Source organism: Elephas maximus, chromosome 10 (assembly GCF_024166365.1).
Source record: "Elephas maximus indicus isolate mEleMax1 chromosome 10, mEleMax1 primary haplotype, whole genome shotgun sequence".
Classification (NCBI taxonomy): domain Eukaryota; kingdom Metazoa; phylum Chordata; class Mammalia; order Proboscidea; family Elephantidae; genus Elephas; species Elephas maximus.
Genome location: NC_064828.1, coordinates 29,428,824 through 29,573,002, shown reverse-complemented (window position 1 = coordinate 29,573,002; position 144,179 = coordinate 29,428,824). Strand labels below are relative to the sequence as shown.

General features: G+C 37.5%; 7 protein-coding genes and 2 pseudogenes across 9 annotated transcripts; 3 read left to right on the top strand and 6 right to left on the bottom strand.

Annotated features, from left to right (window-relative positions):
* Positions 1 to 21,520: 21,520 nt before the first annotated feature.
* On the bottom strand, positions 21,521 to 26,703 carry LOC126083599 (olfactory receptor 4N5-like; annotated as a pseudogene).
* A 12,569-nt stretch (positions 26,704 to 39,272) lies between these two features.
* Positions 39,273 to 40,242, bottom strand: LOC126083598 (olfactory receptor 4N5-like). Its single transcript, XM_049897475.1, has one exon. The coding sequence runs from the start codon at positions 40,200 to 40,202 to the stop codon at positions 39,273 to 39,275; it is 930 nt and encodes a 309-aa protein (XP_049753432.1). The 5' UTR covers positions 40,203 to 40,242.
* A 12,173-nt stretch (positions 40,243 to 52,415) lies between these two features.
* LOC126084540 (olfactory receptor 4N4C) lies at positions 52,416 to 53,342 on the bottom strand. The gene has a single exon (XM_049899152.1). The coding sequence runs from the start codon at positions 53,340 to 53,342 to the stop codon at positions 52,416 to 52,418; it is 927 nt and encodes a 308-aa protein (XP_049755109.1).
* Positions 53,343 to 64,841: 11,499 nt separating this feature from the next.
* Positions 64,842 to 121,497, bottom strand: LOC126084514 (olfactory receptor 4M1). Of its 3 annotated transcripts, XM_049899129.1 has the most exons (3): positions 77,126 to 77,163; positions 66,679 to 67,402; positions 64,842 to 64,941 (listed from the first exon to the last, which is right to left on the bottom strand). In XM_049899129.1, the coding sequence occupies exons 2-3, from the start codon at positions 67,370 to 67,372 to the stop codon at positions 64,934 to 64,936; spliced, it is 702 nt and encodes a 233-aa protein (XP_049755086.1). In that variant the 5' UTR covers positions 67,373 to 67,402; positions 77,126 to 77,163; the 3' UTR covers positions 64,842 to 64,933. The 3 variants fall into 3 exon arrangements, with proteins under 3 accessions (XP_049755086.1, XP_049755085.1, XP_049755084.1); XM_049899128.1 differs by lacking the exons at positions 64,842 to 64,941; positions 77,126 to 77,163 and adding an exon at positions 121,310 to 121,497 and having other exon boundaries at positions 66,431 to 67,402; XM_049899127.1 differs by lacking the exon at positions 64,842 to 64,941 and having other exon boundaries at positions 66,431 to 67,402.
* Positions 94,949 to 95,887, bottom strand: LOC126084518 (olfactory receptor 4S2-like). Its single transcript, XM_049899133.1, has one exon. It carries the CDS (start codon positions 95,885 to 95,887, stop codon positions 94,949 to 94,951), a length of 939 nt encoding a protein of 312 aa, XP_049755090.1.
* Positions 109,882 to 110,871, bottom strand: LOC126084515 (olfactory receptor 4Q3). The gene has a single exon (XM_049899130.1). It carries the CDS (start codon positions 110,821 to 110,823, stop codon positions 109,882 to 109,884), a length of 942 nt encoding a protein of 313 aa, XP_049755087.1. The 5' UTR covers positions 110,824 to 110,871.
* Positions 112,956 to 114,849, top strand: LOC126083597 (nucleophosmin-like; annotated as a pseudogene).
* Positions 121,498 to 125,676: 4,179 nt separating the features above from the next.
* On the top strand, positions 125,677 to 126,663 carry LOC126083596 (olfactory receptor 11G2-like). The gene has a single exon (XM_049897474.1). It carries the CDS (start codon positions 125,677 to 125,679, stop codon positions 126,661 to 126,663), a length of 987 nt encoding a protein of 328 aa, XP_049753431.1.
* Positions 126,664 to 142,062: 15,399 nt separating this feature from the next.
* On the top strand, positions 142,063 to 143,043 carry LOC126083595 (olfactory receptor 11H12-like). The gene has a single exon (XM_049897472.1). It carries the CDS (start codon positions 142,063 to 142,065, stop codon positions 143,041 to 143,043), a length of 981 nt encoding a protein of 326 aa, XP_049753429.1.
* Positions 143,044 to 144,179: the final 1,136 nt, after the last annotated feature.

Sequence of the window (144,179 nt, the reverse complement as noted above, 5' to 3'; positions counted from 1 at the left end):
ACGATGTTGAGCATCTTTTCATGAACTTACCATTGAGTTACATGTCTTCTTTCCTGAAGCGTCTGTTCAAATTTTTCTCCTATTTTTTTTTTCCACTTGGTTGCTGAAAAAGAGAAACGGAGAGATCTTAAAGTTCCCTTTCAGTGTGTGACTTATCTTTTTATAATGATATATTTTAAAAATCAGTAATTTTTAATTTTGAAGCCCAATTTATAGACTTTTATGATTGCTGCTTCTTTTTGTGTGGTCTAAAAAATCATTGCTTATCCCAAGGATTCTAGAAAACTTATTCTTCTATGTTTTCTTCTAGAAGGTTTATATTTCTAGCTATTATATTTAGGTCTACGATCCAACAGTGAGGGTGAGGCACAATTCATTATTTTCATTATGAGTATACAGTCGCTCTACCATCATTTGCTTAAAAGGCTTTCCTTTCCTACTCAGTTGAATTGATTCCAGTTGAATCAATTTACTAAATGTTTAAGACTATTTTTGCACTGTGACCTGGAAATTTTCTCAGGGCAATAATCTAAGGCAATTGTATATCCGGGCTCATCAGTTTTTTTTTTTTTTTTTCCTTTTTTGCCTGAAATAGAGTGTCTTGAAATCCATTGTTGCGTAGATTTCGTACTTTCTTTTTTTGTTGTTGTTGTTTCAGGCTGGGTAAATTCAGATCCTGTTTCTTCATCTTGATAAGAAACAAACCCCGATTTAATTTTTTTAAGGACTGGTTAAGAATTTTAAATGCAAATGACGAAGAGTACATTTACTTCATATGTGAGTAAGTGTAACAAATCAAATAGATAAAATGGACACACCCATTTTGAAAAGTAATGGGCTATTGGTGGTTCAATGCTAGAATTCTTTTTTTTTTGTAAGGGAGAACTTAGAGTCACTATGAGTTGGGATTGACTCAACGGCAACGGATTTGGGTTTTTTTTTTTTTTTTTCATAAGGGCGACTCCAGGTTGATTCTGGCCAAAGCAACTTATGCACAGCGACCACCCATCTGTCAGTGGAAGCCTGTGTATTGCTATGATGCTGGCCAGATTTGCAGGCAAGAAAAACCCTATGGACTAGGAAGAAAAAACCTGGCAATCTACTTCCAAAATTCAGGTAATGAAAACTGTATGGAACACAACAAACACAACAGGCCATTTTGCATGATCATGGAGATGGTACAGGACTGGGGTCACCATGGGTTGGGGCCAACTTGATAACAGCTAACAGCAACAACAACGTTTTGTAAAGTAAGGAATTCACATTAAAATTGAACACTTGAAAAAATACATTTGATCAGTAGACAATAATCAAAAAGGTAAAACTATAATAAATGTAATAATTTTCTTTTTCCAAAATGGCAAACCTTTAAAAGAGATCAAATACTAGTGTTGGAAATATCTTTATATCTTGGACCTAGTAATAGTACTCTTAAAAAATATATCACCGGAAGATAATGAAATAAGTGTAAAAGTGGTATTTATAACATTTTTTATATAAACATAGTTAAAAAAAACAGTAATAGTACTCTTAAAAAATATATCACAGGAAAATAATGAAATAAGTGTAAAAGTGGTATTTATAACATTTTTTATATAAACATAGTTATTAGTGGCAAAAACCTAAATATACAAAAATGGGTGATTATTTAAATATAATGATGATCAAAGAACAGTAGTTGATTAGTCATTTAAAAGAATATTATTGTCTATATTTACTTGCTTAAAACATGATAATAATATTAATGAAAAAGAACAAGTTATAAACTACTTGTGTAATATGACCCTTTTTAAAAAATTTTGTACATGTAAAAATTAAAAAAAATTGCCAACATTAGATATTTTTTAGCAATGGAATGGATGTAATTTTCATTTTATTCTTTAATTCATTTCTTCAGTATTTACTGAGCATTTTCTTTGTGCCAGGCACTAAACAAAACAAATCTCTGCTTTCATGGAGATGATCTACTATAGTGAAAAAAGACAGGCAATAAAATAGGTAAAATGCATGGCATATTAAATGGTGGTAAATGTTATGGACAAAAATAATGCAGAGAAAGGGAATGTGGAGTATTGTGGGAGTGGGTTGAAAATTTCAATATTGAATTCAGGGAAGGACTCATATGGAAGGTGACATTTCAGGAAAGGTCTGATAGAAATTACGGAGTAGGTCATACTACTATCTGGAGGAAGTACTATTCAGACAAAGGGAACAAGTCAATGTTCCAGTGCCAGAAGTTAGCCTGGCATATTCTATGATCAGGAGGGAAGTGGGGCTCAGCAGAGTAAGTAAAACATTATGTAGAAGGATAATACCCATAATACCCTATCTATATAGCCCAACTCCTGTCACAGTGGGAGGGGACAGGAGTTGGGCTATATAGATAGGGTATTATGGGCCTTTATGGAATGCAAAGAATGACTTCGGCTTACTTTGAGTAGGTGGAAGTCATTGAGGGTTTTGAGAGGAGGAGTGAGATGATCTCACTTTATGTTTTAATTAGAACATTCTGGCTTCTAAGCTGAGAATAGACTAAAATGGGACAAGAGAAGACTGATGATTAATAAAGAGGCAACACCAATAACATAGGCAAGAGATGACCAAGGTTTTTGTGTAGGTTATAGCCCTAGAGGTGGGAAGAAATTCTCTCATTGGGCAATTTTGTAGTGGTAGAGTTAATCCAGGCATGTGAACAAATTGGATATGGAATATGAGAGAAAATATTCCCAAAATATGATTTCAAAGCTTTGGACCATAGCCTGGACAGATGGAATTCTAATTAAGAGAAATAATGTAGTGGAGTTGGGGAGAAGTGTGTGGTGAAGATCACTAGTCTAGGATATATTATGCTAGTCTAGGATATGTTATGCTTAAGGTGAGATAAGGACAGAAAAGTGGAGCTGAGACATAGGTTGCTGGGTACTGGAGCCTAGAGATTATGGGAAAGAAATAAGTGTAGAGGTTATCAACTTACAGATGAGATGGAATTAGAAAATTTGGGAGTAGAGGAGAGACCCTCAAAGAAGAATGAAGGAACAGCTGGCTAGGCAAGAGGGAGACTAGGAAAGTGAAGAGTCTTGGTAAGGCAATGATTCAATGAAAAGGGAGTAATCTGCAATGTCAAATGCTGCTTGCAAGTCAAAAATAATGAGACCTTGGTCAAGTTGTGCTGACTTCCCCTATATTGTGTGTTGTCTTTCCCTTCACCAAAGTTAACATTTGTCTACTATCTAGTTAGTGATTTCCCATCCCCAACCATCTCCTCCCTCGTAGCCATCAAAGACTGTTTTTTTCTGTATGTAAACCTTGACCAAGGAAAAGTCATAGAAGCTTCCTAGACACATCCAAACACCTTGAGGGACTGAGTTACTGGGGCTGAGGGCTGGCGACCTTGGTCTTGGGAGACATCTAAGTCAATTGGCATAACATAGATCATAAAGAAAATGTTCTACATCTTTGGTGAGTAATGTCTGGGGTCTTAAAAGTTTGCAACTGGCCATCTAAGATACATCTGTTTGTCCCACCACCTTCAAAGCAAAGGAGAATGACAAACACCAAAGACATAAAGAAAATATTAGTCCAAAGGACTAATGCACAACATGAACCACAGCCTCCACCAGCCTGAGCCCAGAAGAACTAGATGGTGCCCAGCTACTGCCAGCAACCACTCTGAAAGGGATCACAACAGAGGGTCCAGGACAGAGTGGGAGAAAATGTAGAACAAAATTATAATTCACAAAGAAAAGAGCAGATTTACTGGCCTGACAGAGACTGGAAGAACCCTTGAGACTATGGCCCCAAGAAACTCTGCTAACTCAGAACTGAAGCTGTGCCCAAAGTCCACCTTTCAGTCAAAGATTGTTGTTGTTGTGTGCAATGGAGTCGATTCTAACTCATAGAGGCCTTATAGAACAGAGTAGAACTCCCCCACAAGGTTTCCAAGGAGTGGTTGGTGGATTTGAACTGCCAACCTTTTGGTTAACAGCCTGAGCTTTTAACCACCACACCACCAGGGCTCCAGTCAAAGATTAGACAGGGCTATGATATAAACAATATCACATGTGAGGAAAGTGATTCTTAGTTCAATCAAGTATACGAGACCAAACGGTCAATACCTGCCCAAAAGCAAACACGAAAAGGTAGGAAGGGACAGAAAAACTGGATGAATGGATACCAAGAACCCAGGGTGGAAAGGGAAACAGGGAGGAGCTGACACATTGTGTGGATTGCAACTAATGTCACAAAACAATTTATATATAAAATTTTTGTGTGTTAGAGTTTGGAGATAGCTCTGAAACATAGTACCTCTGAAAGTCCTTGAGATTGAGGGTTACAGACTCCTCTACTCTGCCTATTTCTTATCCTTCCCCTTTGTTCTTCCACTGTTACCTAACGGATGGAATTCCCTAACACCTGACATCTTTGATTCACTTTCTTCCCTTGTCCCATTCTTATCTATATTCCTTCTTTACCTGTGATTCTGAAATGGTGGTTGGCACAGATCTAGAGACTAAGGACAAATGTTGATCAGATGAGGATTGTTCTAGGTAAAATAAGTTCCTGCAAAAAAAGAAATTCAAAATTACGGCCCTTTGCAAAGAAAAAAAAATTCTACTTTAGCCAAATTAGTGGGAAGACACTGAAACAAAAGCTTAATAGTCACCATTATATTTCTACTTCTTGCAAATTCAGATAATTTATTTTCCTACGTGATTGTGTGTGGTTTATTTCCCCCTGTTAGTTTATTGCTACTTTTCCTCCTTCCACACCCATTTTCTTGCTCTTTTTTTTTTTTTTTATCACTTTCTCTCCCCTCTCAGTTCTCCATTTTCTTTCACTCTGCATGTTTTCCCACTTTCTTCACTTGCCCTCTATATGCTTTGCTACTTCATTATATCCCGTTCCTGTCTTGCCATTGAATCTAAGACCAAAAACTTCATTTGGTTTCTTTTCCAGGCAATGATGTACAACACACACATTCTTACCATCTTCCAGTCTAAATATTTGTACACAGAATACAAATGTAACACAAAATAGAATGTAAGTCACTCTTCAGTAGTAATCTTGAATACTATCCTTCTCAAAATTCACCAGATATGAAATATTATTAAGTCTTCTCACTCCCTCAGACATCTTTTCTGCTTGTAGGTAAACCTGATAGGATGAGATGATTCACATATTTTCAAAACAAAATTTTATTAATAGCATTCTAGCGAAGTGAATGTTAACAATGTTCCCCAAAACAGGAGTTTAATGTCCATCAGCATGTTGACTCAGATGTGTAAGTTATTTAAGTACATAATTATAAGTTTTACATGTTCTGAAAAATATGAGTCAGGTTGAAGAATGTGATCAAATATTTAATCGATATTTAATTGCTACTGGTACTAGGGATGAATATATAAAGCACTAAACAAGTATATAAGTCTTCAGCCAGCAAATTCCCTTGAAAAATAAAATGGGATGGTTAAATTAGAAGACTTCTTAAGTCCCTACAAATGCCAGATGTTTTATGCAATGCAATAATACAGAAAGAGCTCAGGTTTTAAAATAATTTCATCTGATTCTAACACCTTGGCTCAGCAATTCACTGTGTGACTCTGGAAAGTCATGCAACCTTAAGGAGTCTGAGTTTTCATCTATCAAATAGAATATGTGTCCAGACTTTCAATCTGACAGGGATGATATGAAGATTAAATGAGCGAAGGATGAAAATAATAAGTAACTCATGTGAGTATGGTTAAACCAAAGCTAACCTGAAAATATTTAGATGTTAACGTGTAGCTGTAGTAAATGGACACCTGCCAATGTAGTAAATGGACACATGCCAATAAATCCTTTGCCAGTGTCTTTGAAGTAATCGTATTTGCATAAATTTGAGTGATTAATAATAATAATAATAATTACTGATGTCAGATGGATCAAGGCTGAAAGCAGAGAAATACCAGAAAGATGTTTATCTGTGATTTATTGACTATGCAAAGACATTTGACTGTATGAATCATAACAAATTATGGATGATATTGCAAGGGTGGGACTCTGAAAACACTTAACTGTGCTTATGTGGATCCTGTACATAGACCAAAAGGCAGTCATTGGAACAGAACAAGGGAATACTGTGTGGTTTAAAGTCAGGAAAGGTATATGTCAGGGTTGTATACTTTCACCATACTTATGCACCCTGTATGCTGAGTAAATAATCTGAGAAGCTGGGGTATATGAAGAAGAATGAGGCACCAGGATTGGAGGAAGATTCATTAATGACCTACAATACGCAGATGACACAACATTTCTTGCTGCAAGTGAAAAATTGAAGCACTTACTGATGAAAATCAAAGACTACAGCCTTCACTATGGATTGCACCTCAACATAAAGAAAACAAAAATCCTCACAACTGAACAAGTAAGCAACATAATGGTAAATGGAGAAAAGATTGACGTTGTCAAGGATTTCATTTTACTTGGATCCACAATCAACAACCATGGAAACAGCAGTCAGGTAATCTAATGACGTATTGCATTGGGCATATCTGCTGCAAAAGACCTCCTTAAAGTGTTGAAAAGCAAAGATGTCACTTTGAGGACTAAGGTGTGCCTGATTCAAGCCATGATATTTTCAATAGCTTCTTACCCATGCAAAAGCTGGCCAAAGAATAAGGAAGACCTTTAAATTATGTTTTTGGTGAAGAATATTGAATATATCATGAGCTGCCAGAGAAATGGACAAGGTTTTGTCTTGGAATAAGTAGAGCCAGAGGGCTACTTGGGAACAAGGATGGCAAGACTTCATCTCACATGTTTTGGACATGTTATTAGGAGGGATCAGTCCCTGGAGAAGGACATTATGCTTGGTAAGACAGAGGGTCCGCAAAGGAGAGAAAGACCCTTGACAAGATGGATTGACACAGTGGCTGCAACAATGGATTCCAACATAGCAACAATTGTGAGGATGGTGCAGGACAGGGCAGTGTTTTGTTCTGTTGTATATAGGGTCGCTGTGAATTGGTACTGACTCAACAGCACCTAACAACAACAACACTTCTCCAGATTTTGGTCAGGTCTTATCAGCTGAACCAATTAAAATTCAAATAGATACCTCTAAACCCTTACCTAAAATTTCTTAGTATCCTTCAAAATGAAGGACATATTCCTATAATTCAAGATTTTTGGCTAAAGAATTAATAATCCATTGCACCAATCCTTGCAACACTACAGTTTTCCCTGTTAAGAAACCTGATAATCAGGGATGTACAAGGCTTGAGTGGTATTAATTGTATAGTAATTCCAAAATTCCCTGTAGTTCCTAACCCTCACCTACACTTCTCTAAGGTCCTCCCTGGAGTGACTCACTTTACAGTACTTGATATTTGCAGTGCTTTTTTTTTTTAGCATTCCAGTCCATCCAGTCAATATTTGTTTGCCTTCCCTTGGGAGTCCAACAATTAACTTGAACTGTCATGCCCAAAATTTTACCAAGTCCTCCACCTATTTTTCTCAGATTTTACATGCAGATTTATAGACTACAGTTCACTCAGGGGTCTACATTATGACAACACATGGGATGATTTGCTAGCCTGCTCTCTCAACAGATAAGTCTTACTGATAATATCCAGAGGAAGTCACAAAGCCTCCAGGAAAAAATTACTTTTAGCACAACTTTTTGTTCGGTACTTGGGACATATTATTTCAGCAAAAAGGATCATGATATGCTCCAAAAGAAATGAAACCATCTTAGCTTATCCTGTCCCTACTACCAAGAAAAAAAGTGAAGAGAATTTCTAGGACTCTGAGGCTATTACAGAACTTGGATACATAACTTCTGGTTGTTGTTGGCTCAACCTTTTTACCATTATCTAGGGACTTCAGAGCCTTACCCTTTCCAGCTCTCCAAAAGGCCATCACTCAACTAAAAGAAGTATTAATTAACAATCTCGCTCTAAGATTTCCTAATTATAATTTGGATGTTTCACTTTTTGTCCACCAGATTTCTTGGAATGTTCTAGGAGTCCTCACTCAAAAACTTGGGGGAAAACTGAGACCCATTGGTTATTATAGCATCCAGCTGGACCCTGTTGCAAAAAGTTACCCTCTTTGCCTTAGTCACTGCAACTGCTAGACTGGTTGAGACCACAGCAGATATTGTTATAGGAAATTTTCTTGATGTTTATGTTCTTCATGTGGTGTTTGCCATTTTGTATTCAACACTTACTCAACACCTGTCTTTTTATATAGTTCTCCTTTTGGCCACTTCTAATATTCAATTACTACTATAATCTCTCTGAATCCAGCTTCATTGTTGTCTTTACCTAATAATGATGACCACCTACCCCATAATTGCTTAAATTACTGAACAGTTTTTGTCTCCTAGACCAGAATTACAAGGAACCCTTTTATCAAATCCTAATTTAGTTCTATTTGTTAATGAGTTATATTTAAAGTCTGAACTTACCAGCTCTCACTACCAGGGAGAGTATGCCATGATACCTCAACTGAAGTCCTCAAAAGTGACACTCTTTCTGAAGTCATTTCAGCTCAGCAAGCTGAACTAATTGCACTCACGAAGGCTTGTGACCTAGCTTCTGGACGGTCAGTAAGTATTTTTACAGAGGTTAGGTATGTTTTGGAATTACTCATGATTTAGCATGTTGTGGAAATAAAGGGGGCTCCTAACTTCTTCTGGGGTCCAAATTAAAAATGGGCCCTTAGTAGCAGACATCTTAGGAGCTCTTTTACTTCCCTAGGATATTGCTTTAAAAAAATCCAGGCCCACCAACCCGAAGAATCTCTACAAACAGGAATTAAAGGAAATGACTTAGCTGACAGAGCAGCTAACAAGCTGCTTCCCAGTCACCTTTTAAAGATGCCATCCTCATTCATGGCCACAATAATTCTACTCATGATCATGATGATTATTATCTGTTGATAATAATAATAAAACAGCTAGGACACCTGTAAATATGACACCTGTAATAATGCTGCCCACCAAATTTTGACCTGAAAGAAGTTTCAGAATCACTTTTTAAACACCAATAATTAGCTCCCCAGAGGAGATCAGAGAACGAGAACAGGCTTGCTGTAATCAGGATCCAACCACTGCCTTGTGGATCAGACCTAATAAAAAACTCATCTTGCCAGAATGCTTGCATGTTCCTATGGTTAGAAATTACTGGCATGATAATATAGGAATAAAGACAGATGAAATGCTTAGGACTATAGAAGCCTATTGATGGGGAGAGTTTTCTGTCACTGTAGGCCATGTTTTTTCTCATAGTTTAAAAGATCATGCACACACCCTTGTTTCAATCTTGTCAATGTTCCTCAGAAGATTTTAAGTTATGTATGGTCCCTTATGTTGGGGGACTTTTTCAGATGATGTGCAATCTTTTAATATGCTTGTAGAGAATCCTTCTAGGCCAGGAGGAATTGCCTAAAATTGCCAAAAATCAGCCCCACATGATGAGGTTGAAAAGTGGAAGAAACATGGTTGCTCCCCATTGCTCACCTCTGGAATATGGATGAGACCCAACAAGAACTTAGTTCTCCACAAATCCCCGAAAGCCCCTGTACTGGAGACATTGCACATGAATACTCATTTGGGAAGAAATAAAATGATAGAAATTTTAAAGAAATATTGGTGGGGGCATTTTTATGAAACCATTGAACAACTGGTTTCCCTATGTTCAAATTGTTCTCAATTTAGTTCAGCTAAACCTTAGAAAGTTCCACCTGGGAGACTTCTCCTTGTCATCAGGACCAATGCTTGAATGGCAGATTGATTTTTTCCAACTTCTTCCCTCAAGTGGTTACAAGTTTGTATTAGTAATGATTTGCAGAAATTGTCATTGGGCAGATTTCCCTGTAGTTGAGCTACAACCACGTTTGTGGCTAAGAAACTTCTTAAGAACATTATACCTACCTGAGGAGCTCCAAGGGCCCTTTGTAGTGACCAAGACACCCATTTTACTGGGCAAGTAATTAAGGAAATATGTAAAGTCTTCCCTATCTTTCAAAGACTTCGTTGTCCTTATCACCCTCAATCCTCTGGTCTAGTTGAAAGAACTAATGGAAAAATAAAAATTCAACTAGCCAAACTTTCCAAATCTTTACAATTGCCTGGACTAAGGTACTGTCTCTGGTCCTTTTAAATTTAAGTACTCCATTTGGACCTCATCAATTGACACCTCAAGAAATTATCACTGGACAGCTAATGGCCCTCTCCTATTTGACAACATGACCTGATGCAAATTTCGTCCAATCTGATTTGTTACAATATTGTAAATCTTTGATCTAATATTATAAAGAATACTTTACACAAGTTAAGGAAGATTTTATAGTCAAAAGCAAGAAATATCTAAATTACCTAAAGACACCAATTAAAAGATTCTCTCAAACCTCTATGGAAAGGACTTTATTTGGTCCTTCCCACTAATCCTTGTGCTGCAAATTACAGGGAGTTAAGACTTGGATTATTTTATCCCAACTGAAGAAATCCCTGGCTCCCAAATGAACTGTTGAGCCTCATGAAGTTTTGAAATTAAAATTCAAGCATCGCCAGGAAGAGAAGTAGATGACATCTGGGTAGACTGCTTTCCCAAGATCTTTGGGCCTGACCTAAAACTGCATATGTAACCTGAAGTAAAAGTTGGACTGATTACCTTTTTCTTTGTCATTTTTTATATCTTCATGTTATAAGCTGTTATACATGATTGCGGAATTATATCCTGGTAGTTTTGGTGATTAGATTATGCCAGTTGGTATCTGTGAAATAAATTGTGTAAATGAGGCTGTCTTAGTCATCCAGTGCTGCTATAACAGAAATGCCACAAGTAGATGGCTTTAATAAAGAGAAGTTTATTCTCTCACAGTCCAGTAGGCCAGATGTCCAAATTCAGGGTGCTGGCTCCAGGAGAAGACTTTCTCTCTCTGTCAGCTCTGGAGGAAGGTCCTTGTCATCAGTCTTCTCTTGGTCTGGGAGCATCTCAGAGCAGGAACCTCAGGTCCAAAGGACACACTCTACTCCTGGGACTGCTTTCTTGGTGGTATGAGTTTCCCGTTTTCTCTGCTCGCTTCTCTCTTTTATATCTCAAAAGAGAATGTCTTAAGAGACTACCTAATTTTGTAGATCTCATCAAATAACTACCACTAAGCCATTTCACTATATCATATTGATAGGATTTACAACACATAGGGAAATCACATCAGATGGCAAAATGGTAGACAATCATACAGTACTGGGAATCATGACCTAGACAAGCTGACAGATATTTTTGAAGGACACAATTCAACCCATGACATCCCACCCTTTGGCCCCTAAAAATTCATGTCCTTGCCACACGTAAAACATATTCACCCCATCATATCATAAAAAAATAAATAAATAAATAACAAAGTCTTAATTCTATTCCAGTTCCGAAATCCAAAAATTTCTCTTCATCTGTGAAATCTAGAATACAAGTTATCTACTTCCAAAATACAACGGTGCAACAGACACAAGGTAGATATTTCCATTACAAATGGGAGAAATTGTAGAGAATGAAGGCATAATAGGCACCAAGCAAGTCAGCAGAACACATTGCATTAGATCTCAAGACTGCAAATAATCTCTGTTCTCTGAGAGAGTTTACACTGTGTCCCTGCCCTCCAGACTCTAGGTATTGGCCACACTCTCCAGATTCTGAGTGGAGGCCCCTGGGCCCTGGCTTCAGCTGCATCTTCCAGGCCCACTGGGACAGCAACTCTGCTCCCTTGGCTTTAGGTGCACAATTCTCCTAGTCCATCTGAGTGGCGACTCCACCCTTAGAAACACCAGAGGCTGTGGCTCCACCCTTTGAGACTCCAAAGGTCAGAGCCATAACTTTTGAGACTGAGGCAGCTCGGCTTCCTGTGTTCCTTGTCTCTTCAGCTTCTGCTTCCTGGTTTCTTGGCCTCTCAGCTCCTTAGGCCTCACGCCTGCATCTGTCCTGCTGAGGCAAGTGTTCCAAAGCTCTGTAGCTTCACCAATAAGTGCCTGGAGGCACCCCACTCTGCCAGTAAACTTTGGCCAGAAGGCACTTGGTTCTCTTGCTGTGTGGGTTGGCTGCAGTACTGTCTAGTGCTGTTCTCCTGGTTCTGCTGCTGCCAGTCCTCTGCTGCTTCCAGTCCTCTGCTGCTGCTGGTTCTCGGCTGCTGCTTCTCACCATCTGCACTAACTCCGGTGTTAACAGTTCTCCTTACTTCCTTCTGAGTCCTCCATTCATTGACAGTTTCAAAACCACTTCCACATTTTAGGTATCTGTTAGAGCAGCACCCCACTCTTGGTATCAAATTCTGTCTTAGGCAGTGTTCTCTACAGCAAAACCAGTAAAGCATATTATATATATACATATATATAGAAAGAGAAATTCATATCAAGGAAAGAGCTCACGCAATTGTAGAAGCTGGAATGTCCCTAGTCTGTGGATCAGAATAGAGGCTTCTCCTGATTCACGTAGCTGCAGGGGCTGATGGACCCAAGATTGGTAGGTTGGAAAGGAGGGCTTTTGCTTACAGGCTGTGAAAATTGATGAATGCTAAGATTGGCAGGCAAGGTGATAGCTCAAGTTCCAAGAACTGGAGGTCAGATGAACAAGAGGTGACAGCAAGATCCAGAGCAAGATAAAAGTTGGAATGTCTGCTTATAGTCAGATGCAGACCACACCCCCAAAGGAAAACCCCTTTCAAATGATTGGCTACTCACAACAGATCTCTTCATGGGAGTGATCACATATAAACACTGAGAAGCATTACGCAGTCAAATTGACACACAATCTTAACCATCACAAGGGCTTTAACTCTTTCTGAAATTTTCTTAGTCAATGGGATCAAATATTTAGTTGGGGATATCTTGATGCTTTAATGATTTAACTGTTTTGTAGTGCCACTTTCTGACCATTATAATCACTTTTGCTTAATTTGAAATTATAACTTGCCATTGCTTTTGAAATAGATTTTTGTGTTATAAACTCAAACTTTTAGGATGGAAAAAATTTAGCTGTAGAGGTACTAAGAATTTGTTTTCCAATTACCTTAATCATTTTTATTGTCATTGGATCTCAACTGTGAGATATTATTCCTTGTTTTAATATTTTGTTCTTCCCCTAAAAACACAAGCATCATTTTATAACCCCAATTTTAGAGAATATTTTGTCATCACTATTTTTTGCATGCTCATAAAAAAGCCCTTGCTAATTTATTTTGGGTTGTATTTCTTCACTGTGAAGACCTTCTTAAACTTTCTATCCATACTGCTGTCCATCATCGCTCTTGTTAATTCTAGGCGTGAGAATGCTTTTGTTAAACTTGCTCACATAGTTGCATGATCCACAAACCTGGCAAACACTCGATCTGTCATCTTTTACCCAAAACTTACATGAGAACTCAGATCCATTAGCAACTCCCATCCTGAATCATAGCTTTGCATCCACTACTACCATCAATGTTAACATCACTTCTAGGCAAGCCATACATGTGAGACTATGGCATCCTCCTTAGATACGAACTCAACCCCAAGATCCATGTTTCAGTCTAACTCAGATTAGAGTTGAATAGTGTTCCAAAATACCCTGGATCTCCTCTTCAGATTGTAAAAATGAGATCTTAATTTCTTATAATGCCCCTCCCAGATATTGGAATGTAGTTTTTTCAGGAAATTTAACTGCATGTCTACAAGGGAAAAGGTCTTTTTGTGTTCAAATGTGGAGTTAGCTAAGGTTAGGACAACTATCTATTTGTAACAACTCCTTGACAGAGAATTGGCTTGAACAGACAAATCAAACCATTGCTTTCCCTGGTAAAGATGCCAGGACTAGCATAATATGTGCCCTATATGGATAGGTATTCTTATGTGGAGGATCAAGATACCACATCTTTGTTAATTCAAATCCAAATAATGAGTCCCATACTTGGGCTTTATCCTGTTTGAATTGTTGGAATATGCCAGGCCAAAGTACCTTAGACTACATGGGAATCCCCTCAGACATCCATTCTTACAGTGAGACTTTACATTGGGCTGGCCACTTGAAACTATCAGAAAGGAAGAGAGACAAACAGTCAATAGTTGAGCAAGGAAGAGATGGAGAAAACTCCTTAAAGGAGTTCCCTAGTTTAGGTTATATTTTTTTGAGGATATTCTTCCCTTGGTACAGAGTAGGAGCTTTAGGACAGACCATCCACAACATCTCCAGAACCACTGAAGGAACAACAGATGATGTTGCCAATGGTATGACTGTTCAAGACAAATCATTGAGCTTACTTTCCAAAATAGTTTTGAATAGCCAAATTGCCCTAGGTTTCCTGTTAGCCCAGCAAGGAGGGATCTGCCCCACAGCTAGCATCTCTTGCTATACCTGGATTAACACCTCAAAAGGGGTGGAACAAAATGTTATACTAAATTGCTAGAAGGTTATTTAGCTGTATATACCTCCACCCTCAGACTTCCTTTTTTTTTTTTTTTTTTCAATTTTCAGCCGGCTACCCTCAGGCATTGGATCTGGATCATGGATTAAGTTTATATCATCAGCTGGGTTAGTAATATTCATTGTCATTGTAATAATCTTTGGAACTGTCAAATGTCATATGAAACTTTAGACCCTTTTACCCAAAAGACCCATTTAATGCCTATTAAATGGATAATGTACATTGACAGTACTTATTTTCAGATGGACTCCAGCCCACTCCTTGAGTAAGCCATCAGATGTCAGGTTATTACTCTAGTGTTGCCTGCCCTACAATAACACTCAACTAACAAAGCCACAAAAGCAAGAGGCTAAAGTTATGGCATGGTGAAGACATCAAATAGTGCCCAGCTACCTTTTCACAATGTTCTGCTGTTATTTATAGTTTGATATCATTTTTTTTTTTTAATTCATTGTCAGCACCCCTGGAAGCAGCAGTCAGGAGACCAAAAGATGGGTTGTATTTGGACAAATCTGTTGCAAAGGACCTTTTTGAAATGTTAAAATTGAGGATGTCACATTGAGGACTGGGGTGCACTAGACCAAGACTATTATATTTTGGGGTACTTCATATGCATCACTGTTGGACATGAATAAGTAAAAATGAAGAATTGATGCCTTTGTATTAGGGTGTTGGTGAAGAATAGTGAATGTGCCACAGATTGCCAGAATATCAAACAAATCTGTCCTAAAAAAAGTACCAGGCAGGAGTTTGTTCTGTTGTGCATGGAGTTACTAATAAATTGGAGTTGATTTGACAGCACCTAACAATAACAACCTTTTCACATGTGTAGTACCCAAGGTATTGAAGACATGTTAAATAAGCAGCCATCCAGAATAAACATATGCTCAAAGTCCATGCAAAAGAAAGCCTTTTTTCAGAATAGTGGTTAGTGAACTGATCAACTAATTTCTCTCAAAATCCTTGATCAAAAAGAGGAAATGTATGAGGTATCTGATAAGATCTGAAATGCCCAAGGCATCTGGGGTCTTAACCGCTAGCAAGCGGCCATCTAAGATGCATCAATTAATCTCAACCCACCTAGATCAAAGGAGAATGAAGAACACTGAAGATACAAGGAATTACGAGCCCAAGAGACAGAAAGGGCTGCATAAACCAGAGATTATATCAGCCTGAGACCAGAAGAGCTAGATGGTGCCCGGCTACAACCAGAAGACTGCCCTGACAGGGAACACAACAGAGAACCCCTGAGGGACCAGAAGAGCAGTGGGACGCAGACCCCAAATTCTCATAAAAAGACCAGACTTAATGGTCTGACTGAGACTAGAAGGATCCTGGTGGTCATGGCCCCCAAATCTTCTGTTGGCCCAGGACAGGAACCATTCCTGAAGGCAACTCTTCAGTCAGGGATTGGACTGGACAATGGGTTGGAGAGGGATGCTGGTGAGGAGTGAGCATCTTGGAACAGGTGGACACTTGAGACTATGTTGACATCTCCTGCCTGGAGGGGAGATGAAAGGGTAGAGGGAGTTAGAACCTGGTGATATGGACACGAAAAGAGAGAGTGGAGGGAGGGAGTGGGCTGTCTCATTAGGGGGAGAGCAATTGGAAGTATGCAGCAAGGTGTATATTAGTTTTTGTGCGAGAGACTGACTTGATTTGTAAACTTTCACTTAAAGCATCATAAAAATTAAAAAAAAAAAAAAATAACAGTTGCCATGGAGCCTATTCCAACTCATTGCAACTTCATGTGTGCCAAAGTAGAACTGTGCTGTATTGGGTTTTCAGTGGCTGATTTTTTGAATTTAGATCACTAGGCTTTTTTTTTTCTGAGGAATCTCTGGGTAGACTAGACTTCCAACCTTTCAATAAGCAGCCAAGGAAGTTATACTTTGCACCAACCAGTGATGAATAGATAAAGTCATGTAGGTTTAGTAAAGCCAACATGTAAGATTTCCCAAGGCAGGTGATGGATTGTACACCATGTTTTTCTCAGTTTTACACATTTCTCCTTAATTATCAGAGTTCAATATTGGTGGATGATAGAACCATAGGCAACTCTCATACCTGTTTAGTATGGAAATGAAGAGGTCAGTGCTAACCTGTATAATCACAAAGACTATTAATTTTGTCTCTCTGGAGCACATAGCCTGCCCTTTCTGCATCTTCCTTCCCTTTCATCTGTACTTTAAAGAAAATAATATTTATCAGCCATTTGTTTTAACACCAGATGTGTTTTAACACCAGATGTCAACTCTTTCAATACTATTGATAATTTCTCTTAATTATGATAATGTAATGAAAACTTTTGTTTGCCATTTAAAGCAATTCTAAACATCAAGAAGAGATGGAGGACTTACTAGAGGAGAAGGCACAAAAATATCACAGCGCTATTCCTACTGAAAATCTGACCTCTCTTTGTATTCCAAGGAAGCAGTTAAACCAGAAAAATAGTTGCAGGATATATTTTCTATTTTCTCCTCCTTTTTGTTTGTGTAAATATGAAAACCCATCAGAAATTTGGCTCTGTAACATTCTTATGCTGCTCTCACAAAGTAGCCATCCTCCTCCTCCTGATGAGAAATTAACTGACCATTCTTGCCTATGTTCACAAATATTTGTTTGTACACAGGAGAATCTTGGATTTTGAACTCTAACTCTTCATGATACAATGAAGAAAAGTGCTTTGGGAATTTGAGACCACAAACCTACTGAATACTTCCAGTGGGAGTTATTAAAATGTCAACTAAATTAGGCTAAGGAAAATACCAGAGTGTTATAAGGAGAAAATTAAAAAATGTGTCACCTACTGCCACACTGGGTTAGTTCTGAGTTCTAAAATCAAGATCCTACCCCTGAAATAGAAAATGGAACCCTATTTAGAAACACGTTTATTAGGTCAGAAATAAATAGAAAGGTTGAGGAAAGCTAATCTACATCTTATAATAAAATTCAAAGACAATTCAAATAAATGAGAGATTATTAATATAATCAAGAAAGCAAGCACGGACAGGACTAGGGTGAAGTGAATGAAGCGCTTGCCCCAGAAATAAAATTTCCAAGGGTACCAAAACCTTAGCAAACAAATAATACCTTAATGCATTATTTTTTTAAAAAAAATTAAAATCGATGCAAAACAACACATTATGAACAGATTATCAAAACTCTCATAAAGGCAATATGTGTACTACTGATTTTTCCTTTTGTCCCAGGTCCAATGGGGCTCAGCATGGCACTGTTACAGATCCTGTCTTTATTTAAATTTGTTTTTTTAATTCACTGTGGACTTTTTTTTAACTAATGTTGATCTTTTAAGATATTGATTAAAATACTATTTTTCTTGATTATTGAGTTTTTGGCACCACTTAAATTTCAAACCCAAGATAGCAGCTCATATATCTCTCTAGCTTCACTGTAGTCCTGGTCCTAAAAGCAAATAATAGAGCCAATAAGTAAGGAATATATAAGATTTCTATCCTCGTATATCTTTTCCTATGCTTGTTTTGGGCCTAATTTCCTCTTTTCTAGCTTCGTAAGATGGAAATTTGGATCATTGATAGCATAAGTTCCTTCTTTTCTAAAATAAGTGTAAAGTTATTCATTTCTACTCAAACATTTCTATAATTCCATTCCAGATATCAACATATCTTGTTTTTATAGTCATTCAACATGGAATCTTTTCTAATAAGCCCTGTACTTTCTTCTTGGATACATTGTATTAGTTAGAAGTGTGTGGCTTAATTTGCAAGCATTTGGGAATTTTATAGTTTTTTCTTTGTTAATTATTTCTTACATAACTCCATTGTAGTCATAAAATATAATCTGTTTGAAACACATTAAGACTTTTTTATGGGGCAGCATATGGCCTATCTTGGAGAAAGTGCCATGTACATTTGAAAAGAATGTGTGCCCTATAGCACTGAGTGCAGTGCTCTACACATCAGCTAGGTCAAACTGATTGATAGTGTTGTCCAAATCTTTTATATTCCTACTGATTTTTGTCCACTTGTTCTATTAATTTTTAAGAAAAAGTTGTTAAAATAGCAAAACATGTTTTGTGTTCTCCATTTCTTTACTAGATATGTCCAGTGTCTAAATTTAGTTCAAGGAGCCCTGGTGGCACAACAGTTAAGCACTTGGCTACTAACCAAAAGGTTGGCAGTTCAAACCCACAAAGCCACTCTGCAGAAGAAAGACCTGGCAATCTGCTCCCATGAAGATCATGGCCCAATAAACTCTATGAGGCAGTTCTACTCTGTCATGTGGAGTCACTCTGAGTTGGAAACATGACATCAGGAAATTCAGTTCATAAGGTTTTAAGCCTTTCCTTACTAAATTTTTATTTAAAAAAATTGATGGCATTTGTTTTCAGTAATAAAATTCATACTTAATAACTGAATGTGTTTAAATTTTTGTTGGTAATGTGGATTTTGAGAAATATGATCTGGCAATACAATCCATCAATGAAGCAAGCGACACTTTGGCAGCACTGATCTGTGGCATGACAGTGTGCCACTGAGAACTGGATAGATAATTTATTGCTGACACCTTTCCGTAGATTATATGTGGAACCTCCAAATATGACACAGAAAAAACAAAACAAACCCATCAGAGCTCCCAGCTATCATCCAGGATAGCCATAATTATGTTTGCAAGCCTTATCTTACAGAAATAAAGGGAAAAATTGCAAAAGATTACAAAACTAGCACATCCAGGAAGCATCACTTAATACAATGTTCAACCTACACAACAATGAGGCTCCAACTCGGCTTGCTGAGCTTCACACATTTCAAAAGGGACCCACTAAGGTCCAGAGACATAAAAAGTCACTGGCATACCGTTAAGGCCAAAGGAAATGAAATATAAGTTATTAGTGGGAGACATAGTGGCGTCATGTCTTGTTGGTAAATTGACATTCTTAACATGATGAAATATTTTTCTAAATGCATAGTAATACCCATGGAGTGCTTCAAGTTTACTTGCTCTGATGTTAATACAGCCATTCCATAAAGTGTGGAGAATGTTTGTATGGTATATTATTTTCCACCTTTTAACTTCCAACATATCTGTACCTTTATGTTTAAAACAGATCTCTTCTAAACATTATATACTTGAATCTTGGTGTTTTCTTTTTTTTTTTTTTTAGTATAGTCCAAATGCCTCCACCTTTGGTTTTTGAGGACAAATATCTTTTTATCAAGATGTGTTTGATCCATTTACATTTAATATAATTGTTGATGTTGTTTCCGCATTCACAGTGCTACCTGTTTTCTGCTTATCTTATCTCTTCTTTGTTCCTTGGTGCATTCCTTCCTTCTTTTTTAATCACTTGAGTGTATTTTATTATTTCATTTTCTCTTCTCCAAAGGCTTTATAGGTCAACATCTTTTTTTGTGGTTACTCTAGTGATTACAGATTTAACTTACCAAAGTCTACCTTGAATAATTATCCAGGGATATATCATGGATAATGTAAAAACCTTACAAAAGTAAAATTCCTTATACATTCCCTCAAGTCCTTTGTGCATTTGTTGTTACATGTTTTATTTCTTGTTGTTGTTGTGTTTGCCGTTGAGTCATTTCCAACTCATAGCAACACTGTAGGACAGAATAGAATTGGACCCATAGGGTTTCCTAAACAAAAGGTCGGCACTCAGATCCATCAGGCGCTCCTTGGAAACCCTATGGGGCAGTTCTATTCTCTCCTATAAGGTCACTATGAGTCTGAATCAACTAGACAGTAACGGGTTTTGTTGGTTTCTTTCTTTTTTTTTTAATCTTTACAGGAACCAAATGCCAAGTTTTTCTCCTGCAGAGTGGCTGGTGGGTTTGAACTACCCTCCTTTCAGTTAGTAGCTGATTGCTTAATCACTACACCATCAGGGCTCCTGTTTTCTATCTACACATTGTAAGGTCCATAGTACTTTATTATGTTTTATTTAAGCAGTCAATTATCTTTTCAAGTTAAAAAGAAAAGATAAAAATAGATTCTGTATTTACACATTTATTTACCATTTCCAAAACTTTTCATTTCTCTTTATAAATCCAAGTTTCCATCTCTTCATCGTGAAGAATTTCCTTTAGCACATCTTTTACTGTAAATCTTTTGTCAACAAATTCTCTCTGCACTTCTGTGGGTATTAAAATGCTGATTGCACCATTATGTTTTAAGTTTTACTCTACTTAGGAAACCCTGGTGGCATAGTGGTTAAGAGCTAAGGGGGCTAATCAAAAGATCGGCAGTTCAAATTCACCAGGTGCTCCTTGGAAACCATATGGGGCAGCTCTACTCTGCCCTATAGGGTCGCTATGAGTCGGAATTGACAATAACAGTTTGGTTTTTGTATTCTTTACTAAGTTTAGAATTCTAGTTTGATGGTGATAGTTTTTTCTTTTTCTTTCTTTCCTTTAAGAATTAAAAAAAATTCATTTCATTGACTTCTGGCTTTCATTTTTTCTGATGAAAGATCTGCCATCATTCTTACTGTGGTTCCTCTGAACTTTCTTTTCCTCTGGCAGCTTTTAATATTTTCTTTTCATCTTTGATTAGCATCTGTTATACTATTACATGCATGGCTGTAGTTTTATTTGTATTTATACTGCTTGGATTTTACCTAGATTCTTAAGTCTGTGGGTTGATGTTCCTATAAAATTTTGAAAATTCTTAGCAATTCGTTCTTCAAATATTTTCTCTGTCTCATTCTTTCCTCTTTGTCTGAAATCTCTATTATGCACATGTTAAAACTCTTCGATGTTGCTACTAACTATATGACACTGTTCATGTTTTTAAATCTTTTCTCTTTTTGTCCTGTTTTGATTATTTCTATTGATCTATTTTGTAATTATTAATTTTATCTGCAGTGTACAATTCTTTTACAGCTCATTAAAGGAATTTTTAATTTTAGATACTGTCATTTTTAGTTCTAGCAAATATGTTATATTTAGAGTTTGCACGTCTCTCTGAAATCCCCATCTTTTTATCCAATATATTTTTCATTTATTCTAGATATTTATATAGATTTTAAAGTCCTTGCCTAATAATTTCATAATGCTCTTCAACTGTCATTATATTTCTATTAATATTTTTATTAATTATGAGGTAACTTTCCCTGTTTTTTGCATAACTTCTAATTTTTTATTGCATTTTTAACACTGGGTAAAATATACAGTGGAACTTTTAAAAATTTTTTAATTTTATTTTATTTACTTTGTCCAGATAACTAAGTCCTTTTCCTCTGTCTGGAAGTTAGAGTAGAGGTCTAATCATTCAGATTCCTCCAAAGGCCCAGTCGAGCTGGAGCTTGGAGTCATTTTTAATTAGATTGGATTTAACTCTGATTAGTCTAACCCCCAACATCTGGCATCACTGCCACCTAGGACCTGATGTATTTGATCTTGTCAGTATTTGAAATGAAGCGGTCTGAATAACAATTCATATAGTTTCATTTCCCTTTGGATTCTAGTCTGTAGACACAAACATCTAAGTATTGCAAGAATGGCAAAGACTGTGCAAATTCCCTCTGATTTTCATTTCTTCCTCTCTTGCCTCTTTTCTGGGTGGATTATTGATATGGGTGTGGGGTGAGAGGAATTTATAGAAGTGAGCTATTTATTTTTATGTTTGAAGTTTTTCCTGATTCTAATCCATATACATCCCACATGTCATTTAAAAACTCAGTTTGTTTCTCCTTGTCATGGATTGAATTATGTGTGTATCAATTTGGTTGGGCCATGATTCCCAGTATTGTGTCATTTTCCTACATGTTGTAAATCCTGCCTCTATGATGTTAATGAGGAAGGATGGGCAGCAATTGTGTTAGTGAGGCAGGATTCAACCTGTGAGATTGGATTGTGTCTTGAGGCAATCTCTTGAGATATAAAAGAGCAAAGAGAGCAGAGATATATGGGGACCTCATACCACCAACTAAGCAGTGCCAGGAGCAGAGCACATCCTTTGGACCTGGGGTCCCTGCACAGAGAAGCTTCTAGTCTGTGGGAGGATTGATAAAAAGGCCAACAGAGAGAGAAAACCTTCCCCTGGAGCTGATGCCCTGAATTTGGACTTTTAGCCTACTTTACTGTGAAGAAATAAATTTCCCTTAGTTAAAGCCATCCACTTGTGGCATTTCTGTTATAGCAGCACTAGATAACTAAGACACTCTTCATCCCTACAAAGTATCTCAATCTATGGCAAAATCACTCCCCCACCTGATACCAGATTAGCCAATTGCCCATAGTTATGGAAGCGGCAAAATGTGTTGTCTCTCTCTGGAGTTCAATATAATAAGGTTTTTTTGTTTCATCTGCTTTTTAATAGACTTATAGAAAAATGTAGTTTTTATTTTGTTCAGTTTTATTTTGTCGATAATAACTTAGCAACATTCTTCTAAAGGCTAAAGAGAATCAGTGGTCTTTTCCTGTGGTTGCTTTTTGAGGATAAGCATCTTATAAGACTTTTCCTCTTTTTCCTTTCTGAATTGCCTATTGATTTTTATTGTCCATACTTCCTTTTAGAATATATCTATGTCATATCCATTTACTGAAGTTCTTTATGTACTAGAGGAATAGCCTGTTACCATTTATATCAATTTTTTTGTTATAGCTTTGTTTTGTTTCATTTTTACTCACGGATATTCCTATCTATAGTTCCGGGCTAAGAAGAAACACTCAATTTAATATCCATGAAAATCTTATACTCGTACAGAGAATAATCTGCACGTTCTTATGTGGTGGGGGAATTTTTGGCACCCCTTTTTCTTTTGCCGATGTATACGTTTTTACTATTTCAAATATAACTTTATTTTTCCTTTGATTTTCTAGTCTTTATGCTTGGCTTTTCTTGTGTCACAGATTTCAAAACTTTGCATCTAGTTTTCCAGATTGTGACTATTAGATACATGCCTGCAAAACTTAATTTAGAAAATAATTTAATTGGGGAGAGGAACAAAAACTTGAAAGGCGCTCTGGATCATTCTCCTGATTCCAGACCATGGCTAATTGGTGTGTCCCTTGAGCCAAGCTGACAAAGCAGCTCATTTTCCTTGTCTCCAGTTGTGACAGGGACAGGTCATTTGGCAGGTTATTTACACAAAGTTGTTCTGGGAATCATTTCTGGATTCCCAGCTTGGTGAATGACCTGTTCTTCAAAAGATTTTATAAGTACCTAATTTCTGCCATTGAATCCCTGGTAGCACAGTGGTTTAAGGATTTGACTTCTAATCAGAAGGTCAGCAGCTTGGATCCAGCAGCCACTCCCTGGAAGCCCTATGGGGCAGTTCTACTCCATCCCGTAGGGTTGCTATGAGTCAGAATACATGGCAATGGATTTGGTTTTTGGTTTTAATTTCCCCGTTAAACCCCATTGTGCTTAAAATAACTAGACAGATTTCTGTAATCTGCTTTGTTATCATAATGATAACCAGAGAGAAATCAGTTTGGAGAAAGCTTTAACATCCAGGAAAGATTTGTGAAATTCTATTAATAACAATCAGGAAGCTTTGAAAAAAAAAAAATCAGATGAAATAATTTCAGATTTTTCCATGAGACTTGTTAGCTTCCTTTCTTATCCCTTTACCAAATTTTGAATAGAAAAAAAAAAAAAGTTTCTTTCAAAACACACCTGCTATCAGGACATCTGGCTCTTAATAATATTTTACAGCTTATTGATCTCTGCGCAGAATCTGGAAGTTGTTGCCCTAAGCCACAAAGAAAACAATTGTAGCTAAGTCGCTCTCTTACTTTAAATCTTAAAGTGGATTCTTATTGCAGCTAGAATATAATCAGACACCTTATGTAACCTGACACTTCCAGGTCTTCTCCGCGTGGCTAGGAAGAGACACAGAGCAAATGGAGTGAAAGAAGAAGCTTTATTTAGTTGGTCAAGTCGGGGAGCACACTGGGACTGGGGTCACCATGTTTTCTCCCTTAACTATGTTCAAGAAATTTATATGGGCACAGTAAATTAGGTCTGGAGTCCTCAGGAACACCCCAAGATGGGGCCAGCTTGTTGATTGGTTAGACCCAAAAAGGCATTCCAGAAGCGGTCTGGCCTTCTGCACCTGTTCAGTCTGCAAGGGGGAACAAAAAGATAGTGTTTTGCCCACGTCCATGGTGTAGGCAGGGGTGTGCTTTCCCGGCCTCTGACATCAGTAGGTCCTCTGAGGGACAGGATTGTCAGTACTGTGTGTGTCAGGTGTGCCTCAACTGGTTCAAGAGCAGTTTGGCTGGACTGAAGACCCCAGAATCTTGTATTCTTTAACTGTGTTGGAACACAAAGTATACATAAATAAGGAGACATTATAAAGGCAGAGGTTAGTTCTTATATTACCTAATAAGGGGATAACCTAAATGCTGGGAGTTAGTTATCTATATTACAGAAGGTGGCAGGAACGGCCTCTTGTTTATTCACTATGGCCAGGGTATTTCTGGTCTCACTTATCTCAGCCTAAAAGACCTTACGTGATTTGACCTTTACGGTCACATAAAATTTAACCCTTAAATTTCTTATGTGTACTCAATATCTTCAATCAGTGTTATGGATTGAATTGTGTCCCCAAAAAATATATGTATCAATTTGCTGGGCCATGATTGTGTGATTGTCCACCATTTTGTCATCTGATGTGATTTTCCTATGTGTTGTTAATTCTATCACTATGATATTAATTAAATGGATTAGCAGCCATTTTATTAATGAGATCTTCAAGGTCAGAGTGTATCTTAAGTCAATCTCTTTTGAGATTTAAAAGAATGAAGTGATCACAGAGACAGGGGGACCTTATACTACCAAGGAAGCAGTGCTGGGAGCAGAGCGTGTCCTTTGGACCTGAGGTTCCTGTATGGAGAAACTCCCAGACCAAAGGAACATTGGTGACAAGGACCTTCCTCTAAAACCAACAGAGCAAGCCTTCCCCTAGAGCTGGCGCCCTGAATTCAGACTTCTAGACTGCTAGACTGTGAGATATAAACTTCTCTTTGTTATCCACTTGTGGTATTTCTGCTATAGCAGCGCTAGATGACTAAGACAATCAGTATGATTTTATTTATATTCTTTAAATATGCCAAGTTTTTTCTCTCAGTATTCATAATTTTCTCTCTAGTGCCTACAATAAATCAAAAACCAAACTCATTGGCACTGAGTCAGTTCCTTCCAGCTGTAAATCATTCATTCATTTAGCAAATACAAGTTTTTATTGAATGTGTCCCATTTGTCAGGTGCCTACAATAGTTTTTTTTTTTTTTTACAATAATACCTGAAAAATGAGCATTAAAAAAAACTAGGATTTGCTAGTTGAATGAATGATTTCCAGATAGAATTTCCCATTCTTGAGTTTCATTATAAAATCAGTTTAAAGGACTACATATCTAGTCAATAACCTCCTCATGGAAGATTTCACTTCCTGGTTTCGAAGGGTATAAATCACAGGATTCATAGAAGGAAAGATCACTGTGTGAAAGAAGGAAACCACCTTGTCAGCTGGTAAGGCCCTGAAAGGGCGAGTGTAGATGAAGATGGCAGGTCCAAACATGAGAAATATAATAATTACGTGAGTTGTGCATGTGGACAGAGCCTTGCTCTTTCCTTCAGAAGAAGACCTATGCACATGGAAGAGGATGACTGCATAGGAGACCAGAAGGCCTAGGAAACACAGGAGTGTGAGTAAGCCACTATTGACGACCATAAGGAGCTCTTCCACAAAGGTGTCGGTGCAGGCTAGCTTGATGACCTGCGGGACATCACAGAAAAAGTTATCCAACTGATTTGGGCCACAGAAGGGCAAACGGAGGATGAGCGCTACCTGAATAATGGAGTGGACAAAGCCCCCAAACCACAAGGCCATCAGTAATGCATAGCAGGTTCTGGGGCTCATGACAGTTGAGTAGTGTAAAGGTCGACATATGGCGATGTAGCGGTCAAATGCCATCACTACAAGAAGTAACTCCTCCCTCCTCCAAGTGCACACAAAAAGAAGAGCTGAGTGATACAGCTTCTGTAGGAGATCACCTTCTTCTCAGAGAGGAAGTCTGCCAGCATCCTAGGAGCCACAATGAAGGAGTAGGATACATCTAGGAAGGCTAGGTTTCCCAGGAAGAAGTAGAGTGGGGCTGAAAGACCAGGATCTGATCGAATGGTGAGGATGATGAGGAAATTTCCAGGGAGGATGATAAGGTAGAAAATTAAGATCAGAACAAAGACCAGGAGCTGAATATCTTGAGACTGGGTAAGACCAAGAAGGATGAATTCTGTCACTACTGTGCTGTTTCTTATCTCCATGTCCTTTGCCTACAGAGCATCAAGAAGCAGAGAGTTTATTTCCATCTGTTTCATCTACACCATGGTTCTTATCAAGCTAAAATCAGAATATGTCATATAGTCTCCCACAGGCTAAGAAATCTCTCCTATACTCATTCTTCTACGTTTCATTAGTGCCAAAACCCTGGTCCCCAAGCCACACTCTTCTTCCACTTCAGCCCTGTGCTTGTATCTACTATTCTTCTATAGTACTCTGGAATACCCTGGCCTGAATTTGTTCCTGAACTGCTTGAGGCATATTAAAATTTTCCTAGTTGAGAAAAGTTAACCCCAGTTACTGATGTCTTCTAGTTTTTACTGGAAATTGGGAAGGAAATTGATAGCAGAGAGGAATGGCAAAGCATTTTAAGGAGACAAAAATATTCCTTATCTTGATTGGTTGGGAATGTTTATTTGTGAAAACTTATTGAAATATACAACAGTGGTGCATTTACCATATGTAAATTGTATCTTAGGAATTTTGACCTAAAAGAAAAATAAAAGAAGTTGGGCTTACTCTAAATATTTCCTTTTATCTCTGTAGTACAACAATCCATCTAGCTGGTTTAAATAAATAGAATACTCATCACTCTGATCTCAAATCAGGATCTGAGGCATATCTGCATAGTACTTCCAACTTGGGAATGCACACCCGGGGGGATGCACATGGTAATTTATGGATGTGAAAACAATAGTGGAATTTCTATTCATATATTACCTTGTCAGATACTTTTAAGTTCTATTTTTTCAAAGTTTTATATTTTATGTATAATCATAGTTTAATTAATTATATAAAATATATTTATATATAGATATTGCTGGTGTGCACAAAAATGTTTTATTGTTGAGATGAAAAATTTTGGGAGCTTGAATATTTTTAACTAAGCTTGAGCAAAATATAGCAAGATTTTATATGCTTTCAGTTAGAATGCACACTTTGTGTCATGGAATATGGGGTGCAGAGGAGGGAAGGAGAAGGGGGTCCACTGATTTTAACTGAAAGAGGAGACAGAATGAAAGACAAGAGAGAGGAAGAAGAAGGAAGAGAGAAACAATAAAATCCAAAACTATTTACGATGTTATTTTAAGGCACATGTATTCAAAACATCAAAATATCTGCTTTTTGTATATCTAAGCCAAAGATGATTCATTAATATATAGTCAGAGTGGGAATTATGAAAGAGATACTTAATCACATAAGAACATATATGTCATAAACACACTCAAAAAGAACACACACTGAGTCCTAATCAAAATGGAAGTATAAATGCTTACTTACATTGCCATTCAAATTAGCTTTTCTGTTCCTTTTTTTCTTTTGCATTTTGACATTCATACACTTCTACATTTGTAACTTCTGTGCATAAAACCTGCTGTTAGAAACGTAAGTCGGAAATCTAAGTTGTGTGCATCTTCACACTATTTTACAGTTGGCTTTTTGCACTCAGATCCCTGGTGGCACAAGGGTTAACCACTCGGCTGCTAACTGAAAGTTCTGTAGTTGGAATCCATCAGCCATTCAGAGAGAGAAAGATGTGGCAGTCTGCTTGCCTAAACTTTATAGCCTTGGGTACGCAATGGGGTAGTTCTACTCAGCCCTACAGGGTCGCTATGAGTGGGAACTGACTTGAAGGCAGTGGGTTTGGTTTTGGGTTTGATGTCACACCCAGAAACTGAAGATGTCAGGACATAGACAGAACTTTTAAGTACCTCTGGGGTTAAAGGTGTAGGCTTTTTCACTCTGCCATGTGTTTTATTTCCTATCTTCACTTCTATTCTCCTACTGACTCCTTGTTACTGTTGTTAATTGTCATTGAGTTGGCTCTGACTCATGGCCACCTTATCTATAACAGCACAAAACATTGCCTGGTCCTGTGCCATCTTCCTGATCACTGGTATGTTTGAACCTGTTGACTCCTTAACAAATGGGATTCATTGCCATCTACCATCTTTGATTCACTGTGTCCATTTATCCCATTTTGGTCTGTGCGCCTTGTAGTAACTGTGATTCTCACATCATGCTTACAACATATCCAGAGACAGAAGATATATGCTCAATAGAAGACATTACGAAAAATGAAGTCTCTGAAAAAATAAAACACAGAAATTTCTGCAGTGGCTAGATTTCTGTTCTAACTATATGAAGAAAAGCCCTGCTATCAATGGAAGCTGAAACAGAATCTGAATGCTTGTCACTACCTCCACACTGTTCTTCCATTTCGGCTGCTACAAAGATTCATCTGGCTGGTGAGGCTGGAGCAGACGCAGGACAGAGAAGAGTGATGGAGATGAATGCAGACACACCGCCACCTGGAGGCTGGACTGTGCACTGTGCCTGCTCGGAGTCCAGGCTGCTGTTACAGAGCTCAAGCATGAAGGCTGGGTCACCATCTACCGGGGCTAATTCCCCAACTTCTCTTCATTATAATTTCTCATGCCTCCTTTTTAAAATTTTTCTTTTATTATCTTTCTCACCCTTCTCGTTCCATCTTTGTATGCTTTATTTTCTTAAGTTATATTTACGCATTTGAATTAGTTTCTTTTGCTGTATTTTATCTTCTCTTTTTTTCTCTCTGATTTTTTTCTCAAATTATTCCCCTTGCTTTCCCCCATTTTCTCAGTCTTACTGATGTTATCTTTCTTCCTTTGATTTCTCCATATTCTTTCAGTTTGCAATCTTTTTTCCCTCTTCTTTTCTTTTCTATTTATTTCTTTTATTAAATCCCATATTTGCCTTCCTAATTTACAATAGTAAAACCCACTATTGTTTTCTTGTGAAGCAAGAGTGAGCATAGTACTTGCTTTCTAACTACTACAATGGATTATACTAAAGATTAATATTATGTATTTCACCTTTCAGTACAGGCTTTTCGCTAATAATACCCCCCTTATAATACCCTCTAATAATGCCCCCTTAAAATGTACCAAATGTGATCACTTTTTAATTATTTCCTATTCCATGATATTTTGTTTGTAACTGATAGCAATAAATAATTTACCTTTATGCTCAAAAGAAATTTCTCATTAATCTATCCTACTAGCAAAATTATATTTTAAAAACGTCAAAAATAAGAATGTGATGTCAATTAGTATGTGGTATCTAGCTTATAAGCCATTAGCATACAGAATCACTAGTCACTGTATGTTCTGAGGAACGCCAGTGGCATAGTGGTTAAGAGACTGGCTGCAACCAAAAGTTCGGCAGCTAGAATCTACCACCCACTCCTTGGAAACCCCGTGGGGTAGTTCTACTCTGTCCCAAGCGTTACTATAGGGCCACTATGAGTTGGAATCGACTCAACAGCAATGGTTTGGTTTTTCTGGTATGTTCTGAAAAATGTGAATGAGGTTAAAGGACATCATCAAATATTTAACTGATACTAATGTTGATGACAGCTCTAAAAGGCACTCTGTAAGTATATGAAATCATTAGCAGCTAAGTGGCCTCTAAATCTCTTCAAATGCTATGATTTTTAGGCAAACTAATGAATTTCATAGAAAAAGCCCTAGTTTGGGCAGTGGGCTATCTGGGTTTAAGTTCTTGGACCTGTAATTTCTTAGTCATTAAATTTTGGAAAGATCACTCAATCTTCCTTCGCCTGAGTTTTTTCACCATCGCACAGTGTTGATGTGAGAATCCAGAAAGATGAGGATGATAGCAATAAGAAGCATATTCAATTCTGATTAAACCAAAGCTAAACCAGGAAAAATCTAGTTGCTAACAGGAGCTTTGGTTTCTAAGAAGTAGAAGTGTGATAATAGATTCTCGATCCCTGCCTTTGGAGTTAATCCCTGGGGAAATAGTAACTGCAAAAATCTCTGAGATTGTAGTATAGAAACTTGTGGAGCTTGCACTTCAGCCGGTCACCAAAGTATGCTGGCACCATTTGTAAAAAAGAAGCTCCACTCCCAGCTGAATGTAGGAACAAGGTCAGGGCAGGTCTTGTGGAAAAATCTTGAAGTCAGTGAAAATTTTCTCTGCAATCTCATCTAGCATTTGTGCTACCATTGTGAATGCTTTTTCATTCCCCTCTTTCATTTTATAAATGATATAAAAAATTAAGACCTAGTGTTAGCATCCCCAAGGCTATTAGTATCTTAAGGAAATCCTTATAAATTTCCATTAAAGTAATTCTAAATATCAGGATCTAAAAAAAAAGTTGCCATTGAGACATTTCCAACTCGTGAAGACCTATGTGTGTCAGAGTAGACCTGTGCTCCATAGGATTTTCAGTGGCTGTGACCTTTCGGAAGCAGATCACCAGCATTTCTCTAAAGCTACTCTTATGAGATTCTAATGGCCACTGACCTTAGGAGCTGAGCAGTTAACATGACTCAGGCCACTAGACCTATATTCCTGAGAATAAATTAAAGGTGCCGCTGTAATGCTAAATTCAGACCTCACATCTTAGGCTATTTCTGCTACAATTCTGACTGCCATCCACTGCATTCCAAGACAGCAGACGTCCTATGTGAAGAGGTGCAATATTTGTTTCCATTTCTTCCTTCTTTCTGTTCCTTATAAATATGAAGAAAGAAAAAATGTTCACCTCTCTGAGGATTCAGTGCTATCCTCACAGCAGGCACTTACCTCCTTTGGATGAAGGGACAATAACTGACTGCTCCTTCTTTTGTTCTTAAATATCTCTTCTCATGGGGTGGGGAGGTCCCTTAAACATTTTAAAATACATAGCCAATTTGTGATGCAATGGAGAACGTACTTTGGGAATCTGGAGGCTACCCCAAGCTGCAGAACACTTCCAGTGGGAATTATTAGAATGCCAGCAAAATGTAGTCAAGAAAGAGGCTAGAGATTTGTAAGGTGTAAATATTCAAATATATGTCAGATAAAGTTCACTGCGTCACTTCAGGGTTCTAAAATTAACATTCTATTAGTGACAGAGATAATGGAATGGCAAGCATGTCTATCAGATCTTCGTGGGTAGAAAGACAAAGGAAGTTACCTTAAATCTTACAACCCAATTCAAAAAAAGAATAGTGAATTATTAATGAGAAATCATTGATATATCAAGAAAGAAAGTAATATGATCAAGTCGGTAGTATATCCAACATATTTCTCGTAAAGAAGACATAGCCTAATTACTCAAGATATCCTCCTAAATAGATACTATTGGAATCTTGGCACTCATTGTTGTTCATTTTAGAAAGAAATATCTCCAATGCTTTGCTTGGAAACCCTGGTGGCACAGTGGTTAGGAGCTATGGCTGCTAACCCAAAAGTTGGCAGTTTGAATCCACCAGGCGCTCCTTGGAAATCCTGTGGGACAGTTCTACGATGTTCTATAGGGTCGCTAAGTCGGAATCAACTCAACAGCTACGGGTTTTGCACTCTGCTGGGAATCCTGGTGACCGAGTGTTTAAAAGCTTGTCTGCTAACCAAAAAGTCGGCAGTTCAAATCTACCAGCTGCCTCTTGGGGGTTTGTTGCTTTATGCTCTTCTAGGAGTCCTTGGGAGAAAAAAAAAAGAAGAAAAGAAAAAAACTCATTGCTGCTGAGTTAATTCCGACTCATAACGACCCCGTGGGACAGAGTAGAACTGCCCAATATGGTCCAAGGAGCAGCAGGTGAATTTGAGCTGCAAACTGTTTGGTTAGCAGCCAATCTCTTAACAACTACACCAACAGGGCACAGTTAACTGCTCGACTACTAACCTAAAGGTTGACCGGGTTCCAAAGATCACACCCTTAAAAACCCTGTGAAGTATAGTTCTCTGCACACATGGGGTTACCAAGAGTCAGAATCAACTCGGCAAAAACTGACTTTTGTTTTTTGTTTGTTTATGCTCTGCCGAAGCCAGAATGAGGAACTATTTATTATTCAATTAAATATTCTTAAACAGAAGAAAAATAATTGAGTCACAGAAGTAAAAGGCAAAATAATTTAAATTTTTATAAATTCAACATTTTAAAAAGATAATTCTGGCTACTGAATGAAGGTCAAGAGTGCAAGTAAAAAGACCACCTAAGGAGCATTTGAAGACTACACACCAGAGATGATGGTGGCTTAAGCTGGTGAGTAGAAGAGGAGATGAAAGAAGATTTTAGAACTGTGATATATTTGGAGAGAGAGCAAGTGGGACTTATTGATGACGAGATATGAGAGGTGAGGATGTAAGAATGACTCAGATTTTCAATGGCATTGCTGTGTGGGTGGTAGAACTTACAAAAATTGGGACAATGGAAGAGGTGAGGGTTGGAAACTAGGCATTCTACTTTGAACATACTTTGCCTTTCTATTTTGTTTAATTTCTGAATGGATAATATATTCACATGTTTCAGAAATCAAATAGTAAAAAAAATGTGTATGGTAGGAGATCACCCATTTCAGTCCCCCATATGTCCATTTTCCCAACACTTACAACAGAAAACTAATATTAATTATTGTGTTTTTCAAGAAACTGCATGTATTCACAAACAAGAATAAATTCCTGTTTTTTTATTTTATTAAAATAAAATTTATTTACATTAAAATACACAGTTCAAAATGTTGATAAGTTTTTAAGAAAGGGATGCATTTGAGTAATAACCACTACCCAAAAGAATACATAGAATATTCCCATCACTCCACAAAGTTGCTTAGTGCCCCCTACCACCACCAGCACCTCGGTCAACCATTCTCTAATTCTTAACATCATAGGTTAGTTTTGCCTTTCCTTGAATTTCATAAAAACAGAATCATATGCATTCTTTCATATCTGCTTTTTTACTCATCATTTTTGTTTTTGAGATTCATGCATGCTGTTGCATTGCCTGCAGTTTTGCCTTTTTATTGCCGAATTGTATGTAGGTATGTAGGTTTATAATTTTTATATATTTTTTTATATAATTCAGAGTTTTTATCACTGTTATCCTTTTGTGGACAGTTGGGTTCCTTCAAATCTCAGATTATGAATAAACTTTCTATGAAAGTTCTAATTAAAATCATTTTGTGGACATGCTCTTTTTATTTCTCTTGGCTAAACACTTGGAATTAGGGTTATCAGAATGTTCCTTAGAAGTGAGAATGCTGAGACTCTGTCTCACCTACTTTTGACATGTTATCAGAAGCAGCCAGTTCCTGGGAAAGGACATCATGCTTTGTTAGGTAGAGGGCCAGTGAAAAAGAGCAAGACCCTCAATAAGGTGGGTTGACACAGTAGCTGCCAACAATGGGCTCAAGCATAACAACCATTGTGAGGAGGTGCAGGACCTGGCAGTATTCCGTTCTGCTGTACAAAGGGTCGCTGTGAGTTGGAACCGACTCAATGGCACCTAACAACAACAACAACAAAGTCATAAGGTAGATGTATGTTTAACTTTATAAGAAATTGCCATTCAACTTTCCAAAGTGGTTGAATCATTATAACTTCCCAACTGCAATGTATGGAAAGTCAAGTTGCTCCACAACGTTTGGGATTGCCACTCTTTTTTATAACAGCAATTGTTCTGGTTGGAAAATGATAGCGCATTGTGGGTTTAATTTTCTTTTCCCTGATGACTAATGATGTTGAGCATCTTTTCACAAACTTACCATTATTATATATTTTCTTTTCTAAAGTGTCTGTTCAAATATTTTTCCTATTTTTTTTTAACTTAGTTACTGAGAGAGATAGGAAAGATCTCAAAGTTTCCTTTCATTGTGTGACATGTTTATTTTATTTAAAAGATCAGTAATTTTTTTAAATTTTAAAGTCCAATTTATAGCCTTTTAACATCAGATGTTTTTAGCAGTGGAATGGGTATAATTTTTATTTTATTCTTTAATTCATTTCTTTAATATTTACTGAACATCTTCTTTGAGCCAGGCAGTAGACAAAACAAACAAATCTCTGCTCTCGTGGAGATGATCTACTACAGTGGAAAAGGTAGGCAATAAAATAAGTAGAATACATGACCTATTAAATGATAATAAATGTTATGGACAAAAATCATGCAGAGAAGAGGAATATGGAGTACTGTGGGAATGGGCTGAAAATTCCAATAGGGAGTTCAGAAAAGGTCTCATATGGAAGGTTACAACTGAGGAAAAGCCTGATGGAAATTATGGAGTGGGTCACACCATTATCTGGAGGAAGTACATTACAGACAAAGGGAATAGCAAGTCAAAGTTCTAGAGGCAGAAGCAAGCCTGGCATATTCAAGGATCAGGAGGGCAGTGGTACTGAGCAGAGTGAGTGAAATAGTATGTAGTAGGATAAGAGGTCAGAGTGGGAGGGGGCAAGAATTGGGTCATGTAGATAGGGCATTACGGGCTTTTATGGAAAGCAAAGAAGGACTTTGACTAACTTGGAGCAGATGGAAGTCATTGAGGATTTTGAGAAGAAGAGTGAGCTGGTCTCACTTTACGTTTTAACCAGATCATCTTAGCTTCTCAGCTGAGAATATGCTAAAATGGGATAAGAGAAGAAGACTGGTAATCAGTAAAGAGGCAACAGCAATAACATAGGCAAGAGATGACCATGGTTTGTGCCTAGGTGGTAGCACTGGAAGAGGCAAGAAATTCTTTCATCTGGCAATTTTGTAATGGTAAAGTTAATCTAGACTTGTGAACAGGTTGGATATGGAATATGAGAGAAAATATGCCCCAAATCGTATGATTCCAAGGCTTTGAACAAAAGCCTGAAAGGATGGAATTTCAATTGACAGAGATACTATAGTAAAGGTGGGGAGAAGTGTATGCTGAAGATCACCACTCTAGGCTATGCTATGCTTGAGATGTGATTACAACAGGAAAGAGGAGCTGAGGCACAGGCTGCTGGACATCAGCACCTAGAGTTCATAGGAAAGGTATAAGTGTAGAGGTTATCAACACACCTATGGCATTTAAAGCCCAGAAAGTTGAAAGTTGAGGAGTAAACGTCGAAGAAGAATGAACAGCTGGTTAGATAAAAGGGAGATTAGGAAAGCGAAGAGGCTTGGAAAGGAAGGGGTTCAAGGAAGAAGGAGTGACCCACAATGTCAAATATTGCTCATGAGTGAAACATACTGATGCCTGAGTAAGAAGCAATGAGACCAGAAACCATTGGTAATCATGACAAAAGCAGTTTTACTGAGTGATTGGGTGAGTTGAAGAGATACAAAATTGGGGACAACAAAATATAAATTCTTGAGGAGCTTTGCTGCAAGGGGAAGAAGGGTAATGAAGTGATATTTGGAGGGAGAAAGTGGGAAAATAGATTTAATTTAGGATGAAGCAATGTGCTTATATGCTGAAGGGAAATATGCAATAGAGAGGAAAAGTTAATGATGCGGAAAAGAGAAAGAAGAATTGTCAGAGTAATTGCCTTAAGTAAAAAAGACTGGAAGACATATGGTGCACGGATGAAAGAGTTGACTTTTTTGAGAATAGTACCACGTCACTTTATCTCAGGCACATGGTCACAGACGCTGGGTAGAGGTAGCGGTGATAGCTGGAGGAATTCTCTTCTGACTGATCATTTTCTCAGTGAAATTAGAAGCAAGGTGATAAGCTGAAAATGGGGTTCAAGAAGGAGATATTTGAGGATTCAGACCACTTTTTCTATAGTATGAATATTTTTTATGATTTAAATTCATAAATATTTTAGCCTTAGGCTGTTTTTAAAATAAAAGAATATTAATCCTAGATGCCCTTGAATTTGATTTCTAGATATGTTTTGGATGCTGTTCATTAGATGTACCCATGTGAGACTCGAATGTGGAAATCAGCTAACGGGGAGGAGAAGCAGTACCATGAGAGGTCTGATAGGGGTTCGTGGCTCTAGATCATTGTGGCTGAGGTGATGGTGGCTTTTTGACAAGAGGTGGCACAGATTGCATCAAAAATAGCTCCCTTGACAACCTAGGTCTTCTGTTTTATTCTCAGAGTTATCCCTGAATGCCCAGCCTATAGCTTGCTCTTCCAGGCTTTTCAGCCATTTTGTAAGAAATTAATTCCCTATATTAAATCATATTACCTTTAAAATAATTAGAATGGTTTCTGCAATCTGCCACAGAACAGGCTGGTTCACCAAAGAATTATCATCATTGTACTCAGAATGAAATCAATTGAGGGTAAGATCAAACATATAGCTAGAATTCATAACAATCTGCTAATATTAATCATGAAGTTCTGGTGGAAAGAAATGAAAATGTTCACAACTTTGTCTCATGAAAATGAATACCCAGCAGCCTTTCACCTCCCTCTTCCTAATTACTGAAAAAATCTTTCAAAACATATGTACAAGAATAATATTTGCCTCTATGATATTTTAAAACTTGTTGACCTCTGCACAGAATCTTCAGAATGTGACTCTAAGTCATTTATGAAACTGCACTACATCAATTGCTTAAAGCTTTAGAATGGCTTCTCATTGCAATTACTGTAAAAACCAAACCCTTGATATTTACTGAATATCCCTCATATATTTTGGACACTATCAGTAACTCCAACTTGAACTCCAATCATTTCACATTCATGTACTAGCCTTAAGCCAAATTAGCCTTCATTATGTTCCTCAAATATACCAACTCCATTACCATCTTTAAGTTTTTGCATTATATGTTCTCTCTGCCTATAATGCTTTGCTCCTAGAGCACTCAGCCAGGTATCAGCCGGAATGCCAACTCCTCAAAAAGGCCTTGCTTGGTAACTAAAAGTAAAATGGTCACACCCAATCCACAGTCACAATCTATCATTATGCTTTCTTTTTAGTTTTGTAAGAGTAATATTTCTTCCTAAAACCAGTTTTTTAAATTTATTCTCTTAAAGGATCCTATGGGCAAAATACTGAATGGCACAGGAAGCATCAAAAGAAGATGGAAGGAATACACAGAGTCACTTACCAAAAATAATTGATTGCGATTCAATCATTTCAGGAGTTAGCATATGATCAAGAACCGACGGTACTGGAAGAAGCCCAGCCGCACTGAAGATACTGGGGGAAAAAAAGGCTCCAGGTATTGATGAAATACCAATCGAGATGTTTCAACAAACAGATGCAGTGCTGGAAGTGCTCACTCATCTATACCAAGAAATTCAGAAGACAGCTACCTGGCCAACCAACTGGAAAAGATCTATATTTATGCCTATTCCAAACACAGGCGACCCAACTGAATTCGAAAATCATTAGTATCACACTCAAGTAAAAATTTTGCTGAATATCATTCAAAATTGGTCACAGAAGTACATTGACAGGGAACCTCCAGAAATTCAAGCCGGATTCAGAAGAGGACATGGGATGAGGTACACCATTGCTGATGTCAGATGGATCCCAGCTGAAAGCAGAGAATACCAGAAAGATATTTATCTGTGTTTTATTTACTATGAAAATGCATTCAACTGTGTGAATCATAGCAAATTATAAATAACATTGTGAAGAATGGGAATCCCAGAACACTTAACTGTGCTCATGAAGAACCTGTACATAGATCAAGAGGGAGTCGTTAAAACAGAACAAGGGGATACTGCTTGGTTTAAAGTCAGGAAAGGTGTGTTTCAGGTTTGTATTCTTTCAGCAGATTCATTCAATCTGTATGCTGAGCAAATAATCTGAGAAAGTGGACTATATGAAGAACAGGGCAACAGGATTGAAGGAATACTTATTAACAACCTGCTTTATGCAGATGACACAACCTTGCTTGCTGAAAGTGAAAAGGACTTGAAGCACTTACTGAGGAAGATCAAAAGACTACAGCCTTCACTATGCATTACACCTCCACATAAAGGAAACAGAAATCTTCACTACTGAACCAATAAGCAACATCAGGGTAAACAGAGAAAAAATCGAAGCCATCAAGGATTTCATTTTACTTGGATTCACAATCAACACCCATGGAAGCAGCAGTCAAGAAATCAAATGGTGCTTTCCATTGGGCAAATTTACTACAAAAGACCTCTTCAAAGAGTTAAAAAAGCAAAGACGTCACTTTGAGGAATAAGGTGCACCTGACTCAAGCCATGGTGTTTTCAATTGCCTCATATGCATGCAAAAGCTTTACAATAAATAAGGAAGACTGAAGAAGAGCTGATGCCTTTGAGTCGTGATGTTGACGAAGAATATTGAATATACCATTGACTTCCAAAAGAACGAACAAGTCTTTCTTGGAAGGCATACAGCCAGAATGGTCCTTAGAAGTGAGGATGACAAGACTTCATCTCACATACTTTGGACATGTAATCAGGAGGGTCCAGTGCCCAGAGAAGGGCTTCATGCTTGGTAGAGTGGAGCATCAGTGAAAAAGAGGAAAACCTTCAATGAGATGGACTGAAACAGTGTCTGCAACAATGGGCTCAAGCATAACAATCATGAGGGTGGCACAGGACTAGGCAGTGTTTCATTCTGTTGTACATAGGGTTGCTATGAGTCAGAACCAACTCAACTGTGCCTAACAACAGCATCTCAATATCTTTCTATTCCCACTGGATTGTATATCCAGGAGAATAGCAACTTTGTCTATCTCAAGAATAACTCTTTCTCCAGTGCCCAGAATTGTTCTGACGAATGAGAGGTGTTCAAAGATGTATTTTTTTTGAAGTAAATAAATTAATTTCAGACGAATTCCTCAAGTCTTGTTTATCTAAAATTTTTCCTTTCATCTGGCTATATGCAGATTAAATAATCTTCTCATTGAGGCTTTCACTTCTTGGTTCCGTAGGGTGTAAATTACAGGATTCAACAAAGGAAATATCATTGTGTGGAAGAGAGAAACCACTTTGTCACCTGGCAAGGCTCTAAAGGGGCGAGTGTACATGAAAATGGCCGGCCCAAACATAAGAAATACAATGATAATGTGAGTAGTGCATGTGGACACTGCCTTACTCTTCCCTTCAGAACGGTGTCCCTTTAAATGGAAGAGGATGACAGCATAAGAGGCCAGAAGGCCCAGGAAACACAGGAGGGTGAGCAATCCATTGTTGGAGACAATCAGGAGCTCCACTATAAAAGTGTCTGTGCAGGCCAGCTTGATGATCTGTGGGGCATCACAGAAGTTATCCAGCTGGTTTGGGCCACAGAAGGGCAAGTGGAGGATAAGTGCCATTTGTAAAAAGGAATGAGCAAAGCTCCTAAGGCATAGAGCCAACAATAAGGCATAGCAAACTCTAGGTTTCATGATAGCTGAATACTGTAAAGGCCAACATATAGCAATGTAACGGTCAAATGCCATAAAAACAAGAAGGAACATCTCCCCAACTCCAAGGAAATGCAAGAAAAAGAGCTGAGTGATGCAAACTCTGTATGATATCACCTTTTTCTCAGAAAACAAGTCCACCAGCATCTTGGGAGCCACAACGAAGGAGTAGGATGCATCCAGGAAAGCCAGGTTTCCCAAGAAAAAGTAGAGGGGGGCTGAGAGACCAGGGTCTGATATGATGGTGAGAATGATGAGGAAATTTCCAGGGAGGATGATGAGGTAGAAAACTAAGACTAGCACAAAGACAAGGAGCTGAATATCTGGAGACTGGGTAAGACCAAGAAGGATGAATTCTGTCATCATTGTGCTGTTTCTTATCTCCATCTCCATGGCCTGCAGTACATCAAGAAGCACAGTTTATCTCCATATCATCCATCTACACCACAGTTCTCCAGCTAAAAGCACTTGACACCCATGACTTCAGTAAAAACAACACACCTTAACCCTTCTCAATATCCTGGGTAAACTCCTTTATCCTTTATTCCTTCAAATTAAAAAAAAAAAAAAATCAAACAAAAAACACTATTCTCAGGTCAACACTCTTATTCGCATTGAACCATGTACCTCTAAAAAACTGCTGTCCACATTAGGGGTCTAGCTTCCTATACCTTGGGCTTTCTATCTTCCTGAGTCATAGGAGAAGTTTCCTGATTGAGAGACAACATAACTACAAGTATTAAGATCTTTGACTTATTGGAGCGTATTTTTTTTTATTATTATTATGCGGGAAGCAAAGCTATTTTGAGGAATTAGACCAATTTTCTCCTCAATCACACGACCCAGAACTTTACTAGGCATTTCCTTCCTTCGATTCCTATGGAATTCCCAGTCTCTGAGTGTTAACGCTCTGCTTTCTCTCTCTATTTTCTTACTAATTTGTCTTATTGCCCTCCCTCTAGTCTGTCATTCTTACCTTCTCTGACTCCAAACTGATCACCAGGATCCCAAATAATAACTCTTACCTTTCACCTAATTTACAGATAATCCCCTCGTTGTATCCCTAGTTAGATATCACTTTTGTGGCCACTGTATACCCCATCCATGCAGCTTAAATTGCCACTAACTCAGTCTCAAATACTTATACACCCAGACCACTTCTTTCTCTGATACTAGTATGACACCCAAGGGAGAGTCAACAAACAATATGATACAGTACAAAATTTGACAGTATATAAAGAAAAGATTATCTGAACTCACAAAATCATAGAGTTAAAGTGCTAGGAGTAACTCTAAAGAACCTGTGGTTTAATCCCTTCATTTCAAAGACAAGAAAACTGAGGATAATTTTTTTATGTTACTTGATTTTAGAATGAGTTTTGTTTTAGCAACTGTTAGAACAATGCAGGTGTGTACAAGTCAGTTTATACTGTTAAAAAAAAATTATTTATCACAGCCTTAAGTCAATGGATGCTTTTTCTTGTTGTGTACTTAAAAAACCAAAAATAATATACCTAGGCTAAAATCATTCCTTTGCTGGGTTTCAAATTAGAAGTTCAACCCTGTCGAAATAAAAAGAAGAATAGTCATTGTGGGGGAAATTTAGATTTAGGGATCAGTCTGTCAGTCTGTTTAGTGGGGGTGTGCTCATTCCAGAAGGTACACGTGATAATCCACTGAGATGTGAAGAAAAAAGTTACATGTGTATATACAACTATTTATATAAATGGTGTTATAGTGGTTAAGATTTAGACAGCTAAAAAAAAAGTTGGCAGTTCGAGTCCACCACTCCTTGGAAATCTTGCGGGGCAGTTCTACTCTGTCTAACAGGGTCACTATGAGTCAAAATCGACTCAATGGCAATGGGTTTGTTTTTTGTTTTTTTTTATATAGTGCATATAATTATATATATGACACTATATTCCATTCTTTTAAAACCCTACTTTTTAATATTTATAATATAAATAATATATAACTACAATTATATATGTACAACTTATAAATAAATATATATATATATGAAAGGTACATGCTCAAAAATGTTTTATAATGGGATGAAATTTTTTAATTTAAAAAATGCTGGTCTATAGAAAAATATACTAAGGCACTATATATATAACAATATTTCCCCCATGCTATTTAATTAAATAACATATGTTTTAGGTAGATACTGTGGAACATATGTGTAGAGAGGAGGGAAAATCTCTGACAGAAAGTATTAATGAGGTGATGCCTAGAAAAGAAAGAGAGAGGGGTGAGGAAAAGAAGGAAAAGAGAGACATAGAAAAGTCCAAATAACAGAGAGCCAGTCTACACAGTAGTATGTTGGGGTACATGTTTTCAAAAACATCAAAACTGTCTGCTTTAATACATCTCTAAAGCTGAATAGAGTGGCTAATACAGAGGTTTCCATGGGTTACCAGCAGTTCAAGGTAGAATTTCTGCAGGTAATACAATGCATACTTACTCACACACAAAATCCAGAGACTAAGGACAAATACTGATCAGATGAGCATTGTTCTAACTAAAATAAGCTCCTACAAAAAAGGAATCCAGAAATTATGGCCCTCCTCAGAGGGAAAAAAAAAAAAAAATCCTGCTTTAGCTGAATTAGTGGGAAGAAGCTTAAACAAAGTAGGACCAAAATAAAATTTAATAGAAAACAAATATTTTGTAGATTCTCCAAATTAACTTCCCTGCTCACTTTTTACTCTTTTTTTTTTAGACAGGCGTTTGCCTTAGCATTCATTTTAGCATTTCCTAAAAAATACTGTCAGGAAACTAAGTCAGAGTCTCTTTCTACTTACTCTTAACAATGTGTGCCTCCCACAGGCTTACATGCAGTTAGTTATTTCATGGTGTGTTAGTGTTTGAAGATATCTCTGAGGCATCAGAGCACCTCCAAGGGTTACAGGCTCTTCTACTCTTTTATTTCCTATCCTTCATCTCTGTTCTTCCACTGTTACCTAACAGATGGGATTCCCTATCTATCACCTGACATCTTGGATCTACTTTCTTCCCTTGTCCCGTTCTTATCTATGTACCTTCTTTACCTGTGACTCTGAAATGGTGTTTGGCACAGATCCAGAGACTAACGACAAATGTTGATCAGATGAACATTGTTCTAGGTGTAATAAGTTCCTACAAAAAAGAAATCTGGAAGTTATAGCCCTCTGCAGGGGAAGAAAAAAAAATATTTTAGCCAAATTAGTGGGAAGAGGCTGAAACAAATCTAAATCCTCACCATTATATCTCTAATCTTTCTTGCCATTTTAGCTAATTAAAGAAGCTCTGGTGGCGCAGCGATTAAGCACTTGGCCACTAAGGAACCCAGCAGTGGCTTCTGGGGAGGAAGATGTGGCAGTCTGCTTCCTTAAAGATTTACAGCCTTGGAAACCCTATGGGGCAGTTGGAATCCACTCACCAGCAATGGGTTTTGCTTTTGGTCAACTAATTAACAGGTTCATCTGTAGGGTGAGACACGTAAACACCTGCAGGGAAGCTTCTACATGCCTGGAGGCCAGACTACTGTCAGACCAGCAATTGCTTTGCAACTCTATTTGTGCCTCCTTCTTTATGTTTTTTCTCTCTCTCCCTTTTCATAAACCAAGAGTTTTACTTGCTCAATTTATTTTTCTAAGTGTGATTGTGGTTCATTTTCCCCTGTTAGTTTATTACCACTTTTTTTCCTTCCAGCCTCATTTTCTTTCTCTGTTTTGTCATTTTCTCTCTCCCTCTCAGTTCTCCATTTTCTTTCACGCTGCATGTTTTCCCACTTTCTCCTCTTGCCCTCTGTGTGCATTGCTACTCCATTATATCCCATTCCTGTCTTGCCACTGTATCTAAAAACCAAAAACTTCTTTTGGTTTCCTTACCAGGCCAGAAGGAACAGTGCACACACTTCTTACCATCTTCCAGTCTAAATATTTTCTGTATGGAATACAAATGTAACTCACAGAATAAAGAGCGTAACTCACTCTTCAGTACTAATCTTGGACAGTAGTATCCTTCTTGAAATTCACCAAATATGAATCACTTATTAATTCTTCCTATTCCCTCAGATATCATTTTGCTTGTAAGTAAACCTGACAAAATGAGATGATTTACGTATTTTCAAAACAAAATTTTATCAATAGCATTCTAATGAAATGAATTTATTAGTAAGTTTCCTAAAATAGGAGTCCAGTGTCTGTCAGCATATTGATTCAAATTTGTAAGTTGTTTAAGTATAGATTTACAAGTTGTACATGTTCTGAAAAATGTAAGTCAGGCTGAAGAACATAATCAAATATTTGTTGTTAGGTGTCGTCGAGTCAATTCTGACTCACAGCAACTGTTTGTACAAAAGAACGAAACACTGCCTAGTCCTGTGCCATTCTTGCACTCATTGTTTTGCCTGGGCGCATTGTTGCAGCCACTGTGTCAATCCATTTCCTTGAGGGTCTTCCTCTTTTTCACTGACTCTCTACTTTACCAAGCATGATGTCTGTCTCCAGTGACTGTACCCTCCTGATAACATGCCCAAAGTATGTGAGACAAAGTCTCTCCTTCCTCACTTCTAAGGAGCACTCTGGTTATATTTCTTCTAAGAGAAACGTGTTCGTTCTTCTGGCAGTCCATGGTATATTCGATATTCTTCACCAACACCGTAATGCAAAGGCATCAATTCTTCTTCAGTCTTTCTTATTCGTTGTCTAGCTTTTGCATGCATATGAGGTGATTGAAAATATCATGGCTTGGGTAAGGTGTACCTTAGCCCCCAAAGTAACATCCTTGCTTTTTAACATTTTAAAGAGGTCTTTTGCAGCAAAATTGCCTGATGCAATATGCAGTTTGATTTCCTGACTGCTGCTTCCATAGGTGTTGATCGTGGATCCAAGTAAAACATTTAATTGATATTTAATTGCTACTGGTACTGGGGATGGATATGTAAAGCACCAAACAAGTATATAGATCTTCAGCCAGGAAATTCCCTCATAAATAAAATGGAATGGTTAGATTAGATAACCTCTTAAGCCCCTTCAAATGCCAAATGTTTTAGATAATGCAATAATGTAGGAAGAGCCCTCATTTTGAAATCATTTTATGTGACTCTGATGCCTTCACTCAGAAATTCACTATATGACTCTGGAAAGTCATGTAATCTTAAGAAGCCTGAGTTTTCATCTAGTATATAGAATATGTGTCCACTTTTTTAATGTGATAGAGATGCTATGAGGGTTAAATGAGTAAGAAAGATAATAAGTAACTCATTTGAGCAAGATTAAACCAAAGTTAGTCTAATAATACTTAGATATTAAGAGGCAGCTGTATTAAATGGACACATGCCAATAAACCCTTTGCTGGTGTCTTTGGAGTAATGATATTTATAAATCTGAGTAATTAATAATAATAATAAATAAAAAAGCAGTTACCATGGAGTCCTTTCCAACTCATTGGCATCCCATGTGTGTCAGAGTAGAACTGTGCTCCATAGGGCTTTCGATGGCTGATTTTTCAGATGTAGATTGTCAAGCTTTTCTTCCAAGAAGACTCTGGGTGGTCTTGACCTCCAGACTTTCATCTAACAGCTGAGTAAGTTAATCTTTGCACCACTCATTGACTAAAAGAGAGCTAGCAGTTTGTATACCACATTTTTCTCAGTTTTGCAACTTTCTCCTTAACCATCAAATCTCTATTGGTGAATGGTAGAACCATAGGCAACTCTCATACCTGCTGAGTATGGAAATGAAGTGGTCAGGGCTAACTTTCTGTAAAATCATAAAACCTGGTAAGTTTGTCTCTGGAGCACTTAGCCTACCCTTTCTGCATCTCCCTTCCCTTTTATCTGTCCTTTAAGGTAAATACTATTTAGCAGTCGTTTGTTTAACACCAGATGTGTTTTGACACCAGATGTTGACTCTCTCAATACTATTGATAATTTAATTATAATAATTAAAAGAAAACTGTTGTTTCTACTTTAAAGCAATTCTAAACCAACAGTAGATGGAATACTTATTGGAGAAGGCAGAAAATACTACACTGCTGAATTTAGACCTTAGCCTCAAGCTACTCTTGCTGCAACTCTGACCTTTATTCCTTTGCATTCCAAGGAAGCAGTTGAATAAGTAAAAGTTGCAGTTTTTTTTTTTTTAATTTTCCCCTTCTTTTTGTTTTTTGTAAATGTGAAGAACCACCAGAAATTGGGCTCTGCACAGTTCTTATGCTAAAAAAAAAAAACTCTCACAAAATAGCCATCCTTCCCCTCCCGATGAGAAATGAACTGACCATTCTTGCCTACTTTCTTAAATTTTTTTTTTTTTTTCACACAAGAGAACCTTGGACTCTGAACTCTGCTTGAACTCCTTATGATACAATGAAGAAAGCACTTTGAGAATTTGAGATCACAACCCAACTGAAAATTTCCAATGTGAATTATTGGGATGTCAACTAAATTAGGCAAAGGAAAATACCAGAGCATTGTAAGGAGTAAGTTAAAAAAATGTGTCACCTAATGCCACAATGGGTTAATTCTAAGTTCTAAAATCAAGATTCTACTTATGAAAGAGAAAATGAAATCCTATTTGGAAATACATTTATTGGGACAAAAATAAATAGAAGGTTAAGGAAAATTAATTTACATCATAATAAAATTCAAAGAGAAACAATTTCAAATAAATGATGAGAGATTATTGATATAATCAAGAAAGCAGGCATGGAAAGGACTAGGGTGAGGTAAATGAAGCATTTACCCCAGGCACAAAATTTACAAGGCTGCCAAAAACCTTAATACACAAGATAAGTAAAATCTTAATGCAATATTATTTTAGAAATCAAAATTAATGCAAAACAGTACATGAGAGACAGGTTATCAGACTTTCAAGGAATGGCACATGTGTATTACTGATTTTTCCTTTTGCCCCATTTTCCAGTGGGGATCAGCATGGCACTGTTACTGATCCTGCCTTTATTTAAAATTTTGTTTTATGTTCATGATGTGTGTTTTTTTTTTATCACTGTTAATCTTTTAAGATATTGATTAAAATATTAGTCTTGATTATTGAGTTTTTTGACCCCTTAAATTTTGTACCCAAGGCAAGCACTTCACTTGTCTCTCTAGCCTCACCGTAATCCTGGCCCTAAAAGCAAAAAATGATAAGACTCATATTCTTTTATCTCTTTTCTTATGCTTATTTTGGGTTTAATTTGCTTTTTCCCTAGAGTCTTAAGATGAAAACTTAGATCACTGATAGCATAAGTTCCTTCTTTTGTAAGTGTAAAGTTATTAATTTCTACATGAACATTGCTGTAACTTCATCCCAAAGATATCAATATATCTTGTTTTTATAATCATTCAATCTGAAATGTTTTCAAATATCCCCTGGAATTTCTTCTTGGATACATTTGTGTAGTTAGAAATCTGTGGATTAATTTGCAAGTGTTTGATAATTATATAGTTTTTTCTTTGTTAATTATTTCTTATATGATTCCGCGGTAGCCAGAGAATCTAATCTGTATCAAATATATTAGTATATTTTAAAGGGCCAGTATATGGTCTATTTTGGTGAAAGTGTCATGCAAATTTGAAAAGAATGTGTGTCCTGGAGTGATGGCTGAGAACCCTATACAGCAGCTAGACAAGTTGATTGATAGTTGTTCAAATCTTCTATATGCCTACTGCTTTTTGACCACTTGTTCTATTAATTTTCAGGAAAAAAGGTGTTTAAAATATTAAAATATGAATTTTGGTTTCTTCATTTCTTTATTTAGATATGCCTAGGAGGAAACCCTGGTGGTATAGTGGTTAAGTGCTACAGCTGCTAACCAAAAAGTCAGCAGTTCAAATCCACCAGGCACTCCTTGGAAACTCTATGGGGGCAGTTCTACTCTGTCCTATAGCGTCGCTATGAGTCAGAATCAACTCGATGGCAATGGATTTGGGTTCTTTTGTTTTGTTTTGTTTTAATGTCCAGGAGGTAGCAAATGATCAAGAACTGATGGTACTGAAGGAAGAAGTCCAAGCTGCATTGAAGGCATTGGTGAGAACCAAGGCTCCAGAAATTGACAGAATACCAATTGAGATGTTTCAACAAATGGATACCAACCGACTGAAAGAGATCCATATTTGTGCTCATTCTAAAGAAAGATGATCCAACAGGAATCAGAAATTATTGAATAATATCATTAATATCACATGCAAGTAAAATTTTGCTGAAGATTATTCAACAATAGTTGCAGCAATACACCAATAGGGAACTGCCAGAAATTTAAGACAGATTCAGAAGAGGATGTAGAAAGAGGGATATCATTGCTGATATCAGATGGGTCTTGGTTGAAAGCAGAGAACACCAGAGAGATGTTTACGAGTGTTTTATTGACTGTGCAAAGAAATTTGACTGTGTGGATTATAACAAATTATGGATAACATCAGGAAGAATGGGAATTCCCAAACACTTCATTGTGTGCATGTAGAACCTGTACATAGACCAAGAGACAGTTATTTGAGCAGAACAAGGGGATACGACATGGTTTAAAATCAGGAAAGGTGTGTGTCAGTGTCATATCATTTCACCATTCTTATTCAATATGTATGCTGAGCAAAAAAATATAAGAAGGTGGACCATATGAATAAGAACACAGGATCAGGATTGGAGGAAGACTCATTAACAACCTGAGTTATGCAGATGACACAACCTTGTTTGCTGAAAGTGAAGTCGAAGCACTTACTAATGAAGATCAAAAACTACAGCCTTCAGTATGGATTACATACACATCAACATAAAGAAAACAAATCCTCATAACTGAAACAATAAGGAACATCATAATAAATGGAGAATAAATTGAAGTAGTCAGGGATTTCATTTTACTTGGATCTACAGTCAACACCCACAGAAGCAGTAGTCAAGAAATCAAACAAGTTATTGCATTGAGCAAATCTGCTGCAAGTTTAAAAAGCAAGGATGTTACCTTGAGGAGTCAGGTGCAACTACTCAAGCCATGGTATTTTCAATCACCTCACCTGCATGTGAAAAATGGACAATGAATAATGAAGACTGAAGAAGAATTAACGCATTTGAATTATCATGTTGGCAAAGAATATTGACTATACCTTGGACTGCCAGAAGAAGTACAGCCAGAATGCTCCTTGGAAGGGAGGATGGTGAGACCTCATCTTATGTACACTGGACACAGTATCGGAAGGGACCAGTCCCTGGAGAAAGACATCATGCTTGGTAAAGTAGGGGGTCAGTGAAAAAGAGAATGACCCTCAATGAGATGAACTGACACAGTGGCTGCAATAATGGGCTCAATCATAGCAAAGGTTGTGAGGATGATGCAGGATCAGGCAGTGTTTTGCTCTGTTGTACACAGAGTTGCTATGAGTCAGAACTGACTGAATGGAACCTAACATAATAATGTCTAAATTTAGTTCAAGAAGCCTTGGTGGTGTAACAGTTAAGTGCTACGCTGTTAACTGGAAGTTTGGCAGTTCAAATTCACCCAGCCACTCTGCAGAAGAAAGCCTGGCAATCTCTTCCCTTTAAGATTACAACCAAAAAAAACCCCTATCGGGAAGTTTTACTCTGTCACATGGAGTCACTTTGAGTCAGAAATACACTCAACAGTACTTAACAAGAGCAAATTTAATTCATATACTTTTAACTTTTTTTGTTCGAGGAATACATACCTTGTAGTAGAATTGGCATTCTTAATGTTATGAAATATTTTTCTAAATACTTGATAATCCCCATGGGGTGCTTGAAGTTTACTTGGTCTGATATAAATATAACCATGCCATGAGGTGTGAATAATGTTTGCATGGTATATTATTTTCCATCTTTTAACTTCCGGAATATCTGTACCCTTATATTCAAAATGAATATCTTCTTAACTTAATGAATCTTGTTTTTTTATGCAGTCCAAAAACGTTCGTCTTTAGTTTTTGAGGGCAAACATTTTTTTAAGTTGGCGTTTTTGGTTCATTTACATTTAATGTAATTAATAATATTCAGTGCACTTTCACCAGTGAGCTTTTTTTCAGTTTTTTCCATGCCTTCTTATTCTTTATTGTATTTTTAACATTTTGCATAAAATTCAGTAGAAGATAAAAAAATAAAATTTTATTTTATTTTGTTTACTTTTTGCGGATAACTAAACCCCTTTCCTCTGTCTAGAAGCTAGTATGAGAGTCTAATTATTCAGATTCCTCCAAAGGCCTATTTGAGCTTGGAATCATCTTTAATTAGATTGAACTTAACTCTGATTAGTCTAACCCCTAACATCTGGCATCACTGCCACCAAGGTCTAATATATTTGATCTTGTCAGTATTTGAGCAAACTCACATAGTTTTGTTTCCCTTTGGTGTAGTCTATAGACACAGCATCTAAGCACTGGAGGAATGGCTAAGACTGTGCAAATTCCCTCTGATTTTTATTTCTTCCTCTGGTACTCCTTTTCTGGACAAATTATTGATGTGGTGTGGGTTGAGAGGAATTTATAGAATTAAGCTATTTATTTTTGTGTTTGAAGTTTTTCCAGATTCTAATCTGTATATATCCCACATGTCATTAAAAACTAAGCTTGTTTCTCCCCATTCCTACAAAATATCTCAATCTATGGCAAGACCACTCCTCCACCTCCCCATACCAGATTAGCCACTTGCACATAGGAATGGAAACTACAAAAACTCTTGTCTCTCTCTGGAGTTCCATATAATAAGGTTTCTTTGCTTCATTCATGCTTTGACAGAAAAATATAGTTTTACTTTGTCTAGTTTTCTCTTATTAATAATAAATGAGCAGCATTCTTCTAAATGCCAGTGATAATCAGTGGTCTTTTCCTGTGGTTTGTTTTTGAGGATAAGAATCTTTTCTTATGTTTATAAGACTTTTCATTTTTTTCTTTTGTAAATTGCCTATTGGCTTTTATTGCCCATAATTCCTTTGAGACTATATCTATCTTGTAGTCGTTTACTGAAATTCTTTATGTAATAAGGGGAATAACCTCTTATCATTTATAACAGACTTCTAAGTTGAATCTTTAATTTTTTTTCAATTTTACTCGGGGATGCTGCCTCCTACAATTCTTGGGTCAGGAAAAAAAAAAAAAGGTCAGGAGGTACATGCAATTCAATATCCATAGAAATTTTACAGTTGTACAGAAAATAATCTGTACATCTGTGTATGGTAGGCAGATTTTCAGCACTCTTGTCATTTTTTAAAAAAAAAAATTTTATTGTCATTTGCTTATGCATATTTTTGTTTTTATATTTCAAATATAACTTTATTTTTCTCTTGGTTTTCTGGTCTTTATGCCTTGCTTTTCTCTTGTCCCAGATTTTAAAACAATTCTCATATATTTTTACAATTTTTTTTACATTGTTTTGTTTTATTTTTCAAAAAAGCTTTAAACATATATATAAATTTTCTAGAACTTTGCATCTAGGGTTCCAGATTCTGTCTATCAGATGCATGCATGCAAAACTTGAATTTAGAAAATAATTAACTAGGGAGAGAAACAATGACATGAGGGGCACTCTGGATCATTCTCCTGATCCCAGATCATGGCTAATTGGTATGTTCCTTGAGCTAAGAGCTGATGAAGCAGCTCATTGTTTTCCTAGTCTCCTGATTGTTGCACTTACAGGTCACTCAGCAGATTAGTTCTACAGTGTTGTTCTGGGAATTATTTCTGGATTCCCAGCTTACTGAATGATCTTCTGTCCTTCAAAAGATTTTACAAGTGCCTGATTTTTCACATTAAGCCTTATTATATTTAAAAAATTAGAGCTATTTCTGTAGTCTACAATATTATCATAATCTCAATCAGAGTGATGTCAATTTGGAGGACGCTTTAAAAAAAAAAATTTTTTTTTTTTTTTTTAACATCCAGGAAGGATTTGTGAAAATGCATTAGTAACAATCATGAAGCTTAAAAAAAAAAAAGTCAAATAATTTCATGATATTTTTCCATGAAACCTATTAGCTTTCTTTCTTATCCCTCTACTAAATTTTGAATAGAAAAAATAATAATAACAGTTTATTTCAAAATATACCTGCCATCAGGCATTTGGCATTTAATGTTGTTTTACAGCATACTGATCTCTGCCCAGAGTCTTGAGGATGTTGCCCTAAGCCGAAGAGAAAACAATCAATTATAGCTGAGTCACTCTCTTGCTTTAGATCTTAAAATAGATTCTTATTGCAGTTAGAATATAGTCAAACACCTTCTGCAAGACTAAAAGAACTTACATGATTGACCTTTACAGTCACAATAAATTGAATCCTTAAATATCTCACATACTCATTATACTCAAATCAGCATGATTTTCTTTATATTCTTTAAATGTACAATTTTTTTTCTCAGTATGCATAACTCTCTCCCCAGTGCCTACAATAAACCATAAACCAAACTTACTGCCATCGAGTTGATTCCTTCCAATTGAAATCATTCATTTACTTAGCAAATTCTAGTTTTTATTGAATGCTTCCCATTTGTCAGGTCAGAAGCCTACAATAAAAAAGCCTGACAAATGGAGAACATTCTATAAAAACTAGTGATTGCTAAATGAATGAATGATTTCCAGCTGGAATTTCCCTTTCTTGAGCTCTCATTATAAAATCCACTTAGCAGACTACATGTCTAGCCAATAACCTCCTCATGGAAGATTTCACCTGCAGGTTGCGAAGGGTGTAAATCACAGGATTCATCAAAGGAAAGATCACTGTGTGAAAGAAAGAAACCACCTTGTCAGCTGGTAAGGCCCTGAAGGGGCGAGTGTAGATGAAGATGGCAGGTCCAAACATGAGAAATATAATAATTATGTGAGTTGTGCATGTGGACAAAGCCTTGCTCTTTCCTTCAGAAGAAGACCTATGTACATGGCAGAAGATGACTGCATAGGAGACTAAAAGGCCTAGGAAACACAGGAGAGTGAGCAAGCCACTGTTGGAGACCACAAGGAGCTCCACCACAAAGGTGTCTGTGCAGGCCAGCTTGATGACCTGTGGGACGTCACAGAAGAAGTTATCCAGCTGATTTGGGCCACAGAAGGGCAAGTGGAGGATGAGCGCTACCTGGATAATGGAGTGGACAAAGCCCCCAAACCACAAAGTCAACAATAATGTGTAGCAAACTCTAGGGCTCATGATAGTTGAATAGTGTAAAGGACGACATATGGCAATGTAGCGGTCAAATGCCATCACTACAAGGAGTAACCCCTCCCCTCCTCCAAGGAAGTGCAAGAAGAAGAGCTGAGTGATGCAGCCTCTGTAGGAAATCACCTTCTTCTCAGAGAGGAAGTCTGCCAGCATCCTGGGAGCCACAATGAAGGAGTAGGATGCATCCAGGAAGGCCAGGTTGGCCAGGAAGAAGTAGAGTGGGGCTGAGAGACCAGGGTCTGATCTGATGGTGAGGATGATGAGGAAATTTCCAGGGAGGATGATGAGGTAGAAAATTAAGATCAACACAAAGACCAGGGGCTGCATATCTGCAGACTGGATAAGACCAAGAAGGATGAATTCTGTCACCACTGTGCTATTTCTTATCTCCATTTCCTTTGCCTACAGAAAGTCAAGAAGCAGAGAGTTTATTTCCACCTCTTTTACCTACCCCATAGTTTTTCTCAAGCTAAAAGCAGTATATTTCACATCCATGTTAAGCCATTGCTCTCCCACAGACTAAGAAATCTGTTTTATTCTCATTCTTCTTGATTTCCTTAGTGCCAACACCCTGGTCTCCAAGCCACACTCTTCTGCTTCAGTCCTGTGCTTGTATCTAACTGTTCTATCATGTGGGACTCTGGTATACCCTGACCTGGATTTATTCCTGATTTGCTTGAGGCATATTAAAATTTTCCTCACTGAAAAAAATTAACCCCAGTTATTGAGATCTTCTGGTTTGAATTGGAATGTGATATCTTAATTGTAACAGTTGTGCATGTCTATTAGTGAAAACTTATTGAACTATACAATACATATAATACAATACAATGCTGAACTATACAATAATACAATTTATATACATATTCTGTATATAAATTGCATTTTAAGAATGTTTATCCAAAAAGAAAAAAAAAAAAAAGTCAGGCTTACTCTAAATATCTCCTTTTATCTCTATAGTATATCAATCCATCAAGCTGGTTTAAATAAAAAGAATACTTGTCACTCTGATCTCAAATCAAGGTCTGAGTCTTATCTGTACAGTAGTTTCACGTGGAAATGCACACTCTGGGGAATGCACATAATGATTTATTGGTACGAAAACAGTAGTAGAATTTCTATGCACATATATATAGTGTGTGTGTATGTCTGTGTTTATTCATTCCCCTTTGCTTAAAGTGAGTTGGGACCAATTGATATTCATATATTCATATCAATATATTCAATTGATATTCATATGTTATCATATCCCATTCTTTAAAGTTCTATTTTTGAAAATTTTATACTTTATAAATAATCATGATATAACTAAACATAAAATATGTAAATATATATATGTTGATGATGTGTGCTCCAAATGTTTTATGTTTGAGATGAAAAATTTTTAAACCTTGAATACTTTTAATTAAGCTAGAGCAAAATAAGAAGCATCATGATAAACAGAAAAAAGATCGAAGTTGTCAAAGGTTTCATTTTACTTGGATCCACAATCAACGCCCATGGAAGCAGTAGTCAAGAAATTAAACAGTGCATTGCATTGGGCAAATCTGCTGCAAAAGACCACTTTAAAGTGCTAAAAAGCAAAGATGTCTCTTTAAGGACTAAGCTGTCCCTGACCTAAGCCATGGGATTTCAATTACCTCATATGCATGCAAAAGCTGGACAATGCATAAGGAAGACCAAAGAAGAATTGGTGCCTTTGAATTATGGTGTTGGCAAAGAATATTGGATATACCATGGACTGCCAAAAGAATGAACAAATCTGTCTTAGAAGTACAGCTGGAATGCTTCTTAGAAGCACAGATGACAAGACTTCATCTCACATACTTTGGACATGTTTTCAGAAAGGATCAGTTCCTGGAGAAGGATATTATGCTTGGTAAAGTAGAGGGTCAGTGAAAAAGAGGAAGACCCCCAATGAAATGAATTGACACAGTGGCTGCAGCAATGAGCTCAAGCATAACCACGATCATGAGGATGGTACAGGACAGGGCAATGTTTCGTTCTGTCGTACATAGAGTCGCTATGAGCCAGAACTGACCCGATGGCATCTAACAACATAACAACAACAGGGCAAAATACAATGTTTTACATCGTCAGTTACATTGCACACTTGTTATAAAACCAAAAACAAACCTGTTTCTGCCTACTTGATTCCTACTCATAGTGACCCTATATGGCAGAGTAGAACTGCCCATAAGGCTCCCAAGGGTGGCTGGTCGATTCAGATTGTGACCTTTTGGTTAGCAACCTATCTCCTAACCAGTGTGCCACCAGGGCTCCTATTATGAAACAGTATCATGGATTATGGGGTGCAAAGGAGGGGAGGAGAAGTGTGTCCATTGACTTTAACTGAAAAGCGAGAGAGAAGAAGGAAGACAGAAACAATAATGTCCAAAATAAGAACTCAAAGGAACTGTTTACCATGTCATTTTAAGGCACATCTATTCAAAACATCAAAATGTCTGCTTTTTGTATATCTAGGCCAAATTGATTCATTAACGTAGTAAAAGTGGCAATTATGAAAGAGATACTCACATCACATGGCATATATATGTCATCACCATATACACAAAGTACACACATTGTGTCTTAATCAAAATGGAAGTGCAGAAGTTTATTTATGATGCCATTCAAATTAGCTTTTCCTTTCCTGTTTTCCTTTTTGCATTTTGACATTCATTGACCTCAACATTTATTATTCCTTCTGTGCATAAAACCTGCTGTCAGAAAAGTAAGTCAGGAATCTCTCTCTAAGTTGTGTGCCTCTTGCATGCTTTTTTTACGGTTGCCTATTTCACACTCAGAAATTATAAACATCATGACATAGATGAAACTTTTAAGTATCTCTAGTGTTAAAAGTTGTAGGGTTTTTCATTCTGCCTTGTGTTTTATTTATCTACCACTTCTGTTCTCCTATTGACTCCTTGTTATTGTTGTTGTTAGTTGCCGTCGAGTTGGCTCTGATTCATGACCACCTTAACTCTAACAGCACAAAATGTTGCCTGGTCCTTTTCCATCTACCTGATCACTAGTATGTTTCAATCTATGGACTCCTTAGCAGATGGAATTCATTGTCATCTATGATCTTTGACTCACTGTGTCCTCTTACCCCATTTCAGTCTCTGTACCTTTGTAGTACCTGTGATCCTCACATCATGCTCATCAGATATCAAGAGACAGAAGATATATGCTGAAGTAATGGACATTACTCTAGGAAAAATTAGGTAAGTTCCTGAAAAAAAAGCACAGAATTCTCTGCAGTGACAAGCATTCTGTTCTAACTATATGAAGAGAAGGACTGCAGTCAATGGAAGTTGAAACAGAAATCTGAATGCTGGCCACTACCTTCACCCTATCTTCCCATTTCAGCTGCTAAAAAGATTCATCTGGTGCTGGCAAGGCTGGTGCAGGTGCAGGACAGAGAAGGGTAATGGAGGTGAATGCAGACACACAGCCCCCAGAAGGCTGCACTGCGCACTGTGCCTGCTCAGAGTCCAGGCTGCAACTAGAGAGTTCAAGTATAGAAACTGGAATACCATCTAAAAAAAAAAAAAAGTCACTGCCATAGAGTTGATTCCCACTAATACAGACCCTATGGGACAGAATAGAACTGCCCCATAGTGTTCCCAGTCATCAAAGCCTTATATTGGTATGCTGGGACCATTTGTAAGAAAAGAAGCTCCCATCCCAACTGAGCTTAGAAACAAGATCAGGGTAGGTCTTCTGCAAAACCAGTGAAGACTTTTCCTGCAATCCTCAGCCTAGCATTTGTGCGCTGATTGTGATTCCCTTTCCGTTCTCCTCTTTCATTTTATAAGTGATATATGTAAATCCTTATGGAAGCAGACTGCCACAGCTTTCTCCCATGGTGGTTTTCAACCATCACAACCAATGTTTTAACTACTGCAGCACCAGGACTCCAACCACCATCTACAGGAGTTAGTTTTCCCATTTCCCTTCTTTATAATTCTTCATACATACTTCTTTAATTTTTCTTGTATTATCTTTTTCACCCCTCTAACTCTATCTTTGTATATTTTATTTGCTTAAGCTATACTTCTACATTAGAGTTGGCTTCATTTTCTCGATTTTATGTTCTCTTTTTTTCTCTCAAAATAACCCTTTTGTTTTTCCTCAGTTTCTCTAACTCACTTACATTCTTTCTTCTTTCAGAAGTTTGAGATCTTTTTTTCACTCTTCTTGTCTTCTCTATTCATTTCTTTTTTATTAACTCCCATGTTTGCCTTCCCATTAATTCTGTGAAAACCCAATATTGTTTTCTTTTGAAGCAAGGAATGAACAGAGTAGTTCCTTTCTTCACTCTAATGGTACTCTAGGCATTAAAATATGTAGCTCACCTTTCAGTATTAAGTCTTTTCTCTTTAATAATATCCTCCTTAAAATGCATCAAACGTGATCATTTAAGTATTTCCTATTTCCTCAGATATTTTGTGTTTGCAACAGATATTAACAAAAATATAATCCACCTTTACGCTAAAAAGAAATTTCTCATTATTCTATCCTACTAGCAAATTTATATTTCAAAAATTCCAAAAATAAGAATGTGCCATTTATTAGTATGTGGTATCTAGTTTATAAACCATTAACATATAGAATTACTTTTGGTTTTGGAGTGTTCTGAAAAATGTGGATGAGGTTAAAGAGCATCCTTAAATATTTAACCAATACCAATATTGATGACAGCTCTAAAAGGTACTCTGCAAATATGCAGAATCATTAGCATCTAAATGGCCTCTAAATCCCTTCAAATGCTATGGTTTCTATGCAAAGTGATGAATGGCACAGAAAGAGCTCTCCTTTGTATATCAGGCTATCTGGACTTAAGTGCTTTATCCTGTAATTTCTTAACCAGTAGAGTTTGGAAATGTCAGTCAATCTTCCTTAGCATGAGATTTTTTACCATCTCACAGAGTTGATGTGAGAATCCAGAAAGAAGAGAATGATAGCATTAAGCAGCGTATTCAAGTCTGATTAAACCAAAACTAAATCAGGAAAAATCTAGTTGCTAAGAGGATCTTTCATTTCTAAGAAGTAAAAGGGTGGTAGGAGATCCTCGATCCCTTCCTTTGGAGTTAATCCCTGAGGAAATAGTAACTGCGTAAATCTCTGAGATTGTAGGATACAGATTTGTGGGGATTCCACTTAGCCAGTCGTCAAAGCCTTATATTGGTATGCTGGGACTATTTGTAAGAAAAGAAGCCCCCATCCCAGCTGAGTGTACAAGACCAGGGTAGGCCTTCCGAAAAATCATGAGGTCAGTGAAGATTTTCTGTGCAATCTCAGCCTAGCACTTTTGCTCTGAGTGTGATTCCCTTTCCCTTCTCCTCTTTCATTTTATAAATGATACAAAAACTTAAGACCAAGAATTAGCATCCCCAAAACTATTAGTATTTTAAGAAAAGCCTTATATTTTCCCATTAAAGTAATTCTAGATACCAGGAGCCAAAAAAAAAAAAAAAAAGTTGCCATTGAGTCGATTCCAATTCGTGGCCACCACATGTGTGTCAGAGTAGAACTGTGCTCCATAGGATTTTCAGTGGCTGTGACCTGAAAAACAGACTGCCAGACATTTCTTCCAAGGCTCCTCTGGGTTGATCTAACTGCCAACCTTAGTAGCTAAGCATTTCACTGTTTGCACCACCCAGGCAAATAGATCTGTGTTCTTGACAATTGACAAAATGTGCTGAAGTATTGTTAAATTCAGACTTCACATATTCGTCTATTTCTGCTATAATCCTGTCTTCTTTCTATCCACTGCATTCCAAGACAACAGATGTCCTACCTGAAGAGGTGTGACATTTGTTTCCATTTTTTCCTTCTTTTTGTTCCTTATAAATATGAAAAATGAAAAAATGTTCACCTCTCTGGGGATTCAGTGGTACTCTCACAGCAGACACTCATCTCCTTCCAATGGAAGAGATTGTTTCTGCCTTTGTTCTTAAATTTCTCAAGGAGTGGGAGGGGGGAATCTCTTAAATTTTGAAATACGTGACCAATTTGTGATGCAATGGAGAATGTACTTTGGGAATTTAGAGGCTACCACAAACTGCAGAACACTTTCAGTGGGAATTATTAGAATGCCAACAAGACATAGTCAAGAAGGAGACTAGAGATCTGTAAGGTGTGAATATTCAAATACGTGTCAGATAAAGTTCACAGTGTCACTGCTGGGTTCTAAAATCACCATTCTATTTTTTTTTTTTTTTTTTATCAGTGACAGAGATAATAAAATGGAAAGCATGTTTATTAGGTCTTTGAAGGTAGGAAGCTAAAGGAAGTTACTTTAAATGGTAAAATGCAATTCAAGAAGAGAATAATAAATTATTTAATTGATGAGAAATCATTGATACATCAAGAAAGGAAGTAATGTGATCAATTTGGTAGTATATTAGATTCAACATATTTCTGGTGAAGAAGACATAGTCAAAGAGAAAATAAATGATACTCCCAAACTCCTCTGGGAAAATTCTTCTTCAGGAGAACTATATGTTATCCAACAGCTTAATTCCTCAAGAAGAGATGTCTTCCTAAAGGGATAACTTCTGTAATCTTGGCATTTGTTGTTATTTATTTTAGGAAGAAGTGTCTCCTGTGCTCTGTTAGGATTCCCTGGGTGGCTCAAACAGTTAAGTGTTCAACTACTAACCTAAAGATTGTCTGGTTGTGGGTTCAAACCCACCCGGAGGTGACTCAGAATAAAGACCTGGAAATCTGCTCTGCTTCTGAAAGATCACAGCCTTAATAATCTGGGAATGTAGTTCTACTCTGCACACATGGAGTTGCCATGAGTCGGAAACAATTTGATGAAAAAAAAAAATTTTTTTTTTGTTTGGTTTATGTTCTGCTAAAGCAAGAATGAGGAACTATTTCTTATTCAATTAAATACTTTTAACAGAAAAAAAGAAAACGCTGGTGGCGTAGTGGTTAAGTGCTACAGCTGCTAACCAAAGGGTCGGCAATTCCAATCCGCCAGGCACTCCTCGAGAACTCTATGGGGCAGTTTTACTCTGTCCTATAGGGTCGCTATGAGTCGGAATCCACTCGACAGCACTGGGTTTGGTTTGGTTTTTTGGTTTTAACAGAAGAAAAATAATTGAGCCATGGAAATAGAAGACAAAATAATTTAAATTTTTATAAATTCAACATTTTTAAAGCTTATTCTGGCTACTGAATGAAGGCCAAAAGTGCAAGCAAAAAGACCGTCTAAGGAACATTTGAAAGTCTACATGCAAGAGATGACGGTGGCTTCGGCTAGTGGGTAGAAGAGGAGATGAAAGAAGATTTTAGACCTGAGATACATTTTGGAGAGAGAGAAGTGGGACTTGTTGATGGATTGGATATGAGAGGTCAGGATGCAAGAATGACCCGGATTTTCAATGACAATTCTGTGTGAGTGGTGATAGAATTTATAAAACTCAGGACAACTGGAACAGGTGAGGGTTGGAAATTAGGCATTCGACTTTGAACATACTTTGTTTTTCAATTTTATTTAATTTCTTGGTGGGTAATATATTCACAAGTTTCAAAAATCATAAAGAAAAGAAAATTGTGGACAGTGAAAGATCTCCCATTTCATTTCCCACATGTCCATTTTCCCCACAGTTCACAACAGAAAACTAATACTATTAATTATTGTGTCTTTCAAGAAATTGCATGTATTTACAAACCAAGTATGAATATAAATTCCTGTTTTATTAAAGTATTATTTATATACATTAAAATACACAGATCTAAGTGTTGATAAGTTTTTATAAATGGATACATTTGACTAACCACTACCAAAACAATACATAAAATATTCCCATCACTCCATAAAGTTACTTTGTGCCCCTTGCTATGCTCCCTACCACCACCACCACCACCACCACCTTGGGCAAACAAACAAACAAAAACCCATTGCTGTTGAGTGAATTCCGATCCATAGAGACCCTAGGGAACAGAGTAGAACTGTCCCATAGGGTTTCTAAGGAATGGATGGTGGATTTGAACTGCCAGCCTTTTGGTTAGTAGCCGAGCTCTTCACCACTGTGCCACCAGGGCTCCAACCATTCTCTAATTCCTGACATAATAGGTTAGTTTCGCCTTTCCTTATATTTCAATAAAGATAGAATCATATGACATGTATTCTTTTGTATCTGCTTTCTAACTCATCATTGTGTTTTTGAGACTCATGCATGCTGTTGCATTCCCTGCAGTTGTGCCTTTTTATTGCTGAATTGTCTGTCTGTTTCTAATCCGAAGCTTTTATCAGTTATCCTTTTGTGGACAATTGGGTTCTTTCAAATCTTAGTCTATGAAGAAACTATCTATGAACATTCTAATTAAAGCCATTTTGTGGACATGTGTTTTTATTTCTCTCGGCTAAACACTTGGAATTAGGGTTACTAGGTCATAAGACAGATGTATGTTTAAGTTTATAACAAATTACCATTCAGCTTTCCAAAGTGGTTGAACCATTTTAAATTCCCAACTGTAAGTATGGAAAGACAAGTTGTTCCACTGGCTCACCAACTTTTAGTATTGGAACTCTTTTTGTAACAACAATTTTTCTGACTGTGAAATTATGACTCATTAGGGATTTAATTTGCCTTTCCCTGATGACCAGTGATGTTGAGCATCTTTTCATGAACCTACTCTTGAGCTATGTCTTTTTTTCTGAAGTGTCTATTCAAATAGTTTTCTTATTTTTTTCTCAAGGGTACTGAGGCAAAGAGATAAAGAGAGATCTCAAAGTTCCCTTTCAGTCTGTGACTTGTTTATAATGCTGCATTTTAACAATAAGTACTTTTTAATTTTGAATCCCAATTTATGGTGCAGTGGTTAAGAGCTATGGTTGCTAACCAAGAGGTGGGAAGTTTGAATCCACCAGCTGCTCACTGGAAACCCTATGGGGAGTTCTATTCTGTCCTATAGGGTCACTACGAGTCGAAATCAACTCAGTGGCAACGGGTTATGATTGCTACTTCTTTTTGTGTGTTCTAAAAAATCATTGCTTATCCCAAGGTTTATAGAAAACATATTTCTCTATGTTTTCTTCTAGAAGCTTTATATTTCTAGGTATTATATTTTTATCTATGATCCGACAGAAGGGGTTAGATCCAACTCAGTATTTTCCTTATGAGTATTCAGTTGCTCTGACATCACTCGTTTAAAAGACTTTGCTTTCCCACTCATTCACATTGGTCTCTGTCAAAAATCAATTTGCTATATATTTGAGACTTTCTGCACACTCTATTCTGTTTCTTTGAGCTGTTTGTTTATTCTTACATCTCTTAACTCATGTAGCTTTATAATAAGCCTTGAAATGAGGTAGTGGAAGTCCTCTAACTTTGTTCTTCCTTTTCAAGATTCTTTTTGCTATTCTACATCATTTGAAAGCAACCATAATAGTATGGGGAAAAAAAACAATATTTAAAACCATAAATATTTTATTTCCTGAAGTAAAGAAATTGAATATTGAGAAAAAAAACTGTCCAGAATGGTCAACCCTGAGATATATCCTAATAAAAATATAGGACTTTAAGATAAAGAAAAATTCTCACAGGCCTCTAGGTAAATATATATAATATGTAATACACATACACGTATATATAAAATGCAAAGGGAAAAAACTGACTAACCTCATACTTCTTTCAGTAGCAACATACAAAGCTTCAGCTTGTTGTGGAATATATCCTTGGATGAGCCTTGGAGTTTGTCTCCTCTCACCTCACCATCACCTCTTGTGGCCTTAGAAACAGAAACATACATCTTCTCAGTAAAAGCTGGTTTCTGTTTGCCGTTTATTCCTCTGAATTTCCAAATTTATTTGCTTTTTTAGACTCTCAATATTCTGTACTTTTTTTTTTTTTGATCAGATCTTCAAAGCATTTCAAAGGGTTTTTTTAGTCTTTTATCCAACATGTGTATTTGTTTTCAGTGAGAGGGTGGCTAAAGTTATCTAATGTACCAACAGATGGAAATGGAGTAGAGTTCTATAGCGTCTGCATCGTCACAGCATAGAACAATTACATGCTGCTCTGTCATGTGAATCTTTATCTTAGTTTAGTCTTAGGTTTATAGTTTAATATATTTAATTTTCAGCACCCAGCCTTTTGTCCTAGTTTCTCAGTTTTCACATGGTGGTTGAGGTATATTCTCTGATAGTTTCTTCAAAAGGTCGTTGGAAACAGCGTTCCCAGATTTTTGTTGCATGTTTAAAACTTTGTAACCTTTATTTTGAAAGCCAGTTTTACGGGATATAAAATCCAACAGTTACACTTGCTTGTCTGAAGAATTTTGTAGATTTTGCTCCTCCTCCCACCTCCATTTGTTTAATAACAATTCATTTTCTTGTGGAGCAAAGCACTGTTGGTCAACTGGCCTGCTTCCAGTGGAGTTGGGTGGATGGAACCACTACAAAACTTGTTAAAAGAAAACCCACATCCCTGGGGAGAAAGGCCTCCAGTGACATTTATTCTCTTCCTTATACAATTATACATTTTAAAATGTTAATAACCATGTGTTATTTTAATAATTAAAAAACAGAAAAATTTTACTTTTGTCTGAATAATAAAGCTGCTTTTCTCTGATGTCATGGTAAAGTTCATTCCGTTAATTTTGAGATTAGCAAAGATGCCATGAGGTGAGTTGAACTCGGGTTCTAAAATCTCAGACAAGTCCGTGAGTAACTGAGAGTATTAACCACAATCTGGAGTTAAAGATTTTAACTCTTAACTACTAACTCTGGATTAATCAATCCAGAGATTGCCAATATTGCAAATAGAAGCTCAACAGAGGCTTTGGAAGGAAGAAGAAACGAGAGACTGAAACACACACAAAAAAGGTTAAAAGACATTTAGAATTAAAAAAAAAAAATCAAACCTGTTGCTGTCAAGTAGATTCCAACTTATAGCGACCCTATAGGGCAGAGTAGAATTGCCTATATGGCTTCCAAGGAGCGGCTGGTGGATTCAACTGCTGACCTTTGGGTTAGCAGCCATAGCTCTTAACCACTATGCCACCAGGGTTTCTTTTAGAAGTAAAGGAGAGGAAAAAGGAAAGAGTCGCATGAGGAAGAAAGGATTATGCATGAAGCTGTTGGTTAATATCTCTTTCTTCTACACTAGTCTGCCTTTTCTCCACTTAATGTCTTAGCCAGGCTTTCCTCAATCTTGGTACTATTGACATTTCTCAGTGTACAATTTTTTTCTTGGGGGTAAGGGGACAGTGGGGACTCTCCTGTGTGCTGTATGATGTTTGGCAGCATCCTTGGCTTCTACCAGGATGCTACTAGATGCCAGAAACACCCCACCCCCAAGCTGTGGCCACCGAAAGTGTCTACAGACATTGTCAAATGCCCTCTGGTAAAATTGCCCCAGTTGAGAACTTCTATCTAAACTTTTATTGTAATCATATCCTCCAGGAATCAGGCTAGATCACTGTTTACTAGTGCCAAACTTTCCTTATTTCTTCTTCTATATTAGTTCCTAATTTCAGATATTTTAATTAAGCAATTAATCATCACAGTTCTGGTTTTGATATGTTTCTTTTTTCTTTTTATTTCTACCTGAATCTTTTTCAACAAATATCCCTTCGCAGTAGCAGTATCAGTGTTTTGTTCGGTTGTACGTAGGGTCTCTATGAGTTAGAACTGACTCAATAGCACCTAACAATAACAGTAGCAGTGCACTGGTGTTTGAAGATCCTATCAAGTCAGTGGTCTCTTCCCCGTGAACGTTAATCTTAGCTAGATTAGAGATAAATGACAAAATGAACAGACATTTGCTGATCCATATATAGAGAGATGACAAGGGGTAACATGATGTCTAGAAATGTAAGTTATCTTTATTATTATTTCCATGTATGTCTTTTGTATTCATGCTCTGTTGTAGAATATTGGAGAAATCTACCATTTTATTCATTTCCAGGTGATGGCCGGTCAACTCAAAATTCAGGAATCATAACCCCAATCCAGGCCTTTAGGTTCCTAGAAGAAAAGTCACCATAGCATTGAGGATGGTAGAAGGTCATCATTGGGAAAAAAATTCCCAAATCAAAGAAGAAATTCTATGCACCATCAATCCATTCTGTGTACCTGGGGTGCACTGGGCCTGGAACAAATTATCTCCCATACTATTAATAAATAGAATCTCTATGTTTTTTTAATAGGTAAATAGCAACCCTGGGGTTGTTCTTATAATTCATTCGTATATATATATTCTTGACACTGGCAGGAATCTATTTCTCTCAAAATGTAGTCAAGTGACCTCATCAAATAAAATAAGATACTAACACTCAATTCACACGAAGTGTTCCAGTCTTTTAATGAGTATACCCCCCAGCTTGAACTGAAAAGTTAATTTAACTAAATAAATATACCCTATAAACTCAAATGTTCAAATCTACCTTTCGCATTTTGAAACACAGTCAGTAATTGGGTTCTTAGTGTCAGGGAATAGGAAATTGATTACAAATAAACAATCAACTAGAGTATCATGGAAATCAATACTTCTAGATTTTTTCCATATGTACTAAAAAAATAGTATGGGAGAAAGAACTCTGAATTATAGTGCTAACAAAACTAGCAGCTTACTAATTCAATTTTACCATGAGAAGCAGAAAACACACAATGTGGCAAAGGATATAATAATTTTTTAAAAAAATTACACAGTTGGGTATTTACCAATCCCAGCCAACCTAGAACCCCTTCTTCCCAAGCCTGCTTTGACCCTGGAGGATGTAGGGGGACATTGGCTATAAAAACCTCTAGCTGGCTGGAGGCTATCTCTGGAAAAAGAAAGTAGTCTTAGGGATAAACCAAATTACACTCTACTGTGAACTCATAAAAATTGTTTCCAGAATGTGGCGAAGTCTTGAGTTCTGTTACCAATACTATTGAGTACCTACCACCTAAAATAAGGGTTGAAATTGCTCATATAAATGAGCCCTCACTTTCCATGATTAATTCTAAAAAGAGAAAGAAATAAAAGAAAAATAGATAAACTATTCTTCCAGGTTCTCCAAACACCATCCCACTAGGCCAAGATTGAGACATGACATCAATACTTAATTTAATCACTTGAAGCTAGTCACATTCATATGCTGGCTCATTTACTTCATATTTATAGTTGGCATGTCGCCTATGTCTTATTTATTTTATTATATCTCAACACACACTCTTCTCACAGAGCATCTCCCAGGGTAGTTACTTAAACAATTACTGAAAATGTGTGTTTTAGGGCATATTGTTACATCTGAAAGTTTAATAATGATCTGCCAGAAATTTCAAAGTGGGTGCAAGTAAACCTAATTGCATTTTAACGTCTTTGTTTTTTCAGTAAATATAGGAATAATATAGTGATATTTTAAGATCTCTGATGAAAGGAGGTAGTGAAAGCAGCATTATTACTACTGCAAATGTTTCCTACTTTGGGACAATGATAATCAAGAGGGTTATAAACTATACTATTTATCTTTCACTTCTCTTTACATAAAATATATCTGTTGACCAGCTTCCTCATGGCTGTCTTTACTTCCTTGTTTCGCAAGGTGTAGATGATGGGATTAAGTAAAGGGAATATCACCGTGTGGAACACAGACACCACTTTATCTAAGGAAAAAGAATCAAATGGGCGAGCATAAATGTAGATGGATGGCCCAAACATTAACACTACAATGGTGATGTGGGAATAGCAGGTAGACATGGCCCTGTTGGTACTCTCACCTGAGCCTGAGTGTTTCTTGAGCATGGACAGGAGGAAGCCATAGGACATTAGCAGAGCAATGAAGCACACCACGGAGATCAGACCACTGCTGAAGATCATCACTAGTTCTTCTGGGAAAGTGTTGGCACAGGCAATTCGAACAACCTGTGTGACATCACAGAAGTAACTGTCTAACTCATTGGGCCCGCAGAAAGGAAGTCGAACAATGAGAGCCACCTGTATTATAGAATGGACAAAGCCACCCATCCAGGAAAGAGCCACCAGAATACAGCAGAGATGTCGATTCATGATGGTAGCATAGTGGAGGGGGCGGCAGATAGCAGCATAGCGGTCAAATGCCATCACCGTGAGCAGGAACATCTCTGAGGCCCCAACAAAGTGCAAAAAGAAGAGCTGTGCAATGCATCCTCCAAAGGAAATTATCTTCCTCTCTACAAAGAAGTCCACTAGCATTTTAGGGGCTGTGATGGAAGAGTACCAAATATCAAGGAAGGCCAGATTAGCCAATAGGAAATACATGGGTGAGGTCAGATGGGGGTCAAGTCTGATGGTGCAAATGATAAGGACATTCCCTGGAAGGATGAACAAATAGAAGGACAGAAATATAACAAATAGGACCAGTTGCACCTCCCGAGTCTGGGATAGGCCAGTGAGAACAAACTCTGTCACCCTGGTGTAATTTGCAGGTTCCATTTCTTCACTTTCCTTTTTTCATAGTAATAGCTATAAAAAAAAGATAAAGAAGCAATAATTACTCCAAGTAGCATATAACAACCTGTTACCATTGAGTCGATTCTAACTCATGGAGACCCCACATGATACAAAATAGAACTGCTCCATAGGGTTTTCTTGGCCATAAAATTTACAGATGTAGATTGCCAAGCATTTCTTCCCTGGCCCTGTGGGGTGAAATTGAAGAACAACCAACATTTAGATTATACAATCACAAACTGCTTGCACCACCCAGGGAACTAGCATTTAACTAAAGTTATATTAATGCTTTCAAAATCATCAAATATTCTCAGTCATTAAGAGATTGCTTTAGGGTACATTTGATTGCCCCACTTTATGTTTGATAAACTCAGAAGAGAGTGTAATGATCCTATACAGTAGAAAAACTGAAGCCATATGAAGTGTGTCACATATTTGAAACCCAAATCTCAATTTCTTAATGCTATAAAATTCTCTTTTTTTAATGAAACTCAGCAGTGCACTAATCCTTCCCAAAACATCTGCCATAGTAAGAAATATGTGCAGTTACTTCTAAGTTTAACCAAATTTTAGACTGATAATCTGAGATACAGTCTGTTCTCTCTAGACCATTTTTGTTTGGAAGTCTTGCCAACTTGGAAAATTGGTCTGTCATCTAATACCTTGTATACTGATCTGGCTTCCATCAGGGAACTGAACCCCACTCAGATGACACAACTTTGCTTGCTGAAAGTGGACTTGAAGCACTTACTGATGAAGATCAAAGACTCAGCCTTCAATATGAACTACACCTCAACATAAAGAAAATAAAAATCCTCACAACTGAACCAATAGGCAGCATCATGATAAACAGAGAAAATATCGAAGTTGTCAAGGATTTCATTTTACTTGCATCAACAATCAATGACCATGGGAGCAGCTGTCAAGAAATCAAACAATGTATTTCATTAGGCAAAGCTGGTGCAAAAGACCTCTTTAAAATCTTGAAAAGCAAAGATGTCACTTTGAGAACTAACATGTGCCTGACCCAAGCCATGGTGTTTTTAATCACTTCCAAACCAGAAAACCAAACTCGTTGACATTTAGTGGAGACAATGAAAACGGAAGGTTGAAGAAAGGTTGACACATTTGAATTATGATGTTGGTGAAGAATATTGACTCCACCATGGTCTGCCAAAAGAACAAGCAAATTTGTCTTGGAGGAAGTACAGCCAGAAAGCTCCTTAGAAGCAACGATGGAGAGCCTTTGTCTCATGTACTTTGGACATGTTATCAGGATGGACCAATCCCTAGAGAAGGACATCATGCTCAGTAAAGTGGAGGGTGAATGAGAAAGGGGAAGAATCTCCACAAGATGGATTGACACAGTGGCTGCAACAATGGGTTTAAACATGCCTACTGTTGTGAGAAGGAGCCCTAGTGGTGCAGCGGTTAAAAGTTCAGCTGCTAACCTAAAGGTCAGTGGTTTGAACCCACCAGCCGCTCCACAGGAGAAAGATGTGGAAGTCCGCTTCAGTAAAGATTTACAGCCTAAGAAGTTCTATGGGGAAGTTCTACTCTGTCCTATAGGGTCACTATGAGTCAGAATCAACTTGATGACAATGGATTTGACTTGTTTTAGTATTGCGAGGATAATGTAGGACTGGCCAATGTTTTGTTCTACCTACTCTGACATAGGTTTACTATGAGTCAGAACCAACTCCAAAAACATACGGAACTGACAGTCATTTTAACAGAGAACAGCAAAAGCAAAGGCCCTGTGGCAGGAAAGAACTTTAGAAACCGTTAGAGGAACTGAGATTGATAGCAGCACAAGCATAGAACCAAGAGATAGCCAAACACAAAGTAATTCAGCTCACAATAAGAAAACTGGATTTTCACAGCTTCCAATATTTTAGAATAAAATTCAGAGGAGTAGCTTAATAAGATTTGTAGTTTAGAAATATCACTCTGGTTGTTATGTGGAAAATAAATTGGAGTGGGACAGGTTTGCAGGAATAAGATAATGATCGGTTGTATTAAAAATATAGCAATAACTAGAGAAATGAATAGTCTGTTTAGAAATATTTAAGAGACGTAACAGGCTGGATTTGGTGTTAGGTTACATATTGTTATTCTCATACAAGTCAGCTGGAATTTGAGTTCCATATGTCAGTTTTTTAAATTTAGCTTGTCTTTTTTTTTTTTTTTTTTAAATGTTCTGTGTCTAGAGTGATGTTTATCCAGCACATTCTAGGTGCATAATAAAATGTGACTCATTCTACTATACATCTTTAGACAAGCTTTGCCACAGTCTAAGGAAGGTTGGAAATTGTACCAAGAAAATTTAGAACAAAAGTTATGTTTGCAGGGAATTCTTGGGGGAGATAAACCATCCTTGGAGAACTAAGGGTATCTTTCCAAGGCTACCATTAAGGAGGGGCCATTTAATACTCCTGGAGCAGCTCAAGAAGTTGGTCAAGGGGTTTTACTTCAGTCCACATCCACCCAACCACTCCTACCAGGTTTCTGGATGCAAACTTGCCTCTCTTTAAAAACACTGAATGAATTCCCCCTCTGTGCTTGATCTACAGGGATATACTGTCTAGAGGATGACTATGGAGATACCTAGGAGTACAGAGTTCTCCCTGCAGCTGTGTGAACTGTGAACTGTCTTCAGGGGAACCAAAGCTTTGGTAAAAACAAAAATGTGTTTAGAATTGCTTCCTTAATACAATGTTCACTCATGTGTCTGAGCAAGCTCTGAGCAGCCACAAGGAAAATCATTATCTTGTCAGTTTGAGGTGTCTAGGGAAGCTGTCAAACATGACCCTGAAATAGTAAAAGATTCAAAAAGTCAAGAGATACTGGGTTACACTCATACAAGAGGCTTTTAAAAAAGATTAGGTATCATCCATACCATTGTCCATTCTCTTCCCTTAAAAAAAGATGTAGATAAAGAAGCCAGTGATCCCGGGGAGTAAAGTCACTCGGCCTAGCCCCTCTTGATCATCAAAGAAATTCACAACTGAGTGAAATGCTTTCAGAACGCACGCGCATAACATCAAAAAGAGAAATTAAGCTAAGGCTGAGAAGCTGGGAAAATGGAAGGAAGATAATGAAGGAAAAGGAAGCTGTAACAGTCTTGTATTTCTTCTGAGGATGAAAACAGTCCATCTCTAGGGACTACATTGCCATCAATGGGATATTCATTCAAATTAAAATGGAAAATATAGTTTTAAAAGACAAAAATGTTTAAAAGGTTTATAGATTCCTTCAAGCAGTGATTTATCAAAAATCCCTCCCCAGAGAAAGGAGCTACCTTTTTGCCTTTCAATCCAGCTGATCAAGGGGATCATGGCCAAGGCTGTGGTGGAGCTTTAGCCTTACTGGGTTCTGGAAAAGCTCAGACAGAACACTGATATATGCCAACTGGGTTGTGAGGGAAATGGAGAATGTGAGTGAGTGTGGTAGGAAGGTGTTAGATTTTCTTAAATATCAGGACATAAGAGGTTGATTTCCAGGGACCCTCCTACCCCAGTTGGTTGTATGTTAGGGCACAATTAAAAACATATAAATATATATATATATATACACACACACATATATATGTATATATATTTAAAACAGTAGGGAAAGGAATCACATAGCAAAGTCATTATTTTAATACTTATATTTTACCTTTAAGAGGCATAAATTTTTCATACAGATACATACACATATATTTTAAAACTTTTTTTTCAATTTTCTCAAAGTCTTCAGAAAGAATTGAATTCTCTGAAAGTGTGTGATATTTGTTTGACTCCTAAGAAGCACTGAACAAAATTGAGAGACTTGGATTCTTATCATAGCTCAGCCACCAAAACCTTTGTGATGTTGAGAAGGTTACTCAACCTTCCTCTACAGCAGTTTCTTCCTAGTAACATGAGAGATTTTTACTAAAATTTTAAGCAATGTGCTAGCTGTAAAATTCTGATTCTATGAAAATAAAGGTGGATTGAGAGCAAACCTTTCCAAAAGGTAAATTAAGAACAATGTGCCTAAGAATGTGGAGAGACAATAACATAAACGTCGTTGAATATGTACAACCCATGAGAGAAATAACTTGATTTTTTCCTAATCTTAAAATACCAAGCTCATCTATCTTATTCTGTGAAATATTGAAGAGATAGTATATGAAAACACCCTCACCATATGGATGGTTATATGAAGACCCTGGGACCCACAGTCTCATAAATAAACCAGTAGCAGAAAATACCCAGATGTAGTAATTATCTTGATTTCATGTAACACTGTTCCCCACAGTTGGCTAGCAAGACCAAAGCATTAGGATCAGAGAAGGGCCGATCTCAGCATGAGAGTATTTCAAGCATTCAGTTGCTGCTTCAGTGTTTCTCTTGTAATAGACTTAGACATGGAGCAAGAATGCCTTGGCTCTAACCACAGCTGAACCACTCACTAGCTGTGTAACCATGGGTAACACACCCAACTCTCTGCCTCTATCACCCTTCTGCGTAATGGGGACAATAATACTACCTACCTCATAGGGAGTTTTGAAAGGATTAATAAGATAATGCATGTAAAGTTCAGAAAAATACATGATACATAGTATACACTTAATAAATTATTATTATTATAGAGGTTCCCCTTGCAAAGTAGAGAATTAAATACAGAACCTATCATCCTAAGACGGAAACCCTGGTGGCATAGTGGTTAAGAGCTATGACTGCTAACCAAAAGGTTGGCAGTTCAAATCCACCAGGTGCTCCTTGGAAACTCTATGGGGCAGTTCTACTCTGCCTGATAGGGTCACTATGAGTTGGAATCAACTCAACGTCAACGGGTAGAGTAGAATAGTATCATCCTAGGACAGTCTCCTGATCTCCAAAATATTGCACCTTAATGTCTGTTTACACTCCCCACTATTCTCCTTGGATATGTGAGACTAAAAACACTCCCAGGAAGCAACGTGAAGAAGAGGACAAGAACACCTGATTTATAAACACCAACATCTCCTCCCATTTTTCTCAAACCACAATCCTATGTGTGTGTAAAACATGTGTGTAGCTGCTGATAAATCACTGTTACTAAAACCTCCAGCTACTCTCACAAACCCTCCTTTTCCAAACCCCTGAAATTTTACAGAAGTGTCATTGGTGTCCCCACAGTTCTCTGTTCACATCTCCAGTAAAAACTTTACTCTTTGCATTGTAATTTCTCAGTTTCTATTTGACCAAAATACGACAGAAACTCTGAGCACCTTCAGGTAATGGAGCATGTCTGCGTATCTTTGTATATCCAGTGCCTAAACCACTCCTAGCTCACTCTCGATCTTCAATAGGTATTTACTGAATGAATGAATAGAGGAATAAATGTGTTTTTAAATGAATGAATAAATGGCTTTGAAAGAAGAATAATCAAAGACTTCCAAATCTAATTGTTGTATCAATTAAATTTAGTTTTTCCTGACTCTGTTTCACAGTTCCTGATTTCATTTCCTATAATCTCCTTTTTAAATTTATGTTTTTTATTGTGATAAGTATATATTTTTTTATGTGTGTATATATATACATATATATAAAAAAATTGCCCTTTCAACATGTTTTACATGTACAATTTGTGACATTAATTATACTCATCGTGTTATGCAACCATCCCCGCTTTCCATTGGAACCCTCTTTTTAAAATGCCTCTTTTTCACCCACTTTAGTTTCAAGGAAATGTTTCCTTGCTTTTATGTTTCTTTTTCCTTTACTTTCAAAGTTATATACTACTTACCTACTCGCATCCCTTCAAGGTGAAACATCTCAGGTCCCACCTCCCCCACCCTTTTCCTGTGTCCATTCTGAAGACTCATCACAAGAAATACTGAAGATCTTGGGGTTTTCCTGACTTCCTTTCAGGAACGACAGGACTCAAACTTTTGGAGGCTTTTTTAAAGGACTTAGTACTCTCTGAAGATCCATAAGTAAAAACAGCCTTCTCTGTTTGAGACAAGAATGGCTCTTTCTAAAAGTATGAGATGTCCAAGGTGTCTTGTTGAAATCCTGTTCAGCCTTTGGGTTTAAAATGCTCTAGCTGTGCAGATCAGATAAAAGAATAAAGAGTTTGTGCACCAACTCCATCATTAAGACCTGCTCTGCAGATCTGTGTTTCCTGGAGACCTTACCTAAGGCTTTTTGCTTCTTACAACTGTCCTCTGATTATTTAGCATAGCTATTTCCATCACTATATTCACTCCATTGTCTCAAAAATGGAGTTGTTTATGTACACATTATAGCATCATCCTTCCACCTACCAATTATTGTGCCAGTCTTTGTGCAGTCAAGGAGTATAGGGAGGGAGTGGAAGGTGCCAAATCTTCCCCCATCCACAACAGAGGGCTTCATCTTCTACATTTTGGTATACTTTAATCCCTGCTCTGATGTAACAATGAGCTAACTAGCACTGTGGGTTGTAACTAAGAAAATCAATTCTCTGGAGGCCTGGGGCAACCAGGTAGGAACCAAAGTCATGAGGGAGTAATTTAAAAAGTTTACATCTGCTCACTCAAGAAGCACAGAAATGCAACTTTTAAGTTGCTCCGAACAAGTGTGGGAAATAACTAATTACACTTAGAAGTTTTTTGAGTGGAAAACGTTATGTTCTGTGATATTATCCCCTCTTTTTTTTTTTTTAAAGTATAATGAATGCTTCCTATTCTACTGTTTCAAAGGACTGTATCTTCTAGAGATGTTGAACCCTTACGAAAATAGACATGTGTCCAAATCCTATGTTAATATGGGATAAATTACTTGATCAAATTACCTATGGATGCAAAGAGGGCCTTAAGTCCTTACTCTTTAATTCTAAACTATGTTTTTAAATTGTATTCATTGTCTTCTACATGTGTTTAATCAATATCTACTTCACATCAGACCCCACACAACTCACCAGGAATAAAATGATGAACTACAGAGAAATAGTCCTATTTTCCCTAAACCAACCTATTATTGACTCTTCCATCTTTCAAGTCCCAAACACTTGTCTATACCTTTCCCCTAGAATGTAACATATACTGTCTTGCACAGGCAATTAACCTTTTATATATGAACATTTTGGCTCCTTCACTAGATGGTAAGGTCCAAGAGGGCAAAAATTTTCTTCCACTAATCACAATATTGCCCAAAGGCAATGATGCAAAGTAAATATTAAGTGAATATGTAATGAACTAAACTGTGTTTTAATATATAGGCAACATTCCTCCTCATAGTCTCATGCTCCTGTAATGATTCTTTTAAAGTGCCAGCCTTATTTGACAAATTAAATGTTTTACGGCCAATAGTGTTTGATTTTATTTCATTTTTTCTATCAGCCTGATCTCCATCACACATCTTTCAGAAATTTGTCCTCCTAAAATTATCCACATATTGTACTCTCAAAGGCATACTTGAATTTTGTAAAGTGAAGAAAACAGAATTGCTTTTTAATACAAAAAAAAAAAAAAAGCAAACTTCCTCTTCAGTGATCCATGAAGTCCATGAGGTATCCTTCCATAAACTTCTGAAGACCTGTGTTTAACTTGGGGATGAAAAGACTCAGAGAGAGCTTAAGACATAAATTCTTTGGATTGACCCCAGAGGAAATATCAGAACAAATGCGTGTTTGTAGAGAGCTTGGTTTAACATAAACATCTTCAAAAAATTTGAGCTCATGTTCCATTCTAAGTGGTTGAAAATCAATTCAGCTTCTTCCAAATTCTTACTAAGTGCACATGAACATGCAGAAATAAAGTGTCAATAGTACTCATATATAATGTATTCCAAATTCTTGGGAGAATAGGCACTGAATACTAATCAAATAATGCTGAATTAATTATTTTAAAAACGTCCCTAGATTTTAGTCCATGGCATCCCCTAGAATACCTCATGAAAAAGAGATCAATGGAGAAATTCATAGCTCTTTCCCTGGCTCAGGGAGCTTGAACAAGCGTCCCACTCTTTGCCTTCCAAATGTGCTCTGAGAGAGAAACAATCATAGAAACTAAAATTTCAGGAAATGTTTTGGCCTAAATTAAGAGAAAGTTAGAAATAGGCCATATATTTTAAGAGATATAGTTTCACAAGCAAAGTACAATAAATGCAATTTAAGGCAGGAAGACTTGTGATTAACAAGGCAGTCTGGGGGAATTCATTTTTCTTGTGTTGTATTTGCTTGGATGGTATATTTAGGCAGTTAAATTAGGATAAAGTCAGAACAATAGCAAAGTAGAGGTGTACAAGGTCAAACCATGTCAGTTCCTGAAAACTATACTAGTTGCTACAACTTGTTCTTCAGGTATATTTTTAACTATTACAGAAGCATCAAAACAGGATAGAGAGTCTGAGTACTTTTTTGTCTGAGATTTAGTTAAAATAAAATATTCAACATGAGGTTGATAGGAAAACCTTTAAGAACAATGAAGAAGAAAGAACTCATGAAACATTCAGTAAGAGAGAATACACTTAGAAATGTTCCGTATGAAAAAACTGAAAGAGTTAAGAAAGTGTTAGGGATCACATCATATGCAAATAACAGTAACTTAGTTTTCACTTTCACAAAATTCAGCAACTTTTTTTTCTTCTCTTATTAAAAAAAAAAAATTCTCTTATTGCTTTGGCTAAATATTTATACAAAGTTTGATTGACAAACATAATAGCATACATCTACGTTTTTGCCTGATTGTATTGACCAGCATTAACAGCCAAAACTAAAAAATACAACTAATTTTAAAAAGCAAAGAGGATATTTATAAATAAATGAAAGCTCTTTACTCAAAGACATAAATAATTTGAGTAAATAGAAAGACATAGCATAGTACTGACATAGCAACTGTGTATTACAAAAGTAGAACTCTCCCCATAGGGTTTCCAAGGCTGTAATCTTTAGTGGAGGAGACTGTCACATCTTTGTTCCACGGAGTGGCTGGTAGTTTCAAACTGCCTACCTTTTGGTTAGTAGCCTAGTACTTTAACCATTGCACCACCAGGTCTCCTGATAGTACTGAATAGCCAGAAATGATACTGGAAAATGTTATTTTTTCTTAAACAGCTGGAATTGACTCAATGGAAACTGTTTTTTCATTTGTTTGTTTGTTTTGTTTTCTTGATATATAAACTTAAATAACACGAATACTCAACAGGATTTTGGAGAGCTTGACAAAAATGATCCTAAATTTCAGCCTGAAGAATAAAAATACAAGAAAAATACAGACCATTTTGTAAGGGCAAAAACAACAGGATATAAAGCTATCATGTGGTTATGTCTCCAAAATTCAAAGGTATATCAAAGCAGCAAGTACAACAATGTATCTGAGATATAATAGAATTCAATAAGTGACTCATTAGATATTTGGCCTCTGAAATCATTTTGGAGATGACAAATCATTTAATAAATTGTGTTGAAATAACTGGTTAATGAGTTTTTAAAGGGAAATTTAGATTTTATATCTTACACCTACATAAATTGCAGAACAGAGAATTTTTAAAAACAATAAAGAACTACAAAAATACAGAGTGAGCATTTAAATTATCTTGGAATGAAGAAGAACTTATTAAGCATGTTCCCCAAAACAAAAAACAAAAATAAAAAGTTATATTTGTCTAATTAGAAACAAGAGACAACACAAAGCTCAAGCAAATACAGTCCCCCCCCCCACCCCCAACTCCAGAAGGAGCCCCAGTAGTACAGTGGTTAAATGCTAGGCTGCTAAGGAAAAGATGGTTTGTTTGAACTCACCAGGCACTCTGTGGGAGAAAGGTGTGCCAGTCTGCTTCAGTAAAGGTTACCAAAAATCAAACTCACTGTTGAGTCCATTCTGACTCATAGCAACCCTATAGAACAGGGCAGAGCTGTCCCACAGGGTTTCCAAGGAGTGGCTGGTGGATTCCAACAGCCAACATTTTGGGTAGCAGCAAAGCTCTTAATCACTATGCCACCTGGAATTCCCATAAAGATTACAGCCTTATAAATCCTATGGGGCAGTTCTACTCTGTTCTATAGGGTCACTAAGATTTGGAATCGACTCGACAGCAACTGGTTTGGTTTTTTGGTTTTGACTCCAGAACATACAAGTAGAGACGTAAAAGCTCTGTAATACTTAGGTAGTATCACCCAAGATCTAAAACACTAAATGTTTGTTATACCACTACCCTTTCTTTTCTCAGGATGCATAACAGCTTTCTGTAAGAATTTACACTTAAATTTTGTACTTTCATTATCAAGGATCTTCCCACAAAAAAAGCACCAGAACAAAACAGTTTCCCAGGGGAATTCTACTAAATCCTTAGAGTACAAATAGTCCCAAAACTATATAAATTGTTTCAGAGTATGTAAAATAAAGGAAAATTTGAAAATTATTGTATGAAGCAAGCACAACATTGATACCTATACTTGATAAGACTACACAAAAAATAAAATTATAGGCAATTATTATATATGGTCAATTATGCATGAATTCTAAATAAAATAACTAATCCCATCATCATATTAAGAAAAATAATCACTATGAGGAAATGAGATTTATACAAGGAATGCAAGGATGAGTCAATATTAATAATATATTAATAGCTCTAGAGAAAAATTCTATAAGAAAAATTATATAATTTCTCCATACTAAAATTTTAGATTAAAATCTATCATGAATTTCTATTAAAAACTCTTAAGAAAATAGTAATAAATGAGTTCCTCATTAACAATAAAATGCACATATATACATACAAAAGCTAGCATCTTACTTGTTGGAAAAACTAAGAGGCATTCCCACTGAAGTCAAAACAAGGCACATATAACCACTGTCTCTACTGCTATAAACATTGTTTTCAAGGTGTTAACCAATAAGATTACTTAAGAAAAACAATTACAGGTGTAATATTTGAAAAAAATAAAATTACCTCTATTGCAGATGGGAAGATACCAAACTCGTTGCCAACGAATCAATTCCAACTCATAGCGACACTATAGAACAGAGTAGAACTGTCCCATAAGGTTTCCAAGGCTATAATATTTACAGAAGCAAACTGCCACATCTTTCTCCTGCAGAGCAGCTGGTGGTTTTGAACTACTGACCTTTCAGTTAGCAGCCAAGTACTTAACAACTGCACCAGGACTCTGTGATGACGTTAGTATATCTGGAAATCCCTAGAGAATCAACGATGTTACTAATTCAAACAGTCAAATAATTTAACACGGTGACAAGATATAATGTTAACATGCAAAAATCAATATGATTAATGTACAAATAGAGTAATTAGAACACAAAGTGAAAAAATCTATTTACCGCAGAAAAAATATGTAAACTACTTAAGAATAAACTTAATAAGAACTGTTCAAAATAGAACGAAAAGTGCGAAGCACTTCTGAAAGACAAATAAGTAGACTTAAAAAAGATGGAAAAACACCCCGTATTCTTAGTGTTCAAGATGTCAGCTATTGATGAGTTAATTAAAATTTAATGCAAACCCCTAACAAGCGGCCATCTAAGATGCATCAACTGGTCTCAACCCACCTGGAGCAAAGGAGAATGAAGAACACCAAGGTCACATGACAACTAAGAGCCCAAGAGACAGAAAGGGCCACATGAACCAGAGACTTACATCATCCTGAGACCAGAAGAACTAGTTGGTGCCCGGCCACAATCGATGACTGCCCTGACAGGGAGCACAACACAGAACCCCTGAGGGAGCAGGAGATCAGTGGGATGCAGACCCCAAATTCTCATAAAAAGACCATACTTAATGGTCTGACTGAGACTAGAGGAATCCCAGCAGTCATGGTCCCCAAACCTTCTGTTGGTCCGGGACAGGAACCATTCCTGAAGACAACTCATCAGACATGAAAGGGACTGGACAGTGGGTAGGAGAGAGATGCTGATGAAGAGCGAGCTAATTATATCAGGTGGACACTTGAGACTGTGTTGGCATCTCCTGTCTGGAGGGGGGATGGGAGGATAGAGAGAGTTGGAAGCTAGCAAAATTGTCACGAAAGGAGAGACTGAAAGGGCTGACTCATTAGGGGGAGAGCAAGTGGGAGTACGGAGTAAGATGTATATAAACTTATATGTGACAGACTGACTTGATTTGTAAACGTTCACTTGAAGCTCAATAAAAGTTAATAAAAATAAAAAAATTTAATGCAAACCCAATGAAAATACCAACAGCTTTTATATGGAGTTAATAATTACTTTTTGCCACTTCTTACCCTTTCTTCCTTTTCTTTCTCCCTCTCACCTTGCCCCATACTCCAGCTCCCCCTTTTGCCACCAGGCCATCAAGTCCACCAGCTCACTTAACTTTTTTTAAATTCTTTTTCTCTCCCTTCATTTTTTACTTCCCCCCACCTAGCCCTGTATGCCATCAACCATTTTCACTGACTCTCACTGTGCCACCACAGCTAGAGTATCCTTGGCTCAGGCCTACCACTGCATCAGGCCTGTACTGCCCCTGCCCTCCTGCCACTCAGAAATGGTTTATGTGGTTGTAGAGGTTAGAACATCCAAATATATAGGTCAGGCTGGAGGCTTCTCCTGATTCACGTAGCCAGAAGGGCTGGCAAACCCAAGAGTGGCAGGTCAGACAGCAGGGCTTTTGCTCACAGGTTGCAAAGACTGATTCCCGAGATTGTCAGGTAAGACTGAAGATAAGCCCCAAGAACCAGAGGTCAGAGGAACAGGAGTCAACTGCAGGATCCAGAGTAAGCAAAAACCCACAAGCTTTGACAGACAGTCCATTTATGTTGGATATAGGCCAAACCCCCAAGGAAACTCCCTTTCAACTGATTGGCTACTCACAGCAGATCCCATCATGGAGGTGATCACATTATATCAAATCTCATCATGGAAGTGATCACATCATTATATGAATGCCAAACTACATCATAATTTCCAAATCACTGAGAATTATGGCCCAGCCAAGTTGACACACAACTTTAATGATCACACTAAGTAATAAAAGGATGGTTCCAACCTATAGAGATAAGGGTAAATTTCAAGGTAACCACAAAGAATGCTAACAAGCATACTCATTAGCATAAAAAAGAAAAACATAAAGTCTCAGTAAACACAAAATATATAATATTGAAAGAAAAGAAAACCCACAAACAAAAAGAACTCAGCACAAGAAAGTAAGAGGAACAGAGACAACATCAGCACCACACACACACAAAAAAACACAACAATATGACAGCAATGAACTCATACCTATTGATAATCACAGTGAATGTAAGTGGCTTAAATGTACCTGTAAAGAGAAAGAGTGGGAGAATGGATTAAAAAAAAAAAGAAGGAAAAAAGCATAACCCATCAATATGCTGTCTACAAGAGACACAACTTAGACACAAAGACAAAAATACATTCAAAATCAAAGGATGGAAAAAATATATCAAGCAAACAAAAAAGAGAAGAGTGGCAATACTAATTTCAGATGGAATAGACTTTGAGGTAAAATCAACAATAAAAAGACAAGAAGTGATATTATAAAAGGATTAAATGGACAATCCACCAAGAAGACATAACTTTAATAAATACCTATGCACCTAACAACAGGGCTACAAAATACATAAAACGAACTCTAACAGCTCTGAAAAGAGAAATAGACAGTTCCACAATAATAATAGGAGACTTTCACAAATCACTCTTGGCAAAAAACAGAGTATCTAGAAGAAACTCAAAAAGATACAAGATCTAAAGGGTAAAATCAACCAAATTGACCTCATAGGCACATATACAACATTCCACCCAACGGCAGCAAAGTATATGTTCTTTTACAGCGTGCATGGCATATTCTCCTGAATAGGCCATGTTTTAGGCTACAAAACAATCCCCAATAAAATCCAAAACACCAAAGTAATACAAAACATTGCTGATGACAATAGCATAAAAGTAGAAATCAATAACAGAAAGAACAAGGAAAAAGAAAAATCAAATACGTGGAAACTGAATAGCAACTCGTTTAAAAACAAATGCGTAAAAGAGGAAATCAAAGAAGGAATAAACAAATTCCTAGAATTAAAAGAGAATTAAAACATCATACCGAAAGCTTTGGAATACAGCAAATGTAGTGCTCAGAGGTCAATTTACAGCAATAAACACACAGATAAAAAAAAAAAAAAAAAAAAAAAAAACAGGCCAGAAGCATAACATTATTCCCACAACTTGAGCAAATAGAAAGAGAATGGCATAAAAAGTCCACAGACAACAGAATAAAGGAAATAATAAAGATTGGAGCCAAAAGAAATGAAATAGGGAACAGAAAACAATAGAGTTAACAAGACCACAGTTGGTTCTCTGAAATTATCAACAAAATCAGCAAACCCTTGGCCAAACTGACAAAAGAAAAACAGAAGAGAAAGCAAATAACCCAAGTAAGAAATAAGATGGAGGACATTACAACAGACTTAGCTGAAATAAAAAGGATCATAACAGAATACTATGAAAAATAATACTCCAACAAATTTGAGAACCTAAAAGAAATGAAAAAAAAGTCCTAGAAGCACACTAGCTACCCACATTAACACGAGCTGAGATAGAAAATCTGAACAGACCCTGTCTTAGGCCAGGCTTTCTAGAGAAGCAAAACCAGTGAAGCATCTATATGTATATATAGAGAGGGAGAGATTTATATCAAGGAAATGGCTCACAGAGTTGTACAGGTTGGAAAGTCCCATGTCCATGGGTCAGGCTGGAGGGTTCTTTTGACTCACTTAGCTGCAGAGGCTGGCAAACCCAAGAATGGCAGGTCTGAAAACAGGCCTCTGGCTCACAGGTTGAGGAGGCCAACAAATCTTAAGATCAGCAGACAAGCTGGCAGAGCACTGGCTCACAGGCTGCGGAGGCTGAGGAATCCCAAGATTGGCAGATAAGCTTCTAGCTGAAGTCCCAAGAACTAGAGGTCAGATGAACAGGAGCCAGCACATCATGTGAGGATCCAAAGTGAGAAAAAGCCCACAAGCCTTGCCAGAAAGTCAACCTATATTGGATGCAGGCCACACCCTCAAGGAAACTCCCTTTCAACAAACTGGCTACTCACAGCAGATCCCATTATAGAGGTGGTCATATTATATCAGATCTCTTCATGGAGGTGATTACATCATTATACAATTGCCAAACTACATTATAACTGCCAAACCATTGAGAATCATGGTCCACTTAGGTTGACACACAACCTTAAAGATCACAGGCCCATAAAAAGAGAATAGATTGAAGAGGTGACAAATAAAACTTCCAACAACAACAACAAAAAAGAGCCCTGGCCAGATACTTCACTGGAAAATTCTACCAAACATTCAGAGAAGAGCTTAAACCAGTATACTCAAACAATTTCAGAGCATAGAAAAGGAAGGAATACTCTCAAATTCATTCTCTGAAGCCAGCATAACTCTGATACCAAAGCCAGGCAAAGACACCAAAAACTTTAACAAGATAGTAGATGAGTGGTAACTTTGGTGAAGGGTAAGAAAGTATGCAATACTGGGAAGTCAGCACAACCTTGACCAAGGCACCTTCCTAGAATCTTTACAAACACATCCAAACTCCCTGAGGGAACAAGTTACTGGGCTAAGGGCTGGGAACCATGGTCTCAGCGGACATTTAGGTCAACTGACATAACATATGTTATAAAGAAAATGTTCTACATCCAACTGTAGTAAATCATCTGGGTTCTTAAAAGCCTGCAAGTGACCATCTAAGATACAGCCACCGGTTTCACATACTGGCTGGAGCAGAGGAGGATGAAGAAAACCAAAGACACAAGGGAAAGATCAGTCCAAAGAACTAATGGACCACAACTACCACAACCTCCGCCAGACTGAGGCCAGAACAACTAGATGGTGCCTGATTACCGCCACTGACTGCTCTGACAATACAGGGATCACAATACAGGTCATGGAGAGAGTGGGAGAAAAATGTAGAACAAAATTCAAATTCACACACACACACAAAAAAATGTCCAGACTTGTTGGTCTAACAGAGACTGGAGAACCCCCAAAAGGACTGTCCCCAGGCACACTTTTTACTCAATACTGAAGCCACTCCCAAGTTTCACCCTTCAACCAAATGTTAGACAATTCTATACGGAAAACAATATCATATGTGAGGAATATGCATCACAGTTCAATTATGTGTGTGAGTGTGTTAGGTGCTGTCAAGTAGATTCTCACACATAGCAACCCCATGTACAACAGAACAAAATACTGCCCAGTCCTGTGCCATGCTCACAATCATTGTTATGCTTGAGCCCATTGGTGCAGCCACTGTGTCAATCCACCGCATCAGGGGTTTTCCTCTTTTTCACTGACCTTCTCTTTTACCAAGCATGATGTCCTTCTCCAGGGAATGGTCTCTCCTGATAACATGTCTAAAGAACACGAGACAAAGTCTCACCATCCATCCTCCTAAGGAGTGTTCTTGCTGTACATCTTCCAAGACAGATTTGTTCGTTCTGTTAGCCCATGGTATATTCAATATTCTTCGCCAACACCATAATTCAAAGGCATCAGTTCTTCTTCATCCGTCCTTATTCACTGTCCAGCTGTTGCATGCATATAAGGAGATTGAAAACACCATGGACTGAGACAGGCACACATTAATTCTTAAAGTGACATCTTTGATTTTTAACACTTTAAAGTTCAGTCATGTATAAGAGACTGGGTAAGCCATGCAAAAAGCAGGAAGGGACAGGAAAACTGGACAAATGGAAGGAGGGAGCACAGAAGGGGACAGTGTTGACACATTATGGGGTTGGCAACCAATGTCACAAAACAATTTATGTAATTCTTACTTATTTCTTAATGAGAAATTAATTTGCTCTGAAAACTTCTACTTAAAGCACAATAAAAATGAAAAATAAATAGAAATTAAAATTACAGGCCCATATCTCTCATGAAAATAGATGTAAAAATTCTAGCCAACAGAATTCAACATCATATCAAAAAAAAAAAAATAATACACCATGACCAAGTGGAATTCATACCAGATAAGCAAGGATGGTTTAACATTGGAAAATCAGTCCATGTAATCCACCACAAAAATAGGAAAAAAATAAAAAGAATCTCATAATCATCACAACCAATGCAGTAGTGGCATTTGATAAAGTCCAACATCCGTTCCTGATAAAACCCTCAATGAAGTAGGAATAGAAGAGAAATTCCTCAACATAATAAATGGCATCCATACAAAATCAAAAGTCAATATCGTTCTCAACAGAGAGAGGCTGAAAGCATTCCCCCTGAGCACAGGAAAAAGACAAGGATGCCGTTTATCACTACTCCTATTTAACATTATGCTGGAAGTCCAAGTTAGAGCAAAAAGGCAAGACAAAGAAATAAAGGGCATCCCACATTGGAAACCCCATGCATCGGTCAGTTTGTCATACTATAGTGGCTTGAGTGTTACAGTGATGCTGGAAACTATACCACTCATATCTCAAACATCAACAGAGTCACCCCTGGTGGACAGGTATCAGCTGAGCTTCCAGACTAAGCCAGACTAGGGAGGACCGGTCAGTCCACTTCTGAAAAAATTAGCCAGTGACAGCCTTATGAATAACAGGGAACATTGTGCCAGAAGATCAGCCTCTCACGTTGGAAGACACTGAAAATTCTACTGGGGAAGATTTGCCTCCTCAAAGTAGAGTCAACCTTATTGATGTGGAAGGAATCAAGGTTTTTGGACCTTCATTTGCTGAGGTAGTATAACTCAAAATGAGAAGAAACAACTGCAAACATCCATTAACAAATGGAACGTGGAATGTATGAAGTACGAATCTAGGAAAACTGGAAATCATCAAATTAAATGGAATGCATAAACATAGATAGTCTAGGCATTAGTCAGCTAAAATGGACCTATACTGGCCATTGTGAATTGGGCAGCCTTATGGTCTACTATGCTATGAGTTGGAACTAACTCGACACCACCTGACAACAAATAGGAAAGGGAGAAATAAAATTATCCCTATTCACAAATGATATGACCCTACATATACAGAAATCCAAAGATTCCACAAGATAACTACTGGAACTAGTAGAAAGATTCAGCAGAGTAGCTGGATACAAGATCGACATATGAAAATCAGTTTAATTCTGTCTTAGGCTTTGTTCCCTAGAGAAGTAAATCCAGTGAGAGGGAGAGAGATTTCAAGAAATTTTCTCCATGGTTGTAGAGACCAGAAAGTTCCAAGTCCGTAGATCAGGCTGAAAGCTTTTCCAGGCTCATGTACCTAGCAGATTGGCTTGCACAGCAGCCTGAACCTGTTGCAGATCCTTCTCTTGATCTAGGTCCCACTCAAATCGAGTGACTTCTTGAGTCATTTGATAAATAGGTCAGAGTAGCACACAAAAATGAGTGATATCTGCCTCTAAAATCCAAAGAGGCCCACCAGGCATTGTGCTTCCTTTTTAGTTGTGGAAGGGACCAGATGGAATAACTTATCCTTCACTTTAGAAGGAATATCTCAACATGTCCCACATCACTGGACCCCTAAAAATTTCACCAAGGTGGAATGTGCCTGAATTTCTGTTGAATTAATTTCTCGCCCTCTACCATGCAAATGTTTTACCAATAAGTCCATAGTCATTGACATGTCTTCCTTACTAGGTCCAATCAGCATAATGTCGTCAATGTAACAGACCAGTGTGACATCTTGTGGAAGAGAAAAGTGATCAAGTTCCCCATGGGGTAAATTATGACATTAAAAAAAAAAAAAAACAGTGCCGTCGAGTTGATTCCAACTCATAGAGACCCTATAATGATGAGATGAATTATGACATAAAAATTAGGACTTGAAAATTGATATATCCATGAGGTAGGACAGTAAAGTTCTATTGCTGGCCTTGCTAGCTGAAGGCAAACTCCTTCTGGTGGTCCTTCAAAACAGGTATGGAGAAAAAGGCATTAACCAGATCAATATCAGCATACCAGGTACTAGGAAATGTAATATAATTTGTTCAAGCAATGAAATCACAGCTGGAACAGCAGCAGCAATTGGAGTCACCAGCTCATTAAGTTTCTGATAACCCACTGTCATTCTCCAAGATCCATCTGTTTTTTTCCACAGGACAAATAGGCAATTTGAATGGGGATGTGGTGGAAATCACCACCCTTGCATCCTTCAAGTCCTTGATGGGGGCAGTAATCTCTGCAATTCCTCCAAGAATGCAGTATTGCTTTCGGTTTACCATTATCCTAGGTTGGGGCAGTTCTAATGGCTTCCACCTGGCTTTTCCAACCCTAACAGACCTTATTCCACTTTTGGAGATTCAACGTGCGGGCTCTGCCAGTTGCTGAGTAAATCTATTCCAATTATGCATTCTGGAACCAAGGAAATCACTACAGTATGGGTTCAGGGACCCACTGTGAGCCAAATATGAGCTAAGGCTCTGTTAATAACCTAGCTTCTATATGCGCCAATCTGATTGCTGGGTCACAATGAGGTTTTGGGTCTCCTAGAGTTGGTGTCAGTTCAGAGCTAGTATCCAGTAATTCCCCAGAAGTCTGATTATTTCATTTTCCCCAACAGTTCCCCAACAGGCACTCTCACAAAAGGCCATAGATCCGTTTGGGGAAGGCTGGGAGAAAGGTTAACAGTATAAATTTTTGGCAGTGTAATGGGGTCTGTACTCAAGGGGACCTGACCGCTCGTCATTCAAGGGGTTGTGGATCTGTAAACTGGCTCAAATCTGGGAATTTATTGAGAGGCCATGAATCTCTATTTTGGCAAGTCAAGTTAGACTACCATTCACTTGACCTAGAATTCTTCCACTTGTACAGATTAAGTAAATATTTACTATATTTCCCATTTATTTCATTCCTAGTTACACCATGACTAAGTAGCCAATGCCATAAGTCCATATAAGTCAGACCATTCTGATTACTGCTTTGACTCCGCTGTCCATTATGATAACCATGCCCACTTTGTCTTTGGTGACTGAGTGCCATCACTTGGCCCCTACCAACACAGGGTCCAATCAGCCCAATTGTAGTTAACCCATTATCATTGAGTCAATTCTGACTCATAGCGACCCTATAGGACAGAACAGAACTGCTTCTTAGGGTTTCCAAGGAGCAGCTCATGGATTTGAACTGCCAAGTTTTAGTTGCAGTGAAACTCTTAACCACTGCACCACCAGGGCCCCATTGTAGTTAGGTGCCTTAATTCAGTTAGGGAAGTTCTCGCTGTTGAATCTGACTTACATAAAATAGCAATCACAGCAGTCTTTAAGAATGTTGTGATTTGTTCTTCACAAATTTGTTCTTTCACCATTGTGGTAAAAGGTGTGTTCTCCAGTCACTCTATGTGTGGGTCTGTGGGTCTAACCTGGTAAATCCATTCTAACATGCCAGTTTCCCTAAGCCTTTGAATTCCTCCTTCTACAGTATAGCAAGACACGTCTGGCACTTCAACTTGTTTAGCGTGGGACACCGCTTAATCCATACTTCAGCGAACCAACCAAATAAACTATTAAATTGTTTCCTAACCTCTTGAGCTGAAGCACTGAATGAGAATCCATGCTTAGTTAGCCCATATCAATAAACTCAGACTGATCCAAGTTTATGTTCCTTGTATCATTTTCTCACACCTTTAATAGCCATTTCCACATATATTCCCCAGATTTCTGTTTGTATGTGTTAGAAAACTCAAACAGTTCTTTTGGCATGTAGTATTCTTCCTCCTGGGTCATGCTGTGTATTTCACTTTCGGGACTCACTGGGACTTAAGTCGTTACAGATCTAGAGGCAAAAATGGATGGTGCAGGATGTGTACTGAGATCACGCAGCAACATCTTGTAAGGTGTCTCCTCAGGCAATGCCTCAAGCAACGACTCAGACACTTCTCAAGGGAATGACTCAAAGGCTCTTCAGGCACAGCTAGATTAATCTCATCAGATGGGGGTGGAAGGGCTAATAGTTTTACTGTCGATGGTGACTTAGCAGATGAAGATGGAGTAATCTTTTCAGATAGGAATGACAGGGCTGGTTCTGTTGCCAGGAGTGATTCAATGGAATTTAGGGGCTCAGTGCTACCAGCTTCTTGATTATATGCCCATATGTCTCCATCCCAAGTTTCAGGATTCCATTTCTTTCCAATCAATGCCCTCACTTTAGCTTTAGATGCCATTCAAGGTAGAGAATTGAGTTGGTATTGTAATTCGGCCACTCTTATAATATGACTCTGAGTTTGCTTTTCAGCAATATCAACTCAGTTACTACAAGAAATAAGGTTTTATTTCAAAGCACAAGTGGAAACTTTGAGGTCCTTTATGCAGTGCTTGGGCTGTGACTCTGAAGTTCTATGCTCATCTCTTTGATAGTTACTAGGGAGGGGAGGGATAAGGAAGGGAAGTCACTAACTAAATAGTAGAAAAGTTAACTTTGATGAAGGAAAAGACAACACACAATATAGGGGAAGGCAACACAGCTTGATCAAGGCAAAGTCATAGAATCTTCCTAGATACATCTGAACACCCTGAGGGACTGAGTTGCTGGGCCTGAGGGCTGGGAACCATGTTACTGTGGGACATTAGGTCAATTGTCATAATACAGATCATAAAGAAAATATTCTACATCCTACTTTGATGAATAGCATCTGGGGTTTTTAAAGATCCTGAAGGGCCATCTAAGATACATCTATTGATCCCATTATGTCCAGAGCAAAGGATAATGAAGAAAACCAAAGATACGAGGAAAATATTAACCCAAAGAACTAATGAACCACATGAACCACATCTTCCACAAGCCTGAGCCCAGAACTAGATGACGCCTGGCTGCCACCACTGACAGCTCTGACAGGGATCACAACAGAGGGTCCCAGGCAGAGCAGGAGAAAAATGTAGAACAAAAATCAAATTCACAAAACAAAGACCAAACTTACTGGTCTCACAGAGACTGGAGGAACCCCCAAGACTATGGCCCCCAGGCACTCTGCTAACTCAGAATTGAAGCCACTCCCAAAGTCTACCTTTCAGCCAAAGATTAGACAAGCTTATAAAACAAACAATAACACATGTGAGGAACATGCTTCTTAGTTCAATCAAGTATACAAGACCAAATGGGCAACGCTTTCCCACAAGCAAAGACAAGAAGGCAGGAAGAGACAGGAAAACTGGACAAGTGGACATGGAGAACTCAGGGTGGAAAGGGAAAGGGGGAGAGCACTGACGCATTGTAAAGATTGCAACCAAGGTCACAAAACAATTTGTCTATAAATTTTTGAATGAAACACTTATTTGCACTCTGAACTTTCACATAAAACACAATAAAATTTAGATAAATAAATAGTACGAATTAACATTATGATTATGATTGTTAGTACAGCTGCACGATTGCTCTTTACTTCTTATCTTTAAGGTAATAGGCTGTTTTAACTCAGTTACACATTTACAAAAGAGTTAGCAGAAATTAAGGGAATGATCACAGTAAGTGAAAATTAAGTTTAATTTGGGAATCAGGATATTGGACTTTAAGGCTTGATGTTTTACCTTGGTTCCAGTGTTATGAGTCAGTTACAGCCTTCATCTTAATATTATGAATTCTAATTCTACTTCCTAACCTCCAGGATACATACTTAAGAAGGCATTCTTTTAGACAGAGCTGAGTAAACATTCTTAACAGACACTTTACAGCAATCAAATCCTTGTCTAGTTTAGAAATTCCAACTCCTGCCATTTTTGTTTTACAACAGTTAAACTTTGACAAACAGACTGAGTTGTTTCTTGAGTAGAAGTGAAGATCTTAGTTTAATTCAGAATGGAGTTTTAGCTTAGGTCTGAAGTCACCCAATATAGGTATGCCAGCACCTCAGTTTTTTAAGATTCACACCTGATTGATGGTTTGGTTCTGTATAGGGTTCTAGGCTGAAAATCATTTTCCTCAGTTGAATCACTTTTCCACCCTATTCTAGAACTCAGTCTTGCTATGCAGCAGTCTGATGCCATTTGGATTTTTGCTCTTTGATTTTGGCCCATATTTTCTCTCTCTTACTAATTTTGTAATCTCTCAATCTCTATGGTAATGAAATTCCACAGTAATGTGCCTTGGTTTTTTGATTGTTTGTGTCATTGCTCTGACACTTGGTGATTTTTTTTTTTTTTTTTTAATCTGGAAACAAGCCTTTTTGCTCTATGGGATTTATCTTTGTTGTTCCTTTTAAATTCTTTCTCCTGTGTTTTCTCTTTTCTTCTTGAGCGTATCTGAGTCGAATGCTTTTTCTCCTAACTCAACTTTTGTTTCTTGTTTTTATCCTATTTTTTACTTCTTTGAATTTTTTCTCTTAAACTTTTTTTATTGTAAAGAAATATATATAACAAAACAGCCATTTCAACCATTTTTACATGTACATTTCAATGAGATTAAATACGTTCCCCATGTTGTGTAACCATTACCACTATCTGATTCCAAATTTCTCCGTCATCCTTAATAGAAACTCAGTACCAATAAAGAAATACTTCCCCCATTTACTCCTTCTACCCACTCCTGCTAACAACAGGTAAAATTATTCTTTATGCATTTGTCTCTCCTGGATATTTTCCATAAATAGAATCATACAATATTTATTTGTTTCTGACTTGTTTCACATAATGTTTTCATGTTTCATCCACATTCATTGCCTATATCAGAACTTTGTTTCTCTTGATGGCTGAATAATGTTCCATTGTATGTACATACCACATTCAACAAAGTAAAGAGACAAACTATAGAATGGGAGAAAATATTTGGGAATTTTATATCTGAGAAGGATTTAATATCCAGAATATATAAAGAACTCCTACGACTAAACACCAAAAGTCTAACTACCCAAATTAAAAAATGACAAAGGACTTGAGCAGACATTTCACCAAAGAAAATATATGAATGTCCATTAAGCACATAAAAAGATGATGACCAATGTCATTAGTCATTAGGGAAGTGTATATCAGAATCACATGAGGTACCACTTTACCCCACTAGGATGGTTATTATCAGAGAAATGGAAAATAATGAGTATTGTTGAGGATGTGGAGAAATTAGAACACTTGTTCATTGCTGGCAAGATTGTAAAATGGTGCAGCCACTGTTGAAAACAGTTTGATGGTTCATCAAAAAGTTAAACATAAAACTCTCAGATGACCAAGCAATTCCACTCCCAGGTATTACGGAAAGAAAAATATGATCAACAAGTCAATTAGAGTTAAAAAGGTTTATTGAGCAAAGAAAACTTTTTGTCAACAGGAAGCACCCCTAAACAATGTCAAGGGGGCTCAAGATTACAAACAGTTACAAGGTACTTTTAAATAAAGCCAAGATGGTATCTTGCCCTTGCCCTTTGCTTTGTTTGATTGGTTAATCACATCTAATTTGCCTTTTGTTTGGGGGAAGTTAGTCACTGAATACAAAGCTGGTTTATCTTGATTCGTTTTGAGTTTTGCTAACTTATGCTGATAAATATTGCTAACCAAACCCATTGCCCTTGAGTCGATTCCAACTCGTAGCAACCTAACTCTTGCTGATTCACGTTGATAAAGAAAAATTGTCTGTTTCAGTTTCTCATAAATGGCCTTATGGCTTATTTTGTTTGGCTCTTGGCTCAGGGAAGCCATTTTAACTTTTGCCTCTATAAAACTTTTAACTGTACACACTCAAAAAAATTGAAAGCAGGGACTCAGACAGCTACTTGTATTCCAATACTCATTGCAACATATTCATAATAGCCAAGAGATGAAAACAATAGTTCTTTGAATTTTTTACTCAACTTTAAAGGAAACTTCTTTGACTATCTCTCAATATGTTTTAATTTTTTAAAATTGTATGTATTACTTTTTTGTATTTTATATTTTCCAAAAATAGTTTATTCTCTTTTTACTTTTTAAAGTATCCTATTCCCAATTCAGGACTGCAAATATTTTCTCTTATTATTTTTAAGGTATTAAAGGTTTTTTGAAGTTTATTTTTCCCGTGTTATCTCTGATTCCACAGATTCTTTTCAGACTTCCTAAAGGCTCACATTTTTTCCTCTGTGGGAGCTTTCTGTGAATATCTTACATATATTAAAGTATGAGGCACCAAAATTTTGACCAAAAGCTAATACATAGGTTTCAGTTTAGGCTTCCAGAAGGGAGACAGCCATTTCATTTGTGATCTCCAAAGGCAGAATGTGAAAGGCTTTTCTCTAACATCATTTAACTTCTTAAGGGAAGATACCAGTATGCTGTTTGTGAGGTACATGTCCCTGTGAGCATCTGGAAGTGACATGTGAAGAGAAAGGATGGAAATTGAACAACTCCTTTCTCTTAATCTCTCTGTTGTCAGTACTGGAGCTCACCATCTCCTTTACGTGTATTCTGGCACCCTAAAACTCTCAGGGATTCTGGGGGATGAATTTGTGGTACTTCAGATTTAGCCTTCTCAACCCTGCCAAATCGGTTACCACTCCTTTGTTTTCTAATTACAGACATTTGTTGGAATTTCTTGTCTGTATCTAACTTTGGCTGCTAACCAAAGTGTCGGCAGTTCAAATCCGCCAGGCGCTCCTTGGAAGCTCTACGGAGCAGTTCTACTCTGTCCTATAGGGTCGCTATGAGTCGAAATCGACTCGAGGGCACTGGGTTTTTTGTTTTTTTTTTTTTTTTAATCTAATTTCTATCCTGTTTTCTTTGTTCTCATGGGTCAAAACCTTTTTATTTTTAATCTTTTATTATTATTACTAGTAGTAGCATTAGTATCATTTTGTTTATATCTTAATAGGGAAAAATAAAACTAAAGTAGCCTGCCATTTTAACTAAATTTCAGTGTATTTATTGTTTATTTAAAAAATAAAGATACAAAAAATGATAGAAAGATTCTTTTGCAGAGGAAAAATAGTTATAAGAAAATGCAACAAAATGTTAATGACAGTCATGTATGGAAAAGCTGAAGTGTAAAGACACAGTTTTAAAGAGTTCTTAGAAGTCCCACTCTTCAGCTACTGCTAAAATCATGTTGTCCACTCTCAGCTGCAAAGAAGATGCAACATTTTAGCTGAGCCTCCATAAATATTTTCAAGTCTCTGTTACTAATGAAAAAAAAAAGGGCAACAGATATTGAGGTAATAACCAGAAGGCTTTGTCACAAGTACCTACTGTACAGCCAGCTCTGTGCCATTTCCAAGTAGAGAAGAAGGTAGGCTGTCTATAATTTTGATCAGTTGCAGAAATGAGATGATACATTTGGAAAAAAAACACATTTGTGATACTGCTTTATAATCTGTATACTAGTGTGCTTAAGGAATATAGATAAAAATATTGGATGAAAATAATCAGGGAAGACTTCTTGAAAGAGATGAGTCATAAGACAAGATCTAAAGAAGTTCCTCAGAATAAAAATGATTTAAAAAAATCTGTGAAGTATTGGAAATAATCAGCTATTCTCCATCTTGGCTAAGAATACCACAAAGAGAAATGTGCTCATTCCATTTTGGCCCCTTCTTTTTCAAATTGAAAATAGTTTTAACTACAATTTTATGATAGGTATACATCTCTTTGACTTAGTTCAGCAGTTCAGGTTATCAATTCATTTCAATTGCTTTAATTAATCCAGTCTGTGTATGGCAAAAATGAGAAGTAAGATTTGTATCAGTAGAAATACTACAATAGTACTAGGGTGGCAGAAAGTATTCTAATTTTCCAAGAGGGGTCTTTAAAAAAAAAACTGCTCCCTACCAAAGTATGTCTTCTTTTTTCCTATACAGAAACCACCTTTTAGTCAGTTTATACTAATCCCCTTTATTGTATGCAGTGTAGATTTCTATATTTGCATCTATTACCTTGCATTATAATTGCTTATGAATCTGTTTCTCTTACTAGACCATGTGATATTTGTGTGAAAAAACTAGAAAAAAAAATGAAAGAAGGAAGGAAAGAAGGACAAAAGGATGGGTAGATGGAAGGAATGAGAGAGTGGAGGAAGAACAGGAGAGGGAGGGATGAAAAGGGAAAAAATGAAAGAAAGAGGACAGAAGGAACAAGAAGGCAGTCTCTAGCAAGTTAGACTTTCTTTTTCTAGGAGGAAAAATCTGATTCCTCAGTGATATCTTTCTAATCCCATTCAAAATTATTGAATTGTAACAGTCAGAAATTTTATTTGAATAGAGGGGATCTAAAGCAGTTAAATACGAGATTGAGTAGCAGTGTTTACTCTTCCCCCTCTAATCAGAGGATAAACCTTGCCAGTATGGAAAGGTTTAGGTTTAGCCCCAATGGCGACTAACAGCAACAAGAGTTTACAACAATAACAACCAACCCAGTGTTCTCAAGTCGATTCCAACTCATAGCGACCCTGTAGGCCAGAGCAGAACTGCCCCATAGAGTTTCCAAGGAGCGCCTGGCAGATTCGAACTGCCGACCCTTTGGCTAGCAGCTGTAGCACTTAACCACTACACTGCCATGGTTTCCACAAAAGAGTTTAGCTCACCTAAATGCAAGAAAATGAATTGGTATCAAATTATATCCTTCTAAATGAAAAATATGGGATAGTTGAGTTTTAGAAACTATTCCAACATTTTAATCTATGGTGGTCTTTGAAAGTATCTGCTAATTCTATGAATTTGCAATTCTGATAAACTATCCCTTCTGTTTTTCCTTTAAGGAGATCTTCCAATTCCATAGCCACTTCATGGCATTCTTTACATCCCCATTTCTCAGAGTATAGATAAGTGGATTTAGCATGGGGGTGATGGTAGTATAGAACACAGACACAGCCTTATCCAGTGGGAAGGTAGTGGATGGACGGAGATAAATAAAGATACAAGGGACAAAGAAGAAAGTCACTACAGTCAGATGAGATCCACAGGTAGAGAGAGCCTTGCGCTGGCTCTCTGCAGGCCGCTTCTGAAGACTAAATAAAATGACTGTGTAGGAGGCCAAAAGAATGAGGAAACACCCCAGGGAGATGAGACCACTATTGGCAATCACCAACATGTTTACCAGGGTTGTATCAGCACAGGCAAGTTTTAGGACTGGGTGGACATCACAAAAGTAGTGATCAATGACTTGAGCATTACAGAAGGGCAGCTGAAAGGTCAGGAAGGTCTGAACAAAGGAATGGCCCAGGGCCCCCAACCAGGACAGTGATGCTAGCACAGAACAAACATTGGCACTCATGATGGTAGTATAATGGAGAGGTTTGCAGATGGCGGCGTAGCGGTCAAAAGCCATAACAGTCAAAACAAAAATCTCAGCACAACCAAAAAAGTGAAAGGTAAACATCTGAGTTACACAGCCCCAGTAGGAAATTATCTTTTTCTCAGAAATGAAGTCTGCAATCATCTTGGGTGCTGTGGCTGAGGAGTAGGCAATGTCCACAAAGGACAGGTTACTGAGGAAGAAATACATCGGTGTGTGGAGCCGGGGGTCAGAAAAGACAGTAAGCAAGATGAGTAGGTTTCCTGCCATGATCATGAAGTAGAAGAGGAGGAATAGGGCAAAGAATATGAGTTGCATTCCAGGATCTTGGGACAGTCCCAGGAATATAAATTCGGTGACATTGTTAACTACTTCCATGGGGATTCAGACAGGACTGGTGAAACGGCTCTGGTTCTCTGCCAAAGTAAACATGTTTAAACCATTATAGACGTGGTAAAGCTTAACAGGAACAATCTTATGAAAATATTTAAGTGATGCTAAATATAGAAGAGGAAATTTTTCATGTTTCTTGAACATAGCTAATAGATGTTTTTCTGATTATTAGTGTTCTTACCAAATTATTGACTCACATTTGATTTTCTGTTCCACTTAGACCTATAGTTCCTTTTATCCAAACAAGAATCTAGAGAATCTGAATTTCTTTCTACTGGATTCAATGTTTTTCCCTAATCATTCCTCTTCCTCTTCCTCCCCCCCCTCCTCTTTCTCCTTTCCCTCTCCCTCTCTTTCTCTTTTCCTCTCTTTCTCTCTTTCCCCTTTCTTTTTCTCTCGCATTAGAAATTCTTTTTGGAGCAAAAACTTAAATTTAAATGGATAAATTAATGTGTGAGATTGAAGATAAAAGCAAGAAATCAGAATCTAAGATCTAAAATTTCTAGTGAGCCATATTATTTTAATAGATACAGATCAACGTTAGAAGAACTAGGCTCTCCTTAATCAAGTGAGGAAGACTCAATGTTTTGTTTCTAAATTAGAAAGTTTTGGTACATGTCAAGGTTAAAAGGAACTTTATCAATTAAAAATAAAGTCATATACAGTGACTGAGACCAACTTACACATTGGCCTCTGCTTAACAACAATCCATGCTTATAAACCAACAATAGAGGGGGGAGTCTGAGTCCTAAGCATTGATCTTCATATGGAAATTCCACCTGCTTATCAATAGAAAATACAGGAGTGATCAACCTATACAGAGAAGGACCTCTTTCTACATTGCTCTAAAGATTTGAAAAGTTTAAAAATTTATCAAGGATAATATGTTGCTGTTGATAGCTGCTGTCGGGTCAGCCTAAAATGATGGTGACCTTATGCACGATGAGACTGAATATGAGATAATATTCTGAAATATTTTACCTCTCTCCATTATGTGCAATCTATTTGCCTTGAAAAAGCTGAGTAACTCTTTGTCCTTGTAACCCTAGGTAAAAATCTGCAATAAAATTTCCCATAAAAATAATGTCATAAATGGTCATAAAGTAAATTAAGTGGTATTATTAGTAATTTCAGAAACCCTGGTGGCATAGTGGTTAAGAGCAACAGCTCCTAACCAGAAGATTGGCAGTTTGAATCTACCAGGTGCTCCTTGGAAACCGTATGGGACAATTCCACCTTGTCTTACACGGTTGCTATGAGTTGGAATCAACTCTACGGCAAACAGGTTTGGCTTGGTTTTTTATTAGTAATTTATGTGATTTTAGCTTTCATACTATAGTCTGTGAATATAATATAAAATAATCACCATTAATGGCATTGTTTCCAAAGGAAAATGCATTCTGAGTTTTAAACAGCAGTCTTGTAAATACATTTTTAAAACATAACACATTTACAACTTAGAAATTATTTTAACGCATTATCTAGAAAAATAATATGTTGCAATTTTTTTAATTTAGTAAATGATTAATTTTACTTCTTATAACCTTTTCCTTTTAAAAAAAAGTTCCCGCTTTATCAATTCAGCAACCAAGTCTCTCGTTACAGATAACAGCCTCAAAGAAAAATTAAATAGCTTCTTCCTTTTCAGAATTTAACTGGTCTAATCAGATTTTTTTTTTTAATCAGATTATTTAAAAATTGCATCAGGATGTGTAATTTCCATAAATCCTAAGTTCTGTTAAACTACTTCAAGGAACTGAGAGTATATTTTTATGTAATCTGCACGCTAGAGTAACTTGTGGAGCCCTGGAAGGGAAATGTGAGCTCTTTTTTTAATTGTACTTTAGATGGAGGTTTACAGACCAAATTAGTTTCTCGTTAAACAACTAATACACACCCTGTTTTGTGACATTGGTTACCAACCCCACAACATGCCAACACTCTCCCCTTCTAGACCTTGGATTCCCCATTATCCCATTATCAACTTTTCTGTCCCCTCCTGCCTTCTCATCATTGCCCCTGGGCTAGTGTACCCATTTAGTCTCATTTTGTGTTATGGGTCTGCCTAATCTTTAGCTGAAGGGTGAACCTCAGAGGGTGTCCAGGGGCCACACTCTCGGGATTTCTCCAGTCTCTGTCAGACCAGTAAGTCTGGTCTTTTTTGTGAGCAAGTCACATTTTAGATAATAAGTTTCAATTAATAAAAAAGAAAACTTAGAACAAATTGCTAATATTTCTTCGGTGTGAAAAAGAAAGGTTCAAAATGCATACAAGAACAAAGAATCAACAGGAACTAAAAAGGTCAAACAAAAACAACAGCTTAAACCTACCACCAGAATTGTTTTCACTGTGACTACATTTCAAATAGCATGGTTTAATATAATTATAACTTATTAATAACTCCAGTTTGCTGAACAGTAAACCGAACTGTGTCTTCTGGATTCAGGTTAATGAGCAGCTAATTTTTTCTGAGTTTCCTGTTCTTACTAAATCTTCTAAGGTTCATGAGACATGGTCAGAAGTTATCCCCCAGAGTAGTGATCCCTAAGAATCTTGAAGTATAATAGGGGAAGAAAAGTTGTATTGGCATACAGAAATTGAGAAGTTTGATTTGTTTTGGTTCTGGTTCTGTTTTTACTGCATGATATCTACCACAACAAGTGAACAAAAAGTGCTTGGCTTTGAGTCTTTTTCAGATAAAATATTTCACGAAAATTTTACAAGCCTCCCCTAATTAAGAGTTCAACTGCTAATTAAAAGGTTGGTGGTTGGAATCCAGCAGCCGCTCCTTGGAAACCCTATGGGGCAGTTCTACTCTGTAATATAAGGTCACATATAGTATTGTATTATAAATAAATTTAAAAAAAAAGCCATTGCCATCGATTCCGACTCATAAAAAAAAAATTTTTTTTTTTTTTTAATGAGTCGGAATCGATGGCAATGGCTTTTTTTTTTTAATTTATTTATAATACAATACTATAATAAAATAACATCATGTTTGTTTTTTCCAGGCTTCAGTGTCTTTACATTTCCTTGCCCTCAGACCCAGGTGAATTGAAATTAATATATCAGAAAATCTGTGTTGTAATGAGAGATATAAAAATGCCACATTCAATTAGCGGGATGACAAACAGAAGTAAAAATCTCTATGGCTATCATAGCCTCTTTTTCCTTGTGCGGCTAATACCAGAGCCCCACTTTCACACAGAAATCAGATTCAAAGTTTTCCTACTTGTCTGCCTAGTTCATTCAACTTTTTTTTTTTTTAAATAGCAGACCTTCTTATGAAAAAGTTGTAGATTTCTATGTATCAGGGCTCTGCTGACTTAAATTCCAACATTTCTCAACACTGAAGTTATTTTCAACTCTGCTTTGTTAATTTAACATTCATTTTGTGGAAAAAATATTTATTTTTCAGTGCCAAATTGTGTGAAATTATTGAAACTAACTCATCTTTTTTGCATGGCATGGTAGACAGAGTATTGCTCAGAAGCTGAATGATTTAAGTTTGAGAGCCAACTGAATAACTGGGTAAATCCATTTACTTTCTCTGAATCTTGGTTTTCTCATCTATAAAAGATGAATGATAAAATTATATAGCTCACAAAATTGTTGCAGAATTAAAATGAGATCATCCATGTGATATTTTCTGTATCTGTGAAATGCTTTACTTTATCATTGAATCTGTGAAGGGAGATCTCTCTAGTAAGTAACCCATTGCCGTTGAGCTGATTCTGACTCATAGTGACCCTATAAGACAGAGTGGAACTGCCCCGTAGAGTTTCCAAGGAGCACCTGGTGGATTGGAAATGCTGACTTTTTGGTTAGCAGACGTAGCTCTTAACCACTATGCCACCAGGGTAGAATGTGTAATTTCATCTATTCAGCTATCATATAAAAGTTATATAGTGTAACCAATAAAAACTATTAACATCTATGTATAATTTTATTACTGAGACAATAGATGATCATATCTTGCCATTTCCATGGTTGAAATATTATTAATAGTAGTTAATGTTTACTAAACACTTTACTATGTGCTGGATTGTGTACTAAGTTTTTTGCATATGTTAATTCTATTCTTACAGCAAGATCGTACTTTTTATCATCCTTATTTCACAGAGTAGAGCATCAAAGTTTGAAGAGATTAATTAAATTGTCCAATATAACACAGTAAGTGAAGGGGTTAGCTGGCATTTGGATGGTGTTAGTCTGATTTCAGAACCCATGCTATACACATCCCCTTAAAGCTAAATAAATGAATAAATAAAATTTTCATTTAAAAAAAACCCTGTATTTTAAAAGGCCATTGTTCTCTTATGCTGTATAATCCTTTGTCTACAGGATATTCTCCATGCCCGAGAAATTTTGAATGATTAATGACACTATATCAGCCAAATTCTGTTCAGTCAGAATCATTTGGAAAAATCATAAGGGCTGAAAACATGAGTGGATTAAAAACAAAAAAAAACTTATACTGTACTCACCATATGCTAAATGTCATTCTAAGCATTTTACATATATTTATTTATTTCTACACAAAAATCTTATGAGTTAGACTATCACCATCATCATTATCATCCCCACTTCAGAGATGATAAAACTGAAGCACGGAGAGAGGAGGTAACTTGTCCAATGTCACAGAGCTAGTGAGTGGCAGAGCTGGTATTTGAACCAGACAATGGGGCTTCAAAGTTTGTTTTCTTAATAATTATGCCTGCTGCAAGGAGCCCTGGTGGCACAATAGTTAACTTCTAGGCTGCTAACCTAAAGGTCGGCAATTCAACCCACCAGAAGCTTTTCAGGAGAAAAGACTTGGGGATTTGCTCCCATAAAAATTTCAGCCTAGGAAACCCTGTGGAGCAGTTATACTTTGCCATATAGAGTCGCTATGAGTCAGAATTGACTCAACGGCATACAAGAACAATATGCATGCTGCTAGGGCTGATGGCATCAAAGTCACCATATCATCTTACTCACCTGAAAGTCTGAAAAAAACTCCTTTTCTGCTGATTATAAAGAGTCTGGTTTATTCTTTTAAGCATATCAGTATTTAGAGATAAAGACTACGGTTGCAACTGGCAAGATCATCATAACGTACATAGTTTGTGCTCAACTTTGCTAAAATTAAATTTATAATGGTAATGCATTAACAAATGATCCCATTTTGATCATGAATCCAGACATTATTTCACCTGGAGGAGATCTGCATGTAGACTAATGATCATAGTTCTCTGTGATGAAGGCAAGGATGCCTTTCCAAAGAATATCACCACTGAGTAGAATTTTGAAAGATGAGTCAGAGTTAACCTAATAATGAAAAAAAAAATTGTGGAGTGTGGAGACAGAAGAGTGAAGAGGGCAGGAAGGACATTCCAGGCCAAGCGAATAGCATATATGCAGATATAATGGTGTAATGGCATCCTCTGTGGAAAATGCCTATAAGTTTGACATGATACAGGACAGAATCTAAATAAATGTTGGAAGATGAGGCTGGAAAGATGGCAGATCCCAAATCATAAAGATCCTTGAGTGTTAAGCTGGAGAGAGGAATTTATCTTGAATAATTTGGGGGACCATGAAGAAAGATCACTCCCACGTGAGAAGAGCAAGTAGAATGGGAGGTGGTAGAGAATAGTTTTTACAAAGAAGAAGGCTGGAACCCAGCTAGCCAAGATTCAAGCCTCAGCTCTACCACTAACAGTATGATTTTAGGCAAGTTATTTCACTTCCCTATGCCTCAGTGTTCTCAACTGTTAATGTGATAAGAATAGTACCTATCTCATAGGGTACTGTAAGGATTGAGTATGTGCTACATATAAAGCACTTATGTATATGACATGCTTTAAGCGTGTTACCCATCTTAGCAACTAGAGATTGATTGGAAGCCTGGAGAGGCATAATCTTTGGATACTAATATCCTGAACATGGACATCTTCTAATTCCCATTTATATATATTTCCATGCTTGTTGAAATCCTAGAAAGTACATCTACTGCTGACACCCTTCCAAATATATTCTTTTGACTGGAGCAGTAAGAAAGTATAGCCCACATCACCACATGGTTTTCCTTAGAGTTCAAGCAAGGATACTCAAAGATGCTTAGAGTTGCTGTATCCCTCCTGAACAGTGACAACTTGTCTTTATCTGGGATATATCTCGGGAGCACAGAAAATTAACAGTAGTCTAGGACTCATGATATCTCTCTACCATCTTCATTGGGAGAAAGAGGACAGGACTTAATGATAGAAGAACTGGACTTGACTCCTAGTTCTGCCTCTTACAAGCTGTGTGACAGTAACAAGTTTCCTAACTTCTATGAACCTTAAGAGTCCTTCCCTCTAAGTAAGTTAACAATGTTGCCATGGTAAGGATCAAATTAGATATAGATGTAAAAGCATCAAGCAATCTACAAACCTAAGTCAAGATTGTTTTGTGGTGGAATTTCAGGAGTATTAGCATCAGACATCTGAACTCTGTAGATCAGAAAGTCTATGGAACTTATTGATTATTCTCCCCGGTTTGTCCAGGTTCTTCAGTAAAATTTGGTCTCTCTAGGATGATGCCAAGGAGTATATACTAGTTATAATGGGATCTGTACTGTTAAAGAAACACCGCTGGTCCTTTATTTAACCCCATAAGTCCACTTAAATTACTTCAGATAGAACAAATAGAAAAGAATGCAGCTTCTGAAATCCTCCAAGAGGGAGCTTTAGTCTTAGTTTTTCCTGTGAGTGATTTGAAAAGGAACGAGATCAAACATTCAGGATCTCTTTCTTAATAGCAAGCTCCTTCCTATGGCAAGGTCTTTGCAAGACAGTGTTCTTGACTTCAATATCCCTCATAGAGACATTGTGACACATTTCATGTTTTAATATACCTGGTCAATTGTCATCATTTTATTAACTACCAATTCTTTAAAATTTTACCCATAGAAAGGTTTATAGTCTCAATTTTTTCTGTTCCTCTAATTGTCCATAACTAAATAAGCAATTTACTAACTGTGGGGGTTAGAGATAAGTAAAACTTTGAGAAAATCTACAAATGACTTAAGAGGCCTTCACAGAACGCAAGGTAGAGACTTTTAAGTTATGATCTATTTGATCCTCTATAATTCCCAGAGCACTAATAGTTATTTACCCTTTCATTCAATCAATATTTATTGAGAAGGATCTTTGTTAGGCACTGTTCTGGGAATATAAAAAGATTACTGGAACTCAATTTCTTACATAAAACCACTCATTTTAGAGTAATACCTTTAAATGACCTTTCAAATTCCCTTTAGATTGAACCATTTCTTATGCAAAAATCCTATACATAGATAAAAAGAATATTAGTGATCACTTGATGTTATTTCACTCATTTAACCACTGGTGAAACAAATGAGGTTCAGAGCACAATCTGAATTATCTAGGCCTCACTGTTAGTTTCACCATTAGTTAGGACAAATTCCAGTTGAAATAGCACTGATACATGCTTCAAAATATTGCAAACTGCTCTCTAAATAACTTAATTGAATTACTGAAAGAAATGTTGTAAAGTGGGTGAAGAATTTAAAGATTCCTCCTTATGCCTAAATATGATTTGAATCAATGAAAATTGTCCTTGCCTTTTTCACTGATAGCTGAAGTGCCAGTCCAGATAGGAAACTCACTCTTCTTGAATGTAGTCCCACAACATGGATTTGGACAACATGAAATCTTGGATCAATAAAGCTTCCTGGGATAGAAATGTGATCTCAACTCTATGAGACTGAGGTCTTCTGTATAGTGATTGTTCTCTTATGCGTGTGTAATATTTCTCTTCTACAGGCTAAAGAAACAGTCCGGAATTTGTTCTCGCTCTCTCTCTCCCTCCCTCTCCTGCAAGATATGTTGTTATGTGTTTAGAGCCATGCCATAGTTGCTGACCTTGGTCTGCAAGAGCCTCTGGGTCTGTGGCTGCCAAGAAGCAGAAATCCTCGGTAATCTTTATACATCACTGGAACCCTGAGGGAAATGCTGTGCAGCGATTGGGTAGCAGCTAGAGCGTTATCAGACAGAGAAAGGACAAGTGTAATCCTCATTAAGAGATTATTTATAAAACTATATGAAGACTATTTGGTAAGTAACGAGTTAATAAATATTCATGTATTGTCACAATTTCCAAATTTATTCAAAGTCAGGGCAAGGGAAAGGGGAGGATGATACTGGGTATTATGACATTGAACCACTAACCCAGCAATAAAATAGTTTGTTTGCTTATGAAACTATTAAAATATTTTACTTTCTTTTAGTAATTACTGCAGCTCATTTGGACAAACAAAATGTTTAATTTAGTGGCACTGTGAATATACTGCCTCAGTCCCATTATTATATGAATACGTTTCTAAGGGATTTAGATCAAAAGGGCTTGACCAGAGTTGGCGATTACCTCTGTGAAATCTAGTATAAAATTTATCACTAAATTGCAGTGTAAACTCTTGGGCCAAGCTTAAAGTTCTGTGTGTGCTGAACTTTGGCGCAACCGTAATAACAGGAAAAAATGCAGCACTCACCTTAGAGTGATTTTCTGGGGCAAAAAGGATTATTATGTTACAGCATAAAAGTGCTTTTTATTGTCATTATTGTTAAGGTTTTATTGCTCTATGAAGCTCTAGGTTACAAATAAAGTGGCTGTTTAAACAAGGAAATGACTAATTCGGACTGTCCTATTTTCAGTGGGTTGGTCTCTCCACACAAAAAATTCCTTTTGAAATGAAGGTCTATGCAGAACACTTTTCTTTCTTCTTCTTCTCTCTCTCTCTAAATCTCTTTTTCCCTTTCTCTAAATTTCTCTCGTTCTTTTCTTCCTTCCTAAGTTCCTTTCTTCTTTTGTTTCTTCATTTTTTCCCTGTTGTTCCTTCCTATGTCTCCTTCCTTTATTCTTACCCTTCCTGCCTTCCTTCCTTCAAAACAGCATTTATTGAGCATTTATTTGTGTGAGATACTGTGCTGGACACTGTCGCTACAAAAACCACTGACTAATGCGCAGCCCAACAAGTAAGAAGAAAATAGTAATAAATATGGTAAAGTTCTGTGCTAGCTACAGATATGCACAGCCTGCTGTGAGAATCTATATGAGAGTCAGTTAATGAAACTCTACTACAGCAGGGTCAAAGGTGGCTTCCAAGAAGATGAGACTTTCAATATGAGTATTGAAAGTGAAAACTGTGTCAGTAATTTAGCAGAGGAAGAAACATGTTCAGCAGCATAGAGGCAAATGGAACTGCAAATAGTTCAGAGATTTCTACAGTGGAACAGGCCTGGGGCAAGACGTGGGAACTAGAATAAACACTTAGTATTTTCTCAGAACAAGCTTAGCCACTAAAACTGGGCCTGAGGTTTAGAGTGGTACTATAGCAAAGCTAATACTATGGAGACCCCTGGGTATTATCTTAGATATTCTTATCCTCATGCATACCCCTACCAGTACAGACTCCCGTGATAATATATTGTATCAGAGTCTGGAACAGGATAGAACTTACAGATGAGAAACTACAGCCTTGAAGAAACAAGAAGAGGAGATTGGTAAGAACAGGAAGTCAAAGAGTTACTTAAGAGATAGAAACTAGAATTGTACTGTATTTATATCATAGGTTTCATATTTCCCTTAAATAACATAAACTCATCAGATTTGTTTAAACATTTATTTACAGAATAATTAAAAAAAAGATTCTAGGGAAAAGAAAGAGCTTATGGACAATAAATCAATAAATAAAGTCATTGGTACGACAAATAAAAAATGGATAACCTTGGATAATCTACCCATGAAAGAAAAACAATAAAATCTGGGAAAATATGCAGTTTAATTAATAATAATAAATCAATATTGATTCATTAGCTGTGACAAATGCACCATAGTAATGTAAAATGTTAACAATAGGGGAAATTGAGTATGAGAGAGACAGGAACTCTCTGTATTACCTATGCAACTTTTCTGTAAATCTAAAAGTATTCTAAATTTTTTAAATTATTTTAATTAGGAAATGATGCTATAAAAGCCTTGAAAGCAATGTTAGACAGAACATTTAAAAAAAAAAAACAAAACTTAAAATGGTTTTTTATGTAATATCTAAAGACATGTATATCACCTAACATGAAATCTCTTCTGTCAAGGCTGATATCAATATGAAACCCAGTGCCGTTGATATCAATATGAAGAGGGGGTTATTAAAGTTTTTGCTATCATGTGGCAAAATCATTAGTTCATCTTTCTTTCTTGTGATTCTCCAGGATCAAATAATTGTATAATCTTCTTTCAACCTACATTTCCTTTTAATTTGTTTCTCACAGTAATGACAGAACCATTAGTAATAATAGCAAAATTTGCAGTCACTATTTATTGAGTTCTGACCATCTATAGATACTCTTATTACAGCTTTACAGGTATCACTTTGCTTAGTTTTCTTGAGAACTCTGTGAGGTAGATACTATTATTGTTCTCGTTGTAAGACAAGAGACAATTGAGAGAGTTAGTCCCTTGTTCTCTAGTAAGTGGTGGAGCTGGGCCATGATGAGGCTGTCCAACTCCAGAGTCTACACTTTTGACCTCTCTACTCCACCATCTCCAATTGTTTAGGGTCACATATTGCCCTAGAATACTTTTCACTTTCCTTTAGTTGATGTTGAGGGACTCTATAATTGAATATTTAGATGATATATCAATAGTTGGTGGATGATACAAATAGAAAGATGTCTACCACATTAATTAGTTCAAATAGTTTTTGAACTAATTAATGCATAATTACTTGATAATGAATTAATGAGTGAAAAATTAATGAATGTTACAAGATACTAAAATCACTAGGATAATTAGAGGAACATCTTCCAGAATTTTTTTCTCTAAGTTAGGGGTAAATGTTGGGATGACATGCTGATTTCTAACAACACCTCGTAGTTTCTAGGGCTTTTAGAAGGAAAAATTTGGCAGTGAGGTAGAGGGAGGGGAAAGCAAAATTCCTTAATTTACATAAACGTATTGGTCCATTGGACAATGTATACTTTGGAATTAGGCTATAAATGTGCATAACTTTAATTCTCCTGATGTATCCTGGAAATATGAAGTCAAAAAATTCTGCCATGATTTCATGAATCAGAATTGCTTTGTCTCCTTTCAGTTATTTCAATACCCCAAAGGGTCGCAGGTTCTGGAAACGGGGGGCAGACCCATCTCAAATACCTGTGGGACCCAATGTAAAAATGGAGCCCATGAACCATATGTCTAAAGACTTAAAATTATAAATCAAGCTGACAAAATTAAAAAAAAAGAAATTCTTATACACTCCTAACAACTGAAAGGCCAGTTGCACATTTACTATCCTCAGCCTCCTGGATGTTCTATGCCAGGATATAACGGTGGAGAGAGAGCAGAGCTCCAGCCCCCGGCTCCCAGCGGCGCTGCTTCTCATTCCGAGCTCCACCGCGCTCTCTGCACGAACGTGGTGCTGCAAGCACACGTCCAGGCTCCGGCCACGGGCTTTACACACAGCGCCCCTCGGCCGCCCCTCCGGCTTGGGGTGCACACGCCAGGGGTGTTGTCCCCCCTCAGGAGGACGGACCCAAAGAAAAGACTCAGGAAGGCCCTGGAAGCAGGATCAGGCATCTGAGAAGGGAACTCTGGAGCCCCAGGTACCCGGATAATATCAGTCATGTACAGTTAGGAAAACGGAAACTTTACCAATTATATTAATAAAGAAAATTTAATACAGGTAATTGGTTAAACATGGATTAGAAGATTGAAAATGCAAAAGGAAATACACAAAATTCTTCATTTTCTGAATATAGTGCTACCATTTCCAGCTGTTGGAGTCCTGGTTGCCCTGTGGTTACTGCTAACCAAAATGTTAGTTTGAATTCACCAGCTGGTCCTTGGAAACCCTCCAGAGCAGTTCTACTCTATCCTACAGGGTTTCTGTGAGTCAGAATCAACTCAACAGTTAAAAGGGTTTTCCGAGACCCTAAACTTTGCTACAAAGGAGGAGCATCAGAAATGAAGGATGCTGCAGCCAGCTGATGCTAAAAGAAAGCCTGGAGCTTCATGTGCCTGGCTGACACACATCACTCTCTGATTGGCAGTTTCCGCCTGTCTGCTCTTCTGGGTATTCTTTGTAGTCAGAGGAGCCCTGTGGAAATGTCGAGGAGAGTAAAGTGAAGAAAGGAGTGGTTGATCTGTAGTAGGGATGCCATTCCCACCCTAAACCATCCTATGTGGAAATCACCCAATGGCAGCCTTCTTCCTGGCTCATGAGGAGTCCTTCTGTGCACAGACAGACATAATTTCTTAAAGATAAAGTCATTAAGTCTCTCACCAAAATGAAAATTCAATCCTTGTTCCAACATAAGGAAAGCTCTTACATGATCGAGGATATTGCGAATTACCCAGTAAATCCTACTAACAGTGGAGTTTTAGATTTTTTTGTTGTTGTTGAAGGTTGATTTTCAGCTGGCTAATCAAAAAACTCCTCTCCATAACAGCTGATTTGGAAATAAAGTGAGCTAACATAAAAATGGAATCCTAGTGGCACAGTGGTCAGGAGCTTGGCTGCTAACCAAAAGGCCGGCAGTTTGAATCCATTAGCCGCTACTTGGGAACTCTATGGGGCAGTTCTACTCTGTCCTATAGGGTCATTATGAGTTGGAATCGACTCAACAGTGATGGGTTTTTAGGTTTAATACAAAAATATCACTAAAAGTTGATAGATAGGTTTTTATTTAGTAAATCAAATATCTTCCTATATCCATGAAAAGTTGCAGGAGCTGTATGTATGTCAGAAATAGATAAATATAAATGTTTAACTTTTTTGTTTTTCAGATATCCTAGCTCTGAAGCTCCTAAACACATATAATAGAAATTAAGAATTAAGCCAGATAATGGAGATAAATACTCTTTCTGGAGAGCAAAGTATTAATTTGATATTAATTTTATAAAATTACTAGTTTCATTAGTTGGTTACACTTTTTCTAAGCCATCTTAGGTAGGTCAGTTAATAACCCTGGAGTTCATTTATAAAAATGCAGTTGAATAATGGAACCTACTCCTCAAAGCACTTTTGAGACTCAGTGGTAATAACTACAAGCACAAAAAGGGCAGGGGTCAGGTGGATAAGTACATTAAGCCCATAGCTTTTTCTTACTTTCTCTTTTCTTTTAAAGCTCAAAACTCTTAAACACTATGAGCAGTCAAAGAGCCAGTTTATCAACTAAAATTTCACCCAAGGAAAATCTCAAGGTGAAAAAGGATGTGTCCTCTAGAGAGGCCTCTACAACAGAATACTAATAGCTTCTATCACCCAAGAACTCCCAGACTCCCTTTCTCTCACATGCAAACTGGGTTAAGAGCATATGTTCAGACAAGTGAGTTGTTCAACTGCATTTCTAAAATTTGGCATAATATAGAACACCATTCCTTGGTGCACATTAACATACAGGGTGATTAGTGCTGTTTTCAGGGTCGGTTAGAAACAGGGCAAAAGGGATTCACACAGCTCCAGAAAAAACTCTGATGAGACACTGGAAGAAATGTTCTGACATTTAGGCATTGTTAAACCTTAGAGAAGAAGGACTGTAAGTCCTGCATGGAGGTGGAATGTCTTCTTTTATTTGAAAAGGAAAAATGAGTTGAATAAATAGAGCCTATGTTTTTTATGTATAGACAAAAGGACAGAAGGATTGATATTTAAAGTGGCCTCTGACCCTAGCACTCAATAATGCCTCTTAATATTCATAGTCCAGTATGTGGTCCTGAGTTCCCCGCTTAATATGTAACACACAAAAAAAAAAACCACCTATGCTTCCTAGTTATACTCTAGAGCAATGTGTTGTAATTTTTATGCCATCTTCTCTTTTATCCCAAAGTCACCAAATTGATTTTTATTCATTCATTTATTTTCTGGTACAGGATGAGTTAAGAGCACCTCAAGAAAGAGTATGCTTTCTAAGTCGTCTCTTCTTGTTTATCCTTCAACAAAGCAGCAGAATGCCACATGCTTTTTTTCTCAGCTTCTGCATAGCTGTTTTCATATCAGTATTTCTAAGTGTGTAGATGAGGGGGTTCAACATAGGTGTGATCACTGTATAAAATATAGCAAATACCTTATCCACGGAGAAGCTGCAGAAAGGTCTCAAGTAGATGAATACACATGGCACAAAGATCAGGCTGACCACTGTTAGGTGAGAGGCACAGGTAGAAAGTGCCTTGCTCTGGCCCTGGCAGAAGCGAGTCCTCAGGGTCATCAGGATGACAGCGTAGGAGAATAACAAGACCAAGAAGCAGATGAGAGATAGCAAACCACTGTTGGAGACCATCAGCACCTCTACTACGTAGCTGTTCATGCAGGCCAGTTTGATGACCTGTGGGACATCACAGTAGAAGTTGTCCAGTTTATTGGGACCACAGAAGGGCAGTTGGATGACCAGTACTACCTGTGTGTTGGAATGGATGAAGCCACCACACCAGCAAGCAAAAACCAACTGAAGGCATAGCTGGCGGTTCATGGCAGTCAGGTAGTGCAAAGGATTACAGATGGCAACATACCTATCATAGGCCATGACTGTCAGCAGAAACATCTCGCTGGCTCCCAGAAAGTGGAGGAAGTAGATCTGGGCCAGGCACCCTGAAAAAGAGATGGTTTTGCCCTGTCTTAGGAAATCTCCTAACATCTTAGGCACAGTAACACAGCTCAGACATAAGTCAATGAAGGAGAGATGGCCCAAAAAATAGTACATGGGAGATTGGAACAGGTGGGCATCAGCCCACACTGTCACCACTATCAAGAGATTTCCCAGGACAATAGCCATGTAAAACATCAGAAATAGTGAGAAGAGAAATAGTTGCAGTTCCCAAGAGGATGATAGACCCAGGAGAACAAATTCTGACACCTTCGAATCATTTCCATTTTTCATCAAGCCAAGAATACCAAGTGACCTAGAGAAGAAAAAAAAAATTATATTGGAACAAGAGTCTTATGTAAGACAAAAGGCAAAAAACATATATCTGTGTTATCAGATTTTGATTTTGGGCATTTGTAGAATCATATTACAAGATGAAAAGAACTTAACTTCTGAAAGATAGAAAGTATACACTCCTGTCCAGATATAACAAGAAATTTTTTTTTATCTCTTCCAATTCTAGTTCTGTAATGCTTTTTAATTATATTTTCAACAACTGGGAAGGGAGACAATGATCTAGACATGAAGGTGATTACAGCAAGTGGATTATTCTATTTTTTAAATAGAGAGATGTAATAATATACTTTAAGGACTGGAAGGAAGTATCCAGAGTCAATTCCCTGCTCTACTCCCCTCCAGTGGAGTGACCTCTGGCAAGAGATTAAACCGTTCTGAGTTTTAGTCTTTGTTTATTCAGTCCAGGGCCTCTAACTGTTTCAAACTGGTTCAGTCATGGTCAACAAAGTGAAACTGGAACAGACCTGAATTTTTATAGTTTGGGTGCTCTGGAACGATCACTGGGATGGGAAAATTATGAGTCAGAGCTCTGGAATGGGAGACTTGGAAGAGGTATAGTGAGCCCTTTTGGAACCCTGATGTGTGAGGCTGAATTTGCCAACACTGTGGAGAGCAACACACATTCAAAGCAGTAGAGTTGAGAGCCATCTTTGAGTGGGGCACTGCTATTTCCAGCTCTGCTCAAAATCCGACGGGCGACACATATGCAACCCTTGTTTTCTAAGAGGGAGATTAGATTTCTAGCAGGGATTGACCCATAACTTTTCTCATTCTGGTTAACGTTCCAGTTCATCCAAATTTTAAAAATTCCGGTCTGTTCTGGTTTCACTTTCATGGCCATGACTGAACCAGGAAGAACTGTTTTGAAGCCTTGATTCAATCTAATGTAGGGATAATAATGTCTCACAAGGTCATTTTGAGAGGCAAATGTAATATGTCTATGAGCACCACAAAAAAATAATTGACTAAGTTCCTTAAAAAAAAAAAAGTTTCTTAAGGTGAGGGTATATTTCTTACTCATCTTTGTACTCCATTGCAATGTCTACTGTATAGCTAACCTCTTGCCATTGAGTCAATTCCAACTCATAGTGACCCTATAGAACACATTAGAACCATCTCACAGGATTTCCAAAGCTGTCATCTTTACAGAAGCCAACTGCCACGTCTTTCTCCCACGAGCAGCTGGTGGGTTCAAATCACTGACCTTTCAATTAATAGCTCAGTGTTCAACCACTGCACCACAAGGGCTTCTTTACTGCATCGTAGGAGCTCAAGTATCTATCATATTAGATGAAGAATGCTTTGTAAATTACAAAGTGGTATTTTGTACAAATGTTACTAAACCAAAACCAAACCAAACCAAACCCAGTGCCATCGAGTCAGTTTCGACTCATAGCGACCTTATAGGACAGAGTGGAACTGCCCCACAGAGTTTCCAAGGAGCGCCTGGCGGATTCAAACTGCCGACCCTTTGGTTAGCAGCCATAGCACTTAACCACTACCCACCAGGGTTTCCCAAATGTTACCAGTTATTATAAATGTATATACTAGAAAACTTGAATCATATAGGAAGTATTAAAAACAAGCTTGTATCTTTATTATCCCAGGTCGCGCATTGGGGAAGTTTGTAAAGATTGGGTAGGAAGAAATAAAATCTTTACCTTGAAAGTTTAGGGAACCATCAGACTCAGTGTAAGCAGGACAGTGGCTGGAACATACTACTCACCAAGAGAAGAGATGATGGGCAACATCCCATGCTACTGAAACATGTACAAAACAGCCTACCATGACCCAGTTTTAGGAAAGGATAATAAGAGGATCAGAATTATGTGCTTCTGGATTTTCCACAACCACAAGCATACTTTAAGAGAAATAGATGATACATTAAAACAGTCATCTTTCTCCTGCTATACATTCACCCTCAGCATTGGATGGGAATATCCTGGATCACAAATAAAAAATTAGAGAGCAATGATACATTTTTTTTCCATTGAAGTGATTAAGAATTAGCAGGTTCTCCTCTGTCTAGATTAGGGTATTTGTTGTCTAAAACAATCTCTAGACAAAATATGAAGTGAGACAAAATTTGTTTTGTCTGCCCCTTTTACCTATTCTCAAGTCATCCACGAAAGAGTATCTGATAAAATAATTCATACTAGGGTGTCAGGGATTTACACAGAGAATGCAGAAAGGTACCTGGATTTAAAAAAAACAAAAACAAAACAATGCCAATAGATCTCTCTAGGGTATCATTTCAAGTGGCAGAGAGATTTGGGGCCTGGAGAATTTTGGATGCGTTTCTCACACCACATGTGTGTCCATCCTCTTCACCTGCCTATAGAGCAGGTGCACTGATGCCTCTGAATCTATAGACTAAAAATTAATGGAAGGAATCACTTTGCCCTCTAGAATCAGTTAGAATACAAAACAAAGTGAAAAACCCTGGATGGGAAGTCACGTGCTATCACACTTACAGCCCTACTTGAGTTCTGCTCTATTTAAAATTTTCCAGTCTTCCTTGAGTATAAAAAAGATTGTGAATTTTCATGTGGATGTGACATTCTGATCTTCTTTCCAGTTATTATCTAAATTGTCTGATTAACAGAGGTCAAACTCTCACTAATATTCTGGATCTAATTTCCAACATCATTTTGGGAAAACTGGAAAGAGTCTGAGAAAGAACAACCAAAGTTATAAAAATACTGAAAAGCAGTTTCTGAAAAGCAGAATCCAAAGGGCTGTGTAATTTAGTCTCAGAATATGCTCGAGAAATCACGAGTTCTTAAAGTGAAGAGTTAATATTTGAAGGGTAGTCATTTGTATTGTACACTTGTTATTTACACAGAATAGATACAGAGAAATGCAAATTTGTATTAAAACAGACAAGGTAAGAAACCAGAAAGGTGGAATAAAAGGAGAGTGTGTAATATATATTACAAGCAAATTTTAAAACAAAATATTTTTAAGCCCTAGTCTATGACATACCTCTTTAAAGTGATATTTAACTTCAGATAATTTCAGTACAATAAATATTTTTGAATAGTTCCTAGGATGTTGCTGTAATAGGATTTTGGCTAATAGTAATTACAACTTTATATTTTCATAAGATAAAATGGACAACCTGCCTGGTGTGAATGTGTCCCGTGAGGCTGTTTCTAACAGCAGTAGTGGTTTATCTCTATTCTCCTCTCCCACCTAAGTGCCTGCCACCACCCCTTGGAAGATTCGATGGACACGAACCCCCTGAGGCTCCGAAACTGTCTTTTTGTCACAAACGAAAGGCCAACAAAGAGTATCGCTTTAAGGTGGATAGTAATGAAAATGAGCACCAGTTATCTTTAAGAACGGTCAGTTTAGGCGTTGGTGCAAAGGTGAATTGCACGTTGTTGAAGCAGACAGCAATGAGTTATGAAGGCTATGCCATTAAAGTAACATTGGCAACTGTAAACATATCTGTACAGCCCACAGTCTCCCTTGGGGGCTTTGAAATCACGCCACCTTGGGCCTTAGGCTGAAGTCTGGCTCAGCGCTTGTGCACATTAGTGGACAGCACTTAGCAGCTGTGGAGGAAGACGCAGAGTCAGATGATGAAGAGTATAAGGATGTGAAACTCTTAGGTATATTACGAAAGCCATCGGCCCCTGCAGGTGGTAACAAGATCCCACAGAAAAAAATGGACCTTGCTGCTGATGGAGACTATGATGATGATGACGATGATGATTTTGATGAGGAAGAAACTGAAGAAAAGTATCCAGTGAAGAAATGTATACTGGATACTCCAGCCAAAAATGCACAAAAATCTAACTAGATTGGAAAAGACTCAAAACTGTCAATACCAAGATCATGAAGTCAAGAACCCTTCAAAAAACAGGAAAAAAAAAAAAACCTAAAACACCAAAAGGAACTAGTTCTGTAGAAGACATTAAAGCAAAAATGCAAGCAAGTATAGAAAAATCACACTGAACAGTCCCGGGCATGGCTGGTAAATTAAGCCCAATGTTGAGGAGAGGAAAAGGAGAGACAAACATAGTCCATACTGAGTATCATGAACAATCCGGACTGAAGGCTTCTATTTTAATCTCAATCCCCTTTCTTGATTTGCCACCCACTCACACCCCGTTGCAGGCTGGAAGGAATCTCACTCTTGATTTCCTAAAGACTTCCTTTGACTGCTGTGATTTAGTGAACTGTTTCTGCTCTCTTAGTACTTGTGCATTTATCTTTTTGACCATGTAGCTCCCTAGGTGCTCAATAAATATTTGAATAAATCAGACAAATGACAACAACAACAACAACAAAATAGACCACCCTGTACCTTGGCTATTTGAATTGTATTCAAGGTAAGGGCTGAATACTAGTTATTCTAGGATTTTCTTACCAGCTTGAGGAATTTTCTCCCTTTAGGTAATATGAAAAAATAATGCTAACCAAGATAGAAAGTTCACTTTGGGTGTTAATAAAATTTCCACCTTTGGTGAAGAACTCTTCCAGCTTCTATTTTCCTGAGGTCTCTAATTACAATAAGAAGCTCAGCCTATTACTGTGAATAATGAAAACAGCATTATGTTTGTCATCATGAATGAATGTCCATCCCCCAAAACCATCTCCCACCACAACAGTTTCTGATGTCAAACCCCTCCAGGAGCCACGGAAGAAATATTCAAGAATGGCAGTTCCATCACTACATTGCTAGCAGTAGGATCAGGCCAAATCAAACTTTTCATGCTTCACAACCTAAAAATAACCTAGAAAAATTACAAATGGTAATAAAAACATTTTTAGGTTACAAAAATAAGCTGAAGGAGTTGAGAATACTTAATAAGAAATTAAAGTCTTTATGGAAAGCCCCAATGCTGAATGGAGGGAGAAAACTATACAATAAAAAAAAAAAAAGGTCTTTAAATAACCAAGGGCTACTAGGGAAAGCCAAGCAGCTATTCTCTAGTTTTTTCTAAGCGGGGAACCAGAGAAGTCTATAAGGACAACACCGAGAGGGAGAGTAAAGTTTTTCTCATGGGAGTTGTACATTTTTTATTTGTTGTTTGTTTTTTACATCAGAGTATTGGTATTTTTTCTGTTGATTTTTGTCTGTGTTGAACAGAAAGCATTCTGTCTTACAGTAAGAAACCAGACTACACTGAGGACAGAAAACGCTGTGCCCATTGGAATTTAAATTTCATGTGAATGTTTTTGGGGATATATACTATGTTTTCTAATTTCTCCTGAAATACCAAGAAATGGTCACCATTAGTTGGAGATGGTGCTCGTGGTAAAATTTCCTGAAAAGAACATAACCTTTCTGCTCTAAACATTTTTGGCCTGTTTCTACATTTTAAGTTGCATTGGGTGGTGGAGTGAACAGAATTTAGTAAAAAAGCCACTAAAATAATTAAAGGAATAGAAAATAGCATCTAGGAGGGACTGTGGTAGCATTAGGTAACCTGAAGAGAATTTTAACATGAATCCATTGCCTTTTTATATAAAGTCCATATCTTATCCAAACCTTATAACCACCTACTGTGATGCCACCAGCCCTAGGCTTCCCTGATGCTATGAGAATTTCATAGTTCTGTGAATGCTTCTAGATGTTAAAACTATAACAACAAAACTCAAAAGACTTCCTAAATTTAAAACTGATGTTAGAATATATTTTTTTAAAGGGGGTAGAGTAGGGACAACAGGAGGCATAAAAATGGTATCAGAGACAGAAAGAAGGACAAGGGTTTGCATGTAGCTTTGAATAAACACGTCTGAGAAACTTACATCATTGCATGTCAGAAGTTGCGTGGTTTCAGGGGAGGAAAATGTTACCCTCCCATTCATCTCATCAGCCTCCTCTTTACAGTCTTAAGCCAACAAAATGAGAAATCCTCAGATGACCATCATAGTTGCCCAGTCTGTGCCCTAACTCCTTCCTTATAATCCAAACCCTAGTTAAGGGCTAGCTGTGTGAACTGGAAAGATCTCTTGTCCCCAGGGCTCTGGCAGTATGTAAGGTTTTTAAGGTCCTTATACCACTGCTCAGGCTAATGAGCCCTGGAATTCCCTAGGCTGCTGTTGTCTAAATTGACTGAATCTCAGTTCATGCTAGAAAGCTGATCCTGGAACCTGCAGGCTTAGAAACAGCCCAACCTGATTGTTGAACACAACATACTCTTTTTACTTACTTTGGACTAACGCTGCGTGTTTACCACCCCTTTATCACCTGAGTAAAAAGAATCACACTCCCTGTAGTGGGTTACCAAAAAAAAAAAAAAAAAGCACAAACCGTTTGCTGTCAAGTCCATTCCAACTCACAGTGACTGCATACTGTCAAGTTATACCTAGAACCTGTAGAATTAGAAATACTTCCTTGAAGGTGTTACAGAGCCAAGGTATAACACCTGAGTCTCTTGATGATACATACCTCAAGCAGTTTATCTAACCTGCTCGTGGATCTTATCTATGGATCTTGTCCAGAAAACAAAGCTGTTGTTAGTAGTAATTAGATATTGCTTAGCAATCCAGACTTTCTAGAATCCATGAAGGCTAGATGAATCTCTGAAACTAGTGCCCTGAGATAGTCTTTAAACCTTAAGCCAAAAATATCCCCTGCAGTCTTCTTAAAACCAAACAATAGCTTGACTATTCTGCATTGTGCTCTTTTAAGATCTATTTGTATGCCTTGAGCATTGTGCTCTTTTAAGGTCTATCTGTACGAGATTAAATTGACAGCAATAACTCGGAAGATTAGAAAGGAACCTTAGGGGGCAATGAGTTTATGTTAACGGGAGAGGAACAACTTAGAAAAGGAGGGTGAGAACGGTTGTACAATTCAAAGAATGTAATCATGGTAGCTGAATTATACATGTAGAAATTGTTGAATTGGTGTATGTTCTACTGTGAATATTCTCAACAAAAGAAAATGAAATAAATTATTTAAAAAAGAAAAATACTGCTTAGAAAATGTTGCTAAGTATGATTTGTAAGTGCTAAAAAACAATTCTCGTGCAAATAATGAACACATGTCAAAATTGTATTTAACTCATTAAGGAGTGATGGCAGGGTGACAAAGCCAGTTCAAAAGAGAATAGGAGAAATTAGATTTTATATAATCAGAGAATAAAACAGAATGCTGAAATATGATTTCTGAACTAAATTTAAAGTAGCTAATATCTGAAAGGGCAGTACAAGCTTATCTTTTCTGCCTCGCTAAAAAAAGAAAGAAATCAACACAATTTAAGACTTTTCTTTAACTTTTAACTTATGTAATTGTACAATGTTTAAGTTCTCATAAATAGTAAATTAAACAAAATTACATCCCCTTGACAGTCAGAGGACCCTTAGGTGAGCTTGTTAAACAACGTTTTAACATGATGTCAAAAGATCACACAATTATTGTTTTTTCTTATTTCCAAGTTTTGGATAATTTTTATTAAGAGTCCCCCTTTGTGATCATAAACAGTTCTTAAAAAAAAAAAAAAGTTCCAAAGATATTCTAAATCATGAAAACATTTTATTTCATTGCATTTTTATTTTACTTGCCTTAATTTATTTACATAGGTACAGCAAGAGGTGTTAATTAATACACAAAAATCTCGTTATATAGTCAGCAAATCACGAGCAACTAAGGCCAGAGAATTCACTTCTGTCTGAAAGTCATGTAAACAGTCTAAGACTGCATTTTTCAATAGCTTTATATTTCCAGAAGTGCTTTCTTATTGCTTTTATTTGTTTGTCTATGTAGAGGCTAGGAAACTAAACCTAAAAAAATTATCCATGTGCACTCCTGTTTTCAATTCTTTGGGGTATATACCTAGAATTGGAATGTCTGGATTATATGGTAATTCTATGCTTAGTTTTTTGAGGAATACCAAACAGTTTTTCACAGCAGCCATACTACTTTACAATTCCATCAGTATACCACTGCTCATTGCAGCACTATTTGCAATAGCCACAGGTGTTATCAACAGATGAATAGATAAAACGTGATACATAGATACAATGGAATATTACCCAACCATAAAGAGAAATGATGTCCTGATACATGCTACAACATGGATGAATCTTGAAAATACTGTCCTGTGCTGAGTCAATCAAGTCATTCACAAAAGGACAAATATTGCATTCCACTTATTTAAAATATCTAGAATAGGCAAGCTTATAGAGACCAAAGTTTATTAGTGGTTACAGGGGGATGGGAAGGAGGGAGGAGAAAAGGGGGCTCATTGCTTAGGTGACACTGACCTTCCGTTAAGGGATATGGAAATTTTTGAAATGGATAATTGTGGTAGTTGAACAACATGATAAACATAATTAATGTCTCTGAATTGTATATGTGAAGAATGTTGAAAGGGCAAATGTTTTGTGACACACATATTTAGCACAACAACAACAGCAACAAAATCTTTCTACATTAGGTTTTGCTGCATGTAAGTGAATTCCTGCCTCCTCAATATCCTCTAAATTTTCTGGAGGCCAGTCAAGACATAACCTTCCTTAAAAAAAAAAATTACCACATGTTAATCTGGAACTCTGTAGGCCATGGGTTGGTACCGGCTCATTTTCTTGCCAGGGTTTTGTAGGCATCTTTTCCTCATATGAAGTACAGTCATTGCCCTGAAATCATGGGCTTGTCATTACCTGATTAAATATAACCTCTTTTCAAATATGACACTAACAGTTTGGACTTGGTTGCATAATTAATTTGTCCAACTATTTCTGTCAAAAGGACAGTATATTCTTTTCTTAACATATGCAAATAACATGTATTGGGATGAAATGCAAAAAGACTCAGTAAAAATATTTCTGTTTCTGAGAGGTCAGTATAAAAAATAAAAATAAAAAAAATATTTGATAAGTGTTTTGTTTCAGTTTCTGCAAACATACCCTAACCAACTGAGGGTTACCAATAGATGAAGAGAAAAAAAAAAAAAAAAAAAAACTTTGTCATGTGCCCAACCAAAACAAGAACGTTAAAAATAATACCAACGATAATTTAAAACAGATAAACATAGGTGTCCTAGGCTTGGTTCTCTAGAGACACTAAAACAGTGAAGCATATATAAAGAAAAAGAATTTTTTTTGTTGTTTTTAGAAGCACATATATGCAGAGAAAAAGAGATTTACCTCAAGGAAATGGCCCACACAGCTGTAGAGACTGGCAAGTCCCAAGTCAGGTGTCAGGCTGGAGGTTTCTCTTGACTCACACAGCTGTATGGATTGACAAACCCAAGATTGGCAGGTCAGAGGAAAAGCCACTGTCTCAGTGACTGTGAAGGCTGATGAATCCCAAGAATAGCAAGGCAGATGGCAGGCCATTGGCTCAAGCTCCAAGAACTAGAGGTTAGATGATGATGAGCCAGATGCAGAATCCAGAGCAAGGAAGTGAACTTTGCCCGAACATCCATACATACATTGGATGCAGACCACACACCCCGAGGAAACTCCCCTTACAACTAATTGCCTGATCAGATTACATCACGGAAGATGATTACATCATTACATAACTGCCAAACCACTGAAAATCATGATCTAGTCAAGTTGATATACAACCTAACGATCACAATCCACCCCTTTTCAACTTGGCACCTGTACACATCTCCTTAAGCCATACACAATCTCTAAATAAAGACAATCACAAAGTCATACTTGCACCTAACATGATACAACAAAAACGCATACAACCTAAGATTCACTGGCTTAGTTTACATCTTATAAGTGAAGGAAACAAAAATATCTGATGCACACATACAAAGAAGAAATGCTTATAGTAATTACGGTCCTTGTTTCTTCAGTTGGTCACATTGTTGTAAGTGATATTTAGAACTACATTCTTTCAACACCCGTTCCATATTCCCTTTGCCCTCAGATATCACCTCAGCTGGTTGTCGCTCTTTACCTGGTGGGGAGACCTAAACCTTCATTCCTGAAGGGTCTGGGACATTATCAGTCCTGTGGGACTTGGGTTGCTGTAGTTTCCATTGACTTTAATCACAGACCATGGTAGTATTAAGAGATGCCCTTAGGTATCTCCTGTATTCCAGACATACTCTTTTTTACCTCCATTATGCAACATCAATCCAATTTTGCCTTGGTAGTTAGGGTCAATAACACTAGCCAATACATTAACTCCCTTCCTTGCCTGTTGATCCAGAGGCATGAGGAGCCCAAAGTGGCTGGGTGACATTCTTAACTTCCAGTTCAACAAAATACATGTTGTGTCTCTAGGTGGAAGCATTCCTCCCTTTGAAACTATGACCCTTAGACACACAAAGCATAGGGTCACTAGGAGTAATAGTGAGTAGCACCAATCCTATCTACACCCCTTGATTCCTGAAACCATGAATCCTAGCTATGGGAGAAGCAGCACCATATATTAGATGCTGGTTTAGAGCATATACATTGGAACATTGCCCCAACCCTGTAGAATGTTGCCACCTACCTGGTAGTGTAATTGTGTCCTTAGAAGACCATTCCATTGTTCTATCAAGCCAGCTGGTTCAGAATGATGGGGAATGTGGTAAGACCAGTGAATTCCATGAGCATGGTCCCATTGTTGCACTTCATATGCTGTGAAGTGAGTCTCTTGATCTGAGGAATACTGTGTGGGACACCATGACAGTGGATAAGACATCCTGTGAGTCCATGGACGGTAGTTTTGGCAGAGGCATTGCATGCATATTCAGAGTGTTTATCCCAGTAAGAATGAAACACTGCCCTTTCCCTGATGGAATCAGTTCAACTAATCAGCCTCCTGGATGACCTCCTTGAGGAATGGTGTCTTATCGGGGATGCAGTGTTCATCTCTGCCGCTGACAGATTGGTCAGTCAGCAGTGGCTATAGCCAAGTCACCATTGGTGAGTGGAAGTCCATGTTGCTGAGCCCATGCATAACCTCCATCCCTGCCACCTTGGCCACATTGTTCATGAATGCCTTGGGTGACGACGACAGGAGTGGCTGGAGAAAAAGGATAATTTCTTTTGATAGAACACATCATCTTATCCACTTCATTGTTAAAATCTTTCTCTGCTGAGGTCAACCTTTGGTAAGCATTCACATGAGATGCAAATATCTTCACTTTTTTGGCCCATTAAGAGAGGTCTATCTACAGATGTCTCGTCCATAAATCCTTGTCAGCAATTTTCCAATCATGTTTCATCCAAGTCCCCTACCATCTACCTAAACCACTGGCCACAGCCCATGAACCAGTATACAATTGTGCATCGGGCCATTTCTCCTTCAATGGAAAGTGGACAGCCAGGTGCACCACTCAAAGCTCTGCCAGTTGGGAGGATTTTGTTTCACCACTGTCCTTTAGGGAGGTCCCAGAAAGGGACTATAGTACTGCTGCTATGTATGTGTATATATATACACACACACACACACACATATATATACATATCTCACCCTCACTCACCCTCTCACTGTTAATTGGAAGTAGATGTTAATAGACTGATTATATTATTCTGTGCTACTACCCTGGACTCCACAAATTCTCTAAACAGTGATTGAGTTAGTGAGATCTTAATGTAATATGTAAGAAATACATTAGAAGAGGTACTTTTGGCATATGGCCCCTTCTAGTCATTAGAAAAGTTAACTCATTTTTTACACGTAAAACTTAAAAGAATGTTGAGAATTTTTTCAAAAACAGTAAGAGAAAACTCATGCTATGACAAGACAGAGTTAATGTTAGACCATTAATTCTGAAGAAAACATAAATTTTACCACAATGGGATTTACTTTATCCACTAGACACAAAGCTCCCATATTCTTTAACTTTTCTCTTTTTTCTTTCTCACAAGAGGAAATTTTTGTTTTTGTATTTTTAATTTTCTACATATCTCTGGAGATTGACTATATGGCTGAACTACATATTTCCTTTCCCTAAGGAAACCTTAGTTTTAGAGTATATAGGACCATCCATAATTAGCTATGAATTCATGAGACACAGCCACATGCTTACCTCACATGCCTGCTTTTTATTTCTCCTAGTCCCTCTCCCCGAGGCATCTAATTACACAAGGTAAAAGCAGATGCTAGCCTGGGAGACTGGCCTACCCATAGGTCACCCTGAGGTAGGAAATCACTTTTTCTTAAAAAATACACAAGGTATCAAATCTCTGGGAATACTGAAAATGCCAATCAAGGATAAATAGAGAGTACCTCAGCATGCACTCCATTTAGATTAGACTTTTCTTATAGGTGGTGCTTGAACTCTTTCTTCCAAATTAGAAAATCAGAGACTACTCCCAAAGTCTCCTCTACATCATCTTCCAGATATCTCCCCTGACGAGACTCTTGGCAGTCATTGCAAAGTTAATTGTATGAAGTGGAGTTTGTTTCTCAGTGAAGGTTCTGGGAATCCACACTTTGAGACTGAGGCAGAGAAGAAAGAGCACGGCTGACCTTCGTTGTATCGTTCCTACCCAAGCCTAGGCTCCAGGAATGCAGAAATCACATCATGTCCACGTTTTTTTTTTTTTTTTAGACAGATAACTGAAAATTTTTGTTTTGTTGTTCTTGGTATCCTTGATGAAAGATTTAAAAGATAAAATCCAAATAGCTTCAATTCCGGGGCAAAACTGTGGTGTTTGTCATTAACTGGGGTAAGTGCTGAGAAACCTGCTTTCTAAAACTTTAATTTCCTTAGTTTTTGGAACTTTAAGTAAGTTATAGTATGCTTTCCTTTGAAAATAATAAGAGTTCTGTTATGACCAATAACCCACAGAGGATAATGTTAAACAGGATTAAAAGCTCTGTTTCCCTGGTTCCATTTTAGGGGCTGTATCCACATTTCTACAGGGTCCCAAAGAGATACAGAACTGAAGAGAAAAGCTATACTGAACAATTACCATTCATTAGGACGTCCAGGTAGGTTGAAGAATTAGGAAAAGCAAGTTTGTTTTCTGGTGGCCCATAAATGTATTTTGAAATGAAAATAATTTTAATTTTTTGTTTTGTTTTAACTTACATGTGAATAAAATTGTCTAACTAGTAGGAGCCAAGGTTGGGCAAGTCAGAGATGGTTTTATCTGGTAAAAACAGACTGCATAATATCACTACTAGCTGGGAGAGACAAACCCAGGCAGAAAGCCAGGCCAAACCATGAGAGCGACTGGCTGGGAGTTCCTCCAAAAGAAGAAGTTAATGAGTCCAACATACCTGAATGTACTTAATAGCAATACCAGAATGATCCCTGAAAAAAGTATTTTCCTCCCTTAAGTGAGGAAACAAAATTAAACTACTTTAGATCTTTCTTTCCCCAAGTTGCTATAAATTTTCATTAGATGATCATCAGAGACAAGGTCATTAAATATTTTAGAAAATCATGCAAATGATATAAACCAGAATGTCGTTGTTGTTGTTGTTAGCGGCATAGAGTTAGCCCACAACTCATGACGACCCCGTGCACAGTAGAATGAAATGCTGTGTGGTCCAGCGCCATTCCTGTGATCAGTGACAGATCGGACCCTTATGATCCACTGGGGTTTAGGTCGACTGATTTCCAGAAGTAGAACAACAGGACTTTCTTCCTAGTCTGTCTTAGCCTAGAAGCGCCACTGAATCCTGTTCAGCGTCATAGAAACACACAAGCCTCCACTGACAGGTGAGCGGTGGCTGCACATTATGTGCATTGGCACTGGCCAAGCATTAAACCTGGTCTCCAGTAGGAAAGGTGAAAAGGTGAGAATTCTAACACCGAACCACCAATGTCCTCATAGGCTGTAATACCAACCCCTGTTTCTTCTTAAATGCCAAGTCAATCTGTCTCTCTGGCTGCATCTTTCAGTTATATTTCTCCCTTTCCAAAGGTTTCATGAAGTCTTTTTCTTTTAACTATATCTTTACAGAAAATCGAATTAAAGTAGCAACTGCCAGAAGGAGAAAAGCAGAATTGCTCCAAGAAAATCTTTTAAGACCAAAAGTGCCAGAATTACAGAGCAATTCAGCCTTGAGGGAAAAAGAAAAAAAAAAAAATTATATATATATATATATATATATATATATGTGTGTGTGTGTGTATACACAGTTGGCCCCTATTATCAGAAGTTTACAGTTTAGCTGGTAGATTAAGAAATGCAAAGAAATATCCATGATAGAAAGTATAAAATGGTAAAGTCCTTGGTACAGAAAAATCCCATTCCATAGTTTTTAGAATGTTATTTCTCATTTCTTCTATCTTGGAAAATAATGATACATTGGTTTAATATTAATTCAACAAACATGTTGATACACTTACATAATTGCTTGCACTGTACCAGACATTAGTAGAACAGAGATGAAAAATACATTCCCTGCCTTCATGAAGCTTACAGGCTGTTAAAGGCATTAAAAAAAAAAACAGTTACAATAGAGTATAATAAGTCTGCGCACAAATTTGTTGGTTAGTACAGAAGCACAAAGAATTACTACATGATTGGGTGGTCCAGCAATACTTCTTATAGGAGGCAATCATTGAACAGTGTTGTAAATTGCAAGTGCAAGTTACCCAGGTCCCTACCCAGAAAATAAAAAATAAATGAAGATGGAGAGAGAAAAGGAAGGGGTTCAAGAGGTTTGGACAAAGAGAGACAGAAGAAAAGGAGAAGCAACAGACATATTAGGTAGCAAGAACAAAATGTCGTTTGGTGGACCACAGCTATTCTTTTCTTACTAGAGCAAAGGGCTCAAGGGACACAGGGAAGAAGAAGAGGCTGAGGAAGTAGATAAAGATTAGGTCATAAAGAGCCTTGCATGCTACGCTCAGTTGTTTGGATTTGGCTTCATGATGATACTGTCTCATTGCAGCACAGCTTACAGACTAAATGAACATCTCTGGGTCAGGATCCTACACCGAGTCAGTGAGTGAATTTATCCTTCTGGGCTTTCCCTGCAGCCGGAAGATTCAGATTGTCTTATTCACAGTCTTCTCCATTATCTACCTCCTGACTCTCATGGGAAACGGAGCCATTATCTGCGCTGTGTGTTGGGATCAGCATCTCCACACCCCCATGTACATCCTGCTAGGCAATTTTGCATTCCTGGAGATCTGGTATGTCAACTCCACAGTCCCAAACACTTTGATCAACTTCCTCTCTGAGACCAAGGCCATATCTTTTATTGGTTGCTTCCTCCAGTTGTATTTTTTCTTTTCCATGGGCTCCACTGAGTGCTTTTTTCTTTCTGCAATGGCTTTTGATCGATATTTTGCCATCTGTCGTCCTCTCCATTATGCCACAATTATGACTGGACCACATTGTTTCAACCTTGTGATTTCCTGTTGGGTATGTGGCTTTCTCTGGTACCTGGTGCCTGTTATTCTCATTTCCCAGCTGCCTTTCTGTGGCTCTAATATAATTGACCACTTTGTATGTGACTCAGGCCCATTGCTGACCCTTTCATGTGCTCCTGCCCCCATGTCCAGGCTTGCCAGCTACACCCTAAGCTCCCTCATTATCCTCCTTAGCTTCCTTTTCATCCTCATTTCCTATGTTCTCGTTCTACTTGCTGTGTTTCGTTTACCCTCAGCGTCCAGTCAGCATAAGGCCTTTTCAACCTGTGGGTCCCACCTGGCTGTGGTACTGCTATTCTATGGTACCATCATGGTGATGCATGTGAGCCCTGGATCTAACCACTCCACCTTGATGCCTAAGATCATGACCTTGTTTTATGCAATGGTAACTCCACTCTTCAACCCCCTGATTTACAGTCTTAGGAATAAGGAGATGAAAAATGCTCTATGGAAATTTCTGGAGATGTTTACAATGTCTTTAAAAGTCTTTGGCAGCAGGGCCAGGAGGAGTATGGAATAATCTAGTTTAGTGTGATGTGGGTGCAGTAACCACCCTTCTACTCTCTCTCGTTGGCAAAGTCATTCATTCAGTAAATACTCACTGAACGCCTGGGGTTGTGGGTGGGGTTTAAGTGTTAGGGAAGTCTTCAGTCAACAGAGCATAGTAGGGAGGGAGAAGGCCTTGTATTTCTATTCAACTTCTAGCTAGATTCTTTATCAATCTATGGTGATGTCTTCAAAAACAGATGGGACTTTAAGTCAGAAGATCTGGATCTGGACTTAATTTTTCCATTTATCAGCTGTGTGCATTTGGCATGTCACAACTTCAACTGTAAAATGGAAATGGGAATTTCTACACTACAGAACTGTTACTATGAGGTTTTAATGAGATAAACGGGTACAAAAATTTCCTAAAACAATCCCTGACATGTATAAAACACTCAATAAATGTTAATCGAATATGAATTTTGATTAATTCTATGTTCTCCTGTGCTTTGTCATAATCAAAAGAAATCACAGATCTCCCTATGAAAGTCACCTCCTCATTGCCTTTGGCAAAGTCCTTTACAACAGACCTCAATCTTCAGTTGAGACTGAGAGTAGATATTGTTCCTCCATTTCAACTCAAAATATCATGTGTTTCGTTCACATTATACTATAAAAGTGGTCTTTAAACTGGGTTTTGTATACCCCTGAGGCTACATAAGAACTTTCCAAGAAGTACAGAAGCATGAAGAGTTTCAATTTCTGGATCCTCAGTTTACATATGTACATTTTCCTAAAGCCAGTCTATCAAGGAACATACCTATGGTTGAACCTCTAAATGGTTCTTATTTCACACATCCTCTTTCTCAATTGTTCTTCTCCCATTTCCATATTCTGACTCTTAAAATGATTCACTGCTTCTAGTTAGGGTATTAAATGAATAATTTCAAGTACTGCTCTCTCATTGTGAAAGCAAGTGATTTTAACTATCAGAAAATAAATCCTTTTCCAATAAAAACTCATTGCCATCGAGTTGATTCTGACTCATAGTGAACATACAGGACAGAGTAGAACTGCCCAATAGAGTTTCCAAGGAGTGCCTGGTGAATTCAAACTGGTGACCTTTTGGGTAGTAGCTGTAGCACTTAACCACTATGCCACCAGGGTTTCCTCCTTTTGCAATAGATGGTAATCACTTGTTTTTAACACACTTGAAAGAGGATGTCATAGTTTAGGTTGTCCCAAAAGAAGAACCTGAGGCAAAGACTTGTGTACAAGTAGTTTATTGGGAAAAGGTCCCAGGATGCTGAAATAAGGATTGAAGAGAACCTGCTATAATCAATTGGGACTTAATTCCACTGGAAACTCTGAGAATTGTCCATCTGAATGGCATCAGGTGGAGGCATTAATCAACCAGTCCCTGGTTGCCCCTGAAGACGTTAACTCCCCCATATTGCCAAGATGCATTGATTGGTGGGCTAAGCCAATACCCTTGGCTTCAGGAAAGTCCCTGAGAAGAAAGAAGAAAGACACAAAGACATGTTTTGATGTGGCAGGGGTGGTGTCCAGCTGATTCTGAGCTTCCAACAAACTCCTCACGACCTCTACACCTGTTTTAGTCATCTAGTGCTGCTATAACAGAAGTAACACAACTGAATGGCTTTAACAAAGAGAAATTTGTTTCCTCACAGTAAAGTAGGCTAAAAGTCCAAATTCGGGGCATTGGCTCCAGGGAAATGCTTTCTCCGTCAGCTCTGGAGGAAGGTCTTTGTCCTCAATTTTCCCACGGGAGTTTCTCAGGCACAGGGATCCCGGGTCCAAAGGATAAACTCTGCTCCCAGTGCTGCTTCCTTGGTGCTATGAAGTCCCCCTGTCTCTCTGCTTGCTTCTATCTTTTATATCTCAAGAGATTGCCTCAAGACATAATCCAATCCTGTAGGTTGAGTCCTGCCTCACTAATACAACTGCCGCCCATTCTTCCTCATTAACATTATAGAGGCAGGATTTACGACATATAGGAAAATCACACAATACCAGGAATCATGGCTCAGCACAATTGATACACACTTTTTGGGGGGGGTGCATAATTCAATCCATGACAAGAGCTTACATCTGAGATAGGTCTGGAGACCAGACATGGACACTCAAAAACATTCCCTGGAATTCAAACCTTGGATCCACTAACTGTATGACTTCATATGTGTCTCCATTATCCCATATATAATGTAGCAACAATAATAGAAATTTTTTCAAAGTGTTGTTGTGACGATGAAATAAATCAATTTTCTTATCAGATAGCCTGTCAAAGTGTGAACACTAAAATACTTTCATCAATATATTTCATGCTTTCCAAAGGACGATTATTCTCAGAACAGGGTCTAATTTGAAAATGACTTCCATCCAAAATCAAATAACAGTAGGGAACGGGGGCCAAGATGGCTGACTAAATAGACGCTACCTCGGATCCCTCTTGCAACAAAGACTCAGAAAAACAAGTGAATCGATCACATACATGACAATCTACGAACCCTGACCAACAAACACAAATTTAAAGAGGATGTGAGTGACAGAGACAGAGAACGAACAACTACGGGGAAGCAGAGACTGTTTTCGGAGCCTGGAGCCAGCGTCCCAGTCAGGTAACCTTGGCACCGTGCTCAGGACTGGGCGCAGGGGAGCTGAGCACCATATCCTGTGACGGTGCTTACATGGGGTGCAGCCCCAGCCCCCTGAACTGATCTGGGGGGGCCCAGTTGGTCAGCGCGGGCGGCGCAGCGACACGGCTGGCAGGAGGAGAAGTCGGGGGGAGAAGAAGTCCCTGGGAGGCAGTGACTGGTTTTGGAGCCAGGAGTGCAGCGTCCCAGCTGGAGAACCTTGGCTTCTGGCCTTGGACTGGGCGCAGGGGAGCTGAGCACGGCATCCTGTCACGGTGCAAACACGGGGCACAGCTCTACCCCCCTGAACTGACCCCAGGAGGGGGCCCAGCAGGTCCGTGCAGGCAGCGCGGTGACACGGCTGGCGGGAGGAGAAGTCCCCGGGAGGCAGCGACTCTTTTTGGAACCGGGAGTGCAGCATCCCAGCCGGGAAACCTTGACACTGGGCTTTGAACTGGCAGCGGAGGAACTGACCGCGGCTTCTGTGGGCCTGACCCTCAGGGGCAATCTCTACCCAGCCAGCACACATAGGCGACACGCCCCTCGGGAATCTCAGATAAAATAGTCATCCCAAGCAAGATAAGTAACTTTGTCTATATTCCGGGGTGCTACTCTCTCCTGTTTTTATGAACCCTCCCCTCCCCTTCCCAGGTGGCTTCATTAACATTGGAATTTCCTGAGCCAGAGGGAGAACTGCTCCGGGGCTTTTCTTTTCCACCCTTTTTTTTTTTGGTCTTTTCCTAACCGATTCTTCCGGCCTGAGAGCAGCAACCACAAAAAACCCAGGGACCAAAAATCCTTCCCTAATTGGACTAAAAACACAGAACCAGCTCCAGCCAAGAATTTGTGATCCACAATCTCCGGCTTTCAACCCTACAGGGAACAAGGTGTCTATTATAATGCAAAAGCATTTCTAATAGGGATGTGACTGCATTTTTCTTTAGCGGATTTACTGGAAAGACAAGTTTCCCAGGTATGATATCTCTGCTTATTCAACAGAGCCCTCACTGACCCACAACAGGGAACTGAGGGCTGAAGCTCCCCCCAGACAACCTAGCCTCCTGCCTTAGGGGTCTAAGGAGGGTGATACCTACCAAACTGTAGAGGTACATGCATTGGGGGCCTAAGGTACAGCTGCAGAGCCCACCCACCAAAGTTCTTTAGGAATAGAGACACACCTACCTCACTGACACTTGGGGAAAGCCTGTCAGCATCCTGCCCCCCCTGGAGTGTGAAACCCAGCTGCTACTAGAATCTGGTGCACACAACTATCAACACTACTTCTCAAGGTGGATAGGTGATAGGGTGCATCACACACTTGATGACCCAAAATCAGATTCTACTCAAGAATAGTGAGTGGACTCAGGCATATATACCTGGTAACAGCCCAAAACAGCTGGTAATATGTCATAAGTGATTCAAGGGCTACAACAATCAAGGCAGCACAATGTAGTAGCCCATCCACGTGTATTGAAAGAAAACAAAACAAGGTAAGACTCAGTGAGCAAATATAGAATAAATCACTACAATATCTTAGTGATGGCTTGGAGACAGCAGTCGATATCAAACCACATAAAGAAGCAGACCATGACTGCTTCTACAACACCCCCAAACAAAAGAATCAAAATCTTTCCCAAATGAAGATACAATCCTGGAATTATCAGATACAGAATATAAACAACTAATTTACAGAATGCTTCAAGACATCAGGGATTACCTCAGAAATGAAATAAAGCAATCTGCAGAAAAAGGCAAGGAACACACTGATAAAACAGTTGAAGAATTCAAAAAGATTATTCAAGAACATAGTGGAAAAATTAATAAGTTGCAAGAATCCATAGAGAGACAGCATTCAGAAATCCAAAAGATTAACGATAAAATTACAGAATTAGACAATGCATTAGGAAGTCAGAAGAGAAGACTTGAGCAATTAGAATGCAGAGTGGGAAATCTGGAGGACCAGATAATTAACACCAACATAGCTGAAAAAAAATCAGAGAAAAGAATTAAAAAAAATGAAGAAACCCTAAGAATCATGTGGGACTCTATCAAGAAGAATAACTTGCGTGTGATTGGAGTCCCAGAACAGGGAGGGAGGACAGAAAACACAGAATAGTTGAAGATCTCCTGACAGAAAAATTCCCTGACATCATGAAAGACGAAAGGATATCTATCCAAGATGCTCATCGAACCCCATTTAAGACTGATCTAAAAAGAAAAACACCAAGACATATTATCATCAAACTTGCCAAAACCAAAGATAAAGAGAAAATTTTAAAAGGAGCCAGGGATAAAAGAAAGGTCTCCTACAAAGGAGAATCAATAAGAATAAGTTCAGACTACTCAGCAGAAACCATGCAGGCAGGAAGGCAATGTGATGACATATACAGAGCACTGAAGGAGAAAAACTGCCAGCCAAGGATCATTTATCCAGCAAAACTCTCTCTGAAATATGAAGGCGAAATTCAGATATTTACAGATAAACACAAGTTTACAGAATTTGCAAAAACCAAACCAAAGCTACAAGAAATACTAAAGGAAATAATTTGATCAGAAAAACAATAATATCAGATACCAGCACAACACAAGGTCACAGAACATCCTTATATCAAGTCAAATAGGGAAATCACAAAAACAAATTAAGATTAATTAAAAAAAAAATGCTCAAAACAGGGAATCATTGAAGTCAATATGTAAAAGATCACAATAATCAAAAAGAGGGACTAAATACAGGAGGCATTGAACTGCCATATGGAGAGGGATACAAGGCGATATAGAACAATACAAGTTAGGTTTTTACTTAGAAAAATAGGGGTAAATATTAAGGTAACCACAAAGAGGTATAACAACTCCATAACTCAAAATAAAAACCAAGAAAAACATAACAACTCAGCAAACATAAAGTCAAATACTATGAAAATGAGGAACACACAATTTACAAAGAAAAACGTCTCAGCACAAAAAAGTAAGTGGAAAAATGAAATTGTCAACAACACACGTAAAAAGGCATCAAAATGACAACACTAAACGCATACTTATGTATAATTACGCTGAATATAAATGGACTAAATGCACCAATAAAGAGACAGAGAGTCTCAGACTGGATAAAGAAACACAATCTGTCTATATGCTGCCTACAAGAGATACACCTTAGACCTAGAGACACAAACAAACTAAAACTCAAAGGACGGAAAAAAATATATCAAGCAAACAATAAGCAAAAAAGAGCAGAGGTAGCAATATTAATTTCTGACAAAATAGACTTCAAACTTAAATCCACCACAAAGGATAAAGAAGGACACTACATAATGATAAAAGGGACAATTGACCAGGAAGAAATAACCATATTAAATATTTATGCACCCAATGACAGGGCTGCAAGATATATAAAACAAACTTTAACAGAACTGAAAAATGAGATAGACACCACCACTTTCGGAGAAGGACATCCGGTAAGAAGCTCGATAGAGACACGGAAGACCTAATTACAACAATCAACCAACTTGACCTCATTGACTTATACAGAACTCTCCTCCCAAATGCTGCAAAGTATACTTTTTTTTCTAGCACACATGGAACATTCTCTAGAAGAGACCACATATTAGGTCATAAAACAAACCTTTGCAGAATCCAAAACATCGAAATATTACAAAGCATCTTCTCAGACCACAAGGCCATAAAAGTGGAAATCAATAACACAAAAATTAAGGAAAAGAAATCAAATACTTGGAAACTGAACAATACCCTCCTGAAAAAAGACTGGGTTATAGAAGACATTAAGCAGGGAATAAGGAAATTCATAGAATGCAACGAGAATGAAAATACTTCCTATCAAAACCTCTGGGACACAGCAAAAGCAGTGCTCAGAGGCCAATTTCTATCGATAAATGCACACATACAAAAAGAAGAAAGAGCCAAAATCGGAGAACTGTTCCTACAACTTGAACAAATAGAAAGTGAGCAACAAAAGAATCCATCAGGCACCAGAAGAAAACAAATAATAAAAATTAGAGCTGAACTAAATGAATTAGAGAACAGAAAAACAAATGAAAGAATTAACAAAGACAAAAGCTGGTTCTTTGAAAAAATTAACAAAATTGATAAACCATTGGCCAGACTGACTAAAGAAATACAGGAAAGGAAACAAATAACCCGAATAAGAAACGAGATGGGCCACATCACAACAGACCCAACTGAAATTAAAAGAATCATATCAGATTATTACGAAAAATTGTACTCTAACAAATTTGCAAACCTAGAAGAAATGGATGAATTCCTGGAAAAACACTACCTACCTAAACTAACACAATCAGAAGTAGAACAGCTAAATAGACACATAACAAAAAAAAGAGATGGAAATGGTAATAAAAAACTCCCAACAAAAAAAAGCCCTGGCCCGGATGGCTTTACTGCAGAGTTCTACCAAAGTTTCAGAGAATAGTTTACACCACTACTACTAAAGGTATTTCAAAGCATAGAGAATGACGGAATACTACCTAACTCATTCTATGAAGCCACCATTTCCCTGATACCAAAACAAGGTAAAGACATCACAAAAAAAGAAAATTACAGACCTATATCCCTCATGAACATAGATCCAAAAATCCTCAACAAAATTCTAGCCAATAGAATTCAACATATCAAAAAATTAATCCACCATGACCAAGTGGGATTTCTACCAGGTATGCAAAGCTGGTTTAATATCAGAAAAACCATTAATGTAATCCACCATATAAATAAAACAAAAGACAAAAACCACATGATCTTATCAATTGATGCAGAAAAGGCATTTGACAAAGTCCAACATCCATTTATCATAAAAACTCTCACCAAAATAGGAATTGAAGGAAAATTCCTCAACATAATAAAGGGCATCTATACAAAACCAACAGCCAACATCACTCTAAATGGAGAGAGCCTGAAAGCATTTCCCTTGAGAATGGGAACCAGACAAGGATGCCCTTTATCACCGCTCTTATTCAACATCGTGCTAGAGGTCCTAGCCAGAGCAATTAGGCTACACAAAGAAATAAAGGGCATCCGGACTGGCAAGAAGGAAGTCAAATTATCTCTATTTGCAGATGACATGATCTTATACACAGTAAACCCTAAGGAATCCTCCAGAAAACTACTGAAATTAATAGAAGAGTTTGGCAGTCTCAGGTTATAAGATAAACATCATACAAAAATCACTTGGATTCCTCTACATCAACAAAAAGAACATCGAAGAGGAAATCACCAAATCAATAGCATTCACAGTAGCCCCCAAGAAGATAAAATACTTAGGAATAAATCTTACCAAAGATGTAAAAGACCTATACAAAGAAAACTACAAAGTACTAGTGCAAGAAACTAAAAGGGACCTACATAAGTGGAAAAACATACCTTGCTCATGGATAGGAAGACTTAACATAGTAAAAATGTCTATTCTACCAAAAGCCATCTATACATACAATGCATTTCCGATCCAAATTCCAATGTCATTTTTTAATATGATGGAGAAACAAATCACCAACTTCATATGGAAGGGAAAGAAGCCTCGGATAAGTAAACCATTACTGAAAAGGAAGAAGAAAGTGGGAGGCCTCACTCTATCTGATTTCAGAACCTATTATACAGCCACAGTAGTCAAAAGAGCCTGGTACTGGTACAACAGACACATAGACCAATGGAACAGAATTGAGAACCCAGATGTATCCATCCACATATGAGCAGCTGATATTTGACAAAGGCCCAGTGTCAATTAATTGGGGAAAAGATAGTCTTTTTAACAAATGGTGCTGGCATAACTGGATATCCATTTGCAAAAAAATGAAACACGACCCATACCTCACACCATGCACAAAAACTAACTCCAAGTGGATCAAAGACCTAAACATAAAGACTAAAACGATAAAGATTATGGAAGAAAAAATAGGGACAACCATAGGACCCCTAATACAAGGCATAAACAGAATACAAAACATTACCAAAAATGCTGAAGAGAAACCAGATAACTGGGAGCTCCTAAAAATCAAACACCTATGCTCATCTAAAGACTTCACCAAAAGAGTAAAAAACCACCTACAGATTGGGAAAGAATTTTCAGCTATGACATCTCCGACCAGCGCCTGATCTCTAAAATCTACATGATTCTGTCAAAACTCAACCACAAAAAGACAAACAACCCAATCAAGAAGTGGGCAAAGATATGAACACACACTTCACTAAAGAAGATATTCAGGCAGCTAACAGATACATGAGAAAATGCTCTCGATCATTAGCCATTAGAGAAATGCAAATTCAAACTACGATGAGATTCCATCTCACTCCAACAAGGCTAGCATTAATCCAAAAAACACACAATAATAAATGTTGGAGAGGCTGTGGAGAGATTGGAACTCTTATACACTGCTGGTGGGAATGTAAAATGGTACAACCACTTTGGAAATCTATCTGGCGTTATCTTAAACAGTTAGAAATAGAACTACCATACAACCCAGAAATGCCACTCCTCAGAATATACCCTAGAGAAACAAGAGCCTTTACACAAACATATACGCACACCCATGTTTATTGCAGCTCTGTTTACAATAGGAAAAAGCTGGAAGCAACCAAGGTGTCCATCAACAGATGAATGGATAAATAAATTGTGGAATATTCACACAATGGAATACTACACATCGATAAAGAACAGTGAAGAATCTGTGAAACATTTCATAACATGGAGGAACCTGGAAGGCCTTATGCTGAGTGAAATGAGTCAAAGGCAAAAGGGCAAATATTGTATAAGACCACTATTATAAGATCTTGAGAAATAGTATAAACTGAGAAGAACACATACTTTTGTGGTTACGAGGAGGGGAGGGAGGGAGGGAGCAGGAGATCAGTGGGATGCAGACCCCAAATTCTCACAAAAAGACCATACTTAATGGTCTGACTGAGACTAGAGGAATCCCGGCGGTCATGGTCCCCAAACCTTCTGTTGGCCCAGGACAGGAACCATTCCCGAAGACAACTCATCAGACATGAAAGGGACTGGACAGTGGGTAGGAGAGAGATGCTGCTGAAGAGTGAGCTATTTGTATCAGGTGGATACTTGAGACTGTGTTGGCATGTCCTGTCTGGAGGGGGGATGGGAGGATAGAGAGAGTTGGAAGCTGGCAAAATTGTCACGAGAGACTGGAAGGGCTGACTCATTAGGGGGAGAACAAGTGGGAGTACGGAGTAAGGTGTATATAAACTTATATGTGACAGTTTGACTTGTTTTGTAAATGTTCACTTGAAGCTCAATAAAAGTTAATTAAAAAAATAAAATAAAATAACAGTAGCCGTCCCCATTACTAGCGTGCAGCCAGAAACATGAGCATTAGAACAAAGAGTTAACTAATCAAAACACTTACATTCAGATCAGTGAGAGGAAAAGAGAGCATAGCTGTTGTTGTTGTGTGCCACTGAGTCAATTCCAACTCATAGCAACCTTGTAGGACTTAGCAGCCCTGTACGACCCTCTGTTAGCCCAAGACTGGAACTATTCCCAAAGCCAACTCTTCAGACAGGGGTTGGGCTGGGCTATAAGACAGAAAATGATACAGGTGAGGGGAGAGTTTCTTGGTTCAAGTAGACACAGAAGACTATGTGGGCAGCTCCTACCTGGTGTGAGATGAGAAGGCAGAGGGGGACAGGAGCTGGTTGAATGGACACAGGGAATACAAGGTGGAGAGAAGGAATGTGCTGTCACATCAGGGGGAGAGCAGCTAGGAGTACATAGCAAGGTGTGTATAAGTTTATGTATGAGAGACTAATTGTAAACTTTCACTTAAAACACAACAAATAAATTAAAAAAAAAAAGCAGCCTAGAAAAAACAAACATCATTATCATAGCCACTTATTTCATGAAAAGGAACTTGAATTCAATATCAAATTTCCACTTTAAAGAGTTCATTGCATAATATATATAGTTTATCGAACACATTAGAGCTACGATCACATTTATATTTCTCATTTTGAGGTATTTGTTGCTCTTATTCTGCTAATCCTTTCACTGTCTTTTAAATTCCCAATTAACTGCCCTCCCCTATTGATTTTCAACTTGGAGTATGTATCAAAATTAATTGGACCTTCTTTTCAAATTATATATTCCTGAACCCTGTCCCTGGAGATTCTAATTCAGCAGATGTAGATGGATTTCAATCTGTCAATTCTGTAACAGAAATGCTGTAGATAATTCTACATGTACTGTTGACAAATGCAATTTTTAGTGGATGTCTAAGTGTGACTTACTTGACTTTTGTGCTCCAGATCCTGATATGCAGAGTGACAAAACCATGTAAGGAGCCTCCCTTATAGAATGTGTTCTAACTGAGCAATTTGTGCCTAAGTTTGCACTCCTTGCACAGTGTTTAGGCTTTGAGAAAATTGAATAGTAAAACGTTAATACTTATCGCACCCTCACCCAATTCCAGCAACCTAAAAGGCAGAAAATAAAGAATGCATGGGTAGTTAAACCCATATAATAAAAAAAAGGCATTTATTCAACAACTATTTAATGAGAAGCAATAAATCTAATGTATTTTTGTCACCTTAATTAATACCAAGATGTATAATACTTGTTCTCTGCCTTCAACAAACCTAGAATCTGGAAGGGAAGGAAAAATAAGTCCAACATAAGTATAATATGGAGCAGCTTGCGATAAATATCATAAGAATGATAAAAAGGTGATTAGATGAAAATCCAGAGGTGGAAAAAGTGCTTTTAATTATGGGAGTAAGGTTAAGCATTATAGGTAGGAAAATTACATTTGAACAGGATCTTGAAAGTAGATGGGATTTTTGCAGGTGTAGATGGATATAAAGGGAATTTCAAATATAGATATTACCACAAAGAAGTGAATATGGGAAACCAAAAACTAATCAGAGAATAAAATGCTGTTCAATTTATCTGTAAATGCAAGTAATAAAAACTAAGAAAAAAAAATAATTTGAAGCCAGATTATGGAGAACTTTGGTGTCTCTTTTGTGAGTAATAGAAACCATAAATAGTTCTTTAGCAGGGAAATAAGAAAAACAAAGTTTTGTTTTAGAAATTGCTAAGAACTGATGTAGTCAGGCTAAGAGATAAGAAAGATCTAAATAATCGTTTTTTCCTCCTTAGTTTCTCTGTGTGAGGAATTTGCTTTTAGATGTTATTCAAACAATCTGTGAACCACAGGCCAGTTTTCCTAGGGCAAAGATACTTAATCTCCTCAATTATCGTATACTACATGGTAAGTGGAAGGAATACACAGAGTCACTATACCAAAATGAATTGGTCAACGTTCAAACATTTCAGGAGGTAGCATATGATCAGGAACCCATGGTACTGAAGGAAGAGGCCCAAGTTGCACTGAAGGCATTGGCAAAAAACAAGGCTCCAGGAATTGATGGAATATCAATTAAGATGTTTCAACAAACAGATACAGCCCTGGAAGTGCTCACATGTCTATGCCAAGAAATTTGGAAGACAGCTATCTGGCCAACTGACTGGAAGAGATTCATGTTAATTCCTATTTCAAAGAAAGGTGATCCAACTGAATGTGGAAATTATCAGACAATATCATTAATATCACATGCAAGTAAAATTTTACTGAAGATCATTCAAAAGTGGCTGTAGCTATCTAGTGTCTTAAAAGCCTGTGAGTCACCGTCTAGGATACACAACCTTCAGTATGGATTACACCTCAGCATAAAGAAAACAAAAATGCTCACAACTGAACCAAGAAGCAACATCATCATAAACAGAGAAAAGATTGAAGTTGTAAAAGTTTTCATTTTACTTGGATCCACAATCAATGTCCACAGAAGCAGTAGTCAAGAAATAAAATGATGCATTGCATTGGGCAAATCTGCTGCAAAAGACCTCTTTAAAGTGTTAAAAAGCAAAGATATCACTTTGAAGACTAAGGTGTACCTGACCCAAGCCATGGTGTTTTCAGTTGCCTCATATACATGCCGAAGCTGGACAATGAATAAGGAAGGCTGAAAATAATTGATGCCTTTGAATTATGGTTCTGGCAAAGAATATTGAATATACCATGAACTGCCAAAGGAACGAACAAATCTGTCTTGGAGGAAGCACAGCCAGAATGCTCCTTAAAAGCAAGGCTGGTGAGACTACATCTCACATACTTTGGACATGTTATCAGGAGGGATCGGTCCCTGGAGAAGGACATCATACCTGGTAAAGTGCAGGGTCAGAAAAAATGAGGTTGACCCTCAACAAGATGGACTGACTCAGTGGCTGCAACAATGGGCTCAAGCATAACAACGATTATGAGGATGGTGCAGGTTTGGGCAGTGTTTGGTTCTGTTGTACATAGGGTTGCTATGAGTCAGAACCAACTTGACTGTACCTAAAAACAACAACACATGGTGTGTGCATTCATTTCTACATGAACAAATTAATCATACCATGTACACCCTAACTGCCTTAAAGTAAAAATGGAAGAGACATCGATCAATGAAAGTAAATACTTAAATTGATTGGCAAATCACATGTTCTAGAAAGCATTTTAATCAATTGACTTAAATAGCAATATTTCTTGCTGTTTTCCTTCATATCCATGCTAAGGAGCCCTGCTGATGCAAGGGTTAAGGATTAACTGACAAAGATCAACCTAGTCATCGAGATAAGAAATATAAATACGACCTTAGCTCTAACGTGTTTGGTAAACTATACATAACCACCAATGAAGTCTTTAAAGTGGCTGCTAACCTAAAGGCTGGCCGTTCGAACCCATCCAGTAGCTCCACAGAAGAAAGACCCAGTGATCTGTTCCTGTGAAGATTACAGCCTTGAAAACCATATGAGGAAGTTCTACTTTGTCCCATGGGGTCACTAGGAGTGGAAATCAACTCGATGGCGCCTAACTACAACAACAACAGCTCTTCTAAAAAGTCATTTCTAATTTCTCCATATTTTATTGTGAATGTCCTATAATGTTCTCTATCTCACCATTTCCCTCACCTGGTTCTCCACATATCACCTCTGTTTCCTCCAACGCATCAACAATGATATTTTAAATGTTTCTCAACTTTACATCTAAGTTTTTGGTGACACACCACGTCTTACAGTTCTCCAAACTATGCCTTCTGGAAACTCCTTGGAATCCATATTCCAGATGGGCAAGCTATTTGTAAACAATGGTGCCTTAGAAAAGTTGTCAGGACCCTTTACTAATTCCGCAGAGAACATATAATCATAACCTTTTTAACCATTCATTGACTTGAAGGAGAAGAACTTTTCTAATGCTGTAGAGGCCAAGTCCCAGGTGAATATGTGATAGAGAAAGTACATTCTTAATTTCTGTGCATTTTGTTTATTTAGTCTGAGATAGAAGCATATGGTTTATTAAACAGCTCCTTTAGAGATCTGATCCAGATCAAAGCCAGGAAAATTTCATCTGTTGAGCATTACTGAGGGTTATGACACCCCTATGTCTATCCTCTTTCATTCCATAATTTCTTAAAGCTGACTTCATAATACTTCTGGTCTAAGGCATTTTAAAAAGAGGTACATGTTGCTGAAAGAAGTACAAACATAAATTCCACTTAACCATTCTGAAAGACTCCCAGAACGCCGCAGTAGAGAGTAGGTTGGAGGAAGAAATTCTTTCAAAAACCTTGTGTTTGCGTGCAGAAGGTAAGTGCTCACAACTTCTGAAATTCATATCTCTGCATATCGCCAAACACACAAAAAATTCAGAGAACCTTCATCCCTGATATATTTTGCATGAGAATGTGGAGTGAAAGAAGTTTACTTATGACAAAACAAAGCATTTGACTTTTGTCAACAGCTTCTGTATTGGAAAATTTTGTTTAATTTTATACTAGCGTACAAGAAAAATCAATCCTGAATATTTAGGGGCAATATCATCCAAAAAATAAAGCCTTATATCTGACTTTCCTTTTGCAAACTTCTGTAAAAGTGAAAGATTAAGCATAAATTTAAAGCCATTGCTATCTACAGAGGATATTGCAACATTACAACCCTAAAAGTCAATGTTGGTAAGTAATATTATGGAATTACATGTTTATGATGCATATACAAACAATGGAAACCCTGGTGGCATAGTGGTTAAGTGCTACGGCTGCTAACCAAAGGGTTGGCAGTTCGAATCCTCCAGGCGCTCCTTGGAAATTCTGTGGGGCAGTTCTACTCTGTCCTATAGGGTCGCTATGAGTTGGGATCAACTCGACGGCACTGGGTTTGGTTTTTTGGCTTATATGAACAATGACAGCAACAGAAAGTCAGCTGTGTTGGCTTTAAAGGAATTATTGTCAACTTGGTCTACAGTATATCCATTTCCATCACATCTTTATATGATACATCAAGTAATATCTTTAACTGAGACTTAAATAGTCATATTATACTTAAAACCTCCTTTCCTAAGTCTATAGTGTTATAGAATGGGTTTAGGTAAGAAACTAATACATTTATTAAGTGCTAACTTTGTGTTCAGTGCTAACCAGAAACTATCATCAATCATCCCTGCCCAAAAATAACAAGCTTACAAAATGAATCTAACTTTACCTGGTTCTTTTTATCATGGTAGCATAGCAAGGGAGAGGTTTAGAAATAGGTAAAGCTTTATTTCTGTGCAGACATCTGCCTGCTGTGCCCTAAATTCAGAGTATATGGCCTAGAAAAGTCAGACTTCATTCTCTTTTTAACTGATGATTCTTTTGGAAAATGACAGGTTCACTGCCTTCCCTTCATTCTTAAAAATGAACGCATTTTAAACTATCCATAACTGTTGACAATGTGTCTCTTAAATTTGCAGATTACTGAACCAATGAATGTCTCCAAGCCAGATTCCAGTTCTGCTTTTGTGAGTGAATTTATACTCCTAGGTTTCTCTTTTGAGTGGCAAGTTCAGGTCCTCCTCTTTTCACTCTTCACTACAACGTATGTTCTGACTATAACAGGAAATGGGGCCATTGTTTGTGCACTGTGGTGTGACCAGCGACTCCACATCCCTATGTACATGTTTCTGGGGAATTTCTCCTTTCTAGAGATCTGGTACATCTCTTCTACAGTGCCCAAGATGTTGGCTAACTTTCTCTCAGAGACAAAGACCATCTCCTTTGCTGGTTGTTTCCTGCAATTCTATTTCTTCTTCTCTTTGGGAACATCTGAATGCTTCCTTTTGGCCATTATGGCCTTTGATCGGTACCTTGCTATCTGTCGTCCCTTACACTACCCTAATATCATGACGGGGCATCTCTGCGCCAAACTAGCTATTGTCTGCTGGGTTTGTGGATTTCTGTGGTTTCTGGTCCCCATTGTTCTCATCGCTCAGATGCCCTTCTGTGGCCCAAACATTATTGACCATGTTGTATGTGACCCTGGGCCACTATTTGCATTGGCATGTGCCTCTGCCCCAACAACCCAACTGTTTTGCTACACTCTAAGCTCATTAGTTATCTTTGGTAACTTCCTTTTCATCCTTGGGTCCTATACTCTTGTCCTATTAGCTGTGTTTCGTGTGCCTTCAGCTACCGGGAGACGTAAAGCCTTCTCAACCTGTGGGTCTCATTTGGCTGTGGTATCACTGTTCTATGGCTCTCTGATGGTCATGTATGTGAGCCCAGGACTCGGACATTCTGCAGGAATGCAGAAAGTCGCAACCTTATTCTATGCTATGGTGACCCCACTCTTCAACCCTCTCATCTACAGCCTCCGGAATAAGGAGATGAAGGCAGCCTTGAGGAAAGTTCTGGAGAGTTCCAACATAAATTAAGACATACTACATGATTCCTCCATGGTTAAGTCAGTATAAAAAAAAACCAGTATAGTCTAACAAAAAAAAACCAGTATAGTCTGACAAAAAATAATTATAGTCTAACAAATTATAGTCTAACCAGTATAGTCTAACGAAAAATAATCAGAGTTACATAGTTATCCAAATCTTCAAACGTGAGTCTGGTAATACTGATTTGATTAACTTATTAAATTAAGCACCTATGGGACCATTTCCAATCATAAAATAGCCAGGTTATGTAGGTAAATTGAACAGTTGGATTCCTCTTTGGCACTTCAGCTGTGTATTAATTAAAGAATCTACACATCTGGGTGTTTTTTTGGATGGTTTTCATATGGCTTATCTGTGATAAAAATCCCTATTTATATTTGATAATTTAAATTTAATAAAATCATAACTGTTGTTTCATTTCTTTATTTGCTTGTCTGTAAATAAAAGGAGAAAAACCCTATATATTTTCTGATTGTTGTTCTTATATTTGACTCTGTTACATGGGTGATATGGTCATTCCTGATAAACCCTTAGAAAGCAATTTATCCAAAATTTCTAGGTAATAATAATAATATTCTAGCCAAATGACATCCAGCCATATGTTGTTTTCTTTTCATATTACCTCATTTTATGCTTCTAAAGGGCAGCTTTTAGTTCTATGTATAATAATACCTGTCAAAATATTCAGAAACATAGTATTCTGGTTACCTATTATTTTTTACCTAAACAAGGTAACACCAAAAACTTGATGGATTGGTTCAGTTTTTGATGAGAGTACCTTCTCCTAAAAACTGGAGAGAAAAATGGTTTACTTGCATTAGATTTGTTACCGAACAGTAACAGCTACTTGTTCATTGTTATTTGTTGCTGAACAACATTATGATAACATTAAGGAAATTTTTAAAAGCATCCATAATTCAGTGACTCTAATACAACTGTTTTTATTGTGTCTGTTTTATTTAATATAATGGCAACCTTGTTTTCCTGTATGAGAAGTTTTTGAAATTATCATTTTTAGGAGATATATTATTTCATTAAACTAATATGTGTGGATTATGAATTTTATGTGTTGAGCTGAACATTTTCCCAGAAGGAGGATTTTCCTTTCAAGTAGCTTGAAGGTG

Excerpts from the sequence above, each read along its gene's own strand:
- LOC126084515 (XM_049899130.1), bottom strand. The coding sequence starts at position 110,823 with ATGAAAAATGGAAATGATTCGAAGGTGTCAGAATTTGTTCTCCTGGGT.
- LOC126083595 (XM_049897472.1), top strand. The coding sequence starts at position 142,063 with ATGTGTCTCTTAAATTTGCAGATTACTGAACCAATGAATGTCTCCAAG.
- LOC126084540 (XM_049899152.1), bottom strand. The coding sequence starts at position 53,342 with ATGGAGATAAGAAATAGCACAGTGGTGACAGAATTCATCCTTCTTGGT.
- LOC126083598 (XM_049897475.1), bottom strand. The coding sequence starts at position 40,202 with ATGGAGATGGAGATAAGAAACAGCACAATGATGACAGAATTCATCCTT.
- LOC126083596 (XM_049897474.1), top strand. The coding sequence starts at position 125,677 with ATGAACATCTCTGGGTCAGGATCCTACACCGAGTCAGTGAGTGAATTT.
- LOC126084518 (XM_049899133.1), bottom strand. The coding sequence starts at position 95,887 with ATGGAAGTAGTTAACAATGTCACCGAATTTATATTCCTGGGACTGTCC.
- LOC126084514 (XM_049899128.1), bottom strand. The coding sequence starts at position 67,372 with ATGGAACCTGCAAATTACACCAGGGTGACAGAGTTTGTTCTCACTGGC.